The sequence below is a fragment of the Muscardinus avellanarius genome (assembly GCF_963383645.1).
Source record: "Muscardinus avellanarius genome assembly, chromosome: 12".
In the NCBI taxonomy this organism is placed as follows: Eukaryota; Metazoa; Chordata; class Mammalia; order Rodentia; family Gliridae; genus Muscardinus; species Muscardinus avellanarius.
Window position 1 is genome coordinate 26,255,221 of NC_137798.1, and position 143,724 is coordinate 26,398,944.

The 143,724-nt window shown below is 44.9% G+C and overlaps 4 protein-coding genes across 6 annotated transcripts; 1 reads left to right on the forward strand and 3 right to left on the reverse strand.

The window, feature by feature from the left end:
• Window positions 1-12,049: 12,049 nt before the first annotated feature.
• RAB2B (RAB2B, member RAS oncogene family) lies at window positions 12,050-38,424 on the reverse strand (the record flags this gene model as incomplete). Of its 2 annotated transcripts, XM_080706833.1 has the most annotated exons (8): window positions 12,050-12,157; window positions 14,173-14,241; window positions 14,837-14,948; window positions 22,452-22,544; window positions 23,072-23,154; window positions 31,232-31,299; window positions 38,218-38,289; window positions 38,379-38,424. In XM_080706833.1, 8 exons carry the CDS (start codon window positions 38,422-38,424, stop codon window positions 12,050-12,052), a joined length of 651 nt encoding a protein of 216 aa, XP_080562959.1. The 2 variants fall into 2 exon arrangements, with proteins under 2 accessions (XP_080562959.1, XP_080562960.1); XM_080706834.1 differs by lacking the exon at window positions 38,218-38,289.
• On the forward strand, window positions 38,423-65,528 carry TOX4 (TOX high mobility group box family member 4; the record flags this gene model as incomplete). Its single annotated transcript, XM_080707084.1, has 10 exons — window positions 38,423-38,448; window positions 38,580-38,823; window positions 39,035-39,103; window positions 48,479-48,721; window positions 50,810-51,070; window positions 51,416-51,646; window positions 58,408-58,488; window positions 59,013-59,756; window positions 62,519-62,682; window positions 65,468-65,528. The coding sequence occupies 10 exons, from the start codon at window positions 38,423-38,425 to the stop codon at window positions 65,526-65,528; spliced, it is 2,124 nt and encodes a 707-aa protein (XP_080563210.1).
• A 1,325-nt stretch (window positions 65,529-66,853) lies between these two features.
• METTL3 (methyltransferase 3, N6-adenosine-methyltransferase complex catalytic subunit) lies at window positions 66,854-78,720 on the reverse strand (the record flags this gene model as incomplete). The annotated part of the gene is made up of 11 exons (XM_080708165.1): window positions 66,854-66,965; window positions 70,640-70,752; window positions 70,911-70,976; window positions 71,065-71,173; window positions 71,758-71,796; window positions 72,629-72,816; window positions 73,016-73,232; window positions 73,790-73,965; window positions 75,013-75,417; window positions 75,500-75,717; window positions 78,621-78,720. The coding sequence occupies 11 exons, from the start codon at window positions 78,718-78,720 to the stop codon at window positions 66,854-66,856; spliced, it is 1,743 nt and encodes a 580-aa protein (XP_080564291.1).
• Window positions 78,721-94,379: 15,659 nt separating this feature from the next.
• Window positions 94,380-117,493, reverse strand: SALL2 (spalt like transcription factor 2; the record flags this gene model as incomplete). Of its 2 annotated transcripts, none has more annotated exons than XM_080707992.1 (2): window positions 94,380-97,327; window positions 117,421-117,493. In XM_080707992.1, the coding sequence occupies 2 exons, from the start codon at window positions 117,491-117,493 to the stop codon at window positions 94,380-94,382; spliced, it is 3,021 nt and encodes a 1,006-aa protein (XP_080564118.1). The 2 variants fall into 2 exon arrangements, with proteins under 2 accessions (XP_080564118.1, XP_080564119.1); XM_080707993.1 differs by lacking the exon at window positions 117,421-117,493 and adding an exon at window positions 97,695-97,761.
• Window positions 117,494-143,724: the final 26,231 nt, after the last annotated feature.

Genomic DNA, 143,724 nt, shown 5'->3' on the forward strand with positions numbered 1-143,724 from the left:
AACAATGGCATGGTGGTGCACGCTTGTAATCCCAGTACTTTGGTGGCTGGGACAGGAAGAAAGAACTAAGGTTCATAGCCAGCCTCAGCAACTCAGTGAGGCCCACTGCAACTTCATGAGACCTTGTTTCAAAAAATAAAGAATAAACCGGGGGTGGTGGCTCACACTTGTAATCCCCGCACTTGGGAGGCTGAGACAGAGGGATTGCACAGGTTCGAAGCCAGCCTCAGCTAGCTTAAGAGACCCTGTTTCCAAATAAAATATAAAATAGATGTGGGAGTGTAGCCCGGAGGTAGAAGGCCCCTGGGTTCCATCCCCGGTGCCACCAAAATAAAAATAAGAAAGAAAGAAAGAAAGAAAGAAAGAAAGAAAGAAAGAAAGAAAGAAAGAAAGAAAAGAAAGGAAGAAAGAAAGAAAGAATGAATGAATAAAATAGGGCTGGGGGTGTAGCTCAGAGGTAGAATGCCCCTGGGTTCAATCCCCAGTGCCACAACAACAAAAAAGGCAAACAACAAAAACTTTACTACAGAATAGCTTAGTAAGAAACTTGGGTTATTGCCGGGTGTGGTGGCGCATGCTTGTAATCCCCCCGGTTGGGAGGCTGAGACAGGAGGATCGCACGGGTTCTAAGCCAGCCTCAGCTACTTAGTGAGACCCTGTTTCTAAATAAAATATAAAATATAGGTCTGGGTGTATAGCCCGGAGGTAGAAAGCCTCTGTGTTCCACCCCCAATACCACCAAAAAAAAAAAAAAGAAAGAAACTTGGGTTATTAATATACTTTGTAGCTTAAATTTTAAATGGTAGTAGCTACAGAAAGGTGGACTTACTTCAGGATACAAATACAGTGAAAATCTCTAAAGCAATATGAATAGAATTAGAAAACAAAAAAGAACTAAATTATGACTTCATTAATACACAAATAAAACTGTGAGTTTAAGGGAAGAATCCAGGACAAAGTTTACAATGCAGGAAATGGTTAAATAAACTTTTAGGAAATAAAAAATTCATCACATAATAGCTTTGTTATATAAAAATACAGCTGTCAATTGGGTGCTAGGTACCAAATAAAACACATTAAAAATTGGGTGTTAGCCAGGCATGGTGGCACATAGACAACCAGTACTTGGGAGGCTGACACGGAGGAATTACATGTTTGTGGACAGTCTCAGCAATTCAGCAGGATCCTCATCAACTTAGCATAACCCTGTGTCAAAACATAAAATAAAAAGGGCTTGGGGTGTAGTTCAGAAGTAGAATGCCCCTTGATTCAAACCCCAGTACCCTTCCCCTCCAAATTGGGGTCCCTGCATTCCTTAAGATGGCCCCAGATAACAGAGAGGCAAGAATAAACAATGCCAGATAATTCAAACTAAGAGCATATGTAAAGAAAACCATAACAGAGGATGAAAAGAGGAGCACCGACTTCATGAAGCAAAAGAAAAAAATTTCACCAAAGAGAACATCCTTAAATGTACCTGAAGTCCTGGATTGGAAAAAAATTAAAATGAGTGACAGGAAATGATAGTTTATTAATGAATCAAATGCTAAAAGGAAAATAAGAAATAGCAGGATGGTCACAATAGTGTAAAGATAGGTCAGACAAAGACCTGTAGACAGGAGGCTTACTTAAATGCAAGTACAGAAATATAGAACTCCTTGGAGGGGTGAGGGAAGAGACGCAGGTGAAATGTTTTTTCCAAGTATTAGACTCAGTGTAAGCTCAGAAGATAGTTTACCTTTTGCAGAACTGTAGACAAACAAATACCACTAAAGCATTTCTAACTCACTTGAATGTTACAATCTTTCCATAAATGAGATTAAATCGCATTCTTTAAATAAGCAAATAAGGTTTTGGCACCCCCTTAAGTGCTAGTATTACTTTAAAAACCCACCCTTTTCAAAGGAGATGTGTACAATGATTTACTTCCTTTTGTTATGGGGATTGAACTCAGGTACATTCTACTTCTGAGTGACACCCAGCCCTTTTTATTTGGAAATAGGGTCTCCTAAATTGTTGAGGGTCTTGCTAAGCTGCCAAGGCTGGCCTTAAACCTCCGATCCTCCAGTCTCAGTCTCCCAAGTACTGGGATTAGAAGTGCAGGCCACCATGCCAGGCTCAATGGTTTATTTTTCACCCTTACCATCTTCAATTACCTATCAAAAACTACATCCTTAAGCCAGGAGGCTGAGACAGGAGGATCGCGCAGGTTCGAAGCCAGCCTCAGCTACTTAGTGAAGCTCTCTGCAACTTACTGAGACCCTGTTTCCAAATAAAGTATAAAATAGGTCTGGGAGTATAGCCTGGAAGGAGAAAAGCTCCTGGGTTCCACCCTCAGTAACACACACACACACACACACACACACACACACACACACTATCCTTTATGTAAAAATGTCAGCTTTTTCCTGGTACAATCAAACTTCTGGACTAGTGGGTACTACAATGCCATGATTCCTCTACCCCATCATCCTCTGGTGCTTTAGCAAAGGCTGTCCAGGGGAAGTACAAGATCTCCGTTAACAAATGACTGACAATCAGCTCACAGATACATTTTCTATCCACAACTAAGGAAATTTGGGGAGGTTAGGGATGTAGTTCAGTGGTAGAAAGCTTGCCTACCATACACCAGCACACACACACACACACACACACCCCGTCTATTTGAGAACTTAAAATACCAAAATACCAAAAGCCTAGATGCACAGGTTACACCAAATATAAGGAAGGTGTGAAGGTGTGACCTGTGATTTGTGCAATTATCTATACATTGCTCAATCAAATCCCTTATCCCAGCTCGGCGTGGTGGTGCACACTTAAAATCCCAGTGTTTGGGAGGCTGAGACAGGAGGATCGAGATTCGCGGACAGCCTCAGCTACTAGTGAGGCCCTTTGCAACTCAGTGAGACCCTGTTTCAAATAAATAATAAAAAATAGGGCTGGGGGTATAGCTCAGAGGCAGAGTGCCTCTAGGTTCCATCCTCAGTACCGAAAAAAAAAAAAAAAAAATCCCTTATCCCAACCCATTACTCCTTTGCTAATTCTGTTTTAAACCTTCTCCAGGGCCTCCTTTTTCTTTGAAGTAGGGGAGGGAAGGGTGGTGCTGGGATTGAACCCGGGGACTTACATATACTAAGCAAATGTTCTACCACCGAGCTGCACTCCAGTCCCCTCAGAGCCTCACACACTTGCCTACCTTCTTTTTGGCCAATGTCCTTCACCTTTCTTTGCAGAACCACTGGCATGCAACTGAAGGTCTCCTTAAATACATAATGTTAGCTAGGCATGGTAGTGCAGGCTTGTGATCCTAGTAATTGTGAGGCGAGAGGGAGGATCACAGTTTTGAAGCCAGCCTCAGCAATTTAGCAAGACCCCCATGAACTTAGCAAGACCCTGTTTCAAAAAATAAAAATAAAATAGGGCTGGGGGGTCTAGCTCAGAAGTAGAACACCTCTGAGTTCAATCCTTAGTACAAAAAAAAACTTTAAAAACATACAAAATGTTGTTTTTCTTACAACTTTTTTAAAGAGTTGGAATAATTCCAAACTAGTTGAAAGAAGGAGTTTCCCATGTCTTGCCCTATAAAGTTGACATCTTGTTCTGGAACCTACTAGGTGACCATACAAGATAAATTCCTAAGCAGAAGTTATCTACTTAAAAGAAAACATCCAAACCACAAACTCACTTTCTAGTATTCAATGTGTCCCACACTAAGAGGGACCTCAGCTGATGCTAAGGACAACCCAGTTAGAAAACACCTGGGTGAGCTGACAAACTCAGATCAACATAAAGATAAATGATCTGTGGACGTTGATGGTGGTAGGATGCCCCAAATGCTAATAATGCAGGGCTCATGGCATGTGCATGAGACATTCCACTGTGTGACTGTGTGTGTGTGTGTGTGTGTGTGTGTGTGTGTTACTGGGGATTGAACTAAGGGGCACTCCACCTCTGAGCTCTACCCCCATACCCTCAGTTCGTTCTTTCTTTCTTTCTTTATTTTTTGAAACAGGGTCTTGCCCAGTTCCATAGACTGGCCTCAAACCTGTGATCTTCCACTCTGAGCCTCCCAAATACTGGGATCACTGCATGAGTCACCAAGCCCGGCCACTAGGTCTATACTTTAAAAGAAAACCAGAGTTCTGCATTTTTTTTTTCTTTTTGCGGTACTGAGGTGGAACCCTGGGACATTCTACCTCCGAGCTACACCCCTAGCCTATTTTTTATTCTTTATTTTGAAACAGGGTCTCACTGAGTTGCAAAGGGCCTCACTAAGTAGCTGAGGCTGTCCGCGAACAGCGATCCTCCTGTCTCAGCCTCCTGAATGCTGGGATTTTACAAGAGTGCGCCACCACGCCCGGCTTTTTTTTTTTTTTTTTTTTTTAACTTTCAGCTCACTTTGTTCATTCACTGAAAACGGACTGGTCCATGGTCCACTACATGCCTTTTCTGAGAAGACCTTAATTACTTCACAATGGGCCCTTAAAAAAGAGCTGTTGCATTTGCACAGCTGCTGCAGTGGCAGGGAAATTCCTGTGACACTAGAGTCAGGTAAATAAAGAAACTGCGTTCGCTACGAAGCAGGAGGAGGGGTCCTCTACCAAGGAAGAGTTTACATAATGCAACAGAAAACCAGTGAGGTCTGCAGACCTGTCAAGGGAGATGCAAGGCTCGACCTCTTCCCTTCCCATCATCTCTATAAACACTACAACAGCCTGCTCTTCACTCTTGGAAGATCCACAGAAATTGCACCTAAGAGTGAATAACAACCTACACACGCTCACACCATGCTTTCTACCCACTTTCATCATTAAAATACAAAAAGAAAGAAGAAAACACAAAAGAAAAAGAAAACCCTAATCTCCCACTTCTGAGTCCAAAGTATGGAGTAAGCAAGCAGAGCCGGGGAGTTTTTCCTCCTCGGAAGGGGGAAGGAGAACGCGGCGCTGCCTCCGGTCTACACCACGCCCAGTAGTGCAATGACAATCTCTCCAAGTCCACGGGGCCCAGCAGCCCCTCACGGCTCGGCCGGGCTCGGACCCCGCGGCCCGGCAGCGCCCTCTCCCCGGCCGCTCACAAAGGAGAATGGTTCAGTCCGGAGCATCACCCAGCACCTGATCCCTCACGACTGGCACGGGCAAGGGTGCGAGAGGGGGGGAGGATGAGTTACTGAAACCATTCCGAGAGCCTGAGCCTTTGTGAAGACTCCTGCACGAGCACTAAGGAGCAGGCGCGAGCGGGAAGCCTACCTGAATAAGTACTGCCGCTTCCTTCCCACTCGGCGTTTCAACTCACTGTCTCGGAGAACAAGGCGCCTTCCGGCGGAGCGTGGGCCAGCCCTCGCCTCAACCTAGCTTGCTAGTAGTCCATTCTCCTCCCGGGATCCGCCCACCTTTGCTTTCACCCACCAATGGCAGGCCTGGATTCCGGCCTCTCCCAGCGAGGTAGTGTGAGCGCCATCCAGGAAGTCTCTCGAGTGTGGGAGGTCCTAAAGGGCTGCGAGGGTACGTAGGCATCCACAGATATGCCTGATTGAAAATAAAATCTGGCGGCTGCTCTACTCTGACGGCAGTTCGCCGGTGGACGGGCCTGTTGGCACCTTTGTGACCCCCGCCGATGGGGGCGCTCTAAACTAAAACACTTAAGTTACCTCTTCCTGGGAAGCCATCTTGGATTGGGCCAGCGCCGGTCGGGCAGGGAGGGGGAGTGCCTGAAGAATTTGAAGCCCATTTGGATATTCTGTCCGACTATTTCGGTCCAGCCCCAACAAACCCTCCTAAACTAGTCAGGATGTCCCTCAGTCATGATGAGGAACTCTGGAATAATGCTCAATGTGATTAGAGGAAACCACCACCACCGCCCCTCAGCTGCAGGCCTGATGAGGTTTCACCAAATCAAAGAAACAAAGTTGGTTCTTCAAATGAAAAGTGGGAGTTATCAATCTGTAGGTTAATCCTTTAAAACACCTCAGGGTATCAGTACTTCACCCATACAGCTTTTTTTTTGGGGGGGAGGGGGACTGAGGACTGAACCCAGGGGCATTCTATCTCCATGCTACACCTTCAGCCCTATTTATTTTTATTTTGAAAGTGTCTCAGTACTTGCTGAGGCTGTCCTCGAACCTACTGTATTAGCTTCCCAAGAACTGGGATTATAAGCATGCTCCACCACTCCACAGCTTTATCTATTGTGGATGCCTTTAATCTTTGTGCTTCACCTGCAATTTCCCTGTATTCTGACTTTGGCATCAAAGTAATTAATCAGTGGGAAATAGGTACGGTGTTGATAATTGATAATTCTATCTCCGAGCTACCTCCTTGCCCATTTTTTTTTTTTTTTTTTTTTTTTGGTGGTACTGAGGGTGGAACCCAGGGGCTTTTCTACCTCCGGGCTATACTCCCAGACCTATTTTATATTTTATTTGGAAACAGGGCCTCACTAAGTTGCTTGAGAGCCTCACTAAGTAGCTGAGGCTGGCTTCGAACCTGTGTGATCCTCCTGTCTCAGCCTCCCAAGCACTGGGATTACAAGTGTGTGCCACCACACCCGGCTTTGCCGTATTTTATTTTAAACAGGGTCTCACTAGGTTTATGAGTCCCATTACTTGCTAAGGTTGTTCCGGATGCTGTGATCCTCCAGTTTTAGCCTCTCAATTACTGGGATTACAGGCATGTGCCACCACGCCTGGCTCAAGAATTCTATGTTTTATTTATTTATCTATTTATTTATTTTTCATTTTTGGTGGTACTGGGGGTGGAACCCAGAGGCCTTCTAACTCTGGGCTATACTCCCAGACCTATTTTATATTTTTGCTTGGAAACAGGGTCTCACTAAATTGCTGAGAGCCTCACTAAGTAGCTGAGGCTGGCTTTGAACCTGTGCAATCCTCCTGTCTCAGCCTCCCAAGTGCGGGGATTACAAGTGTGCGCCACCACGCCCGGCAAGAATTCCATGTTTTAAAAACCCACCCAAAGCTGGGTATGGTGACACACTCTTGTAAGTCCAGTACTTGGAAGGCTGAGACGGGAGGATTGCAGGTTGGAGGACACCCTCATCAAATAGTGAGATTTTCATCAATTTAGTCACACCCTGTTTCAAAATAAAAATAGGGCTGGGGATATAGCTCAGAAGTAGAATGCCCCTGGGCTGAATCCTTTCATACACACACACACACACACACACACACACACACACACACACACACTCTAAAACCTACAATTCATCAACAGATCTAAACTATTCCTGAATATAGTGCAAACTATAGACTTAGGAGGAAAAATTTTATGTAAGAAGAGAGAACAATTAGGAGGCAGACTTAGAAACCTTTTTTTTTTTTTTTTTTTGGTAATGGGGATTGAAACCCAGGGGCATTCTACTTCCTAGCCACACTCCCAGCCGTTTTTGTTTTATTTATTTATTTATTTATTTCTATTTTTTGTGGTACTGGAGATGAAATCCAAGGGCCTTCTACCTCTGGGCTACACCTCCAGAACTATTTTATATTTTGTTTGGAAACAGGGTCTCACTAAGTTGCTGAAAGCCTCACTAGACTGCGGAGGCCGGCTTCCAATCTGCGATCCTCCTGCTTAGCCTCCCAATTACTGGGATTACAGGCATGTGCTACACCCAGCTGTCAGTCAATTTCTAATATAACTGCATTTAAACTGAAAAAGAAATAATTTCATTGTAAGTGAAATTGCATTCCATGAGAAAGGTTTTCCTGTATTTCCTAATTCTATATTGCTGTTACATTTTGCTACAATCTTGAAGGGAGTCTTTTTAGATCATTAGAGGAATTTCTCAAGTAATAACATAATTTCATGGTCATATATGACAGGAACTCACAGACATTAAGAAGTCATGTGAGGCCAAGCACAGTGGCACACCTTTGTAGACCCAGCTACTGGAGAGGCTGAGGCAGGAGGATCACAATTCCAAGTCAGACCTTGTCTCAAAATAAAAAATGCTGTAAATAGCTCAGTGGTAGAGCACTCTTAGATTTAATCTCTAATGCCAAAAAAGTCATGTGAATCAGTATTTTGTTAGAGTGGTCATAAGACTCAAATATAATTCCCTATATATTGGACAAAATTTATTGGCCAAATTCTCCCCTGGATATTGCTGAAATAAGAAACTTGAAGTATCAAGATTTACCAGAAAAATGTGTATCTGTAAATGCTCATACAGAGATGGGGGGGAGGTACTGGGGGATTGAACCCAGGGACCTTCTCCCTCTGAGCTACACCTCCAGCCCTAGTTTTTACTCTTTATTTTTGAAACAGGGTCTAAGATGCAGAGGACCTCACCAAGTTGCTGAGGCTGGCTGTGAACCTGTGATCCTCTTATTTCAGGCTTCCAAGCAGTAGGATTACAAGCATGAGCGATTATGCTCTACTCTTGTGCCCACTTTTAAGGCACATTCTTAAACTTATTTTTCATAGTTACATGCAGAATCAAGAGGTGATTAGTTAGGTAAGAGTAGAAGGCAAGAGAGTAGTAGTAGTATATAAAAGTGAGCCATGCCAGGCTCACTTTCTATACTTCAGGATCAACTAACTCAGAACATGAATTTGCAGAAACTTTATTTCCATCACAGGTTCTATTCTCTACAACTGGTAAAATGCCAAAGAGCAGAAGCTTATAAATTGATCTGAATAAAATAGAAGTGCGAGTTAGGATTTAAAAATATACTCCAAGCAGGGCGTGGTGGCACCTGCGCTTGGGAGGCTGAGACAGGAGGATCGCACAAGTTCAAAGCCAGCCTCAGCTACTTAGTGAGTCTCTCAGCAACTTAGTGAGATCTTATTTCCAAATAAAGTATAAAATAGGTCAGGGAGTATGGCCTGGAGGTAGAAAGCCCATGGGTTCCACCCCTAGTACCACCAAAAAAAAAAAAAAAAAAAAATTATATATATATATATATATATATATATATATATATATTTTTTTTTTCACTCCAAGCTGGGTGTGGTGGTGGTACAGGATTGTAATGTAATAGCAGTATTTGGGAGGCTGAGACAGGAGGATCACAGGTTCCAGAACAACCTCAGCAAGTAATAAGACTCATAAACCTAGTGAGATCCTGTTTCAAAATAAAGAATAAAAATAGGGCTGGGTGTGGTGGCATATATTTGTAATCCCAGCACTTGGGAGGCTGAGACAGGAGGATCGCACAAGTTCAAAGCCAGGCTCAACTACTTAGTGAGGCTCTCAGCAAATTAGTGAAACCCTGTGTACAAATAAAATATAAAAATAGGTCTGGGAGTACAGGCCAGAGGTAGAAAAGCCCCTTGGTTCCACCCCCAATACCACACAAAAAATAAATTAATTTTAAAAAATAGGGCTGAGGATGTAGTTCAGAGTTAGAATGCCCCTGGGGTCAATACCCAGTACCACAAAAAATAAATAAAAATATGTTTCAAAGCCAAGAGTGGTGGTGTTCACCTGTAATTCCAGTAATTGGTGGTGGTGGTAGGGGGGGAAGAATAACAGGTCCAGCCTTAACAACTTAGCAAGACCCTGTTTCAAAATAAAAAAGGAGAAGGGGGTCCTGGAAGTATAGCTCAGAAGTAAAATTCTCCTTAGTTCAATCCCCAGTACCAAAAAACAAAAAACAAAAAACAAAAACTCAGCTGGGCCTGGTGGTGCACACTTGTAATCCCAGCACTCAGGAGGCTGAGATCAGAGGATGGCAGTTCGCGGACAGCCTCAGCTCCTTAGGCCCTTCGCAACTTAGTGAGACCCTGTTTCAAAATAAAGAATAAAAAATCAGGCAGGAGGTATAGCTCGGAGGTCAAATGCCTCTGGGTTCCATCCCCAGACCCGCAAAAAAAAATAAAAAATAAAAAATTAAGAATTAAAAATAGGGCTAGGGGTGTATCTCAGAGATCAAATGTCCCTGCGTTCAATCCCTAGCACCACAATAAATAAATAAATAAATAAATAAATAAATAAATAAATAAATAGGGCTGGGGTATAGCTTGGAGATAAAATGCCCCTGGGTTTAGCCTCTAGTACCAACAAATAGGGGGGTGGGTCCTGGGAATGTAACTCACTGGCAGAGCACCCTTCAATTCAATCCCTGGTACCACAAAAAAGGGAAAAAACAAAACAATAACAGAAAAACACCATAATCAAAACAACATTTCAAATGTCTTCCAATTTCCTGTGGTTTAGGGTTGACTATCACACTGCTAGGAACAGAATTCAGTAGAAGATGAATCTCAAGAAGGAAGTTTCTGAGCCAGGCAGAGTGGCTCATGTTTATAATCCCAGTACTTGGGAGGCTGAGACAGGAGGATCACAGTTTCATGACCAGCCTCAGCTATTTAGTGAGGCCCTCTGCAACTTAGTGAGACCCTGTTTCAAAATAAAGAATAAAAAATAGGGCTGGAGGTATAGCTCGGAGGTAGAATGCCCCTGGGTTCGATCCCCAGCACCACAAAAATAAATAAGTTTCTTCTATATCTCTGATGTACAATATGCTAGGAGGAAAGTAACTACTAATACTTGGGATATAATCAGAAATGACACATGGAATATAAGCAGCTTGGATACATGCATATATTTAATAATTAGAACAATTCATTAACAACAAAAATCAGAAAAATTCATGAGACCTCAGTGCTATTGGAGAGAATGAGAGATCAAGGAAAAAAAGATAGCATGTGCCCCAGCAGGCTGTATGATGAGTGAAACACCGGCAAATTTGGCTAAGACAGTACTATATGCTCTGAAAAGGAGAAGGGCTGGACAGTATCCACTCATCTGATTGCTCAGTAGCAGGCAGCCTTACTGCATGCTGCACAGAATGGAGTCAATGAACCAGATAAAGGCAGGAGGACAGGAACAATACAGAACCCAGGGTAAGTGGATGGGAAGAGACTGAAATAGATCATGAAGAGATGACTCGAAGGCCTTTTGTTTCCTCTAAAATAAGTGTCAAGTTTTAAGTGTGTCGGTCAAATTCAATGATCACCTAAGAAGCAGCACGAGGCACCTGTGAAGGAATGGTGAGGGATTACAGGGATCCTGCTCACACAGAGCTTACAACTACATGAGAAGACAGATTCTACACATAAAAGAACTACGAAGCACATTTACAAAACAACATACATACAAATAAATATGCATATGAATAGACAATAGAGGAATGCTAAGGGGTACTGTGTCAATAATTTCATAGAAGTTCCTACGTAGGTCACTAAAGGCTTCCCAAAGGTAAAAATGTTGGATTTTTAAATATAATGTTAGTAAAGAATAAAGCATGTGCAAAGGTACAAAAGTAGGGATACATATATTGTGTTCAGTAAGCAGATCACCTTGATTAGAGCAGAGAGCCCAAATAGGTCTAATTAATAAGTGAAGGTAATGAAACTTTAGAGATAAGTTTAGTGAAAGATACTGCAATGTTAGAGCTGGTGCCCAAAACAAAATTGACAGGGAATGAATATCTTCTTTAGGTAAAGATACATGGCTATGGGTGCAGGACCAACTTCACTGCTCTCAAAAGTTTAGTAGTTACTCTAAGAAACTAGTAATGGGATAGTAGAGAAGTACTCAGCTTCTGTAAGTAAGTAGATTGCACTGCCTTCTGCAAGAACTATTCTGAATTGGCAAATAGACCACCAAAGCAAAGATGTAAAAACTCAAGAAAATTCCTAGACAGGGAAGTCCTGCCCAAAGACCATCCAGATCTTGGTGTTCACACAGAATACCCTTGATCCTTGCTATTAATTCTTGGTGGGGAACAGACTGTATATGCATATTAAATTGTTTATTTCTGAACTACCATGACAATCAACTTTGATCCTAACACTTTAGAAATTAAAATGAGGACGAAAAGAGCCCTAATCTATATAGGGAATACTCACGTCCCTGAAGAAGAACAGGTCAGTAAGAGCCCCAATTCTCCCATGGTCTTTAAGTGGAAAGGCAAAACACACCTTGAAAAGAGGCTGGTCTCAACCAAAGCAAGTAAGACCTCTTTCTTTAAGCCTATTGATTTGAAGCTGTTCCAGGAAGAAAAACAAAAGTTCAAGCCAGATGTTCAGCAGCAGCCAGAGTCAGACCCTATATCACGACAGTTCCGCTGGGAGGAGGTGGGTCCCACTGATGTTGAAATTGACTGTTGGGGCCCAATCTTGATGCCATTTGCCTGTAAAAAAAAAAAAAAAAAAAAAAAAAAAAGGCAACAGTTCCTACCTCAATGCTAAAGTGAATGTAAAAAGGAGGGAGATAAAGGAGAAATCATTAATTATACTGTATGAAGACACATGGCCTTGGCAGACAACCATGTGTCACAGCCAAACTGTTGTAGAACAACAATCTATGACACTTAAGGATAAGATGATGAGCTGGGGTACAAGACTTGACTACATGTGGCTTGTGTGCCCACTTTATTTTTGTCCTACTGAGGATTGAACCCAGGGGCATTCTACTTCCAAGTGACATCCCCAACCCTATTTTTTAGTCTTTTTGAAACAGGGTCTCACTAAGTTGCAGAGGGCCGCACCAAGTAGCTGAGGCTGGCCACAAACCTGCAATCCTCCTGTCTCAGTCTCCCAAGTTCTGGGATTACAAGCATGCACCGCCATGCTTGACTCTTATGCCCACTTTTAAGCCACATTGTTATACTTAAGTTTCATAGTTATATGCAGAATCAGAGGTGAATAGTTAGGTAAGAGTAGAAGTAGCATATGATATTTTGTTTTGTCCCCAAATTTGCTTTATAGAAATGGCCCTCCTGAACAATTAAGAATTACAAGTCATAAGCCGGGCGTGGTGGCACACACTTGTAATCCTAGCATTTGGGAGGCTGAGACAGAAGGATCACAGTTTGCGGCCAGCTGCACCTACTTAGTAAGACCCTTTGTAACTCAGTGAGACCCTGTTTCAAAATAAAGAATAGCTATGCATGGTGGTGCACGCTTGTAATCCCAGCATTCGGGAGGCTGATACCGGAGGATTGCAGTTCACAGACAGCCTCAGCTACTTAGTGAGGCACTCCACAAATTAGTGAGACGCTATTTCAAGATAAAGAATAAAAAATAGGGCAGGGATGTAGCCTAGAGATTGAGTGCCCCTGGGGTCCATCCCCAGACCTGCAAAAAAAAAAAAAAAAAATTAAAAATTAAAAATTAGCTGGGCATGGTGGCGCACGCTTGGGAGGCAGAGACAGGAGGATCACACAGGTTTGAAGCCAGGCGCGCACGCTGGCTTAGGAGACCCTGTTTCCAAATAAAAATGTAAAAATAGGTCTGGGAGTGTAGCCCGGAGGTAGAAGGGCTTCCAGGAACCCTAGTACCACCAAAAAAAAAAAAAAAAAAAAAAAAAAAAAAAAAAAAATTTAAAATTAAAATTAAAAAAATAGGGCTGGGGGTATAGCTCAGAGGTAGAATGCTCCTGAGTTCCATCTCCAGTTACAAAAAAAAAAAAAAAAAAAGAATTACAAGGCAAGGTGGGCAGCTGAGACAGAAAGATCGAGGGTTCAAGGAGAGCCTCAACCAGCAGCACAACCTAGTGAGACCCTGTTTCAAAATAAAAATAAAAAATAGGGCCAGGCCTTATGGCACATGCTTGTAATTCCAGCATTTGGGAGGCAGAAAACGGAGGATCACAGTTCGTGGACAGCCTCAGCTATTTAGCAAGGCCCTTAGCAACTCAGTAAGACCCTGTTTCAAAAATAAGACTAAAAAAAAATAGGGCTGGGGGTAGCTCAGAGGAACAAGGCCCCTGGGTTCTATCCCCAGTACCACAAGATAAATAAATAGTTAATTAAAAATAGGGCTGGGGTATAGCCTAGAGGTGGAATACCCCCAGGTTCAATCCCTAGCACCCACCAAAAAAATAATTACATATCTCATCTCAAGCTCTCGAATTGTAAAAAAAACAGTTTGAGAAGAAAAACTTCCATATTGTATAAATCTTCTAGATTACCAATTAATAATCTCTTTTAAGTATTACAGGTATCAGACTTTAGGAAAAACAGAAAATGATGACAGGTTTCTAAATGTATCTACATTAAAAAAAAAAAAAAAAAAAGCTTAAGTTGGCAGAGCTACAATTAGTACTAGTATATTTCATGGAGAACACTTTGACTCTAGGGATTAACCACTCCTGTTCAGAATAAAACAAAGTAATTCCTAGCACCCCACCCCTATCCTTTCTCACCTCATTGTGGACATCAAATAAGCCCTGTTGGATCTTCCTATATATTTCTTTGGCTGTGTTTATGAAGGCCTAAAGGAGACATAAATCATTTACCAGTCTTGAGTTTATGTAGAGAAATAACGGAAAGAGAATACAGTATTATTTCTATTTGGATTTCTCAGGTACATAAAGAACCATATGAAAGGAGTAAAAATATAGAAGATTCCTCAAATATCTCTGTAAGAGCCACTGAGAGTAGTTTCAAAAAGAAAAAGGGATTATATTTATAGTTAAGTTGACCCAAGATGTTCCTAGGGTCTTTAGGTTGGTAGTCTCTCCAGATAAAACAGACACACTTTTTTTGCAGTTACTGAAGACATAGTCGACACCAGGCCTAGGAATGACTACCACAGAACCCATCAGACCTACTCACCCAACTACAGTGATTGATGAGTAACAGTGGTGTCCATCCAAATTTCCCAACTAATATTACCCACAGCAAAAGTACAACCTTAGGAACGAGGGTAAAAGGAAATGGGGAAATTGCCTTTAAATAAGACATTTAGTTACTATGGCCACAAGCCATCCTTTGTTTGCCCTATCTTATAAGAGAATTCTGAATAAAAGGACAAAGATAATGGGGTAATCTCTGAAGAGGTGTTAACACTTTTTCCCAAAATAGTACCTCTTCAACATTGCAGGCAGTTTTGGCTGAAGTTTCCATGAAAATAAGTCCATGTTCCCGAGCAAAGGCCTCTCCTTCCTCTCTCTTCACATCCCTACGGGACTCTAGATCACTGCAAGAAATTAAATGGGGAGAACATTTTTTAAAAATCCAGGTAGCCGGAGCTGGGCATGGTGGCGCACGCTTGTAATCCCCGCACTAGGGAGGCTGAGACAGGAGGATCGCACAGGTTCGAAGCCAGCCTCAGCTACTTAGTGAGGCTCTCTCAGCAACTTAGTGAGACCCTGTTTCAAAATAAAATGTAAAATAGGTCTGGGAGTATAGCCCGGAGGTAGAAAGCCTCTGGGTTCCATCCCCAGTACCACCAAAAAAATAAAATAAAATCCAGGTAGCCGGGCATGGTGGCTCACGCTTGTAATCCCAGCATTTGGGAGGCTGAGACTTGTAATTCCAGAATTTGGGAGGCTGAGACAGGAGGATTGCAGTTCGCAATCTCAGCTACTTAGTGAGGCCCTTTGCAACTCAGTGAGACCCTGTTTCAAAATAAAGACTAAAAAATAGGACTGGGGATGTAGCTCGGAGGTAGAAGGCACAATAAACTAAAAAATGAATCAGTACATGGGATTGCATTAAACTGTAGAGATTCTGTACTGCAAAGGAAACTATCAAGAACCTCAGCCGAAAGCCGGGCATGGTGGTGCACGCTTGTAATCCCAGCATTCAGGAGGCTGACACCAGAGGATCGCGGTTCGCGGACAGCCTCAGCTACTTAGTGAGGCCCTCTGCAAGTCAGTGAGACCCAGTTTCAAAATAAAGAATAAAAAATAGGGCAGGGGGGTAGCTCAGAGATCAAATGCCCCTGGGTTCCCCAGACCCGAAAAAAAAAAAAAACAAAAAACAAAAACCTCAACCGAGAGCCAACAGAATGGGAGATTTTTGCCAACTACTCCTCTGAGAGAGGACTAATATCTAGAATATATACAGAGAACTCAAGAAACTCAGCACTAAGAAAACAAATAGCTCAATCAAAAAATGGGCAAGTGAATTAAATACACTCTTCATGAAGGAAGAAATTCAAATGCCCAATAAATGCATGAAAAAATGCTCAACATCATCAGCAATCAAAGAGATGCAAATTAAACTACCCTGAGATTTCACCTAACACTAAACTAGAATGGCAATCATTCAAAACAAACAAGAACAAATGTTGGCGAGGATGTGGAGAAGTGGGAACTCTAAAACATTGTTGGTGGCATTGCAAATCAGTGCAAGCACTTTGGAAAATAGTGTGGACCTTAGAAGAATGGGAACAAATCTACCATTCGATCCAGCAATACCACTTCTGGGTATCTACCCAAAAGAAAGGAAACCAAACTACCAAACTAATGCATGTGTATCTATGTTCACAGCAGCACAATTCACCATAGCCAAACTATGGAACCAGCCAAGATGGATTCCAAATGGATTACAAAACTGTGGGATATGTACACAATGGAATTTTACTCAGCCATAAAGAAAAACACAATTACATCATTCACAGAGAAATGTATGGAACGGGAGGACATTATGCTAACTGAGGTTAGTCAGTCCCAAAATATAAGAAATCAGATGCTCTCCCTAATATTTGAAAGCTAGGGAGAATGGGTCATAGGAGGAAATCTAGATGAAGATGGAGATTCTATAAATGAGCAAATAAGGCAACCTGAGGGGATGGGAGGGGGGGAGAGGGAAATTCTCTAATGTACATGATGTACTTTAACAAACATACTAAAGTCAATCACTAAGCCAAGCATGGGGAGGAGGGAATGGGGTGGGAATTGGGTAAGGGCTAATTGGGTGATGTGTGCATGTATGCCTCCACCACATCCTATTAAGATGTATGACTACAGTGCATCAATAAAAAAAGAAAAGAGCAGGGTGTGGTGGTGCATACTTGTAATCCCAGTAGTTGGAAGGCTGAGACAGAAAGATTGCAGGCTCAAAGCCAACCTCAGCAATTTAGTGAGGCTCTCAGCAATTTAGTGAGACCCTGTTTCCAAACAAGAAATAAAATCAAAGCCAGGTGTGGTGGTACACACTTGTAATCCCAGCGGAGACAGGAGGATCACAGTTTGCAGACAGCCTCAGCTACTTAGTGAGACCCTTCATAACCTTTTTTTTTTTTTTTTTAAACAGTGAGACCCTGTTTAAAAAAAAAAAAGATTAAAAAATAGGGCTGGGCCAGGCGTGGTGGCACACGCTTGTAATCCCCGCGCTTGAGAGGCTGAGACAGGAGGATTGCACAGGTTCTAAGCCAGCCTCAGCTACTTAGTGAGGCTTTCAGCAACTTAGTGAAACCCTGTTTCCAAATAAAATATAAAAAAGGTCTGGGAGTATAGCCCGGAGGTAGAAAGCCTCTGGGTTCCACCCCCAGTACCACCAAAAAAAAAAAAAAAAAAAAAAAAATTGGACTGGGGATATAGCTTGGAGGTAAAGTGCCCCTGGGTTCCATCACCAGTACCAACCAAAAAAAAAAAAAAAAAAAAAATCGGGCTTGGGGTGTGGCTTGGAGGTACTCTGCCTCTGGGTTCAATTCCAATACCTAAAAATATATAAATAAATAAAATAAAAGAAAAAAGGCTCAGGTGTATTTTGGAGGTAGAATGCTCCTGAGTTCAATCTCCAGTACCAAAAAAAAAAATCTACAAAATTTCTACATACTATATGTGAGCTATATGAAGGGAAGAATCATCTACTTAGATGCAAGTACTCTCCAAATTGTACCTCTACTCAGATGCCTCTACAGTTTTCCGATTTCTTTGGCCATTTGTGTTTTCTACATCTCTACATTGACATAAAAAGAGACCTTAAACTTTACACATCAAAATGGAACTCCTTTACCCAACCTGTGCCTGCCTGAGGTTTCCACATTATAGTAAATGGCACAAGATAAAAACCAAGGTAGTGATTAATACCTTTCCTTCCTTACTCCAAATACCCATCTATCCCAAAGTAAGGTACTCCCAAAATGTACCTTAAAATCATCCTTTTCACCAGGCGTGGTGGCACACGCTTGTAATCCCAGTACTTGGGAGGCTGAGACAGGAGGACTGCAGGTTCAAAGCCAGCCTCAGCAACTTAGTGAGGTCCTCTGCAACTTAGTGAGACCCTGTTTCAAATTAAATAGCTGCACCAGGCATGGTGGTGCATGCTTGTAATCCCAGCATTCCGGAAGCGGAGACGGGAGGATCTTAGTTCGAGGACAGCCTCAGCTACTACTTAGTGAGGTCCTTTGCAACTCAGTGAAACCCTGTTTCAAAATAAAGGATGAAAAATAGGAGCCGGGCGTAGTGGCACACACTTGTAATCCATGCGCTTGGGAGGCAGAGACAGGAGGATCGCGCTGGTTCGAAGTCAGCCTCACTGGCTTAAGAGACCCTGTTTCCAAATAAAAATATAAAATAGGTCTGAGAGTATAGCCCGGAGGTAGAAGGGTTTCCAGGAACCCCAGTACCACCAAAAAATAAAAATAAATAGGGGTGGGGTATAGCTTGGAGGTACTGGGTTCCATCCCCAGTACTGCAAAAAATAAATAAATGGATAGAATACGCTGGGTGTGGTGGTGAACACTTGTAATCCCAGTACTTGGGAGGCTGAGAGAGGAAGATCACAGGTTTGAGGACAACCTCAGCAAATAGTGAGAGTCTCATCAACCTAGGGAGACCCTGTTTCATAATAAAACAATGAAATAGAGCTGGGGGTGTAGCTCAGAGGAAGAATGTCCCTGGGTTCTATCCCTAGTACCACAATAAAACAAACAAACAAAAAATAGGGCTGAGTACATGTATAGCTCAGAGGTAGAACGCCCCTGGGTTCAATCCCCGGTACCACAAAAGAATGAACAAACTAACGAATGAATGAATGAAATAAATAAATAAATAAATAAAATCATACTTTTCTCTCTCTTCAGGGCACTACCCTGACCTGGACTAATGCAGTTGAGATCCTTATTCCAACTTTTACTTCCCTCCAGATGAATCTTAAAATATAATCAATCGGCATGGTGGTGCACGCTTGTAATACCAGCATTTGGGAGGCTGAGACAGGAGGATCACAGTTCGAGGACAACCTCAGCTACTACTTAGTGCAGTCCTTTGAACTCAGTGAGACCCTGTTTCAAAATAAAGAATAAAAAATATGGCTGGGGGTGTAGCTTGGCGGTAGGTAGAATGCCCCTGGGTTCCATCCCTAGTACTGCAAAAAAAAATCTAATCAAATGTGGTACATGTTTGTAATCTCAGTACTTGGGAGGCTGAAACAGGAGCCTCAGCAACTTAGTGAGGCTCTCAGCAATTCAGAAAGACCTGTTTCCAAATAAAGAATAAAATAAGTCTGTGCGTGTAGCCCGAGGTAGAAGATTCCTGGGTTCCAACTGCAAGTACCAAAAAAAAAAAATCTGATCAAGCAAATTTTCTGCTTAAATTTTTTTTTCTCCCCTCCCCATCTCTGTCTCTCTCTAGCACTGGGTATCAAACTGAGGGCCTTGAGCATGGGAGGCAAGTGCTCTGCTCTGCTACTGAGATCCATCCTTGGCCTTAAAACTCTTAATGCAGGGCAAGGAGTATAGCTCTGCAATGGAGCAGAACTTAACTAGAGGCATGAGGCCTCGGGTTCAAATCCCACCACAAAACAAACAACTCTTTTTTTGTGTGTGTGGAACTGGGGATTGAACCCAGGGGCATTGCACCTCTGAGCTCTACCCCCGGCCCTATTTTTTTATTTTTTATTTTAAAACAGGGTCTCATTAAATTGCAGAGGGCCCTCACTAAGTAGCTGAGACTGACTGAGAACCTGTGATCTCAGCCTCCCAAGGACTGGGATTACAAGTGCGCGCCACGACGCCTAGCTAGCTCACGACACAACTCTTAAATGCTTCCACTGTTTAGAATAAAATCCAAACTCTTCACGTAGGCCTATGACGTACTATTCTCATCTTATACCATTCCCTCTGGTTCAGTCCAACAATCCTGGGTTTCTTTCAATACTGGAAACCTGCCAAGCATCTTCTGCCCAGTTCAACACTTTCATACACTATGTAATACCCTTTATTTTTTAAAAACTTTGTCCAGCAAACTGATGTCATCCTTCCATTCCAAGCTTAATGATCCTAATCAAAAACAGGAACCATATTTTCTGACGCAGCATCCTTTTTCTCCTTTACTGCATTTATCACAACATATAATTAGATACAAATCATTTCCTCAGTCCTCAGTAGACTTTAAATTCCAAAGAAGCAGGGACATAACTTTTTTCCCTTTGCAAACTCAAGAGTCTGGCACTGTCCAACATACAGGTTTTTTGTAAGTCAGTTGACCCAATAAATGAATAAAATTAAGCTTGTGTCTGCAGTTCTCAAACTATATATGATTACTACCTTATAATGATACCACAAATACTTCACATTTTTAGAGAAATTAGCAACATCCAATGTCAAAGTGTCACAAGCATAAAAAAATTAAGATAGTTCACTATCAATATCAGGTTACAAAAGACTCTTCAATAACTTTTTATCTTTATAAAGCTTAAGTTTTGGGGGTTTTATTTTTTTTTTTGGGTCTGGGGATGGAACCCAGGGGCATTCGACCTCCGAGCTACACTCCCTGCCCTATTTTTTATTCTTTATTTTGTTTATTTTTGTTTTTTTTCTTTTTTGGTCGTATTGGGGATGGAACCCAGGGGTCCTCTACCTCTGGGCCACACTACCAGACCTATTTTCTATTTTATTTGAAACAGGGTCTCTTATGCCAGCTGAGGCTGGCTTCGAACCTGCGCGATCCTCCTGTCTCAGCCTCACAAGCACAGGGATTACAAGCGTGCGCCACCACGCCCGGCTTTATTCTTTATTTTGAAACAGGGTCTCACTAAGTTGCGGAGGGCTTCACTAAGTAACCGAGGCTGGCTACGAACCACATGTGCCACCATGCCCAGCTGAAGCTTGAGTTTTTGACAGTTGTGATAAAGAAGTACTGCAGAAAAACCAACATGGAAATAGTAAATAAAAGTGGCAGTGTTCAATTTTGATTCCAAGGTCAGAGGTCAGATGCTTTTCTGTGCTTCACAGAGATAAAGTTCATTATTAAGTAGCTGTGGCTATTTAAGAATGAACCAGGTGTGGCAGCACACACCTATCATCAAACTAGCAAGACCTTGTTTCAAATAAAAAATGAGCCAGGCATGGTGTCGCACACTTGTAATCCTAGAATTTGGGAGGCTGAGACAGGAGGATCTGGTTTGCTGACAGCCTCAGCTACTTAGTGAGACCCTTTGCAACTCTGTGAGATCCTGTTTCAAAGTAAAGAATAAAAATAGGGCTGGGGGTGTAGCTTGGTGGTAAAATGCCCCTGGGTTCCATCCCCAGTACTGCATAAAAATAAATTAATTAATTAATTAAAAAATAAAAAATGAAAGGCTGGGCATGTAGCTTAGAGGCAGAATGCCTCTGGCTTTAATTCCCAGTACCACAAAAAAAAAAAAAAAAAAAAGGGAGGGGGCAGGGGATAAAGATTAGTGGGACAGAGTTCTGCATTCAATTCCTAGTACTGCAAAAAATAAATAAATAAAAATAAAGTTAAATGGTAACTCTTATTCTATGAGCTGGGTATGGTGGCACATGCCTGAATTCCCAATATCTGGGAGCCTGCGAAAGGAGGATGGAAGGGTCAAGGTCATCCTCAGTAATTTAATGAGACCTTGTTTTATGTTTTGTCTTGTTTTGGGAAGTGGGGTACTGGAGTTTGAATCCAGGGGTGTTTCACAGCCAAGCTACACCCAAGCCCTATTTTATTTCTTTGAAATGGTCTCACTAAGCTGTTAAAGGGACCTCACAAGGCCAGGCATGGTGGCGCACGCTTGTAATACCCGCACTTGGGAGGCTGAGACAGGAGGGTCCCGCAGCTACTTAGTGAGGCTCTCAGCAAGTAGTGAGACCCTGTTTCCAAATAAAATGTAAAATAGGTCTGGGAGTATAGCCTGGAGGTAGAAAGCCCCTGGGTTCCACCCCCAACACACCAAGAAAAAAGAAGAAAAAAAAGTTAAGCTGGCCTTAAACCTTCAATTCTGCCATCTAAGACTCCCAAGTACTAGAATTATTAACTTGGGCCACCATGCCCAGCTGCAAGACCATTTCAAAATAAAAAATAAGCCAGGCATGGTGGTACATACTTGTAATCCCAGCACTTGGGAGGCTGAGACAGGAGGTTTGAAGCCAGCCTCAGCTACTTAGGCTCTCAGCAACTTAGTGAGACCATTTCCAAATAAAATATAAAATAGGTCTGGGAGTGTAGCCCAGAGGTAGAAAGCCTGTGGGTTCCATCCCAGTACCACAAAAATAAATAAAAATAAGAAATAAAAGATAAAAAGGGCTATGGATATAGCTCAGAGGTAGAGCGATCCTGGGTTTATTCCCCAATACTATATACATATATATGTTACATATATTTCACTACCATAATTATTTCTTAAACTGATACATTAAAAGCACCATAAACTGAAAAAATCTGAGACCAAGAAGTTAATGTCCACAGGGTAGTACCTGGATGATGCCTGGTAACTATTATTCATAAAGATAAAATTTTACCTCTTATTCCCAATCAGCATAATAACCATGTTGGAGCTAGAGTGCTGGCGGGCATCCTCTAACCATGAGGTCAGATGATTGAAGGTTTCACGCCTATAATAAAAAAGTTCAGAGAGTGGAACAGAAGCCCATGTCAAAAGGCCAAAGCAGGGATAGGGTGCAGCTCAGTAGCAGAGTGAATGTTTTGCATGTCCAAGGCTCTGAGTTTGATTACCAGCACTGCAAAAACAAGCATACAAAAGGCCAAAGCAGCCGGGCATGGTGGCACAGGCTTATAATCCCAGCTTTCCGGAGGCTGAGACCAGAGGATCACGGTTCGCGGACAGCCTCAGTTACTTAGTGAGGCCCTCTGCAACTCAGTGAGACCCGGTTTCACAATAAAGAACAAAAAATAGGGTAGGAGGTGTAGCTCAGAGGTTGAATGCCCCAAGGGTCCATCCGCAGACCCGAAAAAAAAAAAAAAAAAAGGCCAAAGCAACTCCAAATAAAAGGAAAAGAAAGTTTTAGGTATACAGAAAAATATTAAAGAGGCCATCTTAGTATCATTAATAGACCCAGTTGGGAGAAAAGCTTTAGAGAATGTAGCAAGGCGCTTTCCCCCCACACCAGAGCTGACTCACCTGGTGATGTCATACACTAGCAGTGCTCCAGCTGCTCCCCTGTAGTAGGAACGGGTGATAGAACGGAAGGATTCTTGCCCAGCCTTTCCCATCATCATGGCAATAAAAAATCCCAATAAAGCTAGTTAATTCCAGAGAACTGACTTATCACATGCCACCCTAAGACAAAGGATGTAACTAAAGAAAACTTCTGTTAGGTAAAGAGAATCAGGGAAAAGAAACATGCCTAGCCAGGGAGAAGCCAAGGTTGGAAGTAATATTTTTTAATGAGAATGCAATTTATATTTCCTAAGAGACAGTTCACCATACTGTTACTCAGCACGGCATCAAAGACTTTGGTATGATTTCCCAATATCCCCTAGAAAAGCATAAATGAAAATGGGATTGGAAACTCAGCTTATGTTATCTTTTCTTTCCTTTTCTTTTCTTTTGCAGGTCTGGAGATGTAACCCAGGGGAATTCAACCTCCAAGCTACACCCCCTGCCCTATTTTTTATTCTTCATTTGGAAACAGGGTTTCACTAAGTTGCTGAGAGGCTCACTAAGTAGCTGAGGCTGGCCGTGAACCTGTGCTCCTCCTGTCTCACCCTCCCAAGCACTGAGATTACAAGTATGTGCCACCATGCCCGGCTCCCAGAAATATTTTTATATTTTATTTGGAAACAGGGTTTCACTAAGTTGCTGAGAGGCTCACTAAGTAGCTGAGGCTGGCTTCAAACCAGTGCGATCCTCCTGTCTCAGCCTCCCAAGTACTGGGATTATAAGAGTACACCACCACACCCGGCTCATCTAAAATCTTAAAATACCAGGACAGTGACAACAAAAAAATTGGATAACCTGATTTGCTTAAAATAAGCATCTTGGGGATAGAGGTATGGTTCAGTGACAGAACACTAGGATATAAGGTCTTGGGTTCAATTCCCATTACCAAAAACTATCATGGTAATCACTAAACATTTTCATCTATAGGACAGCTTTGGGACTGACAGAATGGGTCAGTAAAATGAGAAACCAAGGTGTGTAAACAATGGGCAGGAGATCAGGACTGACAAAGGAGAAATGATAAGACTTATTGAGAAAGTAGCAGACAAGACAGATACTACATTGTAGGTATAAATCTTTTTTTTAAGCTACTGGAGATTGAAACCAGGGGCATTCGAGCTATATCCACTACCCTATTTTTTTTTATTATTCTTTATTTTTGAAACAGGGTCTCACTAAGTTGCAGAGGGCCTTACTAAGTAGCTGAGGCTGGCTTCAAACCTGTGATCCTCTTGTCTCAGCCTCCCAAATACTGGGATTACAAGCCTGTGCTACCACACCCAGCTTAAAATTTTGAAAATAAATACAAAACCACAGTATTCTGAAGCCTATTTCATTTTATGATTCAGCAAAGACTAATATAAACCTGGTGGAGCAAGTTTATAATCCCAGGATTTGGGAGGCTAATACAGGAGGTTTGCAGGCTTGCAGCCAGCCTCAGCAACCTCATGAGACCCTCTGCAACTTAGTGAGACTGTTTCAAAATAAAAAAATCATAAAGCTGGATGTGGTGGCACATGCCTATAATCCCAGTACTTGGGAGGCTGAGACAGAAAGATCACAGGTTAGATTCAAGGGCAGCCTCAGCAAGTAGTGAGACTCTCAACAACCTAGTAAGACCCTGTGTTTCAAAATAAAAAAGAGAAAAAAAAATAAGGCTGGGGGTATAGTTCAGAGGTAGAAGGCTCTTGGTTCAATCCCTAGTAACACACACATACATGCATCAATAAAAAGACTAATATAATCTCAAAATAATTTTTAACATTCCTGTAATCCCAGTACTTTGGAGGCTGAAACAGGACAATTGCACGTTTGAGGCCAGCCTCACCAACTTTGCAAGGCCATCCACACCTTAGTAAGACCTTGTTTCAAAATAAAATATAAAATAGAGCTCGGGGTGCAGCTCAGAGGTATAATACCTCTAAATTAAATCATTAGTACTACCAGAAAAAAATAACAAAAAAACAGACAGCTGGGCCTGGTGGCGTACACTTGTAATCCCCACACTTGGAAGGGTGACACTGGAGGATAGCACAGGTTGGAAGCCAGCTTCAGCTACTTAGTGAGGCTCTTAGTAACTTAGTGAGACCCTGTTTCCAAATAAAGTTCCACCCCCAATACACTAAACAAAAGAAAACCAGAAATGAGCCATTGGGGTGGCTACATACTTGTTTGTTTTTTAGGTACTAGGGATGGAACCCAAGGGCATTCTATCTGTGAGCTACACCCCCACCCATATTTTGTTATTTTTTTTTGTGTGTGGTACTGGGGATGGAACCCAGAGGCATTCTATCTACAAGCGACACCCCCAGCTCTATTTTTTATTCTTTATTTTGAAACAGTCTCATTGAGTTGCAAAGGCCCTTTTATTTTTTTTTTTAAACAGGGTCTCACTAAGTAACTGAGGCTGGCTTTGAAACTGCAGATCCTCCTGTCTCAGCCTCCCAAATGCTGGGATTACGAGCGTGCGACACCATGCCCGGCCCTTTTTATTTTTTTGAAACAGGTCTCACTAAATTACCACAAAATGGCCTCGAACCTGCAATCTTCCTGTCTCAGCTACACAAGTACTGGGATTAGGCATGCCCTATCACTCCCACACAACTAACCATTTTTGTTTTTGTTTTGTTTTTGGCACTGGGGATTGAACTCCTACCTCTGAGATACATCCCTAGCCCTATTTTTTATTTTTATTTTGAAACAGTGTCTCACTAAGTTGGTAAGAGTCTCATGACTTGCTGAGGTTGTTCTTGAACCTGGGATCCTCCTGTCTCAGCCTCCCAAATTCTGGGATTATAAGCGGGCGCCACCACACCCAGAAGTAGCCACTTTGAAGACATACACCTGCACGTGGTGGGGGCAAGGAGGAGGATAGGGGAGAGAGGGAGGAATAAGGAAAGAGAGGAAAACAAAATTAAAGCTTGTGCATTCCCTAAAGATAGAGTAGCTTTAGGTTTCAGTTCTCAGAAGAAACAGAATCAAATAATAAGAGCTAAACAAAAACAGGAAGAAATTTCAGCTAAAAGTTAGGAAGTACTTGCTAGCGCCCATTAACTAGGATAGGGATTGGAATATCTTCCTCAGGGACAAGAGAAACACAAATTAGATAATGCACATGAAAGCAATTTATTTGATGGACAACAGCCCAAGCTAAATTTTGGCAGTACTGCGTTTATCAATTTTTTAAATATGCACAAACTTTAACCCAGGATTTCCAATTCTGGGCAGGCATTCCATAGCAATTTATTCATATTCATATTCTCTCTCTCTCTTTATTTTTGTGGTACTGGGGATAAAACCCAGGGCCTCACACATGCAAGACAAGCACTCTACCAGTGAGCTACATCTCTAGCACTCCAAAGAAATTCTCACACATCTGTGTAAAGACACAGTAAGAATGTTTGATGAAGATTTGCTACAGTAAAAAATGAAGACAACCTAAATTTCCATCAAAGGAGGACAGTTAAATAAATATACACAACAGTATTCTGTGACTATGCACTGGCTTAAAAGAAATGAGGTACACCGGGCGTGGTGGCGCACACTTGGAATCCCAGGATTCAGGAGGCTGAGACCAGAGGATCGCAGTTGGCGGACAGCCTCAGCTACTTAGTGAGGCTCTCTGCAACTCAGTGAGACCCTGTTTCAAAATAAAGAATAAAATATAGGGCAGGGGGTGTAGCTCAAAGGCCGAATGCCCCTGGGCTCCATCCTCAAATCCAAAAAAAAAAAAAAAGAATGAGGTAGAGCTTCATGTATTGATATCACATGGTCTTCAAAATATAGAAATTATTAGATAAAAAATCACAACTGCCGGGCATAGTGGCGCATGCTTATAATCCCAGCATTTGGGAGCCTGAGACAGGAGGATCAGTTTGCGAACAGCCTCAGCTACTTAGTAAGGTCCTCTGCAACTCAAAACCCTGTTTTAAAATGAAGGATAAAAGCCAGGCGTGGTGGCGCACGCTTGTAATCCCAGCATTCAGGAGGCTGAGACCAGAGGATCGCGGTTTGCAGACAGCCTCAGCTACTTAGTGAGGCCCTCTGCAACTCAGTGAGACCTGTTTCAAAATAAAGAATAAAAATGGAAAAAATAAAGAAAGAATAAAAAATAGGGCAGGGGGTGTAGCTCGGAGGTCGAATGGCCCTGGGATCCATCCCCAAATCTGCAAAAAGAAAAAAAAAAGAAAAAGAAGAAGGATAAAAAATAGGGCTGGGTGTATAGTTCAGAGGAAGAATGCCTCTGGGTTCCATCCCCAGTACTGTTAGAAAACACACACACACACACACACACACACACACACACACACACACACAAGTAAGCTAGGCAGTGTGCACAGCTGTAATCCTAGTTTAGGGGGCTGAGACAGAAGGAGCACAAGTTTAAGACCAGCCCCAGTGACTTAGTGAGACTGTTTAAAAAAAGGAAGGGGTTGGGGGTTTGGCTTGGAAGAATATGCCTAGTTTCAATCCTCAGTACAAAAATATCACAACTATCAGTGTGTGGTGGGCATCCATGTAATCCCATATTTGGGAGGCTGAGATAAAAGAATCACAGGTTTGAGACTAGGTATAATGTCCCTAGGTTCAATCCCTACTTCTAAAACAAAGAAAAAACCACTATTATCTAATTGTATATGTTAACATTTGTATATTTATTATTTTATTTTTTATTTTTTATTTCTTTTGCGAGTCTGGGGATGGAACCCAGGGGCATTTGACCTCCGGGATACACCCCCTGCCCAATTTTTTATTCCTTATTTTGAAACAGGGCCTCACTGAGTTGTGGACAGCCTCACTAAGTAGCTGAGGCTGTCCGTGAACTGCCATCCTCCTGTATCAGCCTCCCAAATAATGGGATTACAAGCGTGCGCCACCACATCTGGCAACATTTGTGTATTTAAATGCATAAAAAAAAGTCTGAAGGCATATACTGAATCATTAATAATGGACTCTCCAGGCACAGTGTCACACACCTGTAATCCCAGTACTTGGGATACTGAGACAGGAGGATCACAGGTTCTCAGCCAGGTTCAAATACTCAATGAGGTCCTCCACAACTTAGTGAGACCCTGATTAAAAATAAAGCCATACATAGTGTTGCATGCTTGTAACCCCAGCATTTGGGAGGCTGAGACAGGAGGATTGCACAAGTTTGAAGATAGCCTCAGCTACTTAGTGAGGCCCTCTGCAACTCAGTGAGACCCTGTTTCAAAATAAAGAATAAAAAATAGGGCTGGGGGTGCAGCTTGGCGGTAGAATGCCCCTGGGTTCCACTCTCAGTACCGCAAAAAAAATAATAATAATAAAAAATGGGGCTGGGGGTGTAGCTCAAAGATAGAATGCTGCTGCATTCAATCCCCAGTTCTGTTAAAAAAATTTTTTTAATTAAAAATAAAATAAAATAAAAAATAAACTGAGCATGGTGGTAACACATATAATCCCAGTACTTAGGAGGCTGAGACAGGAGGATTGCAGGTTTGTGAACAGCCTCAGCAACTAGTGAGATTTTCATCTACCTAGAGAGACCCTGTTTCAAAATAAAAAAATAAAAAAATAGGGCTAGGCGTATAGTTTGGAGGTAGAATGCCCTGGGCAAAATCCCTAATACCATACACACAAATAATAATAATAATAATAATAATAATAATAATAATAATAATAATGTGCTGGCAGTATAGCTCAGAGGAAGAATACTTCTGGGTTCAATCTCTAGTACTACCAAACAAACAAACAAACAAAAAACCAACAAACAAATAATGGACTCTCCCCTGGTATAGTAGCAAATAAGGTTGAAAGAAAGAAGGGGTTGAGAGTGGTGGCACATACTTGTAATCCTAGTACTTGGGAGGCTGAGACAGGAGTATCACAGTTCTCGGACTGCCTCAACTAATTATTGAGGCCCTTTGCAACTCGGTGAGACTCTGTTTCAAAATAAAGATTAAAAAATAGGGCTGGGGATACAGCTCGGAGGTAGAATGCCCCTGGGTTCAATTCCCAGTACCGGAAAAAAAAAAAGGGGGGGGGGGTGAATTTATATGTTTGAAGAAGATATTCACCTTTTATTCTATAAACTTATGTTGTTTAATTTTTTTCTTTACATATATCTTTTTTGTGGTACTAGGGATTGAACCCAGAGACATTCTACCTCTGAGCTATACCCCCAGCCCTATTTTTTTATTCTTTATTTATTTATTTTTTTTGTGGTACTGGGTTTCCTGGAAGCCCTTCTTCCTCCGGGCTATACTCCCAGACCTATTTTATATTTTTGAAACAGGGTCTCTTACGCCAGCGCGGCTGGCTTCGAACCTGCGCGATCCTCCTGTCTCTGCCTCCCAAGCGCGGGGATTACAAGCGTGCGCCACCACGCCCGGCTTATTCTTTATTTTAAAACGAAGTCTCAGGCAGGGCGTGGTGGCGCACGCTTGTAATCCCCTCGCTTGGGAGGCGGAGACAGGAGGATCGCGCAGGTTCGAAGCCAGCCGCGCGCACTGGCTTAGGAGACCCTGTTTCCAAATAAAAATGTAAAAATAGGTCTGGGAGTGTAGCCCGGAGGTAGAAGGGCTTCCAGGAACCCCAGTACCGCCAAAAAAAAAAAAAAAACGAAGTCTCACTAAGTTGCAAAAAATAAGGCTGGGGGTGTAGTTTGGAGGTAGAATGCCCCTGGGTTCCATCCCCAGTACTGCAAAAACAAAACAAAAGCCAGGCGTGGTGGCGCACGCTTGTAATCCCCACGCTTGGGAGGCTGAGACAAGAGGATCACACAGGTTCGAAGCCAGCCTCAGCTACTTAGTGAAGCTCTCAGCAACTTAGTGAGACCCTATTTCCAAATAAAAATATAAAATAGGTCTGGGAGTGTAGCCCAGAGGTAGAAGGCCTCTGGGTTCCACCCCCAGTACCACGAGAGGAAAAAAAAAAAAAAAAAAAACAAGATAAGGACAGGTGTGGTGGCACATGTCTATAATCCCAGTACTTCCGAGGCTGAGACAAAAGGATTGCAGGTTTTTTGTTTTGTTTCTGTTATTTATTTATTTATTTATTTATTTATTTATTTATTTATTTGCGGGTCTGGGGATGGAACCCAGGGGCATTCTACCTCCAAACTACACCCCCTGCCCTATTTTTTATTCTTTACTTTGAAACAGGGTCTCACTAAGTAGCTGAGGCTGTCCACGAACTGTGATCCTCCTGTCTCAGCCTCCCAAATGATGGGATTACAAGTGTGTGCCACCACGCCCCATTTAGGATTGCAGGTTTGAGACCAGCCTTAGCACGTTGGGGAGACTCTCAGCAACCTAGCAAGACGTTTCAAAGCAAATAATAATAAAGGCTGGGGGTAAAGCTTGGAGGACGAATGCCCACGTTTAATCCCCAGTATTAAAACAAAACAAAACAAGGGGTGCAGCTGGGCGTGGTGGCGCACGCTTGTAATCCCAGTTTGTAATCCCAGCATTCGGGAGGCTGAAACCGGAAGATCGCAGCCCTGGGACAGCCTCAGCTACTTAGTGAGGCCCTCCACAACTCAGTGAGACCTGATTTCAAAAGAAAGAATAAAAAATAGAGCAGGGGGTGTATCCCAGAGGTCAAATGCCCCTGGGTTCCATCCCCAGACCCACAAAATAAATAAAATAAATAAATAAATAAATAAAATACATAAATAAAAAAGGGGTAAAGATATAGCTTGGAGGGAGAATGCATCTGGGTTCCATCCCCAGTACCAAAAATAAATAAATAAAAATACCATGGAAGCTAAAAGCTGGGCACAGTATTGGGCATCTCTAATTTCATACTTGGGAAGATAACAGGTTAATGGCCAGCTTCAGTAATTTAGCAAGACCCTCAGCAATTTAGTGAAACTCTGTTTAAAAAAAAAAAAGGCTGGGTGTAACCTGGAAATAGAATGCAACTGGATCCAACCCCCAGTAACCTCCCCCGAAAAAATGGCATTCAGAATTGATAACAGAGGGAACTGAAAGCTGTCCCATCTCATTGATTTCATTCTCCTGTTTCATCTCCAGCAGTAGCCCCACCCTCATAATCCTTTTTCCTTGCATCAGCTTTTATTATTATATTTGGATCTTGGTCGGGGCTAAATTATCTCATTATTTCCTCTCTTACCGTATCCCAGATTTGCAGTTTGATTTGTTTTCCATCAATATTGACCATACGGGCTCCAAACTCCACACCTGTTTGAAGACCAAGAGACAGAATGTGATTTTCATGAGCAGACACATTGACTGGGAGGTTTGAGGTTTTTCCTCAATGTTATAACCCATCTTGGGGTCAGTGTCACTAAGCCCATTACTTCTGTTTACTTGCTCCAGTTAATTTTGTGTTCCTTTAAGTTTCTTCATTTTTATTCTAGAATTTAAAAATTGTGTATAGCTCAGTGGTAGAGCCCTTTTCTAGCAAAGGTGAGGCCCTGGGTTCCATTCCCAGGGTCACATACATAAAAGTGTGGTCTAGGTAACAATGACCTGAGAAATATAACCAAAAATCAGATATGGCAATATAATTAAGATATCAAATTAAATAGGTAAATAATAAATTCTTAATGGTGGAACTTAAATTTGGTAACATTTAATTTTGCAACTTCTTCAAGCCAGGCGTGGTGGCACAAGCTTGTAATCCCAGCACTTGGGAGGCTGAGACAAGAGGATTGCACAGGTTCAAAGCCAGCCTCAGCTACTTAATGAAGCTATGAGCAGCTTAGTGAGACCCTGTTTCCAAATAAAGTATAAAATAGGCCTGGGAGTATAGCCTGGAGGTAGAAAAGCACCTGGGTCCCACCCTCAGTACCACACACACACACACACACACACACACACACACACACAATAATTTTGTAACTTCTTCAAAAATTTCTGAAAATATTTCCTGAAGTTGTTTCAGAATACTCTGTAGTATAAAACAAGTTTTATACTAGAAATATTATTATTAAAGAATTATAATTAAAGAAATAATGTTCTGTATAAACAATATTTCTTTTTGCAATTCTAGAACTTATCACTTAAGAGCCTACCTAAGAAATAAGTCCTCAAGGAGGCTATTTTTCAGATCACTAATAATTCCCATTGGAAAGTGGCATCCCTCATAAGTATATGGAAACTGGCCATCTGACTAAGGCTTTTGGTCTACATGGCATTCTTCTCTTAAAGTAATATCAGGGAAAAACTGTAAGAACAGTCACTTAAATACACTGAATTATAAATCAGATAATCAGATACTTTGTCACCTTTTTTTTTGGTATTGAGAATTGAACCAGGGGCATTGTATTTCCAAGCTATACCCCAGCCCTTTTTATTTATTTATTTGTTTTTTTAGTACTGAAAAAACTGAACCCTGGGACATTCTACCTCTGAGCAACACCCACAAGCCCAATTTTTTTTATTTATGTATTTATTTTATTTATGTATTTATTTATGGATGTATTTACTGTTTTTTGCAGTACTGGGATGGAACCCAAGGCATTCTACCTCTGAGCTACACTCGCAGCCCTATTTTTTATTTTATTGTTCATTTTTTGAAACAGGGTCTCACTGAGTTGCAAAGAGCCTAAGTAACTGAGACTGTGAACGGCGATCCTCCTGTCTCAGCCTCCCAAATGCTGGGATTACAAGCATGTACCACCACACCCAGTTCATTCCTTAATTTTTTTGTGTGTGTGTGGTATTGGGGTTCCTGGAAACCCTTTTACCTCCAGGCTACATTCCCAGACCTATTTTTTATATTTTTATTTGGAAACAGGGTCTCTTAAGCCAGCGTGGCTGGCTTCGAACCTGTGGAATCCTCCTGTCTCCGCCTCCCAAGCGCGGGGATTACAAGTGTGTGCCACCACGCCCAGCCTATTCCTTAATTTTAAGACTTGTTATTTGCTCCCATTACCTTCTTGGTATTTTTTTCTCTAGCTTTATTTCTTTCTTCTGCTCATTTCAAACTTCATGTTCATCATATTAAATTACTTTCAGTTTTCCAAAAGTGGCCTGATCTCTGCCAACCCAGCCTCTGCACCTGTTACTCCCTTTTGCCTTAGTCATTTTCCCCTCATCTCTACAATCCCTTTGCCTAGCTAACTCCTACTCATTCATAATTTTCAGCCTTTCCTGACATAGGTAAAATTTACTCCTCCCGTTCTGCATAAAAATTTACTTAGGCTGGGCATAGTGATGCATGCTTGTAATCCCAGCACTTGGGAGGCTAAGACAGGAGGATTACACAGGTTCGAAGCCAGCCTCAGCTACCTAGCAAGGTTCTCAGCAACTTTGAGAGACCCTGTTTCCAAATAAAATATTAAAAAAAAAATAATAGGTCTGGGAGAATAGCCCAGAGGTAGAAAAGCCCCTGGGTTCCACCCCCAGTAGAAAACAAAACAAAACAAAACAAAACAAAAAAACAACAAAACAAAACAAACAAAACTTAGGCCTATTGTGGTGATTATACCTGTAATTTCAATATCCAATATTTTGGGGCTGAGACAGGTCTGAGACCAGCCTTGGCAACTGAGCAAAACTCTCAGGTAGATCATTTCAAAACCAAAAATAAAAAGGGCTGGGGGTGTAGATCAGAGATAGGATGCCCCTTGATTCAATTCCCAGTACCAAAAACAGAAAAAAAAATTTTAGTATCTGCCACCAGCCCTACCTCCTTCACCAGAAGACAAACTACAGACAGAGCAGGAAAATACTGCCATGTTAGATGCTGTTTCTTTAGTCCCTTATCACAGCATGTAAATTCACTTAATTCTCATTTACCAAAATAATTTTCTGATTGACACTATTTTTTAATTTTGGCACTGGAGATTAAACCAAGGGGCATTCTACCTCTGAGCTGCACCCTAAATCTGCCCTACTATATATTTTGAAACAGGGCCAACTAGGTTGGTTGCTAACCTACAAGCCTCCTATCTCAGCTTCCCAAATACTGCCATCTTCTAAATCCATCTCTAACCCCACCCATTATTAGGCTTTGAATAAATCCATTAGGAAGCAGCAGTAGCTTTAGGTATTCATATTGGTAGGATTTGAAAGTAGCAATATGTTAGGAATGGGAACTTGGGGGGTTTCTATAGAAACTACAATTGGGGAGGATCGCAGTTCACGGACAGCCTCAGCTACATAGTGAGGCACTCCATAACTTAGTGAGACCGTGTTTCAAAAATAAAGAATAGACTTCCGGGAAGATGGCGACCGAGAAAAGCGGGGCTTAAGAGTCCCGCTAACAACCAATCTCCATTACCACAAAAAGAGCACCTTTCATAGCCAGAAAACACCATCACCAGAAAAACAAAAAAACCACCAGGCTCCAGAGAGAAAGCGGACTGAGAACAGAGCTCAGGGCCACGGAGGAGACACACACGCCCAAGGACGCAGCAGCAGCGCCATACTGCCGGCGGCAGCGGCGAACTCAGCGGATGGCTACAGCAAGCCGAGGTGAGCCGATGCGGAACAGCCAGGCGGGATCTTTCGGCGCAGACAGCATTTAAAGTTCCCAGTGGCTGAGCTCAGCACACACTGCAGGGATTCAGAGTGGAAATCAAAACCAGAGAAGAAAAAATACGCCAGCCTCATGGCCGAGGGCGTGGCAGAGGCGCCATATTGCCACCGGCGGCGGCAGCAGCAGTGAATTCACCGAGTCCAGTACAGCTACATCTACGTACTCAAGAACAGTGAGTCAAATTGCGGGCCACAGAGGAGAAATCCCAGTATTGTGCCTCCTGGGACTTGACCCAGTGAGGGAGTGGTGGTGGCAGAGATATCACACCATAGGAGAGCGTGCAACCTGGCACCCCCCATAGTTTAAAGCAGCCTCTATCGACTCCCTGGGTCGGAGACTCTGTGATACAACCCAGTAAAGGAGTAGTAGGGTCTGAGATAATACAGACTCGAGATCCAGAGCACCTTAAGTGAAGCCATAGTGACCCAAGGGAAGAACCCAGAGAAGGCACAAACCTCCGAAATCATGGGAAAGAGGAATAACACTGAAGTAATGAATGTGCACAACCCCACAACATCAGAACCTGATAAAACAGAAAATCAGAGATTTCTAGAAGATCAAATCAGGAAAATAACTGTAGAAATAATAGAGGTGCTTCGAAAAGAACTCAGAGAGAGCCAAAAAGAGATAAAGGATGCAATTAATGAAGTAAAGGCCTCAATTCAAAGCACAAACAACCAATTAGACCACATGGAGAACAGAATCTCGCTCTTAGAAGATGAGCAATCCAAAAATGAATGCATAGTTTCTAATCTAGAAAAAGATATCCAACAGCAGGAATCTGACATTGAAGAAATATGGGCCCATCTTAAGAGAGCTAACCTAAGAATAATTGGAATAGAGGAGGGAAAAGAAAGTGATACCAAAGGGATCAACAATCTCTTCAAGGAAGTAATAGCAGAAAATTTTCCAAATATAGAGCAAGAGGTTGATACACAGATCCAGGAAACTTATAGAACTCCCTTTAGACAGGATCCGAGAAGAGGATCCCCACGCCATATAATTGTCAAAATGACCAATGTGGAAGCCAAGCAGAGAATCTTAAAGGCAACAAAAACAAAGGGCCAAGTGACATTCAGAGGCAAACCAATTAGAATCACTCCAGACTTCCCAAACCAAGTCATGAGAGCCAGAAGGGCTTGGAGTAACATATTCCAAACTCTGAAAGAAAACAACTTCCAGCCAAAAATTTCCTATCCAGCAAAACTTTCTATCAAATTAGATGGAGAAATAAGAAGCTTCCATGACAAACAGAAACTGAAGGAATTTATGTCTTCAAAACCAGCGCTAGAGAAAATACTCAAAGAGATTAACTACAAAGAAGAAATAGGTAACACTCACCAGAACCAGAGAAACAAGAGTTTCCATCCAACAGACAAGTAAGATTGGTTATCTGTGGAGATTCATTATTTATGTTAGTCTTTTACCTATCTCTAAATTGTATTGTTTGCCTTTATTGTTGTTAATTTTTAGGATTTCTAGTTGGAATATTAATATACCTTCAGATATAGCATTTGGAAATATTTTATCCAATTCTATTAGTAACTTTTAACCCTGTTTACATTGTCTTTGTATATACAATATTTTCTTTTATTTTTTTAGGGAGTTTGTATATTCTTCTGTTGCCTGTGCCATTGAAATCATATCCAAGAAATCACTGCCAATTTCAATGTTGTGAGGTTTTATGACCCAGATTTTCTCCTAAAAGTTTATAGTCTTAAGATTTATATTTAGGTCTTTTATCTAGTTTGAGTTAATACTTGTATGTGGGATTAGGTAAGGGTCCAATTTTATTCTTTTCCATGTAATTATTATTTTTCAACAATATTTAGTTAAAAGATTATTATTTCCACCACCAAATCTTCGTGGAAACCTTGTCAAAAATAACTTGACAATATAGGGAAGAAGTTAGCTCTAGGCTTGTATTTAACTCCAATGGTCTATATATCTGCCTTTAGAACAGTACCACACTGTTTCAATTATTGTAGCTTTATATGGTTTGAAATCAGAAAATATACATCTTCTAGCTTTGTTTTTGCTTCGAGATTGTTTTGGGTATTTAGAGTCCATATTCCATATCAGGATAGATTTTTTCCTGAAAAATAAATATATGATAGTTTCACCTAAAAAAAAGAAAAAAATATTCTCTGGTAAGAAAGAAAGCAAAAAGAAATATTGAAATGTTATCTTTAAGACATCAAAAGCTTGGTATCAGACAAATGAAACTGTTATGTGAGATTATCATTTTTAATTTTGGATAAATTGCTATAATACTAGATGTCAACCACTAAGCCAAGCATGGGAGGGAGGGATGGGGAGAGAATGGGGTGGGGATCAGGTGGGGGTTGACTGGGCGATGTGTGCATGTATGTCTACAAAAGTTTGTATCCCACTATGATGTATGAATACAGTGCACCAATAAAATAAAATAAAAAAATAAAATAAAATAAAGAATAAAGGCAGCCGCTGTAGCTCTGAAGTCTAAGGCCCCAGGGTTCCATCCTCAGACCCACACACAAAAAAAAAACTACATTTGCATGACAACATAACTAGTTTTACATATACTGTTTTTTGTTTTTTTGTTTGTTTGTTTGTTTGTTTTGTTTTTTTTGGTGGTACTGGGGGTGGAACCCAGAGGCTTTCTACCTCTGGGCTATACTTTCAGACCTTTTTTATATTTTATTTGGAAACAGGGTCTCACTAAATTGCTGGAAGCCTCACTAAGTAGCTGAGGCTGGCTTCGTGCGATCCTCCTGTCTCAGCCTCCCAGGCGCGGGGATAACAAGCGTGCACCACCACGCCCGGCTACATATACTGTTTGTTTAAGCAGGCGTTATGGAAATTAAGATCTTGGATCGGTCACGCCTTAGCAGAATCACCAGGACGTTTTTAGAAATCTATCATATTCTTTTATTTTTTTTTTTAAAGAAAGTTACTAGCTTCATCTGCCTTTTCATTCTTGCACCAATACGGCTCTTCAGTTTGCTTCTTTTTCTCTAACATAAACAAGTCCATGTTTGGGTGTTTACTTTGGAAAACGTATGTATTGTTGGTTACTATCACGTTTCGTTTGATAAAGCAGTTATGCTTTTATTGTGTTTATCGAAAATATATAAATTTCGTATGGGAGTTGGGAGCATTCGGATTGAATCCAGAGGCATTCTACCTCAGCCCTTTTAATTTTTGTTTGGAAACAGGATCTCTTAAGGTTGTTCAGCATCTCCCTAAGTTGTTGCGGCTGGTTCCCAAGCTGTGATCCTCCCGTCTCAGCCTCCCAAGCACTGGGATTACAGGGGTCCACCACCATTCCCGACTGCAAATTACATTTGAAGAAAAGAAAAAAAAAATCTTACAGCAGTTTGTGCTTATCTCGCATGCCCCTTTAATACTACCTTTCGGTTCAATCCCCAGTACCAAAAATAAGATAAAATTACCTTTTAGTGACTGACTCCCCCTTTATCAGCACTTGCTGGGCCACCTCATTTAACATAACTCGAGACGTTTGAAGTAGTGAGGGGTAACTTTTTGGGGCGCTGAAGGCTGCTAACTTTACACCTTCGCAGTTCAGCTCGTCGGGCCAGTTCTGTTCGGGAACGAGTAGGCACACCTACCTATTGTGAGGTCGTGGACCGGCTGGAACCGCTTGTCTGTGAACTGCAGGAGGAGACAGGACTTGCCCACACCTGAAAGAGGAGGGCGCCGTCGGGCGGCTCGAAGGCCCACCCCCGGGAGCCGCCCCGCCCGCCGCCGCCCGGAGCGCCGCCCGGCTCACCCGTGTCCCCGATGATGATGTACTTGAAGAGATAAGCATAACTCATGGTCCCGACTCCTCAGTATTCCGGGTCCGCCCGCTTTCCACAGCCACTCACCTCCGACCTCTCTAGCCACTCAGTCTACCGAGGTCATATTTTCCTCCCCCCGCCCCTCTCGCGGGCCCCTCTATCCCAGACCGCGTCTCTATTGCTCTCCCCAGAAAGCCGCCCTGGATCGGCCAGCCCGGCGCCGCCTCCGGGGACGCCCGCGGCGCGCGCCCGGCCTTCGCCCCGCCCGCCGCCAGGGGGCGCTGGCGCGCGCCGCCCGCCCGGCTCGTTGCGGCGCCTTCCAATCAGCGGCGAGCGACGCGCGTCGGTGCGGAAGTGACGCGCCCCGAGTCCAGCGGGGGCGCTGGGAGCGATGTAGGGGCTGGAGACGGTGGCAGCGGTTGTCTGAAGATGGAGGTAGGGACCTGGGCGCTGAGGAGGCGGGCGAGAGAGCTTGGCCGGCTGGGTTGAAGGCGAGGCGGGAAGCCAGGCGGAGAGACGGCTGGCGGGAGAGGAGAGAGCACGGGGTTGGGGGAGTGTTGTCCGACTGTCGGGGTCAGAATCCGTCGCTCCAGACTAACTCTCTGTTCCTCCTGGCTTATCCCCGCGGCTCTCTTTTGGCTTCCAGTTTCCCGGAGGAAATGACAATTACCTGACGATCACAGGGCCCTCGCACCCCTTCCTGTCAGGGGCCGAGGTGAGCGGGAGCTGCCGGATCTGTGGGGGGAGGGCCTGCGGCCCGGGTGGGTTAGGGTGGTGAGGAGGAGAACGCGGGGGCCGAGGGACTGCGAACCCGGAACCGCGATTGGTGGTTTGAGAAAAATGACAGCTGCTTCTGCAGCCTGTGACGACTGACTGGGGAATTCCCAGGAAGCCGCTGTCATCAGAAAACCAGGATGTTGAAAAAAGATCACCTGTGTATGAAGGAGAGCAATTCTGGATTGGAAAACTGAGTGGAATTGTCTCCCTTCGTTGGGGAAAACGAGCTACAAAACCTTGGGGAGGGGTGGCAGTGGGAAGAAGAAATTTTTAGCAACTAAAGAAATTGGGATATTCCTAACGAATGGATTAACCTTGAACATATGGGCATTCTTGAACTCTGATAAAAAGTATGTTTGTGAGCCGGGCATGGTGGCGCACGCTTGTAATTCCAGCATTCGGGAGGCTGAGACAGTAGGATCGTGGTTCGAGGACAGCCTCAGCTACTACTAAAAGAGGCCCTTAGCACCTCAGTGAGACCCTGTTTCAGAAAAATAAAGAATGAAAAGTAGGGCTGGGGGTGTAGCTCGGAGGTAGAATGCCCCTGGGTTTCATCTCCAGTCCCCCCACACACACACAATGTATGCTTATATTCATGATGTCAACTAATGACAGAGGAAATAGCTGCCAGAGAATATGAAAGGAGTTGAGTAGAACATGTGTTTCTGTTTGTCAGTGACTCAGCTTTGGGCACTTGGTATGTCCTTTTTCCCAGCTGTCAAATGACTGTAGTAATAGATTTTTTTTTTTTTATGTGAAGTACAAGTAATGTTTATAGTGAGGTCCTAAAGTAGTCTTGAAAAAGGTTTGGTCAAAATACTGTCATGCCAGCCAGGCATGTTGGTACATGCTTGTAATTCTAGCATTTGTGAGGCTGAGACAGGAGGATCACAGTTGACAGCCAGCCAGCCTTAGCTGCTTAGGCCTGTTGCAACTCAGTGAGACCCTGCTTCAAATTAAAGAATAAAAAGCCAGTTGTGGTGGCACATGCTTGAAATCCCAGTACTTGGGAGGCTGAGGCAGGAGGACTGCACAAATTCGAAGCGAGCCTCAGCGACTTAGTGAGGCTCTATTTCCAAATAATGTATAAAATAGATCTGGAAGTGTAGCCTGGAGGTAGAAAACCCCTGGGTTTTATCCCCATTACCACAATAAACGAATAAATAAATAGAATAAAAAATAGGGCTGGCTGTGTAGTTTGGAGGTAGAATGCCACTGGGTTCCATCCCCAGTACTGCAAAAAAAAATTGCATGTTGTCAGGGATGGATGGTGGACGCAGGCTTGTAATCCCAGTATTTGGGAGGCTAAGAAAGGTGGATGCTAAAACCGGGTGTGGTGGCGCAAGTTTGTAATCCCAACATTCAGGAGGCTGAGAATGGAGGGTCGCAGTTCAGGGACAGCCTCAGCTACTTAATGAGGATCTCTGCAACTTAGTGAGACCCTGTTTCAAAATAAAGAATAAAAAATAGGGCAGGAGGTGTAACTCTGACATAGAATACTTCTGGTTCCACAAATCTCCAGTTCTGTAATAAATAAATAAAATACTGTCATGCTATAGATAAATGTTACTTGTTTAGGCAAAGTATATCACACAAAAAATCCCCAGTCTCAGAAAAAGGGTAAAACTTGGGCGTGGTGGTGCACGCTTGTAATCCCACCGCTTGGGAGGCTGAGACTGGAGGATCGCACAGGTTCGAAGCCAGCCTCAGCTATTTAGTGAGGCTTTCAGCAACTTAGTGAGACTCTGTTTCCAAATAAAATATAAAATAGGTCTGGGAGTGTAGCCTGGAGGTAGGAGGCCTCTGGGTTTCATCCCTAGTACCAAAAATAAAAAACAAAACAAAAAACAAAAAAAAACCTTGGGTAAATTTAAAAGCTATTTGTATTTGGTTTTATTTATTTATTATTTATTTTGTAGTATTGGATATTGAACCTGAGGGCATTTTAATTTTGAAACAGTTTCACTAGATTGATGAGAGTCTCACTACTTGCTGAGGTTGTCCTAGAACCTAGGATTCTCCTGTCTTAGCCTCCCAAGTACTGAATTATTATTATATTTTTTTTAGTACTGGGATGGAACTCAGGGGCATTCTACCTACAGGCTACACCCCCAGCCCTATTTTTTTTATTCTTTATATTGAAACAGGGTCTCACTGAATTGCGGAGTGCCTCACTAAGTTGTAGCTGAGGCTGTCCACAAACTAGGATTCCTCTGTCTCAGCCTCCCAAATGCTGGGATTGTAAGTGTGCGCCACCATGCCCGGCTCCAAGTACTGAAATTACAGGCGTGAACCACCACACCAGCCTGTATTTAGTTTTAAAATGTACTTTCAAGCTGGGTGTGGTGGCTCACGCTAGTAATCCCCAGGCTGGGAGTATAGCCCGGAGGTAGAAAGCCTCTGGGTTCCACCCACAGTACCACCAAAAAAAAATGTACTTTCATGTGAATCAGGCCAGTGTGAAATCCAAGGCCTGTAAAGTCTTGAACCATATACTCTCTTTTGAGAATTGTCATTTCTCCATAGTTTAAATTGCATATTGAGTGATGTAAATTTCACATTGGCCTGACATATATAAAAATGCATTTTATTTATTTTGATCTGGAAATGCATTTATTTATTTATTTATTTATTTGGTGGTACTGAGGGTTCCTGGAAGCCCTTCTACCTCCGGGCTATACTCCCAGACCTAATTACATATATATATATATATATATAAAATTTTTTTGTGTGTGTGTGGGTCTGGGGATGGAACCCAGAGGCGTTTGACCTCCGAGCTACACCCCCCGCCCTATTTTTTATTCTTTATTTTGAAACCGGGTCTCACTGAGTTGCAGAGGGCCTCACTAAGTAGCTGAGGCTGTCCGTGAACCGCGATCCTCCAGGTCTCAGCCTCCTGAATGCTGGGATTACAAGCGTGCGCCACCACGCCTGGCTTATATATTAATTTTTTATTGGTGCATTATATTCAAACATCATATTGGGGTAAAAAACTTGTGTGTACAAACATGTACACATCGCTGATTTAACCCCTACCCAATTCCCACCCCGTTCCCTCCCCGTCCCTCCTTCCCTTGCTTGGCTTAGTGATTGACTTCGATATGTTTAAGTACATTGTGTGTTTTAGAGATTTTCCTCTTCCCCCCTCCTTTCTCCTCCTTTAGGTTGTCTTGTTTGCTTCTCTATAGGATTTCCTTTTTCAAGAGTTCCTCCTATGACCCATTTCTCCCTAACTCTCACATATTAGGGAAAGCATCTGATTTCTTATTTTTTGTGACTGACTAATCTCACTTAGCATAATGTCCTCCAGTTTCATCCATTTCCCTGAAAATGATGTAGTTGAGTTTTTTTTTTTTTTTTTTGATGGCTGAGTAAAATTCTATTGTATACATATCCCACAGTTTTGTAATCCATTCATCTGTTGATGGACATCTTGGCTGGTTCCATAGTTTGGCTATGGTGAATTGGGCAGCTATGAATATAGATACACATGCATTAGTTTGGTAGTTTGGTTTCCTTTCTTTTGGGTAGATACCCAGAAGTGGTATTGCTGGATCGAATGGTAGATTTGTTCCCATTCTTCTGAGGATTCTCCATACTGTTTTCCAAAGTTGTTGCACTAATTTGCAGTCCCACCAACAATGTCTTAGAGTTTCCGCTTCTCCACGTCCTTGCCAGCATCTATTGTTGTTTGTGTTTTGAATGATTGCCATTCTAGTTGGAGTTAGGTGAAATCTCAGGGTAGTTTTGATTTGCATCTCTCTGATTGCCAGTGATGTTGAACATTAAAAATGCATTTTAATATTAACATAAGTAGCTTTCAATTTTGCCCAAATTTACTCTTTTTTTGGGGGGGGGCGGGTCTGGGGGTGGAACACAGGGGCATTGAACGTCCGAGCTACATCCCCTGCCCTATTTTTTATTCTTTATTTTGAAACCAGGTCTCACTAAGTTGCAGAGGGCCTCACTAAGTAGCTGAGGCTATCCGCAAACCGCGATCCTCCAGTCTCAGCCTCCAGAATGCTGGGATTACAAGCGTGCACCACCACGCCCGGCTAAATTTACTCCTTTTAAGAACCTAAACAATCACCAGGAGAGTAGCCAGCACCACACACACACACACACACACACACACACACACACACACTTTAGATTTCATTCTGCATTTGTTTTTTTCTCAGCTTAAGAAATTTTAGTCAGAGAGGGGGGTGCAAAGACACATAGAGCTGAGTTTTAGGCTCAGTTTACTTTTGTGTGTGTGTGTGGTACTAGGAATGGAACCCAGGGCCATTCTACCTCCAAGCTATACCCCAGCCCTATTTTTTATTCTTTTTCGAAACAAGGTCTCACTGAGTTGCAAAGGGCCTCACTAAGTAGCTGAGGCTGTCTGCGAACCCAGATCCTCCTGTCTTAGCCTCCCAAATGCTGGGATTACAACCCTGTGCCAATATGCCCAGCTTATTTTAGTTTTTATTTTGTTTGTTTTGTTTTCTTTTATTTTCTTTTCTTTTCATGACACTGGGGATAGAACCCAGGAGCATTCTACTTCCAGGCTACACCCCCTAGACGTATTTCTATATTTTATTTGGAAACGGTCTCACTAAGTTGCTGACAGCCTCACTAAGCTGCTGAGGCTGGCTTTGAACCTGTGATCCTCCTGTCTCAGCCTCCCAAGTACTGGGATTACAAGCGTGCGCCACCACACCCAACTTAGTTTTTTTGATAGAAGGTTTCACTAGATTGTGAGTACCTCACTAAATAACTGAGGCAGGCCTGGAAACCACGATCCTCCTGTCTCCCAATTACTGGGATTACAAACATGTTCCACCATCCCTGGCATCTATAATCTCTGTCTACAACTTCTCTGACTTCCCTTCCCCTTTTAGTGGTAATAGTTTTCCACCTGTATTTTAATGGATTTGTGGTTTTTGTTGTATCTAGTCTTGCTATGAACCATCCCATATAACATTAGAAGTGTGTTAATAATTAATTTATTTGGCAGTACTGGGGATTGAACCTAGGGACATTGCCTACCTCAGAGCTACACTATTCTATTTTTATTTTGAAACAAGGTCTCACTAGGTTAATAAGAGTCTCACTAAGCTGGGCATAGTGGTGCATGCATGTGATCCCAGCATTCTGGAGGCTGAGGCTGGTGAATTGCAGTTAACAGACAGCCTCAGCTACTTAATGAGGCCCTCTGCAACTTAGTGAGACCCTGTTTCAAAATAAAGAATTAAAAAAAAAAAAAGCAGACAGTGCAGCTCAAAGGTAGAATGCTCCTGGGTTCCATCCCCAGACCCGCAAAAAAAAAAAAAAAGATGGAGTTTCATTACTTACTGAGGCTCAAACCTGTGAGCCTCGTGTCTCAGTCTCCCAAGTACTGAGATTTCTTTTTTTTTTTTTTTTTTTGTGGGTCTGGGGATAGAACCTGGGGGCTTTCTACCTCTGAGCCACATCCCCTGCCCTATTATTTATTTTTTTTTGGGTTTTTTTGTTGTTGTTGTTGTGGTTTTTTTTTTTTTTTTTTTTTGGTGGTACTGGGGATGGAACCCAGAGGCTTTCTACCTCTGAGCTATACTCCCAGACCTATTTTATATTTTATTTGGAAACAGGGTCTCACTACGTTGCTGAGAGCCTCACTAAGTAGCTGAGGCTGGCTTTGAACCTGTGCGATCCTCCTGTCTCAGCCTCCCAAGCGCGGGGATTACAAGCGTGCGCCACCACGCCTGGCTATTTTTTATTTTTGAAACAGGATCTCACTAAGTTGTGGAGGGCCTCACTAAGTACCTGAGGCTATCCTCGAACCACGATCCACTGGTCTCAACCCCCCAAATGCTGGGATTACAAGTGTGCACCACCATGCCGGGCTCAAATACTGAGATTTTTTTAGAATATATTAAAATTTCCCAGCATGGTGGCACATGCTTGTAATTCCAGTACTTGGGAGGCTGAGACAGGAGGATTGCAGGTTTGAGGCCAGCCTTAGCTACTTAGTGAAGCCCTCCACAACTTAGTGAGACATTGTTTCAAAATAAAGAATAAAAAATAGGGCTGGGGGTTTAGCTCAGAGGTAGAATGCCCATGGGTTCAATCCCCAGTACCTCAAAAAATAATATAAATAAAAGCAGGTGAGAATGAGTAAAACTTCAGGTCATAAGGGTAGCCTAGGAGGCTGGGCGTGGTGGGGCAGGCTTGTAATCCCTGCACTTGGGAGGCTGAGACAGGAGGATCATGCAGGTTCAAAGCCAGCCTCAGCCACTTAGTGAGGCGCTTAGCAACTTAGTGAGACCCTGTTTCCAAATAAAATATAAAAATAGGTCTGAAAGTACAGCCCGGAGGTAGAAGGCCTCTGGGTTTCATCCCCAGTACCACAAAAAAAAAAAAAAAAAAGAATGATTTCAGAGGTTCAAAGGGTTATAAATTGAAAAAGAGTGTAGGACCACGCCTGGCTCTGAGTCCCTGTTTTAAAATAAAATAGGGCTGGGCATGGTGGTACATGCTTGTAATCCCAGCATTTGAGAGGCTGAGACAGGAGGATCACATCTCGGCCAGCCTTAATACTTAGGCTTTCTGCCACTCAGTGAGACCCTGTTTCCACATAAAATATAAAATAGGTCTGAAAGTATAGCCCAGAGGTAGAAGGCCTCTGGGTTTCATCCCCAGTACCACCACCAAAAAAAAAAAAAAAAAAAAAGAACGATTTCAAAGGTTCAAATAAAAATGTTTCAAAAGAAAGAATAAAAAATAGGGCTGGGGATGTAGCTCGGAAGTAGAATGCCTTTGGGTTCCATCCCCAGTACTGCAAAAAATAAAATAAAATAGGGCTGGAGGTATAACTCAGTGGGTTGAATCCTCAGTACCATGCACACACAAAAAATCATTAACAAATCAAATAGGGACACCACAGACTGGGAAAAGATATTTATAATATATCTTACAAGTACTTCTGCAGAGTAAGTTCAGTTTTAAGATGAGCAAAGGATTTGAACAGTCACATTGTAAAAGAATACCCAAATTATCATTCAGCATATGAAATAATCATTGCAAAGCCACATACTTTTAATTTTTAAGTGTGAGAGCACATATTTTCAGTATCTGGAATGCTGAGACAGGAAATTCACAGGTTCAAGGCCAGCCTCATCAATTTATATCCTGTTTCAAAATTAAAAGCTAGGTGTCAGCCTTCTAATACTGGAATTAGAGCCACCACTCTGGGCTTACAGTTTTAATTTTGCTTTATATTTAATAGTGCAACGTGTATCTAGTTACATAATCCCCTAAAATATTCATTATTGGAGTTTACTCAATTTTTTTTTTTTTTGTATGTGTGGTACTGGGGATTGAACCCAAGGGTATTCTATCTCTGAGCTATACCCCCAGCAGTATTTTATTTTTATTTTAAAATGGTCTCACTAGGTTGATGAGAGTCTTAACTACTTGCTGAGGCTGTCATCCAATCTGTGATTCTCCTGTATTAACCTCCAAAGTACAGGGATTACAAGCATGAGCCACCATCCCCAGCAATTTAGTATAACTTAAAAGTTTTTCTTTTTTTGTGTGTAGTACTGGTGATGGAACCTAGGGGCCTTCTACCTCCAATCTATACCTCCGGCCCTATTTTATTTTTTTATTTGGAAAAACAGGGTCTCACTAAGTTGCTGAGGCTGGCTTTGAGCCTGTGATCCTTCTGTCTAAGACTCTGTTTAAAAATAGAAAATAACCTGGGCATGGTGGCGCATGCTTGTAATCCCAGCGCTTGGGAGACTGAGACAGGAGAATGGCATGGGTTTGAAGCTAGTCTCAGCTACTTAATGAGGCTCTTAGCAACTTAGTGAGGCCCTGTTTCCAAATAAAGTATAAAATATGTCTGGAAGTGTAGCCTGGAGGTAGAAAAGCCCCTGGGTTCCACTCCCAGTACCATAAAAATAAATAAATAAATATATAAATATATAAAAATAGAAAATAAAAAGGACTAGGAGTATAGCTCAGAGGTAGGATGCCCCTGGGTTCAATACCCAATATCAAAATTAATTGTTATTATTATTATTATTATTATTATTATTATCATCATTAGTGGGTGGGGGGCAATAGAACCTAGGGGCGTTTGACCTCCAAGCTACACCCCCTGCCCTATATTTTTATTCTTTATTTTGAAACCGGGTTACTGAGTTGTAGAGGGCCTCACTAAGTAGCTGAGGCTGTCCACGAATCATGATCCTCCCAGCTCAGCCTCCTGAATGCTGGGATTACAAGTGTGCATCACTACGCCCGACATACTCCCAGCCTTTTTTTTTTTTTTTTTTTTTTTTTTTGCAGTACTGGGGATGGAACCCAGGGGCGGCATTCTACCTCTGAGCTACACCCCCAGCTCTGCTTTTTATTCTTTATTCTGAAATGGGGTCTAAGTTGTAAAAGGCCATACTAAGTAGCTGAGGCTGGCCACGAACCTGTCATCGTCATCCTCCCGTCTTAGCCTTTCAAGTACTGGGATTACAAATATGCACTACTATGCCTGGATAAAATTTCTAAAGTATAAAAGAGAATACTCTTAAGTGCCAATATTTTAGAGGAGGATAAGTTTCTTCTATCAGTATCTTTCATGATTTTCTTGAAAAGAACTCAACAACAAAATATAATTGGCTGGTCAATAGGCATATTTGAATGAATTTCTGTGATCTACTAATTAAGTATAATAATTATGAAGTAACTGCTATCTGTTAGTGTCTTTAGAGAGGGTTTTTTGTTGTTGTTGTTGTTTTTGTTTGTTTGTTTGTTTGTTTTTGCGGGGATGAGGATGGAACCCAGGGGAATTTGACCTCCGATCTACACCCCTGCCCTATTTTTTATTCTTTTATTTTGAAACAGTGTCTCACTAAGTTTCAGAGGGTCTTACTAAGTAGCTGAGGCTGTCCGCGAACTGCAATCCTCTGGTCTCAGCCTCCTGAATGCTGGGATTACAAGCATGCGCCATCACACCTAGCTCTTTAGAGAGGTTTTAAGCATCATGGCTAAACAGGCTATAAAGGCTGGTTCCTAACTAATGGTGCTAAATATTCATTAGACCAACAGACAGTAATTTAGGAAAGCCAAAATAGAAAACATAGAAAAGAATTGAAAATTGATAGCTGAGTATGGTGGCACACCCAACTATCAATGAAATCAATTAAATAGGTCCTAAGAAATCTATAGCAAAGATAACACAAACTGAAAAGACATCCACTGAGAATCTCCAGTACTTGCACCATGTTATTTTAGTGATACACAGTTCCTTCTCTTCCTACTAATTCTTTTTATCTCTTTTTCCTTCTAGACATTCCATACACCAAGTTTGGGTGATGAGGAATTTGAAATCCCACCTATCTCCTTGGATTCTGATCCTTCGCTGGCTGTTTCAGATGTGGTTGGCCACTTTGATGACCTGGCAGACCCTTCTTCTTCACAGGATGGCAGTTTTTCAGCCCAGTATGGGGTCCAGACATTGGACATGCCTGTGGGCATGACCCATGGCCTGATGGAGCAGGGCGGGGGGCTCCTCAGTGGGGGCTTGACTATGGTAAGGGGCAAGGCGATTATCAGGCTCACCTAAGTTCATGGGCATGCTGTTAGGGGAGGCAGAAGTTTTTCTCTATATATCCTACTGCACTTGAATAGTACTTGCTTCTTATTCTTGCAGCTAAAAGCTTAATAACAAAGACTTAATTTTACATAAATAAATGAGATTTACTATCTGGGTCAATTTTATTTGAAAAATTACTTAAAAATGTAAAATATGCAGTGTTAATCCTGAAATGAAAAATGATTTTTTGTGACTTTTGAAAAGGGGAATTTTTAAGCTGGGTGTAATGGTGCATGTACTAATACCAGTACGTGGGAGGCTTAGACAAGAGGATTGCAGGTTCCAGGACAGCTTCAACAACTTAATGAGACCCTGTTTTAAAAAAAAAGAAAGAAGGCCGGGCATGGTGGCGCACGCTTGTAATCCCCGCGCTTGGGAGGCGGAGACAGGAGGATCGCGCAGGTTCAAAGCCAGCTGCGCGGGCGTAAGAGACCCTGTTTCAAAAATATAAAATAGGTCTGGGAGTGTAGCCCGGAGTAGAAGGGCTTCCAGGAACCCCAGTACCACCAAAAAAAAAAAAAAAAAAAAAAGCAAGGTGTGGTAGTATATGCCTGCAATTCTAGTTCTTGAGAGGTTCAGATAGGAGGACCACAGTTTCCAGGACAGCCTCAGCAAGTATTAAGAGTCATCAACCTAGCAAGACCCTGCTTCAAAATAATAAATAAAAGCCGGGCATGGTGGCACACGCTTGTAATCCCAGCATTCGGGAGGCAGATACCAGAAGATGTTCACGTACAGCCTCAGCTAACTTAGCAATGCCCTTTGCAACTCAGTGAGACCCTGTTTCAAAATAAAGAATAAAAAATAGGCCTAAGGATGTAGCTCGGAGACATAATGCCCCTGGGTTCTATCCCTAGTACCGCAAATGATGATGATGATAATAATAATAATAATATAATAAAATAGGGCTGGGGTGTAGCTTGGAGGTAAAATCCCCCTGGATTTAAACTCCAGTAATACATAAGAAACAAACTAGAAACCTATCAAGACCCTATTTCAAAGTAAAAAAATTGGTGTGGTGGCACATTCCTGTAATCTTAGTACTTAGGAGGCTGAGACAAGAGGATCACAGGTTTGTAGCCAGCCTCAGCAACTTAGCAAAGCCCTCCAAAACTTAGACCCTGTTTCAAAATAAAAATTATAAGAGGCCTGGAGCACAGTTTGAGGTGGAGCACTCCTAAGTTGAATTCCCAGTAACACTAAAATAAATACTGGTCTGGTGGTATAGCTCAGAGGTAAAATGCCCCTTGATTCAATCCCTAGTACCTCAAAAAAGGGAAGGGTCTCCCTTTTATTATGGCCTTTGTATCTTAGGATTCAATGGTACATTAAGGGGTGTATTTAGACTATTCAAACTATTTTTGAATAGTCTGAAATATTATGGATCATTATGTATTATAAATCAGTGTGTTGCCGGGTGTGGTGGCGCACGCTTGTAATCCCCGCACTTGGGAGGCGGAGACAGGAGGATTGCGCAGGTCTGGGAGTGTAGCCTGGAGGTAGAAGGGCTTCCAGAAACCTCAGTACCACCAAAAAAAAAAAAAAAAAAAATCAGTGTTTTGAGTTTACAGCGCCTGTCAGCACATCTCCATATTCTGTATTTGATACCTAACATCTCTAATACTGGCCTCTTAATTGCAACTTTACAAACCATTATTTTAGGAGGTAAAATAGGAAGGGTTTTTATTTTTTTTTATTTTTTACTTTTGCACAGTACTGAGAATTGAGCCCAGGGGCATTCTACCTATGAGCTACACCCCCAACCCTATTTTATATTTTTTATTTTTAAACCTGGTCTCACTTAATTGCAGAGCCTCAGAAGTACTGGGATTACAGGCATGCGCCACTATGCCCGGCTCTTAATATATTTTCTAGGTAGTAGACTATTTGCTTGTTTATAGAGTCAAAATGACTATACAGTCTGGGTAAGCAGGGTATTTATAAGCTTTTCTGAATTCAAGGAGGGAGAAGAAGGAGTAGTGTGTTTTACAATTTGTGTTTAATTAGTCCCTCTGCTTTTCTCAGGACTTGGATCATTCTATAGGAACTCAGTATAGTGCCAACCCACCTGTTACAATTGATGTACCTATGACAGACATGACATCTGGCCTGATGGGGCACAGCCAGTTGACCACCATTGATCAGTCAGAACTGAGTTCTCAACTTGGCTTGAGCCTAGGTGGTGGCACCATCTTGCCACCTGCCCAATCACCTGAGGATCGCCTTTCAACCACCCCTTCACCTACTGGTTCACTTCATGAGGATGGTGTTGAAGATTTCCGGAGGGTGAGGCATTCCCTGCCAAAGTCAATTGTGCTGTGATATTCTAGGAAAAATCTCGTGGTATACAGAGCCTAATTAGTATTCTTTGCTCCTAACTCTTATTATCTCCTCTGCTTTTCTGTGGGTTATGGGATCCCACCTCTCAGTTTTCAGTTTATAATGCTTCTCTCAATCCTTATTCTTGATCCTCACATATTATATTAGGGACTTCTAAATCTTTTCCTGATATTTTATCATAAATTCCATTCTTATTGACAGTTTCTTCCACATAAAAATCCTATTCTTACATTTCTGCCGATGCATTACTTCCTTTCTTCCATCTTGTAATTCTCTCTTTTCTCCCTACAGCAGCTTCCCAGCCAGAAGACAGTGGTAGTAGAAGCAGGGAAAAAGCAGAAGGCCCCAAAGAAGAGAAAAAAGAAAGACCCCAATGAGCCTCAGAAACCAGTTTCTGCGTATGCTTTATTCTTTCGTGATACACAGGCTGCCATCAAAGGACAGAATCCTAATGCCACTTTTGGGGAAGTTTCAAAGATTGTGGCTTCCATGTGGGACAGTCTTGGAGAAGAGCAAAAACAGGTGAGGAAACATCAAGGAATTCATTGAGAGTCAGTCTTCCAGAAGTTTTTAAGAAGATAAAAGTGAGTTTTTCTGCCAGTCCTGGTGGTGCACACTTGTAATCCCAGCACTTGGGAGGCTGAGACAGGAGGATTGCACAGGTTCGAAGCCAGCCTCAGCTACTTAGTGAGGTTCTCAGCAACTTAGTGAGACCATGTTTCCAAATAAAATATAAAATAGGTCTGGGAGTATAGCCCGGAGGTAGAAAAGCCTCTGGTTTCCACCCCCAGTACCCCCACTACCCCCACACAAAATAATTTTAAAAGTTTTTCTTAGAACTGTATTTTATATATTTTTTTTCCTTTCTTTTTTCTTTCTTTTTTTTTTTTTTTTTTTTTTTTTGGCAGGTCTTGGGATGGAATCCAGGGGCATTTGACCTCTGAGCTAGCTACACCCGCTGCCCTACTTTTTATTCTTTATTTTGAAACAGGGTCTCACTAAGTTACGGAGTGCCTCACTAAGTAACTGAAGCTGTTCGCGAACCGCAGTCCTCTGGTCTCAGCCTCCCAAATGCTGGGATTAAAAAAGTGCCCCACCACGCCCGGCTCTGTCTTACATTCTTATCTGTCAGCTTTATGTTAATGGAGTCATATATCATCATATATCAGTAGAAGTTACATCCCTACACTGAATTTAAAAAAGCCCATTTTTTATTATTTATTCATTTTTGGTGCTGTGGATAAAACCCAGCCCTTTGTACACACTCTACCCCAAATTGCAAATTGCATCCCTAACCCAGAAAACCTGTTTTCTTTTCTCTTTTTTTTTTTTTTTTTTTTTTTTTTTTCAGTACTGGGGATGGAACACAGGGGCATTTTACCTCCAAGCTACACTGCCAACCCTATTTTTTAGTCTTTTTATTTTTTAAACAGGGTCTGTCTCACTGAGTTGAGTTGCAAAGAACCTCACTAAGTAGCTGAGGCTGTCCACAAACCGAGATCGTCCAGTCTCTGCCTCGGAATGCAGGGATTACAAGCGTGTGCCACCATGCCCGGCTTCAGAAAACCCTTTTTAAAAATATTAGCCTACTGGGCATGGTGACATGTATAATCCCAGTACTTGGGAAGCTGGTACAGGATGATTGCAGGCTCAGGAACAACCTCATCAACTTGGTAGGACCCTCAGCAACACCCTGTTTCAAAATAAAAAATAAAGCTAGGTGTGGCATACCTGTAATCCCAGCACTTGGGACCCTAAGACAGGAAGATCACAGGTTGAAGGACAGCTTTAGCAAGGTAGTGAGTTTTTCAGCAACCTAATGAAACCCTGTATCAAAACAAAAAATAAGGACCTGGGGTGTAGCTCGGAGGTAGACTGTTCCTGAGTTCAATCCCTCATATCACATACACACAAAATAAATAAAAAGGATTGGAGACAAACAAGGGGCGGGGGGGAGCCAGGTGTGGTGGTGCATGCCTATAATCCCAGTATTTGGGAGGCTAAGACAGGAGGATCACAGGTTTGAGGCCACCTTTGGCAATTTAGCAAAACCTTGATCCCAAAACAAAAAAAGGATTGGGGTATAGCTTGAAGGTAGACTGTGTCCCTGGGTCATTACTCAGTACCAGATAAAAGGGATCCAGGGGCATAGCTCATAGGTAGAATGCCCTGGGTTTGATCGCCAATACAGAAGAAAGAAAGAAAGAAAGAAAGAAAGAAAGAAAGAAAGAGAGAGAGAATTAATTATTATTAGTAGCAGGATGCAGTGGCACACACATGTAATCCTAACAGTTCAGGAAGCTAAGGCAAGAGGATCTCAAGTTCAAGTCATCCTTAGCAACTTAGACCCTGTCTCAAAAATACAGGGCTAGGGTATACAGCTCAGTGGTAGAGCACCCCTGGGTTTAATCCCCAGTACCCTCACACACACAAACTATTAGTAAGAATTATAAAAAATTCTAAAATAGCTACCATATTTCTCTTACTGAAGATGGAAATGGGAGTCTACTACCCAATTAAGATCATGTGGAGCCAGGCGTGAGGGCGCACGCTTGTAATCCCAGCATTCAGGAGGCTGAGACTGGAGGATCATGGTTGCGGACAGCCTCAGCTACTTAGTGAGGCCCTCTGCAATTTAGTGAGACCCTATTTCAAAAATAAAGAATTAAAAAAAATAAGGCAGGGAGTGTAGCTTAGAGGTTGAAAGTACCTGGTTTCCATCCCCAGACCTGGGGGAAAAAAATCATATATCTTTTTCTTTTTGGTACTAGGAATTAAACCCAGGAGCATTCTATTTCCAAGCTACATCCTCAGCCCCTTTTTATTTTTTATTTTGTTCTTTATTTTATTTTATTTTTGCAGTACTGGGGGTTGAACCCAGGAGTATTTCACCTCCAAGCTACACCCCCAGACCTATTTTTTATTCTTGAATTTGAAACAAGGTCTCACCGAGTTGCAAAAGGGCCTCACTAAGTAGCTGAGGCTGGCCACGAATGGTGATCCTCCTGTCTCAGCTTCCCAAATGCTGGGATTACAAACGTGAGCCACCACGCCTGGCTTATTTTTTATTTTGAAATAAGGTTTCACTACATTACTAAGGGTCTCATTAAGGTGCTAAGGCTGCCCTGGAACCTTCAATCCTCCTGTTTTAGCCTCCCAAATACTAGGATTACAGTCATGCACTGCCACACCTGGCTACTCTAAATTTAATTTGGATTAAAAAATAAATGAAACTGGGCATGGTGGCTTGCACTTGTAATCCCAGTACTTGGGAGACTGAGATGGAAGGATTGCAGGTTTGTGGGCAGAATCAGTTTAGTGAGACCCTCACTAAAATAAAATCAGAAAGAATAAAATCAGGATGGGCAACTAGCTCAGAAGTAGAATGCCCCTGGGTTCCATCCCCAGTACCACAAAAATAAATGAAGTAGCTGGGCATAGCAGCAGGATGCACCTGTAGTCTCAGAGACTTGGAAAGTAAAGTAGGAGAATTCCTTGAGCCCAGAAATTTGGGGCCATGCTAAGCAACATAATAAAACCTTTTAGGGTCCCAAAAAAGAATATCGATAAACTGGTTATGTTAGCATATGCTTGTAATCCCAGTACTTGGGAAGCTGAGACAGGAGGATCACAGGTCAAGGCTAGCCTTAGCAACGTAGTGAGACCCTGTTTCAAAAAATTAAGCTGGTGTCAGGAGTGGTGAAGAACACTTGTAATCCCAGTACTTGGGAGGCTGAGACAGGAGGATCACAGGTTCAAAGCTAGCCTCAACAATTTATCAAGGCCCTTCACAATTTAGTGAGACCTTGTTTTCAAATAAAATCGGGTTGGAGTTTAGCTCAGAGGTAGAATGCCTCTAGGTTTAATTCCTAGTGCTGCGCGTGCGCACACACACGCACACACACACACACACACATATACACACACACATATACACACAATAAACTGGCATGTGTTTATAATTCTAGTAGCCAGCCTCAGCAACTTAGTGAGACCCTGTTTAAAAATAAGAAATAAATTAGGGCTGGGGGTGTAATCCAGAGGTAGAAAGTACCTGGGTTCAGCCAGGCGTGGTGGTGCACGTTTGTAATCCCTGTGCTTGGGAAGCTGAGATAGGAGGATCGCACAGGTTCGAAGCCAGCCTCAGCTACTTAGGCACTCGGCAACTTACTGAGACCCTGTTTCCAAATAAAATATAAAATAGGCCTGGGAGTATAGCCTGGAGGTAGAAAGCCTCTGGGTTCCACCCCCAGTACCACCAAAAAAAAAAAAGAAAAAGAAAGAAAGAAAGAAAGGAAGCCAGCCCCTGGGTTTCATTCCCAGTACCACAAAAAATAAAATAGGACTAGGGGTGTAGCTCAGAGCTAGAATGCCCCTGGGTTCAATCCTTGCACACACACACCCCCCAAAAAAAATGAACAAGCTGGGCATGGTGGTGTAGGCTGAAATCCCAGTATTTGGAGGCTACAACAGGAGGATCACAGACAGATTCAAGGACAGCCTCAACAGGTAGTAAGACTCTCATCAACCTAGTGGACCCTGTTTTGTTTTGTTTTATAGTACTAGGGACGGAACCCAGGGGCATTCTACCTCCCAGCTATGTCCTCAGATCCATTATTTTATTCTCTATTTTGAAAGAGGGTCTCACTGAGTTGCAGAGGACCTCACTAAGTAGCTGAGGCTTTACACGAACTATGATCCTCCTGTCTCAGCCTCCCAAATGCTGGGATTACAAGCGTGTACCACCACTCCCGGCTTGTTTTTATTTATTCTTATTTTAATTTTTTGTGGTACTGGGGATTGAACCCAAGGGCATTCTACCTCCAAGTTACATCCCAGCCCTATTTTTATTTTGAAACAAGGTCTCACTAGGTTGATGAGTCTCACTATTTGCTGAGCTCCTCAAACCTATAATCCTCCTATTACAGTCTCCCAAGTACTGGGATTATAAACATTGCACTGCCAGGCCCAGCTGTGAGACCCTGTCTCAAAATAAAAATAAAGAATGTGGCTTGGAGTTGGAATGGCCCTGAGTTCAATTTCCAGACCAAAATAAAAATGAAGAAGTTGTGCCCTCTACTTAATATTGGAGACAAAAAACTAAATCTATTATAATTTATGTCAGTTATTCAGTTATCTATTACATTTATTTATTTATTTATTTATTTATTTATTTATTTTGGTGGTACTTGGGATGGAACCCAGGGGCCTTCTACCTCTGGGTTACACTCCCAGACCTATTTTGTATTTTATTTGGAAATAGGGTCTCTTAAACCAGCTGAGGCTGGCTTCGAACCTGCATGATCCTCCTGTCTCAGCCTCCCAAGCGCGGGGATTACAAGCATGTGCCACCATGCCCGGCTACCTATTACTATTTAAACTCACAAAAACTTAATAGGTTTAAAACAATACCAGTTAGCCAGGCATGGTGGCACACACTTGTAATCCCTGCACTTGGGAGGCTGAGAAGGAGGATCGCACAGGTTCAAAGCCAGCCTCAGCTACTTAGTGAGGCTCTCAGCAACTTAGTGAGACCCTGTTCTCAAATAAAATATAAAATAGGTCTGGGAGTGTAGTCCAGAGATAGAAAGCTCCTGAGTTCCACTCCCAGTACCACCAAAAAAAAAAAAAAAAGAATAAAAGAAGATAGGGCTAGGCTGGTGAAGCTCAGAGGTAGAATTCCCCTGGGTTCAATCCCCAGTACTGGGGGGGTGTGTGTGTGGGGGGGGGGGTGGTGGTAGCTTGTATGGCTGCCTAAAATGAACTGTTCTCATGTCTAGCACTTTGGTATTGGTTCTCCTTCTGTAGCCTTTCATCCTCCAAGTATGCTAGACTAGCTTATTTACAGTATGGGACAATATGGGAGACTTAAGAGTAACATTCTAAGAACTCAAAAACAGATGCCTCAAGTTTTTTGTTTTTGTTTTTTTGTTTTTGGTACTGGGGATGGAATTCAAAGGCATTCTACCTCCAAGCCACATCCCAACCCTATCTTATTTCTTATTTGGAATCAGGGTCTCACTAGGTTACCGTGAGCCTCATTCAGTGGCCAAGGCTGGCTTTGAACCTATGATCCTACTGTCTTAGCTTTCCAAGTACTGGGATTACAAGCATGTGCCACCACACCCAGCTTTTTTTTTAATTGGCTTTGTTTGTTTGTTTGTTTGTTTGTGGAGTTGTTTTGTTTTGTGGTACTGGGGGTGTAACCCAGGGGCTTTTCTACCTCTGAGCTATACTCCCAGACATTTTATACTTTATTTGGAAAGAGGGCCTCACTAAGTTGCTGAGAGCCTCACTAAGTAGCTGAGGCTGGCTTCAAACCTATGTGATCCTCCTGTCTCAGCCTCCCAAGCACAGGGATTACAAATGTGTGCCACCAATGCCCTGCATATTTGTTTTTGTGGGGGTTTTTTTGCGGTACTATGAATGGAACCCAGGGGCATTCTACCTCTGAGCTATACCCCCAGCCCTTAATTTTTCTTCATTTTGAAAAGGTCTTACTGAGTTGCAAAGGGCCTAAGTAGCTGAGGCTGTCCACAAACCAGTCTTCCTGTCTCAGTGTCCCAGATGCTGGGATTACAAGTGTGCACCCCACACCCGGCTTTAATTTTTTTTTTGGGGGGGTGCTGGGGATTAAACCCAGGGGCATTCTACCTCCGAGCTATGGCCCCAGCCCTATTTTTTGTTTTTTATATTTGAAACAGGGTCTCACTATGTTGCAGAGCGCCTAAGTAGCTGAGGCTGGCCTGGAACCCAGATTCTCCTGTCTCAGCCTCCCAAATATTGGGATTACAAACATGTATCACACACCAGCTTTGTTTATCAAACCCAGCTTCAAGGTTTCTTAAGCATCAGTGTCAATCAACTACATTCTAATGATCAAACGAGAGGTAGCCCAGATTGAAAGGAAGGGGAAATAGGCTTTCATTTCTTAGTGGGAAAAGGAGCCTGTAGAATGGGAGGAATTTCTGTGACCATACTGCCAAGCAATTTACCACATTCTTAGTTTGGAGACCAGTGCGCATTTTCATTACAGAAACGAACGTGCATGGATGATGTCTTTTGGTGTCATCTGAGCAAGATTCTTGTTGATTGACTGGCTTCCAGAGACATGCTTAGTGGAATTTGTCATGGAGACTGTCTTGTTAGCTCTCAGAAGTGGTTTCACCAAAAGGAGTTATAGTGACTAGACTGAGATGAAGCATCATTCACTGATGAATAATGTAATTATCAGTCTTTTCTAAGAGTATGGTGACTTTATAAACAATTTGTCTCTCCTACAGGTGTACAAGAGGAAAACTGAAGCTGCCAAGAAAGAGTATTTGAAGGCTCTGGCTGCCTATAAAGACAACCAAGAGTGTCAGGTAAGAGGGTGAGGCTAGATGTATATTTAAGCCAATAAGGTTTTTTGGTTTTGTTTAAGCTATTAATTCTAAGTAAATACCATAAAGCCAGGTATGGTGGTATACATCTGTAATCCCAGTTCTTGGGAGGCTGAGCACAGGATTGCAGGTTTTAGCCAGCCTTAGCAATTTAGCAAGGCTCTTTACGACAGAGTGAGGTCCTGTTTCAAAAGAAAAGATAAAAATAGGGCAGAGGATGTGTGTCAGAAGTAGAATGCCCCTAGATTCAATCCCTAGTACCACCACCACCAAAAAAAAAAAAAAAAAGTACCAGAAATAACTTAAGAAGAAATGTGATATATTAAAATAAACCTTGCCAGTCTTTGAGTTTATTATTTCCATTGTTTACTTTACCGAAGACAGTACTCACAGCTATTGCTTTTTTTTTTTTTTTCTAAAAATCTATGATGGATCTTCTCTTGAAAGGTAATTAGAAGGAATATGTCCTGCAGTGAGTCTGTCAATGACTTTTTTTTGTCTTTTAGGCCACTGTGGAAACAGTGGAATTGGATCCAGTGCCACCATCACAGACTCCTTCCCCACCTCCTGTTGCTACTGTTGATCCAGCATCTCCAGCACCAGCCTCAACAGAGTCCCCTGCCCTATCGCCTTGCATTGTTGTTAACTCCACTCTCTCATCCTATGTGGCTAACCAGGCATCTACTGGGGCTGGGGGTCAGCCCAATATCACCAAGTTAATTATTACTAAACAAGTGTTGCCCTCTTCTATTACCATGTCTCAAGGAGGGATGGTTACTGTTATCCCAGCTACAGTGGTGACCTCCCGTGGGCTCCAGCTAGGCCAAACCAGTACAGCTACTATCCAGCCCAGTCAACAAGCCCAGATTGTCACTCGATCGGTGTTGCAGGCAGCAGCAGCTGCTGCTGCTTCTATGCAACTGCCTCCACCCCGACTACAGCCACCTCCATTACAACAGATGCCTCAGCCCCCCACTCAGCAGCAAGTCACCATTCTGCAGCAGCCACCTCCACTTCAGGCCATGCAACAGCCACCACCTCAGAAAGTTCGAATCAATTTACAGCAACAGCCCCCTCCTCTACAGAGCAAGATTGTGCCTCCACCCACCCTGAAAATGCAGACTACCTTAGTTCCACCAGTTGTGGAAAGCAGTCCTGAGCAGCCTATGAACAACAGCCCTGAAGCCCATACAGTTGAAGCAACCTCTCCTGAGACGATCTGTGAGATGATCACAGATGTAGTTCCTGAGGTGAGCTGGATTGTTTTTCCTCTAGACCAATGGCAGCGTATGAGAACATTCTTAAAAGTGCGGGTTAAAGCTGGGCGTGGTGGCGCACACTTGTAATCCTAGCATTCGGGAGGCTGAGACTGGAGGATTGCAGTTCACAGACAGCCTCAGCTACTTAGTGAGGCCCTCTGTAACTCAGTGAGACCTGGTTTCAAAATAAAGAATAAAAAATAGGGCAGGGGGTGTAGCTTGGAGGTCAAATGTCCCACAAAAAAATAGTGTGGGCTACTACTAGCATTTAATGCCTGTCAACCCAGAATACAAAATATCCTGCAGATAGAAAAGTTTCTTGCAACAGACTTCTCCTACCAAGATACTTAGAGCCAGGCATAATGGCACATGCTTATAATCGAAGTACTTGGAAAGCTGAGACAGAAGAATAGCAGGTTGGAATCAATGTGGTGGCATACATTTGTAATCCCAATACTTGCGAGGCTAAGACAGGAGGATTTGGGTTCGCTGCCAGCCTCAGCTACTTAATGGGGCCCTCCAAAATTTAGTGAGACCATGTTTCAAAATAAAGAGTTAAAATAGGTTGAGGGTATAGCTCAGAGGTAGAATTCCCCTGGATTCAATCCCCAGCACGCGCGCGCGCGCACACACACACACACACACAACACACACACACACACACACACTACCAGATTCAAGGACCACATCAGCAAAGACTTTAAGCAACCTCCTGAGACCCTATCTCAAAAATAAATGGGGTTGGGGATGTGGCTTGGAGATAGAACGTCCCTGGGTTCAATCCCAGGACCACAAAGAGAAAAAAAGATAATCACTAAGAAACAATAAGAGGGCTTCTTCATCATTCCTTAACAAAGCAAAGGTAACTGGTTCAGCTAGAGAGGTTGCAGCCAGTAATTTTTCAGGTGTCTATCCAAGGATCCTAAACTGGAGACCTAATTCTTTCATTTCTTTTAGGTACTGGGGATGCCCAGGGGCATTCTACCTCAGAACTACACCCCATCCCTATTTTTATTTTGAAACGGTCTAAATTGCAGAGAGCCTCACTTAGTTGCTGAGGCTGGCTGCAAACCTGCACTCCTCCTGGTCTAAGTCTCCCAGGTGTTGGGTAGCTTGATGCTTTAAATATGTAGTTGTGGGGTAAGGGGTAATAATGTAGTAGAGTGCTTGCCCATAAAGAAGGCTCTAGGTCTAAATACTCAGCACCACAAAAATTAATGAATTAATGAATTAATGAATGCATGCATGCAAGTATGAAGAGTCTTTATTTCTTGAAAATGAAAAAAGCTACTTAAAAAACAGCACCATATTTAATTTTGTGGTGCTGGGAATGGAACCCAGGCAAGGTCTCTACCACTGAACTATACCCCAAACCCCTCAGTGAGTCTTTATAAAGAATCACTGAGAAGCCTGGCGTGGTAGCACATGCTTGTAATCCCAGCATTTGGAAGGCTGAGACCGGAGGATCGCGGTTCACTACTTAGTGAGGCCCTCTGCAATTTAGTGAGACCCTGTTTCAAAATAAAGAATAAAAAATAGGGCAGGGGTCAAATGCCCCTGGGTTTCACCCCCAACCCCCCCCCCCAAAAAAAAAGAATCACTGAGAACCAGGTATGGTGGCACACACCTGTAATCAGTTTTTGGGAGGCTGAGACAGGAGGATCACAAATTCAAAGCTAGCCTCAGCAACTCAGGCTTGAATCAACTTAGCGAGACCCTATTTCCAAATAAAAAATAAAATAGCTGGGAGTGTAGCTTAGTTAAAATGCCCCTGGTTTCAAGCCCTAGCACCATAAAAAACAAGTCATTGAACAAATGCCAGTTGCCCCAGCTTTTCTTGACATATACATAACTTAGTCATTTTAAAATACGGATTTCAGCCAGGAGTGGTGACACACACCTGTAATCCAGGTATGTGGGAGGCTGAGATGAGGATCAAAAGTTTGAGACTAGCCTCAGTCATTTAGCAAGACCATTGGCAGCCTAGCCAGACATGGTTTCAAAACAAGAAATAAAAGGGCTGGGGGTGTAGCTTAGATGTAGAATGTCCCAGAGTTCAATTGTCAGTGCCACAAAGAAAAAACTGGGTCAGTCTACTTGAGTGAGACTCAAGCTCTACAATTAATGAAGCCATCACTTAAAAGAAAAAATAACACCCTATCAACAGGAAACTGTGAATCTCCAAATTCTATTCCTTTTGTTAATAGCACATTTGTGGCCAGGTGTGGTGGCACACGCTTGTAATCCCCACGCTTGGGAGGTGGAGACAGGATTGCACAGGTTCAAAGCCAGCCGCGCTGGCTTAAGAGACCCTGTTTTTAAAAAAAGTATAAAAAAGATCTGGGAGTGTAGCCCGGAGGTAGAAGGGCTTCTAGGAACCCTAGTACCACCAAAAAAAAAAAAAAAAAAAAAAAAAAGGCACATTTGTTTTCTTTTAGCCCTCCCATCTAGCTCAGCTGAGATGACTCAACCTCTGCTCACATACTCTTGATACTTTCAAACGAATGTTCTTCATGTGTGGTATAAAGTAATTTATGAATTAAGTTAAAATTCAAGAGTGCTAGCATATTTGTCCAGTCTTCCCTGTTGGAAAGAACCTTCCTTTCATTCTCCTTGGCACTGCTCTTAAGCCAGGGAGAAAGGGCAGCGATCAAGAACTCACATTTCTGCGCATCTTTGCCTGGTGAGAAGGGTGGTAACGTGCTGCTCCGTTCAACAGTCTAATCCATCCTGTTGCTCTCTTCCTGTCCTAGGTCGAGTCTCCCTCTCAGATGGACGTTGAGTTGGTGAGTGGGTCTCCTGTGGCGCTCTCACCCCAGCCTCGATGTGTGAGGTCTGGTTGTGAGAACCCTCCCGTTGTGAGTAAGGACTGGGACAATGAGTACTGCAGCAATGAGTGTGTGGTGAAACACTGCAGGTGAGCTTACAGTTCTGCTTCTAATTCAGCTATTGTTAAATTAACTGGGTTGGGAAGCATGGTAGCCTTGAGCATACAATCAGTGTTTCCTAATGGAGAGCAAACTGCTATACATATGTCTGATTAGAGAGGCTACTAGAAAAGTTTTCCTGTGCCAGGCGCACGCTTGTGATCCCAGGACTTGGAAGGCTCAGACAGGAGGATCACTGGCCTGCAGCCAGCCTCAGCTACTTAGTGAGACCCTCCATAACTTAGTGAGACCCGTTTTCAAAACAAAAGAATAAAAAATGTGGCTGGGGGTGTAGCTTGGTGGTAGAAGGGCCTGGGTTCAATCCTTAGTACAGCAAAAAAAAAAAAAAGTTTCCCTTTTTAAAAAGGACTTACAAGCTGGGCATGGTGGCGCATGCCTGTAATCTCAGTAATTAGGAGGCTGAGACAGGAGGATTGCAGTCTCGAGGACAGCCTCAGCAACTTGTGAGACTCTCGTCAACCTAGTGAGACTGTTTACAAACAAACAAACAGGAGCGGGGCGTAATGGCACACACTTGTAATCCCAGTATTTGGGAGGATGAGACAGGAGGATCACGGTACAAACAGTCATAGCTACTTAGTGAGGCCCTTTGCAAATCAGACCCTGTTTCAAAATAAAGAATAAAAAAATAGGGCTAGGGGTGTAGGTTGGAGGAAGAATGCCTCTGGGTTCCATCTCTGGTACTGCAAAAATAAAATAAAAAAGCCAGGCGTGGTGGCATATGCTTGTAATCCCAGCATTTGGGAGGCTGAGACAGGAGGATCACAGGTTCGCCACCAGCCTCAGTTACTTAGTGAGGCCTTCAGCAACTTAGTGAGACCCTTTTTCAAACTAAAGGATAAAAATAGGACTCGAAGTGTGGCTCAGAGGCAGAATGCCCCCGGGGTTCCATCCCCAGTGCCTCAAAAAAAAAAAAAAAAAAAAAGACACAAGTTAGGCATGATGGTGCACACCTGTAATCCCAGTACTTGGAAGGTTGAAAAAGGAGTATCACAGGTTCGAAGCCAGTCTCAGGTACTTAAGAGAGGCTCTCAGCAACCTAGTGAGACCCTGTTTTAAAATCAGGCTGGGAGTGTAATGTGGAGGAGTAAAATGCCTCTGGGTTCAAGCCCTGGTATCAAAAAACAAAAATAAATGCACAGCTAGGCGTGGTGGCAAGTACCTGTAATCCCAATACCTGGGAGGTTGAAATAGGAGGATTACAAATTCAAAGTCAACCTCAGCAACTTAGGCTCTCAGGAACTCTGTTTTCAAATAAAAAATAAAATAGGACTGGGGATATAGCTTGGAGGTAGAAGACCCCTGGGTCCCACCCCCTGTACCACAAAAAAAAATTTTTTAAGTTTAAATAGGTAAACTGGGCATGGTGGCACATGCTTGTAATCCCAGCATTCGGAGGCTGAGACCAGAAGATCGTGGTTCACAGAGAGCCTCAGCTACTTAGTGAGGCTCTCTGCAACTTAGTGAGATCCTGTTTAAAAATAAAGGATAAAAATAGGGCAGGAGATGTAGCTCGGAGGTCGAATGCCCTGGGGTTCCATCTCCAGACCCACAAAGGGGGGGGGAGGGGCTGGGGAAAGCTGGGCATGGTGACACAGGCTTCTAATCCCAGCATTTGGGAGACTGAAACAGGAGGATCACAGTTCAAGGACAACCTCAGCTACTTAAGAGTGAGTGAAACAGGAGGATCACAGTTCAAGGACAACCTCAGCTACTTAAGAGTGAGTGAAACAGGAGGATCACAGTTCAAGGACAACCTCAGCTACTTAAGAGTGAGACCCTGTTTCAAAATAAAGAATAAATAGCTGGGCATGGTGGGGCTCATGCTTGTAATCCCAGCACTTGGGAGGCTGAGACAGGAGGATTGAGCAGGTTCAAAGCCAGCCTCAGCTACTTAGTGAGTTTCTCAGCAACTTAGACCCTGTTTCCAAATAAAATATAAAAGGTATAGGATTGTAGCCTGGGGGTAGAAAGTCCCTGGGTTCCATCTCCAGTACCACAAAAAAATAAAAACAGGGCTGGGGTGTAGCTTGGAAGTAGAATGCCCCTGGCTTCCATCCCCAGTACTGAAAGATAAAAAAAAAAAAAAAAAGGCTGGGGAATGTAGTTTAGAGGTAGAATACCTCTGGGTTCAATCTCCGTAAAAAAGATAGTAAACTGTTAGTGATTTTAACTATTAGTTTTTTAATCCTTTGTACAAATTAGACTACTTAGGGAGTCAGAATGTGGGGGTAGAAAGGTAGAAAGCACAATAAAGTGCTATGTGTGTGGGAGTGAGAAATTGAGAGGATTTTGCCCTTCTACACAATTTTTTATTACCTATATTCATCAAAGAAGGCACTTTTACATTCTATTGCAAATTCTCTACAGATTAGCATTGCCTCTACTGACTTTTAGGCCCACTATTATGTTAATATACACTGACCTTGATTCTGCAGAAAATTACCTGGAACTTAACTTGTTTTGTTTTTTGTTTTGGTGGTACTGGGGGTGGAACCCAGAGGCTTTCTACCTCCGGGCTATATACTCCCAGACCTGTTTTATATTTTATTTGGAAACAGGGTCTCACTCAGGTGCTGAGAGCCTCACTTAGTAGCTGAGGCTGGCTTTGAACCTGTGCGATCCTCCTGTCTCAGCCTCCCAAGCGCAGGAATTACAGGCATCCACCTCCAGGAACTTAATTGTTTAATGCAGTTTAAAAAGAATGTATCTAGGCTATTATTTTAAGTTTGTTTCTTTTTTCTTTTCCCTTAGGGATGTATTCTTGGCATGGGTAGCCTCTAGAAATTCAAACACCGTGGTATTTGTGAAATAGTCTTTCCTGTTCTCCAAGCTGGTGAAGACTTATCTGCTGGGAACAAACCTGAGAGCCTGCTTTTGAAACACAGCTGGGCTTCTGTTAGTGCCTGATCTCAACCTGTGATGGTCCCTCGTGCTTTTTCCCCCTTCAGCAGAGGCCAGGCTATGGAGCAGGGCCATTGACTTTGCTGTAATCTGGAATTGCTTTTTTCTTTCAACTATAAGGAGAAATACCAGGGTAATAGAGGAAAGGGCAAAAGACGTATGGACAAGCAAATCATAGGGATGGCAGGGGTGGTGGTGGGGGTCCTTTGAGGAAACTTGTTGGTATAATTGTCATAGGACTTGCCTAACATATTATTAAAATGATGGGAGAGTTGCTCAGCCTTGATCCTAGGAGAAACACCATTGTGTACATCCATTTTAAAAGGGTAACAGGGGATGAGGTAATAGCTCAGTGTTAGAGAGGCCCTGGGCTTAATCACCAGCACCAAAATGAAAAGGGATAAGAGACTGCATTAAAGGGCCCTCTTTAAAATAGGAAACTATTAAATCAGTACATTGCTTTGACAAGAAAGAGACATGGGTTGTAGAGAAAATGACATTACCCAAGAGTTTCTTATTTCTTTTACAAATATTTCTGCAGTAAACATCCTTCCTTTCCTGAATTAGTACAGTTTATACTAGGCAGAACTCTACACCCTTTATAAGAGTTTTCACCAAAGTCTGAAGAAATTGTACTATTTGATGAAGTATCTTTTAAAAGATAGACCAGAGGTGTTTTCACTTACACAATATATAGGCCAGTTCTCTGCATATTCTAGGACCTTATCCTAAGATAAGCTTATTTGTTTATTCTTGGAAATAAGCTACAGAATACAAGCAAAGCCAGAGTTGTAACAGAATAAGCAGAAAGTTTAAAGCATGAGAGCCCTAGTGATCTTAAGTGAATCTCAAATTTTGCCTTGAGAAGTTTGTCCTAGAGAACCCTGTTCTGAATCAACCATGTTAATGTAGTAATAATTGCTCCTGAGTTTGATCCTATATAGATATGTTTTATAATGATCAATCTGTCAGTGCTTTCTATGCATTCATGTAGTTTGAACCCTCACAATAACCGTACGAGGTAGGTAACATTCCCATTTTACTTATAAGGGATCATACTGATAGACGAGTTGCACAAGAACACACACTGGTAAGTGGCAGCGCCACTTACAATTAAATACCAATTACAGTACAAACCTTTATTTAAATAAGGGAAAAACTACTGTACAAATGCTACTCTTCAGGTGAAGCCTGAAGAGCCATGGCTCTGAATGCTTAGTTCTGTAAGGAAGTGTTCTACAGATTCTTAGGTTTAGAGATGATACCATCTGGATACCTTTGCTTGAACCGGGCAACCACATCGGGGTCTAGTAGGTGGATCCCATCTAGTTGGTTTCCAAGGGTGATCCTGAAACAAGGAAAAAGAGAGCAAATCAGAAATTCTAGAATTAAAGGGCTTAAATGTTAAAAGATGCATATGTTTTATTAAGATTGCCTATCATCTCATCAAATAATCATGTCAATTCTTTTTTTTTTTTTTGGTGGTGGTACTAGGGTTCCTGGAAGCCCTTCTACCTCCGGGCTACACTCCCAGACCTATTTTTACATTTTATATTTGGAAACAGGGTCTCCTAAGCCAGCGCGCGGCTGGCTTCAAACCTGTGCGATCCTCCTGTCTCTGCCTCCCAAGTGCGGGGATTACAAGCGTGCACCACCATGCCCGGCTAATCATGTCAATTCTTAAAAAGACCATAACATTAAGCCGGGCATGGTGGCGCAGGCTTGTAATCCCTGCGCTTGGGAGGCTGAGACAGGAGGATTGCACAGGTTTGAAGCCAGCCTCAGCTATTTAGTGAGGCTCTGAGAAACTTAGTGAGACCCTGTTTCCAAATAAAAATATAAAGTAGGTCTGGGAGTATAGCCTGGAGGTAGAAAAGCCCCTGGGTTCCACCCCCAGTACCACCAAAAAAAAAAAAAAAAAAGACCATAACATTAGTATATGATGGTATGACTGGTTAAGAATTGGCACAGATGCTAATGTGAAAACATGCTGGGTCTCAGCTGGTTATAGTAGTGCATGCTTATAATCCCAGTACTTGGGAGGCTTCGACAAGAGGATCACAAAGCCAGCCTCACCAACTTAGGCCCTGTTTCAAAGTAAAAGGGGCTGGGGGTATAGCTCAGAGGTAGAATGCTCCTGGGTTCAATCCCCAGTAAAAGAGACAGACAGAGACATACACTTAAAGATTAAAAGATTAAGCCATGCATGGTGGCGCATGCTTGTAATCACATTTGGGAGGCCAAGACAGGAGGATAGCAGTTGGAGGGCAGCCTCAGCTACTTAGGTCCTTTGCATCTGAGACTCTGTTTCAAACTAAATAGTAAAAAAAAATAGAGCTGGGGAGGGGGGTGTCTTTCAGAGGTAGAATGCCCCTGGGTGCCATCCCCAGCTCCTAAAAAAAAAAAAAAAAAAAGAATAAAAGACGAGCAGGGTGGCAAGCGTGGTGGTGCATGCTTGAAATCCCAGCATTTGGGTAGCTGAAACAGGAGGATTGTGGTTCCTGGACAGCCTCAGCTACTTAGGCCCTTTGCAACTCAGTGAGACCCTGTTTCAAAATAAAGAATAAAGAATTGGGCTGGGAAAGCCGGGCGTGGTGGCGCACGCTTACAATCCCCGCGCTTGGGAGGCAGAGACAGGAGGATCGCGCATCAGGTTCAAAGTCAGCTGCGCTGGCTTAAGAGACCCTGTTTCCAAATAAAAGATAGAAACTTGGTCTGGGAGTTTAGCCTGGACGTAGAAGGGCTTCCAGGAACTCCAATACCACCAAAAAAAAAAAAAAAAAAAGGGCTGGAAATGTAGCTCTGAGGTAGAATGCCCCTGAATTCCATCCCCAGTACCGCAAAAAAAGGAAAAGAAAAGATTAGCCAGGTGTGGTGGCTAACACTTGTAATTTCAGTAATTGAGAGGTTGAGACAGGAGGATCAAAGGTTCGCTGGCCAGCCTCAGCTACTCAGTAAGACCCTCTGCAACTTAGTGAGGCCCTGTTTCAAAAAGAATAAAAAATAAGGCTGGTGGGTATAACTTGGAGGTAGGTAGAATGCCCTGGGTTCAATCCCCAGTACCACAAAAAAAAAGTAAAAGATTTTGTGTGTGGGTGGGTGATACAGGGGATGAAACCAAAGGGCCTTCTATCTCTGGACTACAGTCCTATTTTTTATTTGGCAACAGGGTTTCACTAAGTGCTGAAAGCCTGAGTTGCTGACACTGGCTTTGAACCTGTGATCCTCCTGTCTCGGCCTCCCAAATACTGAAATTACAAATATGTGCCACCATACCCAGTTGAGATTAGTATTTCTGACAGAATAAGTACATACCTGACAAACACCAGGGAGCAGATTCAATGCATCATATAGAATGGCTAAAGATCCTACTGAGTATGATGACACATGCTTGTAATCCTAGTACTTGGGAGGCTGAGACAAGAATCACAGGTTTGAGGCTAGCCTCAACAATTTAGCAAGACTATTTCAAAATAATATAGATCTGGGGGAGCTGGGCATGTGGCATGCTTGTAATCCCAGTACTTGGGGAGGCTGAGATAGGAGAATCTCAGATTCACAGCCAGCCTCAGCTACTTAGTGAGGCCCTCTACAACTTAGTGAAACGTTTCACAATAAATAAACTGGGCATGTTAGTGCATGCTTGTAATCCCAGCATTTGGGAGGCTGAGACAACAGGATAGCAGTTTTGCAGTCAGCCTCAGCTACTTAGTGAGGCCCTCAGCAACTTAGACCCTGTTTCAAACTAAAGAATAGAAAAATCAAGCCAGGTGTGGTGGCACATGCTTGTAATCCCAGTATTTGGGAGGCTGAGACAGGAAGATCATGGTTCGCGGACAGTTTCAGCTACGTAGGCCCTTTGCCACTCAGTGAGACCCTGTTTCAAAATAAAGAATAAAAAATAGAACAGGGAGCGTAGCTCGGAGGTAGAATGCCCCGGGTTCCATCACCAGTACCACAAAAACAAAAGCAAACAAAAGTCAAGCTGGGGGTTATAGCTTGGAGGTAGAATGCCCCTGGGTTCCATCCCCAGCACCACAAAAGAAAAAAGGAAAAAAAAAAAATAAATAAGGCTGGGAGCTGGGCATGGTGGTGGCACATTTATAATCCCAGAATCTGAGAGGCTGAGACAGGAGGGTCACAATTCCTGGACAGCCTCAGCTACTTAAGTGAGGCCCTTTGCAATTCAGTGCAACCCTGTTTGAAAATACAAAAAAAATAAAAAATAGGGCTGGGGATGTAGCTCGGATGTAGAGTGTCCATTCCCAGTACCGCAAAATAAATAAATAAATAAATAAATTTAAAAAAGAATACAAAATAGGGCTGGGGGTGTAGCTTGGAGGTAGAATGCCCCTGGGTTCCATCCCCAGTACCTAAATAAAGAAAATGAGATTAGAGGATGAAGGTGAAAAAAGAAATGGCTTTTTTTTTTTTTTGCTGTACTGAGGATAGAACCCAGTAGCATTCTACCTCCAATCTACACCCTCAGCCCTATTTTTTATTCTTTACTCTGAAACAGGGTCTCACTGAGTAGCCGAGGCTGTCTGCAAACCACAATCCTCCTGTCTCAGCCTCCCAAATGCTGGTATTACAAGCGTGCGCCACCACGCCTGGCTAGAAATGGCCATATTAAAAAAAAAAAAAAAAAAAAGTAGGGCTGGGAGTGTTGCTCAGAGATAGAATGCTCTGGGTTCAATCTCTGGTACTGAAAAAAAAAGACTTGGGGAGTATAGCTCAATGCCCCTGGTTTAAACCTCCAGTCAACCCCTACCTCCCGCAAAATCCTTAGGCTGTAAGAAGCCCTTAAAAACAGTAGTTTGGGTCCTAGAACCTGTTGGTTTTCCAGTGAGTTTTGTAGAACCCCCCCCCAAAAAAAAACCAGTTTAAATGTAAGCTTAAGCTTCTTAAATCCTCTAAAGCCATTTACAGACTAGCAGACTGTGAGATGAAATTCATACTAACTTCTGTCCGTGACGTGACGGTTTTGCCCTTTCAGGCTAGCCTGTTCTCCAGGTACCTTACCAGTTGGGTTGCACATTGTGTGGTCGTCCAAATAACTCAATCTTTCGAGTGCCAGGGGAGAGTCTCTCGATCATGCCGTAGATTTCATCTGGTTTATGACTGGTGGAACGAACCTAGGAAATAAAAACTCCAGCAGCTACTTCTTAAGTTGCCCAAGATGCAGCTCTAGCCCTTTCAATTATGTTTATATTGTGAATGAGAAAAACTTGGGAGAACAACCTATCTGACATAAACCACTGGTAATGAAAATGAAAGCTTTGGATGCACGTACCTCAGCTACTATCACATCACAGTCCAGGCCCTGGTTGAAACCTTGGGGATTTCCTTTGACACCAACCTGCTCACCAGAGAAAAAGATTACTTTATGAAACCACAGCTTTGAAAAATCAACTGCTCTTATTTAAATTGGGTCCCCAGCTGCTCACCAAGCAGTGCTCCTTCCCATGGTTCAACCAGTGCCCAGTTCGGCCTGTCCGAATAATGCGTTGCAGTTGATTTGTCTTGACCCAGATGATTTCATCTACCCGTTCATAACTGTGTGGCATACGAGAATTAGAGTGTTAACCAGGTTGCCACAAGTGAGGGACTGTACCATCTATAGAGCTCTGGGAGAAGGGAACACATGTCTCACAACTGTAGCAATAAGTTTTATTTATTTTTGTGGGTCTGGGATGGAACCTCCGAGCTACACCTCCTGCCCTATTTTTCATTCTTTATTTTTTTATTTTTTTGGTGGTACTGGAGGTGGAACCCAGAGGCTTTCTACCTCCGGGCTATACTCCCAGACCTATTTTATATTTTATTTGGAAACAGGGTCTCACTAAGTTGTTGAGAGCCTCACTAAGTAGCTGAGGCTGGCTTCGAACCTGCACTATCCTCCTGTCTCAGCCTCCCAAGTGTGGGGATTACAAGCATGCGCCACCACGCCCAGCTCTTATTCTTTATTTTGAAACAGGGTCTAAGTTACGGAGTGCCTCACTAAGTAGCTGAGGCTGTCTGGGAACCGTGATCCTTCAATCTCAGCCTCCCAAATGCTGGGATTACAAGCATGTACCACCATGCCCGGCTAGCAATACGTTTTAATGTCCCTAAAAGGAAGCAACACAATTTCTACTTACCCCCAGAGATTCAGACATTCTCTGCCCAACTCCATGGCCCTAGAAAGAAAGAAGGGTTAACTTGTATGCCCTATTTTTTTCTCCTTTCAAAATATCTGATGTGTTATTAATTTTGTTCTTTTTTTAGTCAGGCATAGTGGCAGATGCCTGTAATCCCAACTACTTGGGAAGCTGAGACGAGGATTTCAAGTTCAAGGCCAGCCTGGACAATTTAGTAAGACCCTGTCTCAAAAAATTAAAAAGGAGTTGATGATGTAGCTCAGTGGCAAAGTGCCGCAGGTTACATCCAATACTTTAAAAAAATGCTATTTTTCTCAGTAGACTTTCAGTGAACATTTACAGGCAAGCACCATTAGGTTAAAGGATATCTAAGAATATTCTTTAAGAATTAAAACTAAAAGCTGGGCATGGTGGTGCACACTTGTAATCCCAGTACTTGGGAGGCTGAGATGGGAGGTTCATAGTTTGCGGGCAGCCTCAGCTATTTAGTGAGGCCCTCCACAACTTAGTAAGACCCTGTTTCAAAATAAAGAATAAAAAATAGGGCTGGGGGTTTAGCTCAGATGTAGAATGCCCCTGGGTTCTATCCCCAGTACCTCAAAAAATAATAATAAGGAAAGAGAATAAAAATTAAAACAGTATCTGTTCTCAGTGACCTTACCTGTCTCAAGGAGCAAATGTATAGCTAAATATAATTCAAAGTGCCATTTGTGTTATAAATAGTCATTAAAGCTCCATGGGCAGGTGTGGGGGCGGGGCTTAATCAGTCATACATTTAATATTAAGACTAGAAATCCCAGGATTTGCCTCCCACCTGGTACTCACTCTGTACTACATCCGCCCACACCTACGTATCTTTGAGCTGCATTACCTGCCTGTGACCCAGAGGAAGAGAAAGCCATCATCCTGCAGTACTGGTATGTTGAGCCTGCGCATCTCATCATCTGTCAGGGTCCCATAGGGCAGCTCCATGTGAATATCCCAGGGTGGGTCAGCCATCACAACTGCAAACTTGCCCAAGATACTGACGTCCAGGTAGCGGATATCACAACAGATCCACTGCATGAGGTGGTATTTGGTCATCTTCCTTTCCTTCACTCTCAGATTCATGGCCCCAGTCCCTCTTTTCCATTTGATTTTCTTACTCCCTTATAAGCATATCTATCCCACTCCATACCCAGTTAGCAAGATAGACTGAACTATTCCCTGCTTTCCTACTCAGACATACATCCTTGAGATGAGTTTTCTAAGCAAATACCTGTGGTGGGAAGAGTCGATCTGCACTGGAGTCACCACCTACACTCTGTGTAAGAGCAAGCTCCTGGCTTGGTGTATGGTCCTTGCTGCTAGGACCCTCCAGATCCATGCAAGCATCAATTTCATAGTGAACATATTTGCAGGTATCCATGTGGAAACATGTGTTAAGGAAAGAGCAGTCACCTAAAGACTCATCAGTATGTTTATTGATAATTCGTCTGGGGAAACAAAAAGGAGAATCAATCAGGATTGTAGATCCCAGAGTTAAAATTACAAGGTTATCAAATTTTCCTTTCTTGTCTTGCCCTATCCTAATTTTGTCTATCCTTAGAACTTCCTCCAAGAGTTCTAAGAGAAAAGACAGGTGACTTGGAAATCCATATTTCACACTGAGGAAAAATTGTTAATTTCTGAGAAAAAGAGTTGGCTTCTTTCTCTTACTACATGAAGGAATGCACTCCAGGAAAGACTTGGCTGGTTAGAGCAGAATAAAACACTGACCTAAAAGCCAAGGTTTCTCCTTCCACAAGAACTTTAACTTTCACTGCGGCTCAGAGACAAAGAGATGCCTTGCTTAGGGGGCACAAAAAAACTCCCATCTACTGGGGAATGCAATCTGAATTTCTTCCCACACTTCTAAGAATATACCTTCAGAGTCTGGAGGACCATAAATGATAGGATTACAGACAGAGTCCAAGTGACAGGAAGGAATATTCTGAAAAGGAATGACTGCATCTGGGAAACCCATCCCACCTCACATTCCCTTCCAAGAGACCTGAAGTGCAGCTTGCGGCAAGGTCCGTCAGCATCACTGGCCTTCATACACTCTTCCTTGGTCCCATAGTCACAAAATTCTTGCACTTGGGCCCGACCTCGTGAGCGAAACTTTTCAACAATGGATTGTTCTTTGGCTGTTGTAGTGTTTAACAGCTCCAGGATCTCCTGACTGACCTGTGACAGAAGCAGCTTTAGTCTTAAAAGAGTCTGTAGGTAAAGTCAGCTCTTAAAACACCTCTATATTTTTTTTTTTTTTTGGTGGGTGGAACCCAGGGGCTTCCTACCTCCAGGCTACGCTCCCAGACCTATTTTATATTTTATTTGGAAACAGGGTCTCACTAAGTTGCTGAGAGCTTCACTAAGTAGCTGAGGCTGGCTTCAAACCTGCGCAATCCTCCTGGCTCAGCCTCCCAAGCTTAACACCTCTGTAAATTCTATTTGATATTAATGTCTCATAACGGATAAATGAGCTAACTTATTTGGAGAAAACTGAAGCCTTGGGATAAGAGATTTGTCATGAGTTGTCCTTCCTCACAAATTAGCATTCAGAATGGAATTAAACTATAAGAAGCCTGTTTTTTCTGCTAAGCATTAAGCTAACTTCCCCTACCAATAAAGCATAACTTCCCCTTAAATTCACTCATATTTACTGGGTACTAAGCCAAGTGTTAGAGTGTTATAGCGATCCTCCTATCTCAGCCTCCCCAATGCTGGGATTACTAGTATGTACCACCATACCCGGCTTCATTCTTCTTCATTTTGAAACAGGGTCTCACTGAGTTGTAGAGGATCTCAATAAGAAGCTAAGACTATCAACGAACCACGAGCCTCCTGTCTCAGCCTCCCAAATGCTGGAATTACAAGCATGCACCACCATGCCCAGCTCTAAACCCTCAATTATAACAACTACTCCTTATCCTAAGGGTATCCTACTCAAAAAAAGCTATAATTCAGACAGCCGGGCATGGTGGTGCACGCCTATAATCCCATACTTTGGAGGCTAAGACAGGAGAATTGCAGGTTCAAGGATAACCTCAGCAAGTATATATAGACTCTCATCAACCTAGTAAGACTCTTTCAAAATAAAAATAAAATACGATTGGGGGTGTAGTTCAGAGGCAGAATGTCCTTGTTTTACATCCCCAGTACCCCCCACCGCACGCGCACACACACAACTATAATTCAGAGTGTACTGTGCAAACATTTCCGTATGACTCCTACCTTTTTGCTCTGTTGCTCCTTAGTAGACTGTTGGTTCAACAGGCTTTCTATCTCCAGGTCCACATCTGAAGCAGCATGTTTCCTTGACTTCTTGGCTGGCTCTCTAGCTGGTTCTGACGCTGAGGAGGCCAGGCCAGAAGCTAAGGAGCTGGCAAAGGCAGCTCCTGTAGTTGAGTCCTGTTCTGCACGACGCTTCTGCCCTGAGATGGTCCCTGCTACCTCCCCAGGGCCTTTCTTCTCTGCCACAGCACCCATCATGGCAGAGAGTTTAGAATGGTCAGCATAGGTCACAAGAGTAGGATGTGCATCATCTTGTAGGAGACCTCGCTTTACCTCAATCAACTCCTGGGCTGCAAACTTCTGCAGGAGGCTTTCCACACCTTCCTGAGTGGCAGGGGCATCTGGCTAGAGAAGGAAGGGAGCAGAGGGCAGTAAGAACTGACCATGAATAGAAAGATGTTAGATACCAAACCTATCAGGTTATTACCGTGGAGATGGCGTGACAGATGGACACAGCATCAGTGGGTAATGTTAAGGTCAGATCAGAGAGGTGGTGTAACAACTTCTTCTCCAATTCAGGATCTGTGGCCAATTCAGGAACTGCTGAAGCTGTGCTGGGCTTAGGGCCACCAGAGGTAGGTGCGGTGGGCACTGGGCTATCACTACGGAACGTTGGGGACAGCACTGCCTCTGGATTCCGTAGATCTAAAAGTGAAGAAAAAGGTGGGAAAGGATAACCACTGCCAGACTATGCCTTACACACGACTCAAAGTCTCTCATGCACACATCACACAGATCTTGCAATTCTTGAAAAAAAATCTCTCACCAGCTTTACAGCAGATGACCTCTCAGTCACACTCAAGTATTCACTACTTGTCATAGTCCTGGGCTTTCCTGAGAGCCCCTACCCTTTGTCTCTTGGATTAGGAGCAGTTTTCTAATACTTCATCCCTAGCCGGGCGTGGTGGCGCACACTTGTAATCCCTGCGCTTGGGAGGCTGGGACAGGAGGATCGCACAGGTTCGAAGCCAGCCTCAGCTACTTAGTGAGGCTCTCAGCAACTTAGTGAGACCCTGTTTCCAAATAAAATATAAAAAATTGGTCTAGGAGTATAGCCTGGAGGTAGAAAGCCTCTGGGTTCCACCCCCAGTACCGCCAAAAAATAAAAAATAAAAATAAAAAATACTAATACTTCATCCTTGCTATGCTTCAGTGGAAGTGAATTAGCAGCATGGCAGATGTATATGTTTCTACCACCTCTCTTCTCGCAAATCAGAATTCTATAATCACCCTAATTGGTTTATTTGGGGGGTGGGGGGAGCTGGGGATTTATCACTGGCCCCCAAATGTGCAAACCAAGTACTCTGTCACTGAGCTACATCCCAACCCCTCAAACTACATTTCACCCCATACCAGGGACTGAACCCAGGGGCAGTCTACCACTGAGTTATACACCCAGCCCTATTTATTTATTTGCGGGTCTGGGGATGGAACCCAGGGGCATTCAACCTCCGAGCTACACCCCTGCCCTATTTTTCATTCTTTGAGACATGGTCTCACTAAGTTGCAGAGGGCCTCACTAAGTAGCTGAGGCTGTCCGCGAACCACAATCCACCAGTCTCAGCCTCCCGAATGCTGGAATTACAAGTGTGCGCAGCCCTTTTTACTTTGAGGGTCTAAATTACCTAGGCTGGCCTCTAACTCGCAATCCTCGGCCTCAGCCTCCTGACTAGCTGAGATTACAGGCACGATCCGTGTACTGCAATAAAAATAAAAACTAGGACTAGGGATGTAGCTTGAAGAATTTGTCCCTGGGTTCCATCCTCAGTACCACAAAAAAAAAAAAAAAAAAAAAAAAAGGCGTAGCTTAAAGGTAGAAAGCCCCTGGATTCAATCTCCATCATCATAAATTGGGGCAGGAGTTTTAGGATGTAGCTCAGTAACACACACACACACACACACCCCAGGGAATATAAGGTTAAAAACACATACACAGAAAACTAAATTTACAAATCAGAGTTGACATTTATATAGCAAGGAAATTAATTCTCCCTCTTAGGTAAATCAATAAGTACTCCAATGTTTATCTACTAATTATCCTCTGATCCTAGGTCTTCTACTTCTTCTCTACTATACTACCCTCTTTTCTTAAATTATCTATATCCTACATAGCCACGTAAGCCAAATTCAAGAGCCAACTCTGGCACTGATGGCTTCAGTAACTACACCAGTTCTGATTTCTTGTTTCTTCACTATATTGTGGACTCATTCATTTGGAGTCAAACATATATATGATACTGTGTCTCTGTCCTTTTATAAGTATCCCTAATTCTCAACTACATTTTAAACTCCTTGATATCAAAGACAAATTATCTTATTATTTAACTAGGTTCAAGAACACCATGGATCCACAACACATGCTTATTAGTTACGGTGTGAAAATTCTGCCACCATCTTCTAATTCCAAGCAGCAGAATGTGTGCACACAAGGCCGGGCTGGTGGCGCACGCTTGTAATCCCCACGCTTGGGAGGCAGAGACAGGAGGATCGCGCAGGTTCGAAGCCAGCTGCGCCTGGCTTAAGAGACCCTGTTTCAAGAATATAAAATAGGTCTGGGAGGCCGGGCGTGGTGGGGCACGCTTGTAATCCCCGCGCTTGGGAGGCGGAGACAGGAGGATCGCGCAGGTTCGAAGCCAGCCGCGCACGCTGGCTTAAGAGACCCTGTTTCCAAATAAAAAAGTATAAAAAATAGGTCTGGGAGTGTAGCCCGGAGGTAGAAGGGCTTCCAGGAACCCCAGTACCACCAAAAAAAAAAAAAAAAAAAAAAGAAGAATGTGTGCACACAAACCTAATTTGATCAAGAAAAGATTTAGCGATAGAGTTGGGGATAACACTGGCAAGTTGCCATAAGAGTGGTATGATTCGCTGTCCTTGCAGAGCTTTGTAACTGTTTTACTTACAATAATTCAGTTTGTGCTACTAGTGGGAAGGAGGGTCAGGGTAGGGCTTGACAATTTCTGAAGTTCCTTCAAGTTTGACAGTCGCAAATGGGAGAGAAGAAACTGTTTTTGAAAAGCAAAAACAATCGTTTTCAGATTCTTGCTTCGTATGTAAATGCCAATTTCCTCATTCATTTAGCAACACCTAACGAAAACTGTGTGGGCCACTAATCTGGGCGCGGTGGACGCAACGATTCAGTCCTGCTCACTAAACCAGAGTAGCCAAGACTTGACCGCTGCGAAGCATTTGCTATAACCGTGGAAAGAACAAAGCACCACAGCAGCAAAGAAAACGGAGGCTTGCCGCTTCGGCGGACAGAGTGCTGGTTAAGCGATGTTCCCGCATCCCGAAGAAAAGTGCGCCAGGTGGACAGGGATGGAGCTCGGGCTCCGCTTCCCAGTAACTAGAGGAACAGACGCCCGGGGCTGGGGGTACTGCCGGAGGTGCCAAGCACCTGAGGACGGCGAATGTCTGTGTCGCTGAGAGCGGGGTGCCAGCGCACCAGGCGTGAGAGAATGACCGCTTGGCACAGGGTGCTGACTCGGGCGCCGTCTTCTCCCGCGGGTCCCCTCCCTCCCGGCCGGCCGGGCCCGACGCCGGCCCCTTACCCAAGTGCCCCGAGTCCTGCTTCCGCCTCCGCTGCAGCCGCTCCCGAAGCGAGTCCAGCTGCTTCTTGTGGGCCTGGATGGAGCTCCACGTGTCCGACATCCTGACGCCCCAGCCCGACGCAGGTCGAATCCGGCGCGGCGGACTAGCACCTCCCCGCCCGCACTAGGGGATTCATTCAGAGCTCACGCCGACTCCGAGGGCGAGCCGGAAGCAGCCCGGGGGTACACACGCGTCACTTCCGGTTTGGCGGCGCGGCAAGCTGGGAGGAGCGCCCCTTCGGAGGCGGGCCGCGGCGCCGGATGCTCCTTCCGGCAGCGCCCGCTCCTTCCGGGTGCAGTGAGGCTGGAGTTGACATCTTGGTGCCTGGAAGAGCGGCCATGTTGCTGCAGGTGCGCATGCGGCCATGTTGAGCACTAGGGGCGAGTCGCAGGGCGCCTCTGTTAAAGCAGCCCTGCTGTGTGTAATACAGGGGTGTTTTGTTTGTTTGTTTTAGGGTGGTTTTTTTTTTTTGTGTGTGTGTAATACTGATTTTCAAAATGAAGGCTCACTAGCTCCTTTCTGACAGTTTGGTAACAACATACGTTTCCACCAAGGGGTTATAGGTTTCTGTTTCCAAGCGTTCGTTTACACCCCCTAGTGGCGCACGCCTGTAATCCCAAATCCCCAGGTTGAGACCCGAGGATCACCTGCAATTTAGCGACATCCTCTTATTTAAAAATAAATAAATAAATAAATAAATAAATAAATAAATAAATAAATAAATAAAAAGCCGGGTGTGGTGGCGCACACTTGCAATCCCCACCCTTGGGAGGCTAAGACAGGAGGATCGCACAGGTTCGAAGCCAGCCTCAGCTACTTACTGAGACACTTGGCAATTTAGTGAGACCTTGTTTCCAAATAAATATAAAAAATAGGTCTGGGAGTATAGCTCGGGGGTAGAAAGCCTCTGAGTTCCACCCCTGTAACGCAAAAATAAAAATAAAGACTGGGTGTGTGGCTTGGAAGTAGAATGCCCCTGGGCTTAATCCCCAATACCAAAACACACTTCCCCCTCAAAAAATTTTAAACCCTATTGCAGAGCCAGTCGTAGTGGTGCACGCTTGTAATCACAACATTGGTAGGCTGATACAGGAGGATTGGGTTTGCGGCCAGCTTCAGCTACTTAGTGAGGCCCTTTGCAACTAAGTAAGACCCTGTTTCAGAATAAAGAATAGAAAACAGGGCTGGGGTGTAGCTTGGAGGTAGAATGCTCCTGGGTTTCATCCCCACTACCGCAAAAGAAAAAAAAGAAAGAAAAAAAAAAAAACTAGTACAGTAGTTCTTCAATGTGGGAGGGCGGGCATTGGAGTAAATGTGATGAAAGGTTACGAGAGCATCTAATGGTGGCATTACTATTACATATTCTCACTCCTTTTAATACCAAACTGACAACTATTACTTGTTATCAATTAAAATGGAGTTCTCATAAGGGGCGCATTAAGAGCCGGATGTGGTGGCGCACACCTGTAATCCCAGTACTTGGGAGGCTGACACAGGAGGATCCGAGTTCCCGGCCAGATTCTGGTACTTAGTGAGGCACACCGCAACTCAGCGAGACCCTGTATCAAATTAAAGAATAAAAAAATTGAGCCTGGCGTGGTGGCGCACACTTGTAATCCCAGCATTTAGGAGGCTGAGATAGGAGGATCCGGGTTCACGGACAGCCTGAGCTACTTGGTGAGGCCCTTTGCAACTCAGAGACCCTGTTTCAAAAAATAAAGAATAAATCAGGTGTGGTTGCGCATGCTGGTAATCCCCACGCTTGGGAGGCTGAGACAGGAAAATCACGCAGGTTCAAAGCCAGCCTCAGCTGGTTTAAGAGACCCTATTTCCAAATATATAAAACATAGGTCTGGGAGTATAGCCCAGAGGTAGAAGGCCCCTGGGTTCCATCCCCAGTACCACCAAAAAAAGGAAAAGAAATTTTAAAAAATATAGGGCTGAGGGCATAGCTCAGAGATAGACTGGGTTCAATCCCCAGTGACAACACACACACACACACACACACACACACACACACACACACACACACACAAAGGGTGGGTCTTGCCAAGTTGCTGAGAACTTCGCTAAATTTTCCTACCTGTCTCCCAAGTACAGGTGTGTGCCTCACATCTGACTTTCTTTCTTTCTTTCTTTCTTTCTTTCTTTCTTTCTTTCTTTCTTTCTTGTGGTACTGGGGTTACTGGAAACCCTTCTACCTCCGGGCTACACCCCCAGACCTATTTTATATTTTTTTTAATTTGGAAACAGGGTCTCTTAAGCCAGCAAGGCTGGCTTTGAACCTGCACCATCCTCCTGTCTCTGCCTCCCAAGCGCAGGGATTACAAGCGTGCACCACCACGCCCGGCTATTTCATTTTATTTTATTGTGTGCATAAGGGGGTTAATAGGGATTGAACCCAGAGGCATTCGAGCTACACTCCTAGCCCTATTATTTTTTATTTTAAAACAGAGTCTTGCTAAATTGATGAGCGTCTCATTACTTGCTGAGACTGTCCTTGAACCTGTGATCGTTCTGTCTCAGCCTCCCAACTACTAGGATAACAGGTATGAGCCACCATGCCCAGCTCTGGCTGGCTTTCTTTCTTTCTTTCTCTTTCTTTCTTTCTTTCTTTCTTTCTTTCTTTCTTTCTTTCTTTCTTTCTTCCTTTGTTTATTTATTTATTTATTTTTGTGGTGCTAGGGATGGAACCCAGGGGCATTCTATCTCCAAGCTATACCCCCAGCCTATTTTTTATTCTTTATTTTGAAACCAGGTCTCACTGAATTGCAAGCGGCCTCACTAAGTAGCTAAGGCTGGCTGTAAACCAGGATCCTCCGGTCTCAGCCTCCCAAATGCTGGGATTACAAGCGTGCGTGCGGCACCATGCCCCACATGGCTTTATTTTTTATTTGCAGCAGGATCTTCCCAAATTGCTGAGGCTGGTCTAGAACCTGGTATCCTCCTATCTCAGCCTCCTAAGTACTGGGATTACAAGTGTGGGCCACCACACTGGGCTTACTTAGGGAATTTACACTATTTTTTTAGATATGTAATGTTGTATGTGAGCATCTAAGTAGAGGACCGATTAGTAAATATCAGCTCACATGGGCATCTCTGGTATTTAATCTTCAGGATAACACTTAGCTGAATGTAAAAACACTATCTTCCTACCAGGTATGGTGGTGCATGTCTGTAATCCCAGTACTTGAAAGGCTAAAACAGGAGGATCATGCAGGTTCGAAGCCAGCCTCAGCTGCTTAGTGAGGTTCTTGGCAACTTAGTGAGATCCTGTTTCCAAATAAAATACAAAATAGATCTGGGAAGCCGGGCGTGGTGGCACACGCTTGTAATCCCCGTGCTTGGGAGGCTGAGACAGGAGGATCGCACAGGTTCAAAGCCAGCCTCAGCTACTTAGTGAGGCTCTCAACAACTTAGTGAGACCCTGTTTCCAAATAAAGTATAAAATAGGTCTGGGAGTATAGCCCGGAGGTAGAAAGCCTCTGGGTTCCACCCCCAGTACCACAAAAAAAAAAAAAGAAAAAAGAAAAAAAAGAAAAAGAAAAAGAAAGAAAGAAAGAAATAGATCTGGGAGTATAGCCCCAGTACCAAAAAAAAAAAAAAAAAAAAAAAAGCTGAGACAGGAAGATGACAGGTTCAAGGACAGCCTCAGCAAGTAGTGAGACTCAGTAACCCAGTAGAAGCCTGTTTCAAAATAAAATAGGGCTGGGTGTAGTTTGGAGGTAGAAAGCCTCTGGGTCCAGGTATCTCCTGAGTGGCTATGTTTAGCACGTGTATTATAAGAGGTGAGGTCATCTCCTTATTGCTGTATTATAGCACCATGGAGTTGATTGCTTCACTTTATTTTCTTTTTCTTTTTTTTTATTTTTGTGGTACTGGGGGTGGAACCCAGAGGCTTTCTACCTCCGGACTATACTCCCAGACCTATTTTTGGAAACAAGGTGTCACTAAGTGACTGAGAGCCTCACTAAGTAGCTGAGGCTGGCTTTGAACCTGTGTGATCCTCCTGTCTCAGCCTCCCAAGTGCAGGATTTACAAGTGTGCCCCACCACGTCCGGCTTAATTGCTTCACTTTAGAAGATCACTTTTTCATGTGCACGGTGCTGGGGGCTGAACCTTGGGCCTCATGTATGCTAAGCAAGAACAATACTCTTGAGGCCTGTCTCTAACTCCAAGAGCTATTCTTTCAAGGTCCTTAACACATAGAAATGACAGATAGAAATTATAAGCCAGGTATGGTGGCGCACGCTTGTAATCCCAGCATTTGGGAGGCTGAGATCTGAGGATCGCAGTTTGTAGACAGCCTCAGCTACTTAGTGAGGCCCTCTGCAATTTAGTGAGATCCTGTTTCAAAATAAAGAATAAAAAATAGGGCAGGGGGTGTAGCTTGGAGGTCGAATGACACTGGGTTCCATCTCCAGACCTGCAAAAAGAAAAAGAAAAAAAGCCGGGCGTGGTGGCGCACGCTTGTAATCCCCGCGCTTGGGAGGCAGAGACAGGAGGATCACGCAAGTTCGAAGCCAGCCGCGCGCGCTGGCTTAGGAGACCCTTTTTCCAAATAAAAAAGTATAAAAAATAGGTCTGGGAGTGTAGCCCGGAGGTAGAAGGGCTTCCAGGAACCCCAGTACCACCAAAAAAAAAAAAAAAAAAAGAAAGAAAGAAAGAAAAAAGAAGCATTTGGGAGGCTGAGACTGGAGGATCGGGGTTCATGGACAGCCTCAGCTACTTAGTGAGGCACTTCTTTGTTACAAAACAAAGAAGAGGAAAAAAAAAAAAAAAAAAAACAGGGCAGGGAATGTCGCTCAGAGGTCGAATGCCCCAGACCCGCAAATAAAGAAAAAAAGAAAAAAGAAATTCTATTGTAGCTGAGCATGGTGGCAAACTTGTAATCCAGCATTTGAGAGGCTGAGACAGGAGGATCGCGGTTTATGGACAGCCTCGGCTACTTAGTGAGGAGGCCCTTTGCAATTCAGTAAGACCGTTTCAAAATAAAGAATAAAAAAAATAGGGCTGAGGGTGTAGCTCGGAGGTAGAATGCCCTGGATTCCATCCCCAGTACCGAAAAAAAAAAATTATAAGCTGGGTGTGATGATGTATTCTTAAAATCTCAGTGCTTGGGAGACTAAGACAGGAGGAGTGTGGTTCACAGACAGCCTCCTACTTAGTGAGGCCCTTTGCAACTCAGTAAGACCCTGTTTCAAAATAAAGAATATATTTCCAAATAAAATATAAAATAGGTCTGGGAGTATAGCCCGGAGATAGAAAGCCTCTGGGTTCCACCCCCAGTACCACCAAAACAAAAAACGAAAAGCAAAATAAAGAATAAAAAATAGGGCTGTGGGTGTATTCATAGTTAGAATGCCCCTGGGTTTCATCCCTAGTACCCCCCCAAAAGAGAGAGAGAGAGAGAGAGAGAGAGAGAGAGAGAGAGAGAGAGAGAGAGGAAGAAAGAAAAAAGGAAAGAAAGAAAGAAACATAGAAATTGTATTGTAAACTGGGTGTGGTAATGCACTCCTATAATCCCAGTACTTCGGAGGCTGAGTCAGGAGATCGTAAGTTCAAGGACAGCCTCAGCAATTTAGCAAGACCTTTAGCCACTTAATGAAACCCTGTTTTGAAATGAAAAATCAAATAGGGCTATAAGTGTAGCTCAAGGTAGAATGCCCCAAGGTTCAATCCCCAGTACCAAAAAAAAATTTTTTTTGTAGTAAGATTAAATAATGTTGATGGTGAACCAGAGTGCTGGATATCATCTTGCAGAAGATGAAGGGGGTTGATTCCATGCTTTCTTTCTTTCTTTCTTTTTTCTTTTTTGTGGTACTGGGGATTGAGTTCAGGAGCATTCTGTCTCTAGCTATACCCCCAGCCCTATTTTATTTTTTATTTTGAAATAGGGTCTCACTAAATTGCTGAGGCTGGCCTTAAATCTGTGATCTTCCTGTTTCAGACTCCCAAATACTGGTTTACAAACAGCACCACCATACTCTGCTCTTTGATTACATCTTAAAAACAGGAATTCAAAGCAGGGCTTGGTCTTCTTAAACAGGTTTCTAATCCCAGTACTTGGGAGGCTGAGACAGGAGAATGGGAAGTTTGTAGCCAGCCTTAGCTACTTAGTGAGGTCCTCCACAATTTAGTGAGACCCTGTTTCAAAATAAAGAATAATAATTTTTTTTAAAAAGTATGGGGGTGTAGCTCAAAGGTAGAATGCCCCTGAGTTCAATCTCCAGTTCTGAAAGAAAAGAAAAAAAAAAAAAACAGAAAATGGAATTCAAGTCAAGCCTAATATTATAAGCATTGTTGCCTGGAAAGAGTTTTCTTTGTTGTGATACTGGGCATTCTACCTTTAAGATACAACCAGCTCTAAGTCTTTCATTTTGTTTATTTATGTATTTATTTACTTATTTATGATACTGGGGATTGAACCCAGATTCATTCATCCAAGCTACATCCCCAACCTATATTTTGTTTTTGTTTTGAGACAGGATCTTGTTACCGTTGCTAAGAGTCTCACTAAATTGCTGAGGCTGAACTTGAACCTGTGATCCTCCTGTACCAGTCTCTCATTGCAGATATGCACCGCAATGCCCAGCATTTATTTGTTTGTTTGTTTGTTTGTTTGGTACTGGGGATCAATCCCAGGGGCGTTTTACTTCAGAGCTACACCCCCAGCCTTCTGCTTCTGGACTACACCCCCCATCATATTTTTTTATTTTTTTACTTAGAAACAGAGTCTCACAAAATTGCTGAGAACCTCACTATCCTGAAGCTTATTTCAAACCTGCCATCCTCCTGTCTCAATCTCCCAAGTACTGGAATTACAGATGTATACCACAATGGCAGGCTTTTATTTTTATTTTTATTTATTCATTTATTTTTTGCAGTACTGGGGATGGAACCCAGGGACATTCTACCTCTAAGCTACACCCCCCAGCCCTGTTTTTCATTTTTTATTTTGAAACAGGATCTCACTGAGTTGCAGAGGCCTCACTAAGTCGCTGAGGCTGGCTGTGAACCATGATCCTCCTGACTCAGCCTCCCAAATGTTGCGATTACAAGCGTGCACTACAACATCCAGGCTTTCTTTCTTTCTGTCTATCTATCTTTCTTTCTTTCTTGCGTGTGTGTTTGTGTGTTACTGGGGATGAAACCTAGGGGCTTTCTACTCCAGGCTATACTTTTTTTTTTTTTTTTTTTTAATATGGAAACAGGGACTCCTAAGCCGGCAAGGCTGGCTTCGAACCTGCGCAATCCTCCTGTCTCCACCTCCCAAATGTGGGGATTACAAGCATGTGCCACCATGCCCGGCTTTATATTTTATTTGGAAACAGGGTCTCACTAAATTGCTCAGAGCCTCACTAAGTAGCTGAGGCTGGTTTCAAACCTACGGGATCCTCCTGTCTCAGCCTCCCAAGTGCTGGGATTACCACATATGGGAAATCAGGTCTCACTGAGTTGCGGAGGGCCTCACTAAGTAGCTGAGGCTGTCTGTGAACTGCGATCCTCCATCCTCAGTCTCAGCCTCCCGAATGCTGAGATTACAAGCGTGCACCACCACACCCGGCTTGCTTCTTTCTTTCTTTCTTTCTTTCTTTCTTTCTTTCTTTCTTTCTTTCTTTCTTTCTTTCTTTTTCTTTCTTTTTTCTTTCTTTCCCTCCCTCCCGCCCTTCCTCCTTCCCTCCCTTTCCCTTTTGTGGTACCGGGGATGGAACTAAGGGGCCTTCTACCTCCAAACTACACCCCCAGACCTGTTTTTCTTTTTAATTTGGAAATAAGGTCTCGCTAAATTGCTGAGAGCCTCACTAAGCTGCTGAGTATATATACTTATATATTTTCTTAAGTGATAACTGCATTGGTTGTCAGAATTAAGTCATATTTGAGGATGGTTATTATGAACCATTAACTGATTTCAGAAGAATTTTACATGCCTTCTCCAACACTGAATTGAGTTAGTTACCTCCCCCTCTGGGATCTCACAGGATGTTGTTTTTATCTGTCATAGTACTAACTACCACTATATATAATATTTGCTTAGCTAGGTGTGGTGCTACACTCTTGATATTCCAGTACTTAGGAGGCTGAGATAGGAGGACTGCAGGTTCGAGGACAGACTTAGCAAGTAGTGAGCCGTCATCACTTAGCAAGACCCTGTTACAAAATAAAAATAAAATAAAGCAGGGCATGGTGACATACGCTTGTAATCCCAGCATTCGGGAGGCTGAGACTGGAGGATCCCGGTTTGCGGACAGCCTCAGCTACTTAGTGAGGCCCTCTGCAATTTAGTGAGACCCCGTTTCAAAATAAAGAATAAAAAATAGGGCAGGGGTGCAGCTCGGAGGTCAAATGCCTCTGGTTCTACCCCGAGACCAACACACACACACAAATAACAACAACAAAATAGGAGCCGGGCGTGGTGATGCATGCATGTAATTCCAGTTTTGGTGAGGCTGAGACAGGAGGATTGTAGGTTCAAGGCCAGCCTCAGCAACTTAGCCAGAGCTTGTTTCCAAATAAAAAATAAAATAGAGCTGGGGGTATACCCTAGAGGTAGAAAGCCCCTGAGTTCCACCCCCAGTAACACAAAAGTAAGTAAATAAAATAGTGCTGGGGGTGTAACTCAGAGGTAGAATGCCTCTGGGTTTAATTCTCAGTTCCACACACACACAAAAAAATTATATATATAATCTTTAGCCAAGCATAGTGATGCAAGTTTATAATCCCAGTACTTGGGAGGCTGAGACAGGAGGGTTGCAGATTCAAAGCCACCCTCAGGAACTTAATGAGGCCCTCCACAATTAGTGGGAAACCTTCAAAATAAAATAGGTCTGGGACTATAACCAAGAAGTAGAATATCCCTGGGTTCAATTCCCAGTAACACACACACACACACACACACACACACACACACACACACCCAAAACAAAACCTGTTTATATTCTCTCTCCTCCTATCCTCCTAGACAGCTCCCCTAAGGACAGAAGCACCTTTTTGCCTTTATACTTATCTCAAAAATTAGCTGAATGAACAACAAAGCTGTCTCTCTCTCTCTCTTTTTTTTTTTTTTTTTTTTTTTTGTGGGTCTGGGGATGGAACCCAGGGGCATTTGACCTCTGAGCTACATCCCTGCCCTATTTTTTATTCTTTCTTTCTTTCTTTCTTTCTTTCTTTCTTTCTTTCTTTCTTTCTTTCTTTCTTTCTTGGTGGTACTGGGGGTAGAACCCAGAGGCTTTTCTACCTCCGGGCTATACTCCCAGACCTGTTTTATATTTTATTTGGAAACAGGGTCTCACTAAGTAGCTGAGGCTGGCTTTGAACCTGTGCGATCCTCCTGTCTCAGCCTACCAAGCGTGGGGATTACAAGCTTGCGCCACCATGCCAGGCTCCTAGTTTTTATTCTTTATTTTGAAGCAGGATCTCACTGAGTTGCAAAGGGACTCACTAAGCAGCTGAGGCTGGCTTCGAACCTGCGCAATTCTCATGTCTTAGCCTCCCAGGCGCGGGGATTACAAGTGTGTACCACCACGCCCAGCTCTTGTATCCTGCTTTTTATGCTTCTTTGTTTTGTTTTTGGTGGTACTGGGGGTGGAACCCAGGGGCTTTTCTACCTCTGGGCTACACTCCCAGACCTATTTTATACTTTATTTGGAAACAGGGTCTCACTAAGTTACTGAAAGCCTCACTAAGTAGATGAGGCTGGCTTCGAACCTGTGCGATCCTCTTGTCTCAGACTCCCAAGTGCAGGGATTACAAGCGTGCACACCACACCCAGCTTCCCACTTTTTATAGTAGTCATACTTTTATTTATCCAGCGTGTGTGTGTGTGTGTGTGTGTGTGTGTGTGTGTGTGTTACTGGGGATTGAACATGAGGGTATTCTACCTTCAAGCTACACCCCCAGCCTTGCTTTTTTTTTTTTTTGAAACAGGGTCTCACTAGTTTGATGAGAGTCTCACTACTTGCTGAGGCTGTCCTTGAACCTGTGATCTTCCTGCCTCAGCCTCCCAAGTACTGAGATTACAGGCAAGCACTACTATGCCTGGCTTATTTATCCAGTTTGAACTAGATCCTCTAATGTGTATATTATGTGAAGTTACTGTTTTACCAGCTGTATTTATTTACATACTCATCCCAGCAGGTCAGATTAATGCAGCTTCCACACAGATGCTTCAGTGAGAAATGGTGTGACAGGCCCACCAGGACACAGAGGAACTAAAGGTTGGAGGAAGCATAGAAAGGAGCCCGAGGAGAAAACCCAGTAGTGCTGTGAGAGGGATGGGGACGGGAAGTACCCACCAGCAAAACAGAAGCCTCCCTGACAGTTGCTGCCATAATGGGAACTGGCACTTAAAGAGAGGACGAGTCGGGTTTAATTAGTTAAATGGCATTATCTGTGTCCAGTGGGGATGGGGAGGGTGAAGGGAATGGAAGGACTGGTGACCTGCCCCTTCCACAGGCTGAAGGGAAAAGCAGATTTACAGAGCAGTGCCAGAAATGAAAGAGAAAGGAGGTGTTTCTTCCCCAGCCAGCTTCCCGAGATCCCTACGTGTCCTGTTCAGATTCTGTCAGAGGGCGAGTGGAATCAAACAGCAGTTCTTGACTGAGCCAAGAACAGGTTTACACCTCTTTCCCTTCCATGGGCAGCCTCAGGTCAGGAGTCTTGACGTAGCCGAATGCAGGAAATGTTTGATGCGGAAAGTGGCACTAAGACTTGGAGTCTACCCACCTAGCTTCCTTCCTTCCTTTTTTTCTTTCTTTTTTTTTTTTTTGGCAGGTCTGGGGATGAAACCCAGGGGCATTTGACCTCTGAGCTACACCCCTTGCCCTATTTTTTAAAATTCTGTATTTGAAACAGGGTCTCACTAACTTGCAGAGGACCTCACTAAGGAGCTGAGGCTGTTCTTGAACTGCGATTGTCCTGTCTCAGCCTCCTGAATGCTGGGATTACAAGCATGTGGCACCACGCTCGGCTTGCTTGCCTTCTTTCTTTCTTTCTCTCTTTTTCTTGTTGTACTGGGGATCAAACTCAAGACATTCTACCCACCAGCCTATTTTATTTTTTATTTTGAAGCAGTGTCTCCCTAAATTGCTAAATCTGGCCTTGAATTTGTGATCCTCCTCTACTCAGTCTCCCAAATACTGAGATTACAAGCATGTACCACACCTGGCTCTGAGGGGTCTTTTTTTTTTTTTTTGCGGTACTGAGGATGGAACCCAGGAGCTTTCTACCTCCGAGCTACACCCACAGCCCTATTTTTTTATTCTTTATTTTAAAACAGGGTCTCACTAAGCTGCAAAGGACCTCACTAAGTAGCTGAGGCTGTCCTCGAACCATGATCCTCCTGTCTCAGCCTTCCCAATGCGGGGATTACAAGCGTGTGCCACCACGCCCAGCTGGTTCTGAGTTCTTAATCCAAACTTGCTACTAAAGGGCTGAATGACTTTGGGCAAATTATTAGTCCATCCAGTCAGCTCTCAGATTCAATGATATTATCATCTTGCAAAAGAAAAAACAAATTCTGAAGAATTTAGGAAATTTGGTTTTTTGTTTTTGGTACGGGGGATTGAAACCAGGGGCATTCAACCTCTAAGCTACATTTCAATCCTTTTAGAATTATTTATTTATTTATTTATTTATTTATTTATTTATTGCAGGTCTGGATATAGAACCCAGAGGCATCTGACCTCCGAGCTACACCCCCCTGCCCAATTTTTTATTCTTTATTTTGAAACAGGGTCTCATTGAGCTGCAGAGGGCCTCACTAAGCAGCTGAGGCTGTCTGCGAACCACGGTCCTTGGGTCTGGCTGGGATTACAAGCGTGTGCCACCACGCCCAGCTTAAAATTTTTTCTTATTGCACTACTGGTGATGGAACCCAGGGGCATTCTACCTCTGAACTATACTCCCAGCCCTAATTTTTATTTTTATTTATATTTACTTATTTATTTTTTGTGGCACTGGGGGTGGAACCCAGGGGCTTTCTACCTCCCAGCTATACTCCCAGACTTATTTTATTTTTTATTTGGAAACAGGGTCTCACTAAGTTGCTGAGAACCTCACTAAGTAGCTGAGGCTGGCTTCAAACCTGTGAAGATCGCTCCTGTATCAGCCTCCCAAGTGCAGGGTTTACAAGTGTGCGCCCCCACGCCCAGCTTTTTTTAAAATTTTTTTGGTGGTACTGGCGATGGAACCCAGGGGCATTGTACCTCTGAGCTACACCCCCAGCCCTATTTTTCAAGTCTTTTTCTCTTTCTTTCTCTCGTGGTACTGGGATTGAACCCAGGGGCATTCTATCTCTGGGCTATACTCCCAGCCCTATTTTATATTTGGAAACAGGGTCTCACAAAGTTGCTGAGAGCCCCCCTAAGTACTTGAGTCTGGCTTCGAACCTGTGCGATCCTCTTGTCTCAGCCTCCCAAGCGCTGGGATTATAAGCATGCACCACCACGCTTGGCTTAGTCTGTTTTTGAAACAGGGTCTCAATGGGTTGTGAAGGACCTCGCTAAGTCACTGAGGCTGTCTACAAACTGCCTTCACCTCCAGAATGCTAGGATTACAAGCAAGTGTGTGTCACCACACCAGCTCCAGCCCTATCTTGAAAAAGCGTCTCACTAAATTATGTAGGGTCTCACTAAGTAGCTGAGGCTGGCTGCAAACTCACAATCCTCCTGTCTCAGCCACCCAAGTACTGGGATTACAAGCGTGTAACACCATGCCTGGTTGGTTGATTTTTGTAATGCTTGGGGTGGAACCCAGGGGCTTTTCTATCTCTGGGCTATACTCCCAGACCTATTTTATACTTTATTTGGAAACAGAGTCTCACTAAACTGCTGAGAACCCCACTAAGTAGCTGAAGCTGGCTTCAAACCTGTGTGATCCTCCTGTCTCAGCCTCCCAAGCACTGGGATTAGAAGTATGTACCACCATGCCAGGCTTATTTCTAAAAAAAAAAATTTTTTTTTTTTTGGTGGTACTGGGGTTCCTGGAAGCCCTTCTACCTCCGGGCTACACTCCCAGACCTATTTTATATTTTTATTTGGAAACAGGGTCTCTTAAACCAGCGCGGCTTTCAAACCTGAGTGATCCTCCTGTCTCCGCGTCCCAAGCGCGGAGGATTACAAGTGTGCGCCATCACACCCGGCTTATTTCCAAATTTTAAAACAGGGTTTCACTAAGTTGCTGAGGCTTGACCTGTAATCCTGTCTCAGCCTCCCAAGTACTGGGATTGCAATCATGTGTCACCACATCCAGCTAAAATCCTACATAAAGCAAAGTCAGAGACAGATAGTAACTTTACCAAGTTATGTAGAGACAAGGTAAAAAATACAAAGCCTCATTCCACACCACCCCTCCATCTTTGAAGTGTGAGAACTGAACCTAGGGCCTCAAGCACTCTCTACCACTGAGCTGTACTCTCCACTCCTGCACCCCTCCCCTTGGCACTTAGGATCTAACTTAGGGCCTCTGTACACACTAGGCAAGCACTCCACCTCTGAGCTATCCTCTCTTCTTGAACCCCTAATGTGAAGATTTTATTCATTACTTATTTTGGGTACCGTGGCTTGAACCCAGAGGCATTCTGCTTCATAGGTATACCTCCCGCCCTTTGTATTTTTTGTTTTTAAACAGGGTCTCTCTAGGTTGCTACTTGCTGAAGCTGTCAAGCCTGCAATCCCCCAGTCTCAGCTCCCATGTACTGGGATTTCAGGTGTGCATCACCATGCTTGGCTCTCATGTTAAGAATTTTTAATCTTGTTGGTAAAAATTACTAGATCTGAACTACTCCCCCCCCCCCCCGATTATACCAGATCTCAAGGATCATAAAGTTTAAATCATCTTGGTTGTACTGAAAGGGCTGATGAGCAGCTTCCAAGCACCAAACAAAATAAAACAAAAGCCTGGTTGGGGGAGATCCTAGACAGCAACCGGACACAGTAGGGAAATCTCTACCTTTGGAGGATACAAACTCTATAGGTAAAAAAAAAAAAAAGAAAAAGAAAATTCCAGAGGGAAATTGCATCCACTGGAGGTTATTTCAGGACAAGGCTGAATATTTCAACACCATATGTTAAGCATTGGCAGGAAATGTTGGTGGGAAGGAAATCTTTATGCTAGGGAATGCCCACATCACACCCCAGCTGGCTATTTGATAATGAAAGAAGGAGAAACACACATATTTGGTCAAAACATTTTTAATGATGGAAGGAAAGACACTAGTATCTTCCCTGTCTGCTTTCACTAGGTTAGGAAGCATTGGAGTCCACTGCTTGGAGGAGAAGCCATCATTCAAGTCAGCCGACAACAAAACCCCCTCTCTCTCCTCCTCAGAACTCCTGCTCCAAAAAGTCCTATGTTAAGAGTAAACACTACATCTCATTACAAGACAAGAGAGGCAGGAAGGAACCACCTGGAGCTTGTCTCCCAGAGTCTGGGACTCCTAAGAACCAGACCACAAAGACATAAGCCCTGGTCCATGATCAGGCAAAATGGGGAGGAAAAGGGTTTGGGGAGAGGAAAACAGGAGGGGCTTAAAGGAGTTATCTAAAACTAGAAGCACACTAGTGCTAGGAAATCCCCCATGACCCCCAGTGCACGGCTGCACACTATGTCACTATTAGCCCAAAGAACATTCACAAGAATGCTCATTCACAAGCATCCAAGGCCCCCTCCCTTTTGTCATACCCCTTTCTTAATCTCATAGTTTCCCAGCAAGCCCTAGGCTTCAGCAACATTCCTCCACTCTCCATGACTTCACCACCCACCCTCACAACAATGCTCATTAAAGAGAGGAACTAACGTGACATTCCCAGAAATACCCCACGGGAGACCTCTTGGCGAGGACCCTCGTTTCCCACGTGTGAAAAGCCATGATGAAGAGGCTGGCGAAGTCCTGGCATCGTGACTGGGTCCACTTTGACCTTAACTATTTACTGAGAAGAATGTCCTGTGCCCTTTGTTTTCTCCCTCCTCCTATGGTTGAGCCAGTAATTACTGAAACATCTTCATTGACAGCACTTTCTGGAGCTGGTGGAGGGAGAAGGGACATTCAATTCCTTCTTTTCTGTGATGGACTTCTTAGACAATGTCTTGGATGCAGGTGGCTGAAATAGGAAGGGAACAATCTTCTTGCCTCTCTGGATCCCGATGTTGGAGCCACCTTCCTGGCCATAGTTCCTGGACCAAATGGCACTGGTGGCCATGCCTGAGGTGGCAGTGGAGGTGGAACTGGAACTCCAGGGCTTAGAGGACAGGCCACAGGACAGGAAAACCATGTACTGGGTGCAGAAAGATAGGGAACCCACTCCCACAAGCAGGGACAAGCAGGCTGCAGAATGACCTGGTCACCAGTGAGGAACAGCACTAGGCCCTCCAGAGACAGCTGCAGCCTCTTCAGGCTAGGCTGCAATTCCAAAGATGGGTGCTTAGGTGCACCTGCCAAAGGGAAAGGAGGAGGAAGGAGAGGATTCCCTCTGAGAATGTGAGAGGTGTCTATAATCTATGTCCCTCATACAAAGAACGAAGAGGAGAAATTCCTAGGGGGCCATCCCCGGGTAAGCACAATCCCCAAGCTCAGGGACAAGAGAAAAGCCACTAGAGACACAGCATGTAAGAACTCAGTGAAAAAGATAAAAGGAGGGTTCATATATCTTGGAGGTCCTCCTACAGAGCTCTCGGTTTCTACTCCCAGGGCCAAAGGGTAGCAGGTACAGAAAGCAGGCTCATGGGATGGTGGGATCATCTTTTCGAGGGAATGGGGAGAGCCCTGGGGAAGTGATGGTAGGTGAACAGCCAGGGACCAAGGAAAGAGCAGCAATATTCTGAGGGCCATGGGGGGCAAAGGGCTGTACCTGGTGGTGAGCCAGCAGCATGTGCTTCTTGAGGATGGCACGCTCAAGGAAGCCCTGCCTGCAGAAAATACAAGTGAAGAGCGGGCCCTCCTTGGGGTGGGTCTTCTGATGCTCCTCCAGGGCTGCCTGGGTGGGAAAGGTCTGGCCACACACTTCACAGGCCTTTCTGCCACTGCTGTCTCCCAGCTCCTTTCTCATGACTTCCTGCAAACTTCCTGCAACCTCCACTAAGGGGGTGCTGGGGCCCTCCCCCTCGGGGACAAGTGCTGTCACCGGGCTGGGGGTCCTCTCCGCTTTGCCCCCCTCCTCCATGCCTCCTGAGCCGTCACTGCTTCCCTGCTCCATCAGCTGGGGTTGATCCGGACAGTCAGTCGGAGGTGGAGGTGGAGGCAAAGAGGACTGCTGGGCCGGCTTCTCACTTCCATCAATCTCCTTCCCAGCCAGGGCTGCCGGCGGCGCCGTCCCCACCTCATCCTCTGCCCCGGATGCCTCTTCCGAGTCACCTCGCACTGATATTGCCTTCTCCCCTCCACTCTCCGAGCCTCTTCCTGCCAGGGAATCTTCATCGGTCACATCATCCTCTTCTTCCTCATCCTCGTCCTCGTCCTCGGACATCTCTTCCGGCGACGGCTGCTGTGACTGCTGCTGGGGGAAGCTCCCTGCCCCAGAGCCGGTGGACTGCTCAGAGCTGTTCTCCTGGGCAGCTCCTCCGCCCTCAGGGAGTGTGGTACCACCGTTGGGGATCTGGCCCCCCAGGTGCATCCGAACATGCTGCTGCAGCGTGACAGCATTAGTGAACTTCTTCTGGCAGATGGGACAGGAGTTCTGGGCCCGGGCAGCTGGACTGGTCTTGTGGCCCACGAAATGTGCACGCAGGTTGCCCCGAGTGGAGAAGGCTCTGCCACACACTTTGCATTTAAAGGGCCGCTCACCTCCGTGTTGGCCATAGTGCAGGCGCAGAGCGCGAGGACAGCTCAGCACCCGGAGGCAGATGACGCACTGGTTAGGTCCAGAAGAGGCTGAGGACGAAGGTGCAGGGGCGGAGGTGGTGGGGGCTCCTGAAGCAGTAGAGGCCACGGCCACGGCTCCCTGTCGATCAATCTTTTCTACCAGCTGCTGCAGCTTCGAGGTCTCAGAGGGTGAGGCGCCCAAGGGCTCCAGCACGTAGGGGAAGGGGAAGCTGCCAGTGGACTTGAAGTGGTTGGTCAGCAGTGCCCAGCTTGGCAGTGAGGTCACCAGCTTACTGAGCTGCATGCGGGCTGCTGTCCCACTTTCTGTCACTCCGCTGATGGCCGAGCCCTCACCCCCGGGAGGAGTGTTTTCATCAGCTTTGCTCTTGGGCTCCACGGCTTTCATGAGCACAAACTTATTGAAAGCAGGGAGCCCAGGAGCAGTGGCTGTGCCCGCTCCGGTGGACAGCAGTGTCAGGCTCTCTGTGGCACTGAGCGCTGCGGTGGAGGCCACCAGAGGCTTGCGTTCCACGCCCCCACCCGGCGTGGCTGCCTCCTCCTCGGCCTTCTCAGGTGGCACGGACATACCATAGGGCAGGCCGCTGCTGGTGATGACGTAGTCGAGGTGCTCTGGCACCGGATGTGGGTTCATCTGCACGTGTGGGTACTTCTCACGGTGCCGGTGGAAATGCACTTTGAGGTTGCCCCGGGTGGTAAAGCGGTTGCCACAGACATTGCACTTATAGGGCCTCTCACCCGTGTGGGACCGGAGGTGGATCTGCAGGGCACTGTCACTGCCAAAAACTTTGGCACAGAAGCGGCACTTGTGCCTTCCACCAGGCTTCTCCAAGGGACCCATCACTTCCCCATAGCCCAGCTCACCGCTTCCGTTCTTTGGCTTCAGGAGCCCTGGGGACGCAGTGGCCTCAAGGCCTCGGGCAGCCCCAAGACACTGTGCTGCCAGCAGTCCTGTGGTGCCTGGGAATGCCAGATGAGGCGAGGCAATCAGCGGATCTGTGCTGCCTGGCAAGGCGGGGGAAGGGGCAGGGGTGGGCTTGTGGCTTCGCCCAACCCCTCCAGCAGAGAAGGGATGCTGTGACCCCAGCGGGTGGTAAAGGTGGAAGAAAGCCTGCTTGGGTGTCTCTGCCCCTGAGGAAGAGGAGGAAGAGGAGGAAGGTGCCAGTGTCTTGCCAGTTTGGACAGGCTTGATGGGGCTGAAGAGGGGCAGCAGGGGTTTGCTGGAGGAGGTGGTCCCTGTCCCAGGTAGCTCGGAGGGACTGGCGGGGGCACCCACAGTCTGCCCTAAGGAGCCAAGCAGCAGCACCTGGCGGCAGATTTGCTCCGTCATCTGCATCTGATGGATCTGCCGCTGCTGCAGCACCCGGAGCTCTTCCAGGATCAGAGGAATGTTCAAGTGGCCGCTGCCTACCCCTGGGGGTGGAGGCGGCGGTGGCGGAGGAGGGGGTGCAGGGGTGGATTCTGGAGGTAAGGGGGTGGCTCCCAGTTTGGGGCTGGCTAAGATCAGGCCCCCACCTCCCCCAGCCGCTGTACCTGTGGCAGCGACCAGAAAATGCCCGGAAGACTCCTCTCCTCTCCGCTCTGGGCCCCAAACGGGGTCTGCCGGCCCAGAGGACCCAGAATCTGCGGGGTTGCTGTGCTCTGTGTCCATGGCTTGAGGACTACTGCGGCCCTCCGTCCGGGTTTCGGAGGCGGTGTTAGAGTTGTTGGGGTTCTCCTGGCCCCCGATTATCACCATTACAGGAGGTTCGGTAGAACATGCATTCTGGTGAGCAAGGAACTCGGCTTGGTCAGTGAACTGTGCGCAGCATTTGGCACAGACTTGGGGGTGGTCCTCCACGCTCGCATCACCTGGGGAGAAGACAAGGCGAGAGCGTGGGTCGTGCGGTTGGGCTGGGTGTACCGAGGCTCTAATTAACGAGCCCAGTAACCGCTAGTTGGGGGTGGGGAGATGAGCTCACCATTTTGCCATGAAGAAGGCTAGAGAGCTGTCTTGACCCGCGCGAATACAGAGAAACCCATGTTGGGGGGCGGGGGAGGGCATGCACGCTCTCCACCGCCACCCCACCCCATCTCTTTTCCAGCCCCCGGGGGGTGAGAATAGGTGTGAGAAATGCAGCCTATGCACAGAACCAAGCATTTTTATCCCGCCCACTGAAAGTCCTTACCCCCGCGTCCCCTCCCTCCCCACCTCTGCCCGAGCCTGGCCCTACCGCACCTCCGAGCTCCGCAGGCTCCCCGCAGGGCCCCCCGAGTCGAGAGCTCCTCCCGGCTTCGTGCGCCATGGTCGTGGGTAGGGGGGCGTGCAGGGCCGAGAAAGGTGGGAGACAATGGGGATCGGGACCGGGGAGGCGGCCGAGGCCGCCGGGGCTGCGGCAGCCTCTGCAGCCAGCGGCCCAGACTGCGGAGACGGAGATCGGCGGGGGCGGGGGCAGGGAGCGGCGCGAGGGGGAGGGGAGCGCGGAGGCGCGGAGGCGGGGAGGAGCTGGAGCGAGAAAGCTGGGAGAGGGGAGATGGGGGAGGAGAGTTTGCGGGGAGGAGCTGCTGGGGAGCGCGGGGAGAGCCAGACTGGGCGGGAGCCGGAGCACCAGGGGGGTGTGCGGGTGGGCGCCTAGAGTCCGCACGGGCTTCCCCAGGCGCAGTGACAGGTGTTGTGAGGGACGGCGGGAGTCCACCTTTCCGTGCCCTCTGCCAGCTCCCCCCATTCCCAGATGTCTTTGCCCAGGCCTCCCCCCCCACCCAGCTCTAAGGGCACAGTGGGAGACGCAGCCCTGCTCAATAGAGCAAGGCGATAGGCTTCTCTTATTTTTCTTTGGATAAAGGATCTGCTGTGCCTGGAAAACGTGGATTCCAGAGAGGGTGGTCTGATCTTAGAGGTCTGAAGCCAGAGGGAAAGGAGGAGCCCCAAACCTCTGCTCCTCACCTGCACCCCCCTGTACTCCCAAGTTAATTCCTCACTTCCATTCCCACCCCACCCCCATCCTCTCCACAAAAGAAGTTTCTTTGGGTGGACGACTGCAAGGTGGAATCTCCAAGGAAGTCATCCAGGACTCCTGTCTGGAATACTAAGCCCCTTTACTCCCTGCCCCTCCTCCCCAGAAAAACAGCTGAATGCCAGCTACTGCACACATCACCGGACCAACACCTAATTTACCGAGATCCTGCTGATGTTAGAAGCCATCTTTGTTTACTTATTTATTTAATGCCCTCTTCTCTTCCCCTGTCCTCCTCGGTCTTCCTCTCTCAGCACTTGCACGTCCCGGTTAAGGACAGTAGTTTGGGGAGGTGTTTCCCTGCACAGGCCTGTGGAGGCCCACCCAGCTCTAACCTAGGGGGAGGGGATCCAGAGACTCCAGAAACAATGGGAGAAACGCTGTGGGAGCTACCACAAAGCTTCCGTGGCTTCGGTGGCCCATTCAGCCCCAACCTGGTTTGGACCAAGGACTGCTCGCCACTGCAGAGGCTGCCTCCTGCTGGAGGGAGGGTGATAGGGTTAAGTAATATGCCTCGTGGGCTAGGTAGTCAGCATCCCCTTTCTTCCTCGCAGTGAGCTTCTCATTTCCTAAAATAATTTATCTTACAAGCAAGAAGTAATCACAGGGCCTTGATTTTTTGTTTTTGTATTGAGGGTGGAACTCAGGGGCAGTTTACCTCTGAACTACAACCACAGCCTTTTTTTACATTATTTTTAAATAGGGTCTTCCTAAATTGCTGAGGCTGACCTTAAACCTGCAATCCTGTTTCAGCCTCCCAAGTACTGGGTTAGAAGCACTCATCATCAGCAGGGCGTGGTGGCACAAGCTTGTAATCCCTGTGCTTGGGAGGCTGAGACAGGAGGATCGCACAGGTTCGAAGCCAGCCTCAGCTACTTAGTGAGGCTCTTAGCAACTTAGTGAGATCCTGTTGCCAAATAAAATATACAATAGGTCTGGGAGTATAGCCCGGAGGTAGAAAACTTCTGGGTTCCACCCCCAGTACCACCAAAAAAAAAAAAAAAAAAAAAAAAAGGAGCACTCATCATCAGGCCCAGCAAGGGCCTTGGTTTTGTGCTTTGCCTGGGCATCAGTAAATACACTTATTCTTAATCCAAGTTTTGTTTCTGCCTGGCTAGTAAACTGAGGCATGGTGGCCAGTCACACCATGTATGCCACCATTTCTCTTTTTGTAAGGAGAATTGTGTAGCTGTACTGCCTCAGAGACGTATTATGGGAACAACAACAAAAAAAATTAAATTTAAAACTTTCTTCCATGTGGTGCTGGAGATCAAACCCAGAGCCTTGCACAAAGCACTCTACCACTGAGCTACATCCCCATCCTGAAAAACTTTTTTTGGGGAAGGGTGGGTATTTGGGGATTGAACCCATGGGCATTGCACCTACACCCCAGCCCTATATTTATTTATTTATTTATTTATTTATTTATTTATTTATTTATTTATTTTGCGGGTCTGGGGATGGAACCCAGGGGCATTTGACCTCTGAGCTGCACCTCCTGCCCTATTTTTTATTCTTCATATTGAAACTGGGTCTCATTGAGTTGCAGAGGGCCTCACTAAGTAGCTGAGGCTATCTGTGAACTGCGATCCTCCGGTCTCAGCATATCTCAGCATAATGCGAATGCTGGGATTACAATGCTGGGATTACAAGCACGCGCTACCACTCCCAGCCCTATATTTAAAAAATTTTAAGCAGCTGGGCGTAGTGGCGCACTCTTGAAATCCCAGCATTTGGGAGGCTGAGAAAGGAGGACTGCATTTGCTGACAGCCTCAGCTACTTAGTGAGCTCCTTTGCAACTCAGTGAGACCTTGTTTAAAAATAAAGAATATTAGCCGGGCGTGGTGGTGCACGCTTGTAATCCCGGTGCTTGGAAGGTGGAGACAAGAGGATCGCGCAGGTTTGAAGGCAGGTCTGGGAGTGTAGCCTGGAGGTAGAAGGGTTTCTAGGAACCCCAGTACCACCAAGAAAAGAAAGAAAGAAAGAAAGAAAGGAAGGAAGAAAGAAAGAAAGAAAGAAAGAAAGAAAGAAAGAAAGGAAGGAAGGAAGGAAGGAGAGAATATTGCCAGGCATGGTGATGCACACTTGTAACCCCAACATTTGGGAGGCTGAGACCAGAGGATCACGGTTTACGGACAGCCTCAGCTACTTAGTGAGGCCCTTCCCAACTCAGTGAGACCCTGTGTCAAAAATAAAGAATAAAATATAGGGCAGAGGGTATAGCTCGGAGGTCAAATGCCCCTGGGTTCCATCCCTAGACCCGCAATAAATAAACAAATAATAAAAAAAATAGGGCTGTGGGTGTAGCTCAGAGGTAAAATGCCTCTGGGGTCCATCCAATACAGAAAAAAAAAAAAAAAGATTTTTAAACATGGTCTCTCTAAACTGCTGCCTTGCTAAATTGCTGAGGCTGTCCTTGAACCTGCTTGTCCATAAACCTGCCTGTCCACTCTCAGCCTCCAAAGTACTGGATTTACAGTTGTGTGTCATCACGTTTAGCTTGAAAAACTTTTTCTTTCTGTACTGAGGATGAAACCCGGGGCATTCTACCTTTGAGCTACACCCCCAGCCCTATTTTTCCATTCTTTATTTTGAGCCAGGGTCTCACTGTGTTGCAAAGGGCCTCGCAGGAAGTAGTACTGAGGCTGTCCTTGAACCATGGTGATACTCTGTCAGCCTCCCAAATGCTAGGATTACAAATCTGTGCCACCCGCACATTTTAAATGCTTTAAATTGGGGAGGGTGGTTTTAAACAGGGCGTGTGGCTCAAGCTTGTAATCCCCACATTTGGGAGGGTGAGACCAGAGGGTCGTGGTTCAAGGACAGCCTCAGCTACTACTTAGTGAGGCCCTTTGCAACTCAGTGAGACACCGTCTCAAAATGAAGAATAAAAAAATAGGACTGGGGTTGTAGCTGGGAAATAGAATGCCCCTGGGTTCCATCCCCAGTACCGTAAAAAATAAATAAAATATCCACTTTACTTTCAAAATAAATTTGTCATCTGTGTGTGTGTGAGTGTGAGTGTGTGTGAGTGTGTGTTGTTGGGGATTGAACCCAGGGTCATTCCATCTCTGAGCTACACCCCCAGCCCCTTTTCATTTTATTCTTTATTTTGAAACAGGGTCTCACTAAGTTATGGAGTACTTCACTAAGTAGCTAAGGCTGGCCACGAACCCAGATTCTCCTGCCTCAGCTTCCCCAATACTGGAATTATAAACTTGCACCACCATGCTCTACTTAAATTTGCCATCTTTACAAATTGAAACCATTTTACTCAACTGTGTTTTGAAATTTCAGATCATCTTAAGGATCCCAGCATTTTGTGGTTTTTATTTTTTATTTTTTTGGTGGTACTGGGGGTGGAACCCAGAGGCTTTCTACCTCCGGGCTATACTACCAGACCTATTTTATACTTTATTTGGATACAGGGTCTCACTAAGTTGCTGAGAACCTCGCTAAGTAGCTGAGGCTGGCTTTGAACCCGTGTGATCCTCCTGTCTCAGCCTCCCAAGCGCTGGAATTACAAGCGTGCACCACCACGCCCAGCTGGATCCTAGCATTTTGAATCACAGCTCGGAAACACTTGGCTCCGGGCTTCGTGCTTGCAGGCCAGGCCCTGAGGAGGAGGAAGAAGAGTTCCACTTCAGATGTGGCATGTTTCAAGTCAGCACAACCAGCACAACGTTGGATTATTTTTACAGATAAGGAAATTGAAGCTTCGAGAGGTTAAGTGACTTTTCCAGGTTCACACAGTAACTCAGTGAGGTCGGCATTTACAGTTTTGACTCCTGGCCAGTGCGTTCTCAAGAACATCACATTGTGTGGCTTCCCTGATGCTACAGAAAGAGCCTTGTGTGGCTCCTACCTGCCATTTGCTCTCTGGCCTGAGTAAAGGAGAGGGGATCAGATGGAGACTTTCTACTGAGCATTTGTTAATTAGCACTGAACATTTGATATCCAGTTGCTGTTTCTTTTCTTCTGACAAGAAAAGAAATACTTTTCTTTTCATCTTCTCCTGGGAAACACTGTCCCCTTTCTTGCTCTTTAATGAAACGCACTTTCTGATGCGTAATTTGATCTGCTCTCTTCTTTAAGGTAAATTTAGTCCCTGGTGAAAGGTGACAGATCAACAGGCCCCTGTAAAAGGAACCCTGCACTTCTCAGCACTTTGCACTCACTGTGGATCCTGAAGAGGGGAGCCGGATTCTTCCACAGACATGAATAAAGTCACCAACACAGGAACAAACTAAACTGGTAATGGTGTCCCTAGATAGCAGATAAGGTGAGGTAAGCTATCCTGGGTCACATGCAAAGTCTGGGCTGGATACAGGACTGACACCTGGACATGCATCTTTAAATTTGCAAAAGCCTGAAATGACTAAGAGGAAGGAACCAAGGTGGCTTCCCCTCTATACCTGGTGTCGCCTCACACTACAGCTTTAAGCTCAGCAGAGAGTGGTTGAAAGAACAAAGAGGAAAATAGATGGATTGTGTGTAGCAGGGTGGTATATCTGAACAGTGATTCTCAAACCCTTTGTCTATTAAGATTACTTCCAGGAGCCGGGCATGGTGACACACACTTGTAATCCCAGCATTTGGGAGGCTGAGACAGGAGGATCACGCATGTTTGAAGCCAGCCTCGGCTACTTAGTGAGGTCCTTTGCAACTCAGTGAGACCCTGTTTCAAAATAAAGAATAAAAAATAGGGAAAATAGGGCTGGGGGTGTAGCTCGGAGGTAGAATGCCCCTGGGCTCCATCAACAGTGCCACAAAAATAAATAAATAAGTAAATAAAAATAAAAAATAAACAAAAATTCCCATGTCTAGCTACACCCCAGACTAAATTAAGTAGCAGAGGCTGGCTTTCAACTTGTGAGATCCTCCTGCCTCAGCCTCCCAAGCATGGGGATTACAAGTGTGCACCACCACGCCTGGCCTGGCCTGGCCGACCCCCAGACTAAATTAGAATCTGTAAGGGTGGCATTAGTATTTTGTAAAGCTCCTCAGTGAGTCAAGGGGCTGGGAGCATAGCTCAGTTGTAGAGCCTTTGTTCAACATGAGGGAGGTCCCAGGTTCAATCTCCATCACTAAAAGAAATGACAAAAAAAAAAAAAAAAACCCAAAAAAACAAAAAACCAATATACAGTCAAGGATGAGAACTACAATATTAGAGGATTGTCTTTCCCATCAAACCTTCTGGCTCCTGAGCTAACCCTGGCCCAAACTGAGAAGCAAAAGGAGCTGCCCAAGCCAGGTGTGGTGGCACACACTTGCAATTCCAGGACCTGGGAAACTGAGACGGGATTAGGGATTATCACAAATTTGCTGAGGGCAGCCTCAGTAATTTAGCAAAGCCCTCAGCAATTTAGCAAGACTCTGAACTTAAAAAGGGCGGGGGGGTGGGGGGGGTGGGGGTGGGGGGGGGTGGAGGCAAGCGTGGTAGCGCACACTTGTAATCCCAGCACTTGGACAGCAGAGACAGGAGGATCGCACAGGTTCGAAGCCAGCCTCAGCTACTTAGTGAGACCCTGTTTCCAAATAAAATATAAAATAGGTCTGGGAGTGTAGCCTGGAGGTAGAAAGCCCCTGGGTTTCATCCCCAGAACTGCAAAAAGGGGGGTGGGAGGGCCAAGTGTGGTGGCCTCCGTTTCCATTACTTGGGAGGCTGAGACAGGAGGATCACAGGTTCGCAGCCAGCCTCAGCTACTTAGTGAAGCCCTCTGCAACCTAGCCCTGTTTCAAAAGTAAAGAATAAAAATAGGGCTGGGCTGGGGGTGTAGCTCAGAGGAAGAATACCTCTGGGTTTAATCCCCAGGACCACAAAAATAAATTAAAAAAATAAAAATAAATAAGTAAGGCTGGGGAGTGTAGTTTGTCAGTAGAAAGCCCCTGGGTTCTACTATCCATAGTAAAAAAAAAAAAAAATAGTAGCTACTTATTGCCAAATCTTCCCCTTACCTTGTTCACAATCACAATTTAGTTTTCATGTATCCTATCCTGGTGAAAAATCTGTTTCCATGAAGAGAACTTCATATAATTTATTTATTTATTTTTATTTTATTTTTATTTTTTTGGTGGTACTGGGGATGTTATCCCCCAGGGGCCTTCTACCTCTGGGCTACACTCCCAGACCTATTTTATTTTATTTTATTTTATTTTTTTGTGGTACTGGGGTTCCTGGAAGCCCTTCTACCTCTGGGCTACACTCCCAGGCCTATTTTTACATTTTTATTTGGAAACAGGGTCTCCTAAGCCAGCGTGTGGCTGGCTTCGAACCAGCGCGATCCTCCTGTCTCTGCCTCCCAAGCGTGGGGATTACAAGCATGCGCCACCACGCCCGGCTTCCCAGACCTATTTTATATTTTATTTGGAAACAGGGTCTCTTAAGCCACCTGAGGCTGGCTTCGAACCTGCGCGATCCTCCTGTCTCAGCCTCCCAAGCACAGGGATTACAGGCGTGCGCCACCACACCCGGCTGGAACTTCATATAATTTACATCTGACTATGAATTTCAGCAACTGTATTGTGTGTGTGTGTGTGTGTGTGTGTGTGTGTGTGTGTGTGTGTGAGAGAGAGAGAGAGAGAGAGAGAGAGAGAGAGAGAGAGAGAGAGAGGTGGACTGGGTCAACAACACAGAGGCATTCTACCTCTAAGCTACACCCCAGCCCTATTTGTGTGTGTGTGTGTGTGTGTGTGTGTGTGTGTGTGTGCACACGTGCGGTATTGGGGATGGAACCCAGGGGCATTCTATCTCAGAGCTACACCCCAGCCCTATTTTTTATTCTTTATTTTGAAACAGGGTCTCACTGAGTTGCAGAGGGCCTAATTGGTAGCTGAGGCTGTCTGCGAACAGTGAGCTTCCTGTCTCAGCCACCCAAATGCTGAGATTACAAGTGTATACCACCACACCCAGCTAACTAAAATTATAAAGGAAATAATGCTGAAAGTATACATATCCCGAGGAAAGCAATACAGTTGCTTAAATTCATACTCAGATGTAAATTATATGAAGTTCTCTTCATGGAAACAGATTTTTCACCAGGATAGGATACATGAAAACTAAATTGTGATTGTGGACAAGGTAGAATGATTTGTACACTTCATGTTAAGTGACAAAAATATAATGATTCCAGAATAGAAATATCTTAGGTCTCCAGGCGTAGTGGCGCACACTTGTAATCCCAGCATGCGGGAGGCTGAACTGGAGGGTCGCGGTTCATGGACAGCCTCAGCTACTTAGTGAGGCCCTCTGCAATTTAGTGAGACCCTGGTTCAAGATAAAGAATAAAAAAAAAAAGGCAGGGGTGTAGCTCAGAGGTCGAATGCTTCTGGGTTCCATCTCCAGACACGCAAAAAAAAAAAAAAAAAAAAAAAAAATTAGATCAAACATTAAGAAGGGTTTTAATACCAGGTTTGCTGATACATGCCTCTAATCCCAGTACTTGGATTGGAAGGATCACAGGTTAAAGAACAGCTCAATCTAGGGAGACTCCCTGCAACCTAGTGAAACCCTATTTCAAATAAAAAAAAGGACTGTGGGAACTAGATGTGGTGGCACACACTTGTAATCCCAGTATTTGGGAGACTGAGACAGGAGGATCGTGGGTTTGCAGCCAGCCTCAGCTACTTAGTGAGGCCTTCCTAGTAAGGCTGTTTCAAAATAAAGAATAAACACAATGAGACTATTTCAAAATAAAGAATAAAAACCAGGGTTCAAGGTGTAGCTTAGAGATAGAATACTCCTGGGATCAATCTCCAGTAGCTGCCCTCCCCAAAAAAGGGCTGTAGGCCTGGAGGTAGAATGCCTCTGGGTTCAATCCCTAGTACCACACCAAAGGGAAAAAAGGGTCTTAACATTTTCTCTGAAATCATTGGACTCAACACACATGAAATTCATATCATTTTGGAGGCAGAAGGGATTTTACAGATCTGACCTCATGGAGCACCATGATTCAGACCTCAGTTAAATTCAGTTGAAGTCTCAGCTTTAGGCCTTTCTCACCCTTGTGAGCTTGCAAAATTTTCTTTTGTGTGTGTGTGTGGGTGTGGGTGGGTCTGGGAATGGAACCCAGGGGCATTTGACCTCCAAGCTACACCCCCTGCCCTATTTTTTTATTCTTTATTTTGAAACAGGGTCTCATTAAGTTGCGGAGGACCTAAGTAGCAGAGGCTGTCCACGAACCTCTATCCCTTGGTCTCAGCCTCTCAAATGCAGGGATTACAAGCATGCACCACCACGCCAGGCTGCAAAAGTTTGTTAATCCATCTATCACTCTCTCTTTCTCTGTGGTACTAGGGCTTGAACCCAGGGGCATTCTACCTCCAAGCTATACACCCCCGCAGCCCAATTTTCATATTCTGTTTTGAAACAGGGTCTCCCAAGGTTGCTGAGGGCTCACTACATGCTGAAATTGTTCTCAGTTGTGCACACCACGTATGGTTTTTGTTTTTGTTTTGTTTTTGGTGATACTGGGGTTCCTGGAAACCCTTCTACCTCCGGGCTACACTACCAGATCTTTTTTTTTTTTTTTTTTTTTTGCAGGTCTGGGGATGGAACCCAGAGCCATTCGACCTCTGAGCTACACCCCCTGCCCTATTTTTTATTCTTTATTTTGAAGCTGGGTCTCACTGATTTGCAGAGGTCCTCACCAAGTAGCTGAGGCTGTCTGTAAACCGTGATCCTCCGGGTCTCAGCCTCCTGAATGCTGGGATTAAAAGCGTACCCCACCATGCCCAGCTCCAGACCTATTTTTATATTTTTATTTGGAAACAGGGTCTCTTAAGCCAGCGATGCTGGCTTCGAACCTGCGAGATCCTCCTGTCTCCGCCTCCCAAGCGCGGGGATTACAAGTGTGCGCCACCAGCCCGGCACTTACAGTTTTTCTTAATCCTTTAAGGGTTAGTTTTTATTCGTTTTCGTTCTTCCTCCCTCCCTTTTCCTCTTCTTTCTTTCTTTTTTCCTGCTCCTCCTCCTCCTTCTTCTTTTTGTGGTACTGGGGATTGAACCCAGGGCCATTCTATCTCTGAGCTATACCCACAGCCCTTTAATTTTTTGTATTGAAGCAGGGTCTCACTAGTTTCTGGGAGTCTTATTATGTTGCTGAGGCTGTCTTAGAACCTGTGATCCTCCTGTCTCAGTATCTCAAGTACTGAGATTACAGGTATGAGACCCCATGCCCAGAGGGATTTATCTTTTTTTATTTTTTATTTTATTATTATTATTATTTTTTTTTGTGTGTGTGGTACTGGGGGTGGAACCCAGAGGCTTTCTACCTCCGGGATATACTCCCAGACCTATTTTATATTTTATTTGGAAACAGGGTCTCACTAAGTTGCTGAGAGCCTCACTAAGTAGCTGAGGCTGGCTTCGAACCTGTGCGATCCTCTGTCTCAGCCTCCCAAGCATGGGGATTACAAGCATGCGCCACCACGCCCGGCTATCTATTTTTAAAATAAAGAGTATTGTCGGATATGATGGCATACACCTATAACCCTAGTACTTGGGAGGCTGAGACAGGAGGATCACAGGTTTATGGCCAGTCTCAGCAATTTAGTGAGACGGTTAACAACCTAGTGAGACCCTGTTTGTTTTTTTTCTCAGTACTGGGGATGGAACTCAGGGGCATTGGAGCTATATCTCCAGCCCTATTTGTTATTCTGTGTGTGTGTGTGTGTGTGTGTGTGTGTGTGTGTTACTTACTGAAGGTAGAACCCAGGGGCTTTTCTACCTCCGGGGTATACTCCCAGACCTATTTTTTATACTTTATTTGGAAATAGGGTCTCACTAAATTACTGAGAGCCTCACTAAGTAGCTGAGGCTGGCTTTGAGCCTGTGCAATCCTGTCTCAGCCTCCCAGGCCCGTCTGTTATTCTTCCCTTTTTTTTTTCTTTCTTCTTTTTTGGTGGTACTGGGAGTGGAACCCAGAGGCTTTCTACCTCCAAGCTATACTCCAGCTATATTCCCAGGCCTATTTTTAAAAAATATTTTATTTGGAAACAGGGTGTCATAAATTGCTGAGAGCCTCACTAAGTAGCTAAGGATGGCTTTGAACCTGTGCGATCCTCCTGTCTCAGCCTCCCAAGTGCAGGCGTTACAAGTGTGCACCACCACACCTGGCTTATTCTTTATTTTGAAACAGGATCTTACTTAGTTGCAAAGGACCTCACGAAGTAGCTGAGGCTGTCCAAGAACCATGATCCTCCTGTCTCAATCTCCCAAGTACTGGGATTACAAGCTTGCACCACCACGCCCAGCTTCGAGATCCTATTTCAAAATAAAAAATAAATTGGGTTGTGGATGTATCTCAGAGATTTAAAAAAAATCCTGGATTTAATCCCAAGCACCACAAAATAAAATGACATAAAATTATTATTATTATTATTATTATTATTATTATTATTATTAGTGGGACTGGGGATGGAACCCAGGAGCCCTCTACCTCTGGGCTACACTCCCAGACCTATTTTATATTTTGTTTGCAGACAGGGTCTCTTAAACCAGCTGAGGCTGGCTTCGAATCTGCACGATCCTCCTGTCTCAGCCTCCCAAGTGCAGGGATTACAAGCATGCGCCATCACTCCCGGCTGACATAAAATTATTTTTAAAATAAAATTGTGAAGCTGGGCGTGGTGATGCACACTTGTAATTCCAGCATTCGGTAGGCTGAGACTGGATGATTGCGGTTCGTGGACAGCCTCAGCTACTTAGTGAGGCCCTCTGCAACTTAGTGAGACCCTGTTTCAAAATAAAGAATAATAAAAAAAAAAAAAGGGGCAAGGGGTATAGCTCAGAGGTCGAATGCCCCTGGGTTCCATCCCTAGACCTTCAAAAAACAAATAAATAACATTGTGGCCAGGTGTGGTGGTGCATGCTTGTAATCATTATACTTGGGAGGCTGAGACAGGAGGATCACAGGTTCACGGCCAGCCTCAGCTACTTAGTGAGGCCTTCCACAACTTAGTGAGACCCTGTTTCAAAATAAAGAATAAACAGCTGAGCATGGTGGTGCGTGCTTTTGGGTAATTCCAGCATTTGGGAGGCTGAGACAGAGGGATCCCGGTTCGCAGACAGCCTCAGCTACTTAGGCCCTTTGCAACTCAGTGAGACCCTATTTCAAAATAAAGAATAAAAAATAGTGCTGGAGATGTAGCTCAGGGGTAGAATGCCCCTGGTTTTATCCCTGGTACTGAAAAAAAAGAAAAGAAAAAAGAAAAGCGTGGTGGCGCACGCTTGTAATCCCAGCATTTGGGAGGCTGAAACAGGAGGATCGCAGTTCTCGGTCAGCCTCAGGTACTTAGTGAGGACCTCCACAACTCAGAGAGACTCTGTTTCAAAATAAAGAATAAAAAACAGGGCTATGGGTGTAGCTCGGAGGTAGAATGCTCCTTGGTTCTATCCCCACTACAGCAAATAATAATAATAATAATAATAATAATGAATAATAAAGAATAAAAATAGAGCTGGGCTTGTATCTTGGAGGTAAGATGCCCCTGGGCTCAATTCTTAGCACCATAAAAATAAATAAATACATAAAATTGTGGGATATGCAGGGAGTGGTGGTACATGCCTATAATTTCAGTACTTGGGAGCCTGAGACAGAAGGACACAGGTTCAAAGACAGCTCAGGAATTTAATGAAGCTCTCATCAACCTAGCAAGATCCTGTTTCAAAATAAAAATACAAAAAGGATGGGGGTGTAGCTTAGAGATGTCATTGGGTTCAATCACTGGTACTAAATTAATTAATTAATTAAAAAGTTAAAAATAAAATGGGGGGACAAGCTGTGCGTGGTGGTACATGCCTGTAATGCCAGTACTTGAGAAACAGAGACAGGAGAATAGCAGGTTCAAGCACGGACTTAGAGGCACAGGGAAGCCCTGTTTCTCTCTAAGTTGCTGAGGCTGACCTTGAACCTGAGAACCTCCTGCCTGAGTCTCCCAAGTACTAGGATTACATGTGTACACCATCACACTGGTCTAGAGGCCCTGTTTCAAGACAAAAAGCAAAAAAAAAACTAGAGATGTAGCTTGGAGGCAGAATGCCCCTTGGGCTCAATCCCCCATAACATTAAAAAAAAGAAACTTAAAAACCAAATTAGAGAGTTGGTCTGGGGATGTAGCTGAACGGTAGAGCTCGTTCTTGCCTAGCAAGTGTTGGCAAGTGTTAGGCCCTGGGTCCATCACCAGGCCACATACCAAAACGGGGAGCATTTATTTATTAATTAATTTATTTATTTTTGTGGCACTAGAAATTGAACCTGGGGGCATTCTGAATATCTCTATACTACACTCCCAGACCTTTAATTGTGTGTGTGTGTGTGTGTGTGTGTGTGTGTGTGTGTGTGTGTGTTACTGGGGATGGAACCCAGCAGCATTGTACCTCTGAGCTACACCCCCAGCCCTATTTTTCTTTATTTTGAAACAGTCTCACTGAGTTGCAAGAGCCCTCACTAAGTAGCTGAAGTTGGCTGCGAACCGCAATCTCCCATCTCAGCCTCCCAAATGTTGGGATTACAAGCGCACACCACCAAGCCCAGCCTCTTTTAATTTTTAAGTTAGTTAATTAACTAATTAATTTTTGTTTTGTTTCTGTTTTTTGCAAGTGTAGGAATGAAACCCAGGGGCATTCGACTTCCGAGCTACACCCCCAGCCCTATTTTTTATTCTTTATTTTGAAACAGGGTCTCAGTAAGTTATGGAGGGCCTCACTAAGTAGCTGAGATTGTCTGGGAACCGCAATCCTCCTGTTTCAGCCTCCCAAATGCTGAGATTACAAGCGTGTGCCACCACGCCCGGCTGATCTCACTGAATTGTGAAGAGCCTCACTAAATAGTTGAGGCTGGCCGCAGGCCTGTAATCCTCCTATCTCAGCCTCCCAAGTACCGGGATTGCAGGTGTGTGCCCCCATGCCTGGTTTGGGGTGGGGGTTATTGATAGGGCAGTTGGAAGAAATAAAGGAGAAGAAATGAAAAAATACACAAGCACTAAACGGGCTGTGGTGATGTCTGTAATCTCAGTACTTGGGATGCTGAGGCAGGAGGACTGCAGGTTCAAGGACAGCCTTAGCAACTTAGACCCCGTTCCAAAATAAAAAATAAAGTAAAATAGGGCATAGCTTAGAGGTAGAACACTCCTTCTGGGTTCAATCTCCAGTACCATCAGACCAAAAAAAAAAAAAAGAACAAAAAGAGCGGAGCATGTAGCTCAGTGATATAATACTTCTGGATCAAAATGGCCTAGGACAGGACCTGAATTCTTCACCATTACTAGCCATAAAAGTTCTTCTAAAACATTTTTGGGGAAGAAGGACCTGCCCAAAGTCACACAGCCTCAGGGTCCAGGCGAGACTGAAAACCACATTGTGTATTTCCTTATCCAGTCCTCTGTAGTCTTAAGTTCCTTCCTTCCTTCCTTCCTTCCTTCCTTCCTTCCTTCCTTCCTTCCTTCCTTCCTTCCCTCTCTTCCTCCCTCCCTTTCTTCCCTACCTCCCTCTCTTCTTTTTCTCTCTTTCTCTTTCTTTCTTTCTTTCTTTCTTTCTTTCTTTCTTTCTTTCTTTCTTTCTTTCTTTCTTTCTGTACTAGGTATTTAACTTAGGGACATTCTACCTCTGACTACAACCCAGCCCTTTTATTTTGCAGGTCTGGAGATGAAACCCAGGGGCATTCTACCTCCCAGCCCCAGCCCCAGCCCTATTTTTATTCTTTATTTGAAACAGGGTCACACTGAGTTGCAAAGGGCCTAAGTAGCTGAGGCTGTCCGCGAACCGCGATCCTCCAGTCTCAGCCTCCCAAATGCTGGGATTACAAGCGTGCACCACTATGTCTGGCTCCCCAGCCCTGTTTTTTATTCTCTATTTTCAAACAAGGTCTCACTAAGTTGTGGAGGACTTCACTAAGTAGCTGAGGCTGGCTGTGAACTTGTGATCTTCCTGTCTCAGCCTCCCAAGTACTGGGATTACAAGTGTGCACCTCCACGCCTGGCTTGAGTTCTTTTCTATGTATTCAGAAATGTGTTCTTTCTGGTCCATACCCTGGAAGAGGGAAGACCTACAGCTGAACATCCCAAGGGCCTCCGCTCATCACCCTGAGAAGTGAGACTACTTCTACATGTGATGAGAACAGACCCTTAAAACTCTATTTTTGCCAGGCTTGGTGGCACACACTTGTAATCCCCGTGCTTGGGAGCCGGAGACAGGAGGCTCGCACAGGTTCCAAGCCAGCCGCGCTGGCTTAAGAGACCCTTTTTCCTAATAAAAAATTATAAAATAGGTCTGAGAGTATAGCCCGGAGGTAGAAGGGTCCCCAGTACCACCAGAAAACAAACAAACAAACAAACAAAAAAACCAACTCTATTTTTGAGCTCGGTATGTGGTACATGCCTGTAATTCCAATACTTGGGAGGCCGAGACAGGAGGATCACAGGTTTGAGGACAGCCTCAGCAATGTGGTGAGGCATTCAGCAACTTAGCTAAACCTTGTTTCCAAACAAAAAAAATGAAAAGGGCTGGGGGTGTAGCTCAGAGGTAGAATGCCCCTGGGCTCAATCCCCAGTATCACGGAAACAAGACAAAACAAACAAAAAACCTCTATTTTTGCCTTCTTTCTCCTTTTGCTGTTCTTGCTGTCTGCCAACTTCTGTCTAAGTACTCCTTTCTCTGTCTAGATCTCCTTGGCTGTTGTCCTGGTTTCTCCTTCTCACTAAATATCTGGGTTTCTGATTGTTTCCTTTATTTCCCAGATGTACTCGTTTGCATTTTCCCCAGTTACATCCCTTCTGTTCTGTAATTCAGATTTCTAGACTCTGTAGGGAAGAGGGTTCCCCCCCCCCTCTCTCTCCAGAGTTTTCAGGTAAATAGACTATTTCCTGCTCATCACTTACGTGCAATAATTATTGTTAGGTTTTGGTGTTCTAGTCAGGAAGCTGGGCAAAATCAGGCTGAAAAACTGGTTTTTCAGACACTCTCTTGGCCCTCTCCTAGGTCACTGCAGACAGGAAGCTTTTAAAATCTGCAACAAAGCTCAGCATCTGCTCGTTATATATGGTAAGCTTTTTTTTTTTTTTTTTAAAAAAAAAAAAAAAAAAAAAGAAGGCAAGCCCGGCGTGGTGGCGCACGCTTGTAATCCCCACGCTTGGGAGGCGGAGACAGGAGGATCGCGCAGGTTCGAAGCCAGCCTCAGCTACTTAGTGAGACCCTGTTTCAAAATAAAGAATAAAAAATAGGGCTGGGGGTGTAGCTAGGAGGTAGAATGCCCCTTGGTTCAATCCCCAGTACAGCAAAAAAAAAAAAAAGAAAAAAGAAAAAAAGCAGGTGAGACCTAGTAAAACTTCAGGTCATAAGAGCAGCCTAGGAGGCTGGGCGTGGTGGCGCACGCTTGTAATCCCCGCGCTTGGGAGGCCGAGACAGGAGGATGGTGCAGGTTCCAAGCCAGCCTCAGCCACTTAGGGAGACCCTGTTTCCAAATAAAATATAAAATAGGTCTGAAAGTGTAGCCCGGAGGTAGAAGGCCTCTGGGTTCCACCCTCAGTACCACCAAACAAACAAAAAACAAAGAGCAGCCTGGGGTTCTTTTGCTTGCAGGGGGACTCTGATGAGAAAACCCTCAGGTGTCCTCAAGGCAGACCTTAACAGAAGTTACCAATGCTTTCTTGCTCCTTGCATCTATTTTTGCCTTTCATAGCTCAAAGGCAAAATTTCGCCTGAAATTTGTTGCTTCCACTGGGTGCAAGCCTTTCTCACTGCTAAGGGAATGGCTTCCTTACAGCATCCCCTGCCTCCAACTGTTCATAGCCCCAGGTGGGAGCTCTGCTTTCTCAAAGGCCTTGGGAAGGGCTTGAGAATTCAAGGCAGTTGCTAAAGATACCTTTTGACTCCCTCGGAGACTTTCCCTCAGCTGTGGTATGGGGAATGGGCTAGCAGATGGGAGGAAGGAGAGGAGAGGAGAGGATGCTCTGGGGGTGCAAGTGGGTGTGCGATTACACCAGCAGGGGGGCAGGCCTGTGAGGCGGCTGAGGCTTCAGGGGAAGTCTCTGGTAGAGTACAAGGAGGAAACATCGGCCTATAGCAGCATTAAGGAGGGTTAATGTGTCTCCCGAGGAAGGAGCCACCAGCATAGAACCTCAGAATGAGGGCACAGTGGGATCCCCGCAGAGCAGTGAAGGCAGCTGCTAGGAGGATGTGAGGATGCGTCCTTCTTCAAACACAGCATGTTTGTTACGGCGGTTCCATTGCCCATGGAGCACTGATTTGACCTGAACTCATTTTGTTTTTTATAATGGGCAGTTTAATCCATAATTAGTTTTTTGGGTGTTTTGTTTTGTTACTGGGGATTGAACCTCCGAGCTACACTCCCCTCCCCACGTAGGGTCTCACCCAGTTGCTGAGGCTGGCCTCAAACCTGTGATCCTCCTCTCTCTCAGTCTCCCAAGTACTGGGATTATAGGCATGTACCACCACCCCTGGTTCCATGATTAGCTTAAATCACTACAAATACATTATCCTCTAGCTTTTTAGGAACAGGTCTCCTAAAGAAATACTAAAGTTAGCCAAGAGGCTTCTGAGCTTTGGACATATTTCAGCACTGTGGGAAGTGTGGCCACACATAAAATGATAATAGCAACGCTCTCAACCTAAGTGCTTATTTTATGTTAGGTACTTTACTACATGTACTAAGTTCTTTTTTTTTTTTGCGGATCTGGGGATGGAAACCAGGGGCATTCGACCTCAGAGCTACACCCCCTGCCCTATTTTATTTTATTTTTTATTCTTTAATTTGAAACCGGGTCTCATGAGTTGCAAAGGGCCTCACTAAGTAGCTGAGGCTGTCTGTGAGCCGCGATCCTCCGGTCTCAGCCTCCCGATGGGGTTACAAGTGTGCTCCGCCACGCCCAGCTCTAAATACTTCTTTATACTGGCTATTTTTCCAAAGGCTTTACGTTTATTAACTCATTTCGATTCTCAAAAACCTAAAGAGGGCCGGGTGTGGTGGCCCATGCTTGTAATCCCCTCGAGCTTGGGAGGCGGAGACAAGAGGATCGTGCTGGTTTGAAGCCAGCCCCGCTGGTTTAAGAGACCCTGTTTCCAAAAATAAAAAAGTATAAAATAGGTCTGGGAGTGTAGCCCGGAGGTAGAAGGGCTTCCAGGAACCCCAGTACCACTAAATAAATAAATAAATAAATAAACCCTAAAGAGGTATCTAGGATACTTATCTCTACAGATGAGGAAACTGAGAGGTAGGAAGGCAAAGTAAAATCAACCAAAATTGCACAGCTGAAAGCCGGGTGTGGTGGCACACGCTTGTAATCCCAGCATGCGGGAGGCTGAGACTGGAGGATCGCGGCTCACAGACAGCCTCAGCTACTTAGTGAGGCCCTTTGCAACTTAGTAAGATCCTGTTTCAAATTAAAGAATAAAAACTAGGGTAGGGGATGTAGCTCAGAGGTTGAAAACCCCCGGGTTCCATCCCTAGATCCGTTTAAAAAAAAAAATTGTACCACTGACCACATGGTGGAGTTAGGACTTGGCAGAAAGCCAATCCTGAAAGTCTAGTTTAAGCCCTAATTCTAATAGCTGGTGGTCTCAGTACTGAGACTCATCTATTTGCTAAGTAAACAGTTGATCCCTAAGTCAGGACTTCCAGATTTTCACAGTGTGAGCACGTGTAGCCATACTACCATCAAGTATGTCCACAACTTACTTGATCCCAAGGATTACCTGGACACTCGTGAAAGTTACCCTAGCTCAGATCTGTTCACAATCAAGAAGGCTTAAACACCCCCCTTCACGTACAGTCTGCTGGGGCATGTTTGTAATCCTGGTACTTGGGAGGCTGAGGCAGGAGAATCGCAGGTTTGCGGCCAGCCTCAGCTACTTAGTGAGACCGTGTTTCCAAATAAAGAACAAAATAGGGCTGAGGGTGTAGCTCGGAGGTAGAATTCTTCTAGGTTCAATCCCTAGTACGGAGGGAAACAAACAAACAAACAAACAAACAAACACCTCCGAAACCCTGATCTACTGAAGGGACACCACCAGCCTGAGCACTGGAAAGTCAAGTGTTTGTCCTGACTTCTGCTCTGAGGCTTTGCACAGGGTCAGTCCCAGAACCCTCCTCCTCGTCTGCTTCTCGCTTCCTGGAATGTTGTGAGAACACATTCAATTTCCCTCCTCATAAAGAAAATCTCTAATTAAAAAAATGCACGGCTGGGCATGGTGGTGTGTACCTGTAATTTCAGTATTTGGAAGGCTGAGAGAGGAAGATTGCAGGTTAGAGGCCAGCCTCAGCAACATAGTGAGACCCTATTTCAAAAAATAATAAAGAGGGCTGGGGATATAGCTCAGGGGTAGAGTGCCTCTGCGTTCAATCCCCGGTAATATCCTTGTAAAATGATATGCATATTTTAACAGGTATGTTAACTTGCACTTTTTTTTAAGCTTGCCCTCTCTTGAATCACAGACCCAAGCCCCTGGTGCTAGCCTGTCCCCCAGCCTCCACCCCAGATGACAGGGACACACACCCCAAGCCAAGCTGCGTTCTGACCGACATTAGCTTTCTCCCTCTGGGAGCTGCGATCGGCTCAGTTCAGCACAACAATGAGAAACTTTTTTTCCTCTCCTCCCTCAGGGGAACCTTCACGTTTATCCAATTCATTCTCTTGCAACCCAACTCTCCAGAAAGGAGAGGGGGGAAATCCCACCCCTAAGAGACGGGTCTTCAGGTCTGAGGACGTTACTTAGCAACGGCACAAAGGCCAGTTTGCAGAAGGGGACCTGGGGAGAAAACTCTTGGGTGGGGAGACGGGGCCAGTTTGAAAACTCCATTTCATCCAGAGAAAAACAAGGAAAACACAAACAGAAAGAGTCCCCGGCACAGCCCAGGGGCTCTCCCGGCGCGGCCCCCGCCCGCCCCCGCCCGCCCAGGTGCCCCCGCCGGCCGCCCCGCGCCGCGGGCACCCACCGCTCCCCGGCGCGCCGGGACCCTCGCGCTCCGAGATCAGCTGCTGCGGCTTCCGCTGCTTGCGCCGAGACATTCCCGGGGACCGCGGGGTGCGAGGGAGGGGCGACCTAGTGTCCACCGGGTGCCCCGGCCGGGTGCCCCCTGGGTCTGGAGCCGAGGGACGCCGCTCTCCCGGTGCGCCACTGTGCGCAGAGACCTTCTCCGTCCGCAGAGACAGACGCCCTCTGGTTCTCTGTCCCTCTCTCAATCTCTGCGAGTCTTTAAAGGGGAGACGCCCCCTTTTTCCCCTCAGCTTCTTCCCTAGGCTTCTGCAGCTCCCATTGTAAAAGCAAAAATCCTAATCTTTCCGCACACTCTTTTCTTTTGTACTGCAGAGGAGAGGATTTAACCCTCTCCTCCCTGCGAGGGCCCCGGAGCTGTCTATGCAGAGCCTGCCCTCACTCATTTTTCTAACTCTTCCTCCAAGACCTTCACGGTGCTTTTCGATTCTTTCATAATTCTGGGCCCTTCCGTTGGACAGTGTGGCTGCTTCTGGAGATATAAACTGAATTAAGGACTGTGGTACATCTTGATGAAGAGACCAAGAAGTCTCTTATGAACAAATGAAATTGTTGGCAGAAAGACTGAGTAAACATAGACAGGCATCATAGTAATAACAGTGTGTGTATCTTTAGGTGACGTAATTTATGTGACATGTTTTGAGGATAACGTGTTTGAGACGAGTGCATCAAGTTGTACTACTCCTGTTTATCCGAGTCCCCTTTATAGATCAGTCAAAAGGCTCAGCGGTGCCCATTAACCTACCCAAAGCTGCACAGCTGTGATGTAACAGCTGGTAGGCCTGGAGCCCAGGTGCCTTCTCTCTATTGGTAGAGATACAATATGTCACCTGAGTGCAGGCATAAAAATCAATCTTAAGGAATTTCATTTAAAACAGCAACAAGATGAATGACTTTCTGTCTCTCCCAATCCTGTTCGGTTCCCTCAGTTGAAAGGACGCCTCTGGGAATGCGGCAAATGAGTCCCTTGGTACCCCACAGTGAAAACTAGAAGAAGGCACTTTTAGTTCAATATATAGGATTTTTTTTTTTTTTTTTTTTGGTGGTACTGGGGTTCCTGGAAGCCCTTCTACCTCCGGGCTACACTCCCAGACCTATTTTCCCATTTTTATTTGGAAACAGGGTCTCCTAAACCAGCGCACGTGGCTGGCTTCGAACCTGCGCGATCCTCCTGTCTCTGCCTCCCAAGCGCGGGGATTACAAGCGTGCGCCACCACGCCCGGCTATAGGAATTTTTTAATAGTGTGAAGGGCTCTAGTGAATATGTGAGATGTGTGTAATATGTTCACTCAGAGGCTGAAAAGAGTTGTCGAGGAGTCTGTGTAAAGGATTTTCTTGTGGCTATGAAACTGGACCTTTAAGAATTCCTTTCTGGTTACAGCAGGCAAACAACCAGGTATCTTCAGCTCAGCCTGCACGCTAAGGGCCATTTTATTGTCCTTTAACTTCGGACTCTTCTGTTCCCACCTTCATTAGAGTAGTACTGGGCCACTGGGCATCGATGATGCCTACCGTGCTGTCTTCTGGCCGAGCGCTGGGTCCCCTTCTTTTGACCTCATATACCATTATTTCTCTGGCTGCGCGGAGAGAACACCTGAAAACCCATCAGTTGGCAAAGTGGAGATTATTTTCTCTTTGAAGTTTAGTGATGTAAATCCCTCATGGCTGTATCTTCAGAGTAAAGCAAGGCCAAGCCTGTAGAGCGTGCATTCTAAGGCTTCTGCATTTCCCCGTGGAAGTCCAGGCTAGCCTGGCAAAGACGAAGGAGAGACAGAGAGGTGGGAGGAGGGCTGCTGCTGGCGAGGAGGCTGGCGCTCCTTGCTGACAGATTAGAGAAGCACTCTGCCCTTTGCTTAGGAATTCACAGAATCTCCCGATTCTTTTCAGGCCTTTGGTATCTGGACCCTGGGTCCTCCCTTAACCTCCGCCTCTGGAACTTCTTCCTGACACCATCTACTTCATAGGTAAACTTTCTTGTGGTACACTGCTGCCATTATTACAAGACTGTTGTAGAAGAAATGGCTATATTGAGGCCAGGGAAATGACTATTCTTCAGTGGGTCACACTGGGTCCTGTCGCCCTCTCATCCCACTGTCTCCATCATTTATTTCCTCTTTGAGGAAAAGACAGGAGACAAGAAAAACAGCTTTACGGAATCGCCAAGGGAGTAGCTTCCTGAATCTTGGTCATCTTCGTCTTTTCCTATCTTCCTCCCCCTCCCTCCTCCTTCCTGGCCTCACTTTGAAAGGAAGGGCCCTTCCCCTCCTCTCCTTTCTTCCGCCCTCCCCCCTTTACCATTTTTTCCCTTTTACCTCTCCACTGTGGCCTCTTGACCTCCCCACCGAGTTACAAAAGTAGAATCCTTGAAGAGATGCTGCCGTGGGAATGTTAATGAGCCTTCCCCACAAAGGGGCAAAGACTTTACTTCACTGAGTTGGAAAAAAGCCCCTTTGAAAAGGGGTTTCTGTGTGTGGTGAAGTGGAGAGGGGAGGGGAAAGAGAGAGAGGAGGGCGAAGGAGAAAAGAAGGGAGGGAGAGAAAGACAGCAAGAGAATGAAAGGAGGGACTGACTGAAAGAGGGAGACAATATTACAACATCTTTTCTTCAATTTTTGATCTAATTTTTGGAAAGCGTTTCATGATCTTTTGACCTCGTAAACTAAAGGCTTAATTTCCAAGAAGATGAAGAGGCGCTCAAGAGCAGTGAAGATAATTAAGGATAAGAAAAGGGGGCTTATCCTGGCACCCCTCCCCATTCCTTTCTATGTGGGAGCCTGAGAGGCTCTGGGGAGAACATTCTAGATGGACTTGGGGTCAGAACTGGCCCTGTAGATGGGTGCTTTCTTCCTGCTCTATGATTCCTTCTGATATTTTCTAACTTTATCATTGTTTCCTATTTTGGCTTCCCTGCTGACCATTGATCTAAGAATTCCTCTCTCTTCAGGAATAGCTTACAGTACTGTTGTTATTTATTTATTTATTATTATTACTTTTTTTTTTTTTTTTGGTGGTACTGGTGTTGGAACCCAGAGGCCTTCTACCTCCGGGCTATACTCCCAGACCTTTTTAATATTTTATTTGGAAACAGGGTCTCACTAAGTTGCTGAAAGCCTCACTAAGTAGCTGAGGCTGGCTTTGAATCTGTGCGATTCTCCTGTCTCAGCCTCCCAGGAGCTGGGATTACAAGCATGCGCCACCACGCCCGGCTACTGTTTGTCATGGCATGGCGTCAACTTTCAAACCAGACCACTTGAGCATAAATTGTTTCTTTTATTTGTGTGCACAGGTTGTTTCTGGGTTACTTAAAATGGATGTTAGAGTATTTTGGGGTTGATAGCAAGTCCTTAAAAAGCAAGTCAGAAGCTGGGCATCATGGTGCACACTTGTAATCCCAGCATTTGGGAGGCTGAGACTGGAGGATTGCGGTTCATGGACAGCCTCAGCTACTTAGGCCCTTCTCAACTCAGTGAGACCCTGTTTCAAAATAAAGAATAAAAAATTGGGCAAGGGGTGTAGCTCGGAGTTCAAATGCCTCTGGGTTCCCTCCCCAGACCCTCAAAAAAAAAAAAAAAAAAAAAAAAAAAAAAGCAAGTCAGAGCCAGGCAGGGTGGCCCACGCTTGTAATCCCAGCATTCGGGAGGCTGAGACTGGAGGATCATGGTTCATAGACAGCCTCAGCTACTTAGTGACACCCTGTTTCAAAATAGAGTAAAAAATAATAGGGCAGGGGGTATAGCTCGAAGGTCAAAAGCCCCACTCCCCCAGTTCCATCCTCAAATTTGCAAAAAAAAAAAAAGCGAGTCAGAGCTGGGAGTGGTGGTGTAATGCCAGTACTTGGGAGACTGAGACAGGAGGATCACAAGTTTGAGGCCAACCTCAGAAATTTAGCAAAACTCTATTTCAAAATGAAAAATAAAAAGGACTAGAGGTAGAATTTCCCTGAGTTTAATCCCCAGTACAAACAAACAAAATAAGAAGCTAGGAACTGTGAGCAGACAGAAAAAGGTGACTGGAATGAGATTCCAACAAGGAAAAACAAAACAAAACAAAAACAAAAACCTGAAGGGGCAGTCAGGAATGCCAGTCCTAAAGCTCTATACTCTCCTTTGGACTGCTGATTCCCAAACATTGTAATCGCACAGGAATTTGTAGAGAAGTCACATTCCTGGGCTCCACCCCAGATCTACTTATGCAGAATCTCTGCAGGTAAGGCTCAAGATATTTATTTATTTATTTATTTATTTATTTATTTATTTACTTATGTATTGGTACTGGGCACTGAACCCAGGAACATTCTACTTCCAAGTTACATCCCCAGCCCTATTTCATTTTTTATTTTGAGACAGGGTCTCAATTAATGGCTGAGTCTAAGTTGCTAAGGCTGGCCTCAAACGTGTGTGTGATCCTCCTGTTTCAGCCTCCCCAAAACTGGAATTATTGGTATGTTCTACCACACTGGCTAGCCCTAGGTTTGTTTGTTTGTTTGTTTGTTTATTTATTTATTTATTTGTGGTACTGGGATTCCTGGAAACCCTTCTACCTCAGGGCTACACTCCCAGACGTATTTTTTATATTTTATTTTTATTTGGAAACAGTGTCTCTTAAGCCAGTGAGGCTGACTTCGAACCAGCGTGATCCTCCTGTCTCCGCCTCCCAGGCGCAGGGATTACAAGCGTGCGCCACCACACCTGGCCTAGACCTAAGGTTTTAAAATAATATCTGAAGTGATTCTTTTGCAGAATCACTTTTTTTTTTTTTTTGTGGGTCTGGGGATGGAACCCAGGGGCATTTGACCTCTGAGCTACACCCCCTGCCCTATTTTTTATTCTTTATTTTGAAACCGGGTCTCACTGAGTTGCAGAGGGCCTCACTAAGTAGCTGAGGCTGTCCGCGAACCGGGATCCTCCAGGTCTCAGCCTCCTGAATGCTGGGATTACAAGCATGTGCCACAATGCCCAGCTATTATTTTATTTATTTATTTATATTTATTTATATTTATTTATTTATTTATTTATTTATTTATTTATTTAGGGTCTTTGGATAGAACCCAGGGGCATTTGACCTCTGAGCCACACCCCTTGTTGTTTTGTTGCGGTACTGGAGGTGGAACCCAGGGGCATTCTACCTCCAAGCTACACCCCCAGCCCTACTTTTTATTCTTTATTTTGAAACAGGGTCTCATTAAGTTGCCAAGGGCCTCACTAAGTAGCTGAGGCTGTCTGCAAACCACGATCCTCCAGTCTCAGCTTCCCGAATGCTGGGATTACACGCGTGCGCCACCACGCCCGGATTTATTTTATTTTAAAACAGGGTCTCTATACATTGCCCAGGCTGACCTAAAATCTGCTTTCCTTCTGTATCAACCCCTTAAGTACTGGGATTAAAGATCTATGCCACTGCATCTGGCTGTTAATGAACTTTTTAGTCATTTAAATCTCTTTCTGCTGCGGTGGTGACACATACTTGTAATCCCAGTACTTGGGAGGCTGTGACAGGAAGATCACAGATTCAAGGCAGGCCTTCCAAAATTTAGTGAGTCCTTATTTCAAATAAAAAATAAAGGCCGGGTATGGTGGTGCATGCTTGTAATCCCAGCATTTGGGAGGTAGAGACTGGAGGATCAGGGTTCACAGACAGCCTCAGCTACTTAGTGAGGCCCTTTGCAACTCAGTGAGACCCTGTTTCAAAATAAAGAATAAAAAGTAGGGCTGGGGGTGTAGCTTGGAGGTAGAATGCCCCTGGGTTCTACCTCCAGTACCGCAACAAAACAACAAAACAACAAAATAAAAAATAAGCCAGGCCTTGTGGCGCATGCTTGTAATCTTAATGAGGCCCTTCCAGAATTTGGGAGGCTGAGAAAGAAGGACCTGGGTCTGAGGACAGCCTCAGCTACTTAGTGAGGCCCTCTGCAACTCAGTGAGACCCTGTTTCAAAATAAAAAGTAAGCCGGGCCTGGTGGCGCAGGTTTGTAATCCCCGCACTTGGGAGGCTGAGACAGGAGGATTGCGCAGGTTCGAAGCCAGCCTTAGCTGGTTTAAGAGACCCTGTTTCCAAATAAAATATAAAATATGCCTGGGAATGTAGCCCGGAGATAGAAGGCCCCTGGGTTCCATCCCCAGTACCACCAAAAAATAAAAAAAAAGAAAAAAGAAAAAGAAAAAAAAGAAAGAAAAAAATAGGGCAGGGGGTGTAGCTCGGAAGTCAAATGCCTCTGGGTTCCATCCCCAGACCCACAAAAAAAAAAAAAAAAAAAAAAAATAGGGCCTGGGTGTGTCTCGGAGGTAGAATAGCCCCTGGGTTCAATCCCTGGCACTGCGAAAATAAATAATAATAAATATATAAATAAATAAATAAATAATAAATAAATAAATAAATACATAAATAAAACTGTTTCTGGTTAGACATAGTGGCTCACACTTGTAACCCCAGTACTTGGGAGGCTGAGACAGGAGGATTACAGGTTCATAGCCAGCCTAAGCTACTTAGTGAGGCCCTAGCAACTTAGTGAGACTCTGTTTCAAAATAAAGAATAAAAAATAAGGCTGGGAGTGTAGCTTGGAGATAGAATGCTCCTAGGTTCAATCCCTAGTCACACACACACACACACACACACACACACACACACACACACACCCCTCAGTTCTTGGGAGGCCAAGACAGGAAAATCACAGATTCAAAGGCAACCTGGGCAATTTTTTGAGACTCTGTTCAAAATAATAAGAAAAATAGAGCTGGGTCTCACTTTCTTGCCACAGAACCAGAGAATAACTTAAGCATTCAAATTCCAAAGAAAATTTTAAGACCTACAAGTGTACACAACAAATTGTGATTCTTAGCATTACATACACTGTCAGTTCTCTTTGTCTTTCTGGCATTAAGGAAATAAGGCAATAAATAGTTAGGTGAAAGCGTCCTTTCAAACTTTACTCAGTAAGAAAGCTGTGGCGAACAATCCCCGGTCTTATTAGATGATTTCCTCCCAGCCTTTCAGGTGGCAGTTGCCATGGTGTTTTAGGGGAAGAGTGAAGCGCAGGGAGGGTCATTCAGTCTCAGTCTTGTCTGGGTTTCCTTTCAGAGTTCATTCTGTTAAGGATGGGAGCAATTTAAACATTCCTAGGAGGCAGCACTGAACTTATTCTTTTTGCTTTCATCTGTTTCTCCATTTCCCCTTGCTCGTGTTAAATGCAGGGGAAACTGGAGTTTGTAAAGAGGAAGAGGAAGAGGTAGTGGAACTGGAAAGAGAGGCTGTGGGGGAAGGGCTCAGAGCCCAGCAATGAGAGAGAGAGAGAGAGAGAGAGAGAGAGAGAGAGAGAGAGAGAGAGAGAGCGAGAGAGCGAGCGAGCTTTTTCAGGGGAGAAATTATGAGAACCATTTGTCCAAGTTCTAAAGATCCTAATGCTGGCTATTTTTTTTTTTTTTGGTGGTACTGGGGATGGAACCCTTCTACCTCCAGGCTACGCTCCCAGACCTTTTTTTTTTTTTTTTTTCTTTAGTATATTTTATATTTTATTTGGAAACAGGGTCTCTTTTTGTGTGTGTGTGTGTGTGATACTGGGGATGGAACCCAGGGGCCTTCTACCTCCGGGCTACACTCTCAGACCTATTTTATATTTTATTTGGAAACAGGGTCTCTTAAGCCAGAGAGGCTGGCTTTGCACCTGTGTGATCCTCCTGTCTCAGCCTCCCAAGCACAGGGATTACAAGCGTGCGCCACCACGCCTGGCTGGAGACAGCGTCTCTTAAACCAGAGAGGCTGGCTTCGAACATGCGGGATCCTTCTGTCTCCGCCTCCCAAGCGCTGGGAGGCCCAGCGCCACCAGGCCCAGCCTAATGTTGGCTATTAAAAGAAAATACTCACTGGACTTGGTGGCGTATGCTTGTAATCCCAACATATGGAAGGCTTAGACAAGAGGATCACGGTTCAAGGATAGCCTTAGCTACTTAGGGAGGCCTTTCTGCAATTTAGTGCGCCCTGTTTCATAATTAATAAGAATAAAAAATAGGGCTGGGGTGTAGCTCAAAGGTAGAATGCCCCTGGGTTCTAACCCCAGTACTGTACACACACACACACACACACACACACACACACACACACACACATCAAGCCTTGCATGATGGCGCATGCTTGCAACTTGTAATCCCAGTACTTGGGAGGCTGAGAAGAGGATCACAGGTTCGCGGCCAGCCTCAGCTATTTAGTGAGGCCTTCTGCAACTTAGCGAGACCCTGTTTCATATAGAAGAATAAAAATAAAGAACAGAGGCAGAATGCCCTGGGTTCAATTTCCAGTTCTGCAAAAAAGAAAAAAACCAAAGGATAGGGATCAGGTAGAGTAAGAAGAAAGGAGAAGACAGTGAGAAAGACAAAATAAACAGAACGTCACAAAGGGAAACAAATCGTCCTGGTTTCAGAAAGTTCCGTGGCAGAAGTGTCTCTGGAGAAACTGGATCATACAGATTGAAGCATGGCAGATAATAGGAATAACTGACAACTTAATAGAAACCTGGCCGGAAAACAAGAAGAGCAGGTGGGCTCCAGGACTCCAGAGCTGGAAGGGCCTTCGGGATCATCTCCAAATCTCAATTTTCAGATAAGGAAAGAAAACCCAGGGAGGTTAAATGACTTTTTAAAAGGCTTTCTGCAACCAGGTCTTATCTCAGGAAACTGTTCTTCCCACTATACCCTGGAACTGGAGAAGAAACAGCAAGAATGAGTGGGGAGTAAAACAAATACAAATTTAAAAGCTAGAACTTGATTTCTTGATCCTCCTTCGACTTTCTGAACTTTTTTCCTTGTGGGTAGTATTGTGATCTTAGCAGCTAATTCTATTCTGATAACTTCATACCTTAAACTGTTTTAGTCAGGTAATAATCTGTTTCCTATTTCAGAGACAATTTCCAGGAAAGGGATTCTTCAGTGACTAAGTATTGAAAAAAAAAAATAAAAAAGCAATCCCCACTCCCACTGTGCTAGGGATTGAACCCAGGGCTTTAGTGTGTGCCAGGCACACACTCTCCCACTGAGGTACACCCCAGACCCTGAGAAATAGAATGATGCCTGATTAATTCATGTGTGTGTGTGTGTGTGTGCATGTGTGTATTTTTTTTTTTTTTTTTTTTTGGGTGGTACTAGAGGTGGAACCCAGGGGCTTTCTACCTCCAGGCTATACTCTCAGACTTATTTTATATTTTATTTGGAAACAGGGTCTCACTAAGTTGCTGAGAGCCTCACTAAGTAGCAGAGGTTGGCTTCAAACCTGTGTGACCCTCCTGTCTCAGCCTCCCAAGCGCGGGGATTACACCAACAAAACCAGCTAGAAGTCAGTTTTTTTTGTTTTGTTTTTGCAGGTCTCGGGATGGAACCCAGGGACATTCGACCTCTGAGCTACACCCCCTGCCCTGTTTTTTATTCTTTATGTTGAAACGGTCTCACTAAGTTGTGGAGGGCCTCACTAAGTAGCTGAGGCTGGCTGCTAACCCTTATCCTCTAGTCTCAGCCTCCCGAATGCTGGGATTACAAGCGTGCGCCACCACGCCTGGTTTGGAAGTCAGTTTTTTAAAGCATCATTTAGAACCAAACTCACCTGTAGTCCAGGGTGAAAATCTCTGAGGAAGGAAAACACCATGGATGAGTTTTACTCTGATATTGGAACAGTGTCATTTCTTTGGCTGAGTATCAGATGATGTAGGTGGCCCGCATTTAGGGGTAGATAAAATAAAGAGAGTTTTCCCTATAGATCCATTCACGCTGGGCGTGGTGGTGCACTGCTTGGGAGGCTGACACAGGAGGATTGCAGGTTCAAAGCCAGCTTTAGCAACTCAGGGAGGCCCTCTGCAACTTAATGAGACCCTGTTTGATTCTTTAATTATTTTATATAAGTTTTGTGGTACTGGGGGTGAGACCCAGGGGCTTTTCTACCTCCAGACTATACTCCCAAACCTATTTTATACTTTATTTGGAAACAGGGTCACTCTAAATTGCTGAGAACCTCACTTAAGTAGCTGAGGCTGGCTTCAAACCTGTGCGATCCTCCTGTCTCAGCCTCCTAAGAAATGGGATTACAAGCATGTGCCACCACGCTTGTCTAAGAGGCTAAAACTCAGTTTCAAAATAAAAAATAAAAGGCCGGGCGTGGTGGTGCACGCTTGTAATCCCAATGTTTGGAAGGCTAAGACAGGAGGATTGCACAGGTTCGAAGCCAGCCTCAGCTACTTAGTGAGGTTCTCAGCTACTTCGTGAGACACTATTTCCAAATAAAATATAAAATAGGTCTGGGAGTATAGCCCGGAGGTAGGAAGCCTCTGGGATCCACCCCCAGTACCACCAAAAAAAATTAAAAAATAACAAAATAAAAAGGGCTGGGGGTGGAGCTCTGAGGTAGAATGCTTCTGAGTTTAATCCTAAATACCACACACCCACACCCACACCCACACCCACCTACACACCTTCCCTTCAAATGTAGATTTACATTCATGCTTGCATTAGAGGGGGAGAATTTAGAGAAATACTCTGGGCACAGTAAATGGTGTTCCATTCACATTCACAGAGCAGGATTCACTGCATTCTTTACCCGTTTACTTTCTTTTTTTTTGCAGGTCTAGGGATGGAACCCTGGGGCATTCAACCTCGAGCTATACCCCCTGCCCTATTTTTTATTCTTTATTTTGAAACAGTCTCACTGAGTTGCAAAGGGCCTCACTAAGTAGCTGAGGCTCTGTGAGAACTGCGATCCTCCAGTCTCAGCCTCCCGAATGCTAGGATTACAAGTGTGCGCCATCATGCCTGGCTTTCCAGTTGTTTTTTTTTTTTTTTGTTTTTTTTTTTTTTTTGGTGGTACTGGGGTTCCTGGAAGCCTTTCTACCTCCGGGCTACACTCCCAGACCTATTTTTACATTTTTATTTGGAAACAGGGTCTCCTAAGCCAGTGCTCGCGGCTGGCTTCGAACCTGCGCAATCCTCCTGTCTCTGCCTCCTAAGCGCGGGGATTACAAGCATGCGCCACCACGCCCGGCTTCCAGTTGTTGTTTTTTTTTTAATTATAATTTTGAGACAAAGTCTTGCTAAATTGTCTGGAACTTGCAATCCTCTTGCTTGAGTAGCTGGTATTTAGGTGTGCACCACCACACTCAACTTGCTTCTCTACTTCTTTTGCAGATTGTAATTATAGGGTTTTTTTTTTTTTTTTTTTTTTTTGTGTGTGTGTGTGTGTGTGTTACTGGGGGTGGAACCCAGAGGCCTTCTACCTCTATACTCCCAGACCTATTTTATATTTTATTTGGAAACAGGGTCTCACTAAGTAGCTGAGAGCTTCACTAAGTAGCTGAGGCTGGCTTCGAACCTGTGCGATCCTCCTGTCTCAGCCTCCCAAGCGCAGGGATTACAAGCATGCACCACCATGCCCGGTTTGTAATTATAGTTTAAATTGCATAATTAACTGGGTATCTCAGCCTCAGTACTTGGGAGGCTGAGACAGGAGGATATCTACTTGAAACCAGCCATAGCAATTTAGTGAGGCTATTAGTAATTTAGCAAGACTCTGTTTCCAAATAAAAAATAAAATAGAGCTGGATGTGGTGGCAGACGTTTGTAATCCCAGTACTTGGAAGGTTGAGACTCGAGGATCGCAAGTTTTTGAGCATCCTGATCCTCTGCAACGTAGTAAGATCCTGTTTCAAAATAAAGACTAAAATAGGGCTGGGGATGTAGCTCAGAGGTAGAATGTCCTTAAGTTCATTCCCCAGTGATGAAAAAACAAAACAAACAAAAAATAGGGCTGGGGTGTAGCTCAAAGGTAGAAGGCCCCTGGGTTCAATCTCCAGTACAAAAAATTTGCATATTAAACATAATTATATTAAATTGAATTAAACTATTAAGGTCCATCAACAACCTTCTCAGGCTTGCCTATTTCTGTGACCTTTACATGTAAGGCCAGTCAAAACCCAAATCAGCTTAAAGGTTTCTGATTCTGCATCTCCAGATGGCAGAATGATTTTGGGATTGAACTCAAGCACAGGCCAGAGAAATCACCAGTGAGCTTCATTCTCAACATTTCTCAGATGCATTTCCTACTTCACTCACTGGGCTTGCAATCAGGGGGAAAGACAGAATTAAAGATAAGTGCTTTGCTACACAGACTCACATTCAGGCTCATGGTGAAAGAAGGCGAGAGAATCAGGATGCTGGGGTTACACAGGGAACTAAGAAGCGGGCTGGCTAGCGCACACCTGTCATCCCACCTTCTTGGGAAGTTGAGGCAGGAGGACCCCAAGTCTGACGCCAACCTGTGCAACTTTGCCAGACCTGTCTCAAAAAAAAAAAAAAAAAGCACTTGGGAGGCTGAGACAGGAGGATCCTGTTTCGTGGACAGTCTCAGCTACTTAGTGAGACCCTGTTTCAAAATAAAGAATAAAAAATAGGGCAGGGCGTATAGCTCAGAGGTAGAATGCCCCTGGGTTCCATCCCCAGTAACGCAGGAAGTAAAGCAGGAAATTTAATTATGCAATTCAGTGGTAGAGCACCCCTGTTTTATTTATTTATTTATTTATTTATTTATTTAATTTTATGGTGCTGGGGATGAAACCCAGGGGCTTTTCTACCTTCAGGCTACACTCCTAGACCTATTTTATATTTTATTTGGAAAGAGGGTCTCACTAAGTTGCTGAGAGCCTCACTAAGTAGCTGAGGCTGGCTTCAAACCTGTGCGATCTTGTGTGTGCATGCTCACAGACTCACAAACACACAAATGAGATTTGCCTCTCACTGAGAAGAGAGACAATGTTGAACACATAAGAATAGGATAATATTGTCACAGAGGTATCAGAGGTATGCATAAAGTTCCTGGGAAGAAAAAGGGAGACTAGAGTGCTACTGTGTGGCTAAGTCTTCTCAGAGAAGGGGTCGTATGTAAGGTGGGTGCTATGTATGATGGATTTTTTTTTTCAGTGCTGGTGGCCACATATGATTTAGATGGAGGGAGAAACGAGGAGAAGGTACTCCAGGCCAAGGAAATTGTATCTGCAGAATTAGAGATTTTTTTTTTTTTTTTGGTACTGGAAATAGAACCCAGAGGCATTCTACCTCCGAGCTACACCCCCAGCCCTATTTTTAAAAAATTTTTTGGGGGGTTACTGGGGATAGAACTCAGGGGTATCCTATCTCTGAGCTACACCCTCAGCCCTATTTTTTGTTTTTTTATTTTGAAACAGGGTCTCACTGAGTTGCAAAGGGGCTCACTAAGTAGCTGAGGCTGTCCGCGAACCACCATCCTCCTGTCTCAGCCTCCTAGTGCTGGGATTACAAGCGTGCTCCGCCATGCCTGGCCTATTTTGAAACAGTCTTGCCGGACATGGTGGCATTTGGGAGGCTGAGACTAGAGGATCACAGCTTACAGACATAAATAAAAAGATTTTTAAAAATGTATTCTTTATTTTGAAACAAGGTCTCACTAAGTTGTGGCACGCTTCACTAAGTAGCAGCTACTTAGTGAGACCCTGTTTCAAAAATAAAAGACTAAAAAATAGAGCTGGGGGTGTAGCTTGGAGGTAGAATGCCCCTGAGTTCCATCCCCAGTACCACAAAATAAAAAAAGAAAAAAAAAAAAAAAAAAGAAAGAAAGAAACAGGGCCTCCCTAATTAGCTGAGCCTGGATGTGAACCTGTATTCCTTTAGTGTTACCTCCCAAGTACTGAGATTATAAGCATGCGCCACCATGCCCGGTGAGAGTTTGGATTTGTGCATGACTAAAGAGTATTAATGAGCCAGACGTGGTGGCGCAATTTGTAATCCCAGCGCTGAAAGGCTGAGACAGGAGGATCGCACAGGTTCAAAGCCAGCCTCAGATACTTAGTGAGATCCTGTTTCCAAGTAAAGTATAAAATAGGTCTGGGAGTATAGACTGGAGGTAGAAAAGCCCTGGGTTCCACCCCAGTACCAACAAAAAATATAAATAAATAAATAAATAAATAAAAGTATAAATGAATGAGGAAAGAAATTCTGAAAGGTTGGAGTGAAATTGCTAAAGAATATTTATGCTATATTAAGAAATTTGAAGCTGGGTGTGGTGGTGTATACCTGTAATCCCGGTACTTGGGAATACAGAAAAAAATAAAAAATTTCATATAGAGCTTGTCCAAAATAGCAGCCCATGAGTTGGATATTAGCATTGCTTGCTTTTTTTTTTTTTTTTTTTTGGTGGTACTGGGGTTCCAGGTAGCCTTTTACCTCCGGGCTACACTCCCAGACCTATTTTTACATTTTTATTTGGAAACAGGGTCTCCTAAGCCAGCGCGCGTGGCTGGCTTCGAACCTGCACGATCCTCCTGTCTCTGCCTCCCAAGCGCGGGGATTACAAGCGTGCGCCACCACGCCTGGCTTGCTTGCTTATTTTTTCAACTTCTAATAATTTTTTTTGTGTGTGTGTGGTACTAGGGATTGAACCCAGGGTTATTCTACCTCTGAGCTATACCTGCAGCCCAATTTTTTATTCTTTTATATTTGTTTGTTTGTTTGTTTATTTATTTATTTGCAGCACTGGGGACTGAACCCAGGCGCGTCCTACCTCTGAGCTACATATACCCCCTGCCCTATTTTTTTATTCTTTATTTTTTTAATTTTTTGTGGTACTGGGGGTGGAACCAAGGGGCTTTCTACCTCCGATCTATACTCCCAGACCTATTTTATACTTTATTTGGAAACAGGGTCTTACTAAGTTGCTGAGAGCCTCACTAAGTAGCTGAGGCTGGCTTTGAACCTGTGTGATCCTCCTGTCTCAGCCTCCCAAGCACTGGGATTACAAGTGTGCGCCACCATGCCTAATTATTTATTCTTTAATTAGAAACAGGGTCTCACTAAGTTCTGGAGGGCCTCACTAAGTAGCTGAGGCTGTCCACGAACTGAGATCCTCTTGTCTCAGCCTCTGGAATGCTGGGATTACAAGTGTGCGCCACCAAGCCATGCTCCCCTATTTTTTATTCTTTAATTTGAAACAAGATCTCATTGAGTTGCAAAGGGCCTCATTAAGTAGCTGAGGCTGTCTGCGAACCGAGATCCTCCTGTCTCAGCTTCCCAAACGCTGGGATTGCAAGTGTGCACCTGGCTTATTCTTTTTTTTTTTTTTTTTTTTCCCTTTAGCACTGGAAGTGTAACCCAGGGGCATTCTACCTCCAAGCTATACCCCCAGCTTTATTTATTTATTTATTTATTTATTTATTTATTTATTTATTTATTTTTGTACCGAGATCCTCCTGTCTCAGCCTCCCAAACGCTGGGATTGCAAGTGTGCACCTGGCTTATTCTTTTTTATTTTTCCTTTAGTACTGGAAGTGTAACCCAGGGGCATTCTACCTCCAAGCTATACCCCCAGCTCTACTTACTTACTTATTTATTTATTTATTTATTTATTTATTTATTTATTTTTGTGGTAACGGGGCTGGAACCCAGAGGCAGTCTACCTTCAGCCACACTCCCAGTCCTATTTTTTATTCTTTATTTTGGAACAGGGTCTCACTGAGTTGCAAAGGACCTCACTAAGTAGTAGCTGAGGCTGTCCACAAACCACGATCTTATTAAGCTGTGGAGGGCCTCACTAAGTAGCTGAAGCTGGGCATGAACCTGTGATCCCCCTGTCCCAGCCTCCCAAAGTACTGGGATTACACGTGCAGGCCACCATACCCAGTTTGAGGCTTTTGTTTAATAATCCCCTGACTTTTTTGCTGTACTGATGACCTGGTGGTATCTGAGCTACACACCTACCCCTTGTCATTCTTATTGTTTCTGTTTGATTTTTTTTTTTTTTTTTTTTTTTTTGGTGGTACTGGGGGTGGAACCCAGGGGCTTTCTACCTCTGGGCTATATTCCCAGACCTATTTTATATTTTATTTGGAAACAGGGTCTCACTAAGTTGCTGAGAGCCTCACTAAGTAGCTGAGGCTGGCTTTGAAGCTGTGCGATCCTCCTGTCTCAGCCTCCCGCGTGGGGATTACAAGCGTGTGCGCCACTACACCGGCTTCTGTTTGATTTTTTAGAAAATGGATGTTTAGAAAGTTTAGTAATTTGCCCAAGGTAATGACCCTGAATTTTGAAGATGAGGCTCCAACACATTTATTTTACAACAAAATTTGTGCTCTAAAGATAAGGTGGAGCCTGTCTTGGAGGTGCACGCTTGTAATCCCAGTACTTGGGAGGCTGAGACAGGAGGATCATACTTTCACTGACAGCCTCAGCTACTTATTGAGGCCTTCTGCAACTTAGTGAGAGCCTGTTCCAAAATAAAGAATAAATAAAACCTTCAAGATTTTATTTATTTAATTTATTTATTTGGTACTAGGGATTGAAACCAGATGCTTTCTACTTCCAAACTATACCCCAGCCCTGTTTTATATTTTATTTTATTGTATTTTTTTGCGGGTCTGGGGATGGAACCCAGGGGCATTCCACCTCTGAGCCACACCTCCTGCCCTATTTTTTATTCTTTATTTTGAAACAGGGTTTCACTAAGTTGCGGAGGGCCTCACTAAGTAGTAGCTGAGGCTGTCCGCGAACCGCGATCCTCCAGTCTCAGCCTCCCGAATGCTGGGATTACAAGCGTGCGCCACCACGCCCGACTCTCCTGTTTTATATCTTATTTGGAAACAGGATCCCCCTAGGTTGCTGAGGGTCTCACTAAATGCTAAGGCTGGTCTCAAATCTGCAATCCTTTTGTCTCAGTCTCTCAGGTACTGGGATTACAGGTGTGTACCACCACACCCAGCTGGTTTTTAAATTTTTAATTAATTAATTATTTTTTTTTTTGCAGTACTGGGGGGGGATGAAACCTAGGGGCATTCTACCTCTGAGCTACATCCTCAGCCCTAGGTACTGAGGGTGGAACCCAGGGGTTTTTCTACCTCTGGGCTATACTCCCAGAGCTATTTTATATTTTATACTTTATTTGGAAACAGGGTGTCACTAAGTTGCTGCGAGCCTCACTAAGTAGCTGAGGCTGGCTTTGAACCTGTGTTATCCTCCTGTCTCAACTTCCCAAAGCTCTTAAGATTACAAGCGTGCGCCACCACAACCGACTCACCCTCAGCCCTATTTTTTATTCTTTATTTTGAAATGGTTTTATTGAGTTGCAAAGGGCCTCACTAACTAGTAGATGAGGCTGTCCTCGAACTGCGATCCTCCTGTCTCAGCCTCCCAAATGCTGGGATTACAAGTGTGCACCACCATGTCTGGCAGCTGTTTTTTATTTTGAAAAGATGCCTCGCTAAATTTCTGAGGCTGGCCTTGAACCTACCTGCAATCCTCCTAACTCAGCCTCCCTTTTACTGGGATTATAGGTGTGGGCTGGTTTAAGCACATTTTATTCTTTTTTTTTTTTTTTTTTGGTGGTACTGGGGGTGAAACCCAGAGAGTTTCTACCTCAGGGATATACGCCCAGACCTTTTTTTATATTTTATTTGGAAACAGGGTCTCACTAAATTGCTGAAAGCCTCACTAAGTAGCTGAGGCTGACTTCGAACCTGTGCGATCCTCCCAAGTGCGGGGATTACAAGTGTGCGCCACCATGCCCGGTTTATTCTTAATTCTCATTTGCTTATTCAACAAATATTTTACCGAGAGCTTCCTGTGTGCTGAGTAGTATGCCAGGCCTGGAGATTAGGGTGGAGTTCTTAGAGTTTTCATCTCTTGATCTGAAGATCAATTTGTGTGTGTGTGTGTGTGTGTGTGTGTGTGAGAGAGAGAGAGAGAGAGAGAGAGAGAGAGAGAGAGAGAGAGACAGACAGACAGACAGACAGACAGACAGACATGACACTGGGTCAACAATACAGAGGCATTCTACCTCTAAGCTACACCCCCAGCCCCCCCCCTTTTTTTTGGTACTGGGGATGGATCCCAGGGGCATTCTACCACTCCCAGTCCTATTTTTTATTCTTTTTTTTGAAACAGGGTCTCACTGAGTTGCAAAGGGCCTCAATAAGTAGCTGAGGCTGTTCTCTAATCATGATTCTCCTGTACCAGCCTCCCAAATGCTGGGATTACAAGTGTGCATCACCACACCTGGCTTCCCCAGCCCTATTTTATTTTTTAACAGGGTCTCACTAAGTTGTGGAAGGCCTCACTAAGTTGTTGAGGCTGGCTCAAACCTGTGATCGCCCTGTGTCAGCCTCCCAAGTACTGAGATTATGAGTGTGCACCATGATGCCTGGCTTTGAAGAGCTTATTTTATTTATTTATTTATTTATTTATTTATTTTTGTGGTAATGGGGATGAAACCCAGGGGCATTTTACCTCCGAGAGACACCCCCAAGCCCTATTTTATATATTTTTTGCAGGTTTGGAGATGGGTTCCATCTGCAGAGGCATTTGACCTCCGAGCTACATCTCCTGCCCAATTTTTTATTCTTTATTTTGAAACAGGGTCTCACTGAGTTGCAGAGAGGCTCACTAAGTATCTGAGGCTGTCCATGAAGCACAATCTTCCGGTCTCAGCCTCCCAAATGCTGGGATTACAAGTGTGCACCATCACACCCGGATCATTTTCTTCCCTCCCTCCCTCCCTCCCTCCCTCCCTCCCTCTCCTTCTTTCTTTCTTTCTTTCTTTCTTTCTTTCTTTCTTTCTTTCTTTCTTTCTTTCTGGGTCTGGGTATGGAGCGCCCAGAGGAATTCGACCTCCGAGCTACATCCCCTGCCCAATTTTTTATTCTTTATTTTGAAACAGGGTCTCACTGAGTTGCTGAGGGCCTCACTAAGTAGCTGAGGATGTCCGCGAACCGCGATCCTCCAGTCCCAGCCTCCCAAATGCTGGGATTACAAGCGTGCGCCACTATGCATGGCTCATATTCTTTATTTTGAACAGGGTCTCACTGAGTTGCAAAGGGCCTCACTAGGTAGTAGCTGAGGCTGTCAGTGAACTGTGATCCTCCTGTCTCAGCCTCCCAAATGCTCGGATTAAAACAGCCTCCCAAATGCTGGGATTAAAATAGCCTCCCAAATGCTGGGATTAAAAGCGTGCGTCACCATGCTAGGCTTTGAAGGGCTTTTGGAAAACCACAGTCTCGTTCTGACTGGACCATTCATGTTTCTGGAAAAGGCAGAGGAGGCCTGGTAACATACAGGGCTCAGAGTGTGTTCTGAGAAGATCACACACCTTCTGGGTGAGGACAATACCTTTGATTGAAAATGTGGAAAAGATTTTAATACTCTCAAATCTTATTTGAACTAAAAAAGCATCCTCTGCCTTTCATAAGTCTCTGTGCACCCACCCTACCACTGCTGTACCTGCAGACATCTCTTGCTACCCAAATTTCCTGATTCCTCTCCTTTCTTCCCACACTTTGCAACTCCTGCTGTTCTTCACAGCTGTGTCTGGGCTCAGCCCCAAGCCTGGAGGGGCAGAAAATGGATTCAGAGCTGCTGCTCAAACACAGATTCCCATGGAAACCAAACCACTAAGAAAACAAAAAGGGAGGGAAAGGCAGCCACTGCCTGACCTCGTGAGCTCAGCCTCCTAATTCTTTTCGCTCTTGGGCTAGAAGGCAAGTGCTCCCGGGTGTAACTATCAGAACGGAATAACCGGACCCTCCCCCACTCCGGATTGCTTAGCCTTTCTGCTCCGCCACCGTGAGGAAATAAAAGGCGGTAAGACATCTCCACCTGGTGGTAACGGTGCCAAATTGCCTCCACGGGGAGAGAAGCCCTTATTACTGAGTTACTTATTACTTATTACTCAGTGCAGGCTGAGAAGCTGCGGAAGGATGAGGGCCCGCACAGGTACCGCCGAGGAGCCACTCCTAGGAGAGGGCTGGGCGGTGACGCTGTAGTGCTCGATTCTTCTCGCTGTTTCCAGATTTAAATACCAAGATTTAGAAGTGGGGCATGGTGGTACACACCTGTGATCCCAGTGTGGGGAGGCTGAGACCCTGTTTCAAAATAAAAATAGGGCTGAGTGTCCGGCGTGGTGGTGCACGCTTGTAATCCCCGCGCTTGGGAGGCTGAGAGAGGAGGATCGCAGAGGTTCGAAGCCAGCCTCAGCTACTTAGGCTCTCAGCAACTTAGTGAGACCCTGTTTCCAAATAAAGTATAAAATAGGTCTGGGAGTATAGCCTCTGGGTTTTGTTAGGTTCTGGACCCCCCCCCCCCCCATACGGGGCAGGGACGGGGCTGACCCGCCTCCTTACCTTGCAAGGCCCAGGATGTTCCCATGGAAAGCCACTCCACTTTGATAAAGAGGGGAACGGAGCGATCCAGGGAGCGAAGCGAGCTCGGACGGAGAGAGAGAGAGAGACTTCTACACTCATGGAAGGTCTCCTTCCACCCCCCCCCCCCCCGCACCTGCGGCCGGGGGTGGGGGAGGGAGCCGCCGGGGACAAGCGGGCTGGATCAATAAAGACTTATGGCACCTGCATGGGTGATCTCGCGTGTCTGTGGGTGCAAAGGGATTGTGGACAGATTTTAGACCGTGGACAGACCTAGACCGTGGACAGACCTTATACTTGGTGCCAGACCTTATAGGTTTCACTCCCAGTACAAAAAAAAAATAAAATAAAATAAAAAATAAAAAAAAATAGGGCTGAGTGTGTAGCTCAGAGGTATGGTGCCCCTGGGTTCCATCCTCAGTAGCTCAAAAAACTTTTTAGAAGCCTGCCATGGTGGCACACGCTTGCAATCCCAGCATTTGGGAAGCTAAGACTGGAGGATCGCAGTTCTCAGTCTCAGCTACTTAATGAGGCTCTTTGCAACTCAGTGAGACCCTGTTTCAAAATAAAGAATAAAAAATAGGGCTGAGGGTGTAGCTCGGAGGTAGAGTCCTGGGTTCCATCCCCAGTACCGCAAAAAAAAAAAAAAAAAAAAAAAAAAAAAAAAAAAATATATATATATATATATATATATATATATATGTGACTTTTTTTGTGCATCCAACCCAAATATAGGAACATTAAAGCCAGTATTTATTTTTGCGCTGGAGGTCAAATCCATGCTTAGCACATGGTCTATCACCGAGCCACATCCCTAGTCCCATGAATTGTAGAGTCTTGTATCTTCCACTCCATACTAGATATTTCCTACCTAAATATGGACATTCTGGTTGTTGCCACAAATTCTTGACTATGGCAGAGCTGCACAGCGCTCAGTCCTTCCTGCCTTTCCCTCTGGAGGTCAGTCTTCGCTAGCTTGCAAAAGGCAATGAGGTGGCTTAATTTTTTTTTTTTTTTTTTTTTTTTTTTTGCGGGTCTGGGGATGGAACCCAGGGGCATTCGACCTCTGAGCTACAGCCCCTGCCCTATTTTTTATTCTTTATTTTGAGACAGGGTCTCACTAAGTTGCAGAGGGCCTCACTAAGTAGCTGAGGCTGTCCACTAACCGTGATCCTCTGGTCTCAGCTTCCCAAATGCTGGGATTACAAGTGTGTGCCAACACGCCTGGCTATATTTTTTACTCTTTATTTTGAAACAGGGTCTCACTAAATTACAGAGGGCCACACTAAATAGCTGAGGCTGTCTTCGAATCCCAGTCCTCAGGTTTTCAGCCTTCCGAATGCTGGGATTACAAGCGTGTGCTGCCACGCCCGGCTGGCTTCATTTTTGTTTGAGTGTGTGCTACTGGGGATTGAACCTGGGGACATTCTATCCCTGAGCTGGACCCTCAACCTCTTTTTTTAATTTTTAATTTTGAAAAGGGTATCATTCTAATTTACTGAGGGTCTTGCTATGTTGAGAGGCTGTCCTTGAACCTGTGATCCACCTATCTCAACCTCCCAAGTACAGGCATGTGCCACCACTCTTGGCTGTGTGTGTGTGTGTGTGTGTGTGTGTGTGTGTGTGTGTGTGTTATTGGGGATTGAACACATGAGTGTTCTACCTTTGAGCTATATCACTAGCCCTTTTTATTTTTATTTATTTTTAATTTTTAATTTTTTGAGGTACTAGGGATGGAACCTAAGGGCGTTTTACCTCTGAGCTACACCCCAAACCCTATTATTTTATTCTTTATTTTGAAACAGAGTCTTACTGAGTTGCAAAGGGCCTCACTAAGTAGCTGAGGCTGTTTGGGAACTGCGACCTTCTATCTCAGCCTCCCAAATGCTGGGATTACAAGCGTGCGCCACCACACCGGCTTTTTTGTTTGTTTGTTTTGAAACAGGGTCTTGCTGGGTTGCCAAGTTTCATTATCTGCTGAGGCTGTCTGCAAACTTGCAATCCTTCCTCTTCTGCTCTCAAGTACTGGGATTACTGGGGTGCACCACTGTGCTCGACTTCCAATGTCTTTTGATATAGCCTCCTGGTTCCTCCAGGCCTGTGAATCTTTGTACCATGTACTAGTCAGTCATAGTGGCCCCTGCTCCCCGCCATAGGGGTCACCCTTTCTCTTTAAGAGCTAGGAGGAAGTAGAGAGAGCAGATCCAACTCCTTCCCAGTGCTTCCCTCTGCTTTCCCATGACAAGCATGCCAGAGGACCTGCAGCACTCTGAACTGGAAAGTTAGGGCAACTTGAGGAAGAATTATAATGTTGGAGAAATAAAAGAGTCCTTGGGCTAGGGTACAGCTCAGTGGCAGAGTGCTTGCTCAGCACATGCAAGGCCCGGGGCTTGATCTCAGCACCCTGGCCCCCAATATGAGTTTTATTTTATTTATTTTTTATTTTTTTATTTTTTTAAATTTATTTATTTTTAATTAATTTATTTTTTAAATTGGTGCATTGTAGTCATATATCAATCACATTGGAGTACAAGACTTGAGAGGATATACAAGCACACATCATCCAATTAGCCCTCCTCCAGCCCCCATCCCATTCCCTCCCCCTCCCTCCATCCCACACTTCTTTGGTGATTTACTTTGATACATTTGTTTATGTACCTCCTGCGTTTTAAAGAGGCTCCGTCCTCCAGTATTACATACCCTCTGATTGGTCACATTAGTTGCTTCACTATAGGGCCCTTTCTATAGCTCAACCTCTTCCTGTTGCCCTTTTCCTCCTAGTTATTGCTGATTAAGAGAAGCGTCTGATTTATATTTTCTGCGATATTTCTCTGTGCATGCTGCGTTGCAAGTACCGATCCCACTCTTGATGGTCCCAGTAGTGGCCTGGCTACTCAGTGGACTGATCCAGACCTCGCTGGCTCAAGCAGCGGCCTTGCCTCATGGGAGGCCCCAGTTCTGGTCTCGCTGGCCCCTGCACCGGTCTAACCCCTAAGCTGGCTTTGGTCCCGACCTTGGAGGCCGCAGGAGTGAACTTGCCTCACGCCAGGCTCCGATGCTGGCCATTGGCCCCTGCACCGGTCTAACCCCTTGGCAGGATTCCAATCCCGGCCTCGGAGGCCCCAGCACTGGCCTAGCCTCATGGCAGGCTCCAATGCTGGCCTCGTTGGCCCCAGCACCAGCCTAACCCCTCGGCAGGCTCCGATCCCGGCCTCGGAGGCCCCAGCACTGGTCATGCCTCAAGGCAGGCTCTGATGCCGGTCTCGCTGGCCCAAGCACTGGCCTAACCCCTCGGCAGGCTCTTATCCTGGCCTCAGAGGCCCCAGTACCGGCCTTGCCTCAAGGCAGGCTCCGATGCCGGCCTCGCTGGCCCCAGCACTAGCCTAACCCCTTGGCAGGCTCCGATCATGGAATTGGAGGCCCCAGTACCGGCCTTGCCTCAAGGCAGGCTCCGATGCCGGCCTCACTGGCCCCAGCACCGGCCTAACCCCTCGACAGGCTCTCATCCTGGCCTCAGAGGCCCCAGTACCGGCCTTGCCTCAAGGGAGTCTACGATGCCGGCCTCACTAGCCCCAGCACCGGCCTAACCCCTCGGCAGGCTCCGGTCCCGGCCTCGGAGGCCCCAGCACTGGTCATGCCTCAAGGCAGGCTCCGATGCCGGCCTCGCTGGCCCCAGCACCGGCCTAACCCCTTGGCAGGCTCTTATCCTGGCCTCGAGGCCCCAGTACCGGCCTTGCCTCACGGCAGGCTCCGATGCCGGCCTCGCTGGCCCCAGCACCGGCCTAACCCCTCGGCATGCTCCGATCCCGGCCTCGGAGGCCCCAGCGCTGGTCATGCCACACGACAGGCTCCGCTGCCGGCCTCGCTGGCCCCAGCACCGGCCTAACCCCTCGGCAGGCTCTTATCCTGGCCTCGGAGGCCCCAGTACCGGCCTTGCCTCACAGCAGGCTCCGATGCCGGCCTCACTGGCCCCAGCAGCGGCCTAACCCCTCGGCAGGCTCCGATCCCGGCCTCAGAGGCCCCAGTACCGGCCTTGCCTCAAGGCAGGCTCTGATGCCGGCCTCGCTGGCCTCAACACCGGCCTAACCCCTTGGCAGGCTCCGATCCCGGATTTGGAGGCCCCAGCACTGGTCATGCATGAAGGCAGGCTCCGATGCCGGCCTCGCTGGCCCCAGCACCGGCCTAACTCCTCAGCAGGCTCTTATCCTGGCCTTGGAGGCCCCAGTACCGGCCTTGCCTCATGGCAGGCTCCGATGCCGGCCTCACTGGCCCCAGCACCGGCCTAACCCCTCGGCAGGCTCTTGTCCTGGCCTCGGAGGCCCCAGTACCGGCCTTGCCTCACGGCAGGCTCCGATGCTGGCCTCGCTGGCCCCAGCACCGGCCTAACTCCTCAGCAGGCTCTTATCCTGGCCTCGAGGCCCCAGTACTGGCCTTGCCTCAAGGCAGGCTCCGATGCCGGCCTCACTGGCCCCAGCACTGGCCTATCCCCTCGGCAGGCTCTTATCCTGGCCTCGGAGGCCCCAGTACCGGCCTTGCCTCAAGGCAGGCTCCGTAGCCGGCCTCACTGGCCCCAGCACCGGCCTAACCCCTCGGCAGGCTCTGATCCCGGCCTCGGAGGCCCCAGCACTGGTCATGCCTCACGGCAGGCTCCGATGCCGGCCTCGCTGGCCCCAGCACCGGCCTAACCCCTCGACAGGCTCTTATCCTGGCCTCGGAGGCCCCAGTACCGGCCTTGCCTCAAGGCAGGCTCCAATGCCGGCCTCACTGGCCCCAGCACCGGCCTAAGCCCTCGGCAGGCTCCGATCCCGGCTTCGGAGGCCCCAGCACTGGTCATGACTCAAGGCAGACTCCGATGCCGGCCTCACCGGCCCCAGCACCGGCCTAACCCCTCGGCAGGCTCTTATCCTGGCCTCGGAGGCCCAAGTACCGGCCTTGCCTCATGGCAGGCTCTGATGCCAGCCTCGCTGGCGCCAGCACCGGCCTAACCCCTCAGGAGGCTCCGGTCCCGTCCTCGGGGGCCCCAACACTGGCCTTGCCTCACGGCAGGCTCCGATGCCGGCCTCGCTGACCCCAGCACCGGCCTAACCCCTCAGCAAGTTCCGGACCCGACTTCGGAGGCCCTAGCACAAGCCTTGCATCATGGCAGGCTCCAATGCTGGCCTCGCTGGCCCCAGCATCAGTCTAACCCCTCTGCAGGTTCCAATCCCGGCCACAGAGGCCTCAATAGTGGCCTTGCCTCACAGCAAGCTCCGATGTCGGCCACTGGCCCCAGCGCCCGCCTAACCCCTCAGCAGGTTCCGATCACTGTCTCTGTGGTTATTATTTCAAAGGTTCCAGTTGTAATGTATCAGATCTCTGCCTCCCCCGAATATTGGCCACTGGCATTGCCACTGCCTCCACCGTTTCAAATCCTTCCCAGGCTCTTTTTCCACTCTGAATGTTGTCCAGTGTTCCTAAGCATGCGTGATGGTAGCATTCGACATTTGGTGTAATTTCTCCAAAAAAATAAAGTTGGTAAGATCCGGTTTCTGCTTCTCCTGAATACAAGTCTCCACCACCATCGCGGAGAACTCTTTCAACACCGCATTTCTCCTTGGTCTCCGCTAAACTCTCTCCTTATATGTGATGTCTGAGATTCTTAACAATATAGAGAAATAGCAGTCCTCTTTCACGGCAAATTTTTCCATAAGTTCCAGTGCATTTAGATAAGTTTTGTCTGCATCTCCAGTGTCCTGGCATCCATAACGGCTTTCTTACCACCTCTCCGATATTTTTCTTTATCTTTTTCTGTTCTGGGCCTGGTTTCTCCAGGGGTCTGGCGTGCTACTCGCAGTTCGGCCCGGGGCCCAGAGTCCCGCGACCCGGGCCCCAGCTGGCGTGCCCCGCGCGCGACCCCTGCCCAGAACCCAGCATCTTACTGGGCCTGGTTTCTCCAGGGGTCTGGCGTGCTACTCGCAGTTCTGCCTGGGGCCCAGAGTCCCGCGACCCGGGCCCCATCTGGCGTGCCCCGCCCGCGACCCCCGCCCAGAACCCAGCGTCTTACTGGGCCTGGTTTCTCCAGGGGTCTGG